This window comes from Bos taurus, chromosome 7 (assembly GCF_002263795.3).
Source record: "Bos taurus isolate L1 Dominette 01449 registration number 42190680 breed Hereford chromosome 7, ARS-UCD2.0, whole genome shotgun sequence".
Classification (NCBI taxonomy): Eukaryota; Metazoa; Chordata; class Mammalia; order Artiodactyla; family Bovidae; genus Bos; species Bos taurus.
Window position 1 is genome coordinate 25,008,882 of NC_037334.1, and position 144,179 is coordinate 25,153,060.

General features: G+C 38.3%; 1 protein-coding gene across 2 annotated transcripts; it reads right to left on the reverse strand.

The window, feature by feature from the left end:
- Positions 1 to 28,021: 28,021 nt before the first annotated feature.
- On the reverse strand, positions 28,022 to 108,911 carry SLC27A6 (solute carrier family 27 member 6). 2 transcript variants are annotated; one of them, NM_001101169.1, is made up of 10 exons: positions 107,513 to 108,190; positions 92,058 to 92,261; positions 78,893 to 79,051; positions 77,470 to 77,594; positions 57,293 to 57,487; positions 40,260 to 40,350; positions 36,601 to 36,799; positions 35,526 to 35,623; positions 34,297 to 34,427; positions 28,022 to 28,591 (listed from the first exon to the last, which is right to left on the reverse strand). In NM_001101169.1, the coding sequence occupies exons 1-10, from the start codon at positions 108,039 to 108,041 to the stop codon at positions 28,415 to 28,417; spliced, it is 1,908 nt and encodes a 635-aa protein (NP_001094639.1). In that variant the 5' UTR covers positions 108,042 to 108,190; the 3' UTR covers positions 28,022 to 28,414. The 2 variants fall into 2 exon arrangements, with proteins under 2 accessions (NP_001094639.1, XP_005209150.1); XM_005209093.5 differs by lacking the exon at positions 57,293 to 57,487 and having other exon boundaries at positions 107,513 to 108,911.
- Between the last annotated feature and the right edge of the window lie 35,268 nt (positions 108,912 to 144,179).

Below are 144,179 nucleotides of genomic sequence, written 5' to 3' on the forward strand. Positions count from 1 at the left end.
TTCCTTGGTAGCGCAGATGGTAAAGAATCTGCCTGCAATGCAGTAGACCTGGGTTCAATCCCAGGGTCGAGAAGATCCCCTGGAAAAGGGAATGGCAACTCATTCCAGTGTTATTGCCTGGAGAACCCCATGGACAGAGGAACCTGGTGGACTACAGTCCATGGAGTCACAAAGAATCGGACACAACTGAGTGAATAACACACACACATATCTGTGAAAGTCATGATTCAGACATGCACAGTACATTATACTTCATATAATTCACACAGCCATTGAGGGAAATACAGTTATTATTTCCATTTACTGATGAGGAAATGGAGACAGAGAGAATATATAATTTTTCCAAGAACAAATAGTCATTAAATGGCAGTATCTGGATTTGAACCCAAGTTCTATAATTCCTATAGAAGTACTTCCCCAGCTGAAAGTGCCAAGACAGAGATCAAATGAAAAGAGTTTTCTCCTTTAAAGTTTTCTCCTAGATTATGGAATTTCCCTCACTTTCTCATCTTTGGCAGGACTCCTTGTTCTAGTGTGTACTTTATCCTTTCATACATACACAATCAATTTAAGTGCAGGGCTTTTAGAGTAACATGAGAAAAGTATGCTGTACAAACTGTATTCTGTTGAGATATTTGCTGAATGAATGGACGTTTAACCAATCCATCAAAGGAACACCACTGTTAACAATAAGCGGTAAATAAGCCAGGTACTCCTTATCATTTTTAACATTGAAGACAGACCCTTCTAGAAAAGCTTTCTAGATTCTGTACTCTCAATATTTCAGCCAGTTAAACCTTCTTAAGCAATTCACAGATCCCAGGAGAAGGTTTTCTAGATTAAACATCCTATGGCATCAGATTTGTCACACGTCTGGCAGACAATCTTGGAACCTTTGGGCTATGGAGACCAGAAGGTTTTTGCCCCTTGAAATCTTTGACCCATCCATCTCTGCGTCTTGCTCAGGGCAGGCTGCTTAAGCCCATCTCTGTATGCATGTTCTAGGGGTCCTTCCAGAAAGCTATCTATACCCTTCTCAAAGTCTACATTCTTTATAGCACCTTTTTAGTGAAATCATTTTCTATTTCTCTTCCCCATAAACCTAGTTTCACCAAAATAAATTTCATAGTTCTTCACATCACCACACTCTGAGGGTCAGGTCACTTGGCCCAAAGGCCACATCTTCCTTCCAGAAAATCTCATTCTCCCTTGGCCAGACTAGCGTGAGAGCTCACATGCACTTCAGTTTATAGCCTTATGCTGTCCTACCAGTTCTGAGACACCACAGGTATTGCTATTCTACAAAATACTGGAAAGATGTGTTCAAAGACTAATAATCACAGAATTGAAATATTTTTTAAAATATATGTTGATAGGTGCAATATGACAGTTCCTCATATATTTCTGGTCAGCATGTCAATTATTACAATCCTTTAAGAAAACAACTTGACATCATGTATCACAAATCTTAAACGTATTAATGATCTCTGATCTAAGAATTCTATTGCATAAGTTGCTGTAGGTTGAGGTGCTGTAACTGATTCCAAACATGTAAATGGTTTAAACACAAAAGAAGTTAAGTTCTCACTTTTGTAAGTACTCAGGTAGCCTGGTTAGAGTGACTTTCCTAGACAAGCTGACTTAGAGATGACTTAGAAATGAGGATACTTCTTTCTAAATGCATTCTAAAGCATTGCCATCCCCTATGCCACCACCATCTGCACCTGGCAAAGAGAAGAGGAGAGAGAGCACAGGGAAGCTACCTTCACTTAAAGCTTTAACCCAGAGGTGGCAGACATAACTTCCCCTACCTTCCATTGGTGAAAACTCATCATTCACCTAACTGAAAGAGAGCTTGGGAATGTAATCAAGCTATGTACTCAGATACAAGAGGACCTAATCTTTTTTTGATTAATGAACAGCCTCTGCCACATCAATCTTTCAAAAGAAATAAAACTGAATATTAAAAAAAAAAAACAATGTAGTGGGGATATAGACCCAGAACTCAGACCACGTAAGTGTCAAGGACAGATAGATATATCCAGATTTGAATGTTGGCTTCTGGTCTTCATGGACTTCCCTGGCGGCTTAGACAGTAAAGCGTCTGTCTACAATGAGGGAGACCTGGGTTCAATCCCTGGGTCGGGAAGATCCCCTGGAGAAGGAAATGGCAACCCACTCCGGTACTCTTGCCTGGAAAATCCCATGGATGGAGGATCTTGTTAGGCTACAGTCCATGGGGTTGCAAAGAGTTGGACACGACTGAGCAACTTCACTCACTTGTTCTGGTCCTCATAAGTTGGAGCTCTTAGCCAAGTTACACGTTGTCTAATTTTTAGTTGAGGTAATCATCTCTCAAGGGGATTTGAAGATTAATTGGAATTTAATAGATTTAAATCACTTACTAAAGAAATTTTTACATGGTTATCACTTAATGGGCTTCCCAGGCAACTCTAGTGGTAAAGAACCTGCCTGCCAATGCAGGAGATACAAGAGACACAGATTTGATCCCTGGGTTGGGAAGATCCCCTGGAGGAGGTCATGGCAACCCACTTCAGTATTTTTGCCTGGAGAATCCAATGGACAGAGGAGCCTGGCAGGCTATGGTCCATAGAGTGGCACAGAGTCAGACATGACAGAAGTGACTTAATACACATGTATGCAATTGCACTGAATCTCTTGTTCATCTTCCCTGCAGGTAAACACAACAGAATCTAAACATGTTGCCAATTGTCAAAGATTTTCGTATTGCTCATCCAGGCTTAAATACCTGCTAATTTAGATAATGACTACAGTCCATCAGTTAATAGTATTTACAACAAAAACATGTGGCCAGCACTTAGAATATCAGTCATTAGCTAATGTGAGTCATTTCCAGATGATAGAGAGATCATTTATATTGTCTGTATGGATTTCACTTGAATAGTGTGGCATCTCCCAGGGTTGACCCTAACAGTAGATACTGGTGGCTCCTTATATGTCGACTTACTGAAAGACTCTGAAAAAGCCTACTCATTCTTCACAGCTGATGAGGTACAGACTGAAAGAACTCTCTCTAAGCTTGAGGGAGGCACGAGAGAGATGTAAGAAGGAGAAGAGTCAGAAAAGATTAGGAGAACAGAAATTGACCAAATTAAAGTCTGCTTGAGTCAGAATAGGTGAGAGTTTATGCTGCAGTAACAGACAACCCCTAGAATAATGACTTAACCCAATAAATATTTTTTCCTTATGTATATTACATATTCAGTATGGGTTAGAGAAGGCTCTGACCAATGCAGTTATTTGGGAGGTGAAAGCTTCTGTGATCAGAGCCTTCTCCCCAAGTTGGTATACATCATTTCTGACCACACTTGGTTGTTCCCAGCAAAGTTCATTGCCACCTATAACTGACAGACTTTCCATGATATGCCTGGAAAGAAATTGGAGATCTTTGGCAAAGAGCATAGTGACTACCTAAATCTGTCATTCTGTTTATAAAAATCTTGGTTCAATGGCTCACTCTTTGCCCCACAAAGAGATTACATTACCCCTATTCCAAGAAAGACAATCCAAAAATCCTACTCCTGGGACTTCCCTGGTGGTCCAGTGGTTAAGACTCCAGTTTTCCAAAGTAGGGAGCATGAGTTTGATCCCGGGTTGGGGAACTAAATAAACTGAATATTGCATGGTAGAACCAAAAAAAAAAAAAAAATCCCACTCAGTCATGACATTAAGCTCAGTATCTTGGATCTCTGCATTATAGTCATCAGTTTCTACTTCAAATTTGGATGTAGCTACTCTAGAAATGGAAACCTGTCAACAAGTTAAAGTCCAGCACACACATACACATACGCATACACACACCATACATTAGGGTGTGCATGGATTAATGCTGGAAGCAATAGGAGGCTAGTTCAGGAAGTTAAGAACTGCTGAAAAATACTAGTTTAGTGGTAATTCTTCTGTGACTTTTACCAATAAGCATGATCAGTCAGGCATTTTATTCATGCTAAACTAGGGCAATACCTGGAAAAGATAGACACAAGGGCCTTCCAATACTCAATACTTTACCAAATTAATATGATGAAGTTAAAACTCCTATGTAGTCTGTATAAAGATAGGCACCAGGATATGATATAGTTTACTTTTATCCCAGGCATGTCTATAGCTTTCTAGATCTGCAAAATTAAATTCCCTTGTGGGGCTGGCTAAATTTAAACTCCAGACTCCTTTAGCAAATGTATTTCTCATCTATTTCCACCTCGTCTTCTTCCCCCTTGTCCTGCCTGTGTGGTCTATAAGCCCCTGAGCTCATTTGGACTGAAGTCTAGTGTCTGTGTTTCTGGCATCTAGTTTGTTTGGTCCCAACTGATTTTTCCTCTACTGAAGATAGATCTATAAAAAGAAAGGGAATATTTTTTTTACAAGGATGGGGAATTTTCACAGAGCAACTCTTTTCATTAACTGATGGCACAATTGGCTGAAAAATAAATTATAAATGAGTAAGTATGGTGATATCTTTTAATATATATATTAAACTTCAAGAGGAGCGACACCAGGAAATAATGAAATAACCCTGAAAGAAGTACAGACTGCCAAACATCAGGGGGAATAAGCAATTGAAAAGAAAAACACACGGGGAGCTTTTAAACAGAAGTCAGTGAAGGAGACTCGCTCCTGCTGTCAAAGCATGATCTTTGCACCAGCAGCCTGGGGATCATCTGGGAATTTGTTAGAGATGCAGAATTGTGAGTCTTGAAACTTACAAAATCAGAGTCTGCGTCTTAAATACATCACCTGGTGATTCATGTCTGTTGGTGCTGGCGCTCATCTAAATGACAGTTATGAAAAGTTCTTAACATGAAACAATATAATTGTTCACATATTCTTACATTTAGAAGAACATCAAACATAGTGCCTGACAACTAGTTGGTTTTGGTGACTATTTATCATGAAGATAAAACTAACCCTTTTGGACTAGAAGTATTTCTTTTGCTGTGTAGAATATAACTGCTGAGATAAAGTTTATGTGGATGGCTAACAGTGAACATAAAATCTGAAAAAACAATTTTACGTAGAGGAGTGTCTTACCATTTTCTTACGTATTCCTGTAAATGTACACATGCATAAATCAGGTATACAAATATGTAAAATGTATTATAAATTAAAAAGTATAACCTTTGTCACATAAGTATCTTTATATAATAAAGAGCACTTGGACACAGGGAAGTTAAGCATATCCAAGGTCACATATCGTATAAGTGGCAGAATATGGAACAGAATCTAGTTCCTGTGATCATAATCTTACATTATATCTAATAACTTTGAGGCTTAAATATTTTAATTAAGATTAATTACAGTAGTAGTCCATGATGAATTTCAAACAACAATCAAATTATAATTTGAATGGTATGGTTTCAAGGTCATGTTCTTCTGGAATTTTAAACTAACACATGAAAATTTCATCTTCAGTTTAGAAACATTTTTCCATTATTTATAACCATATATTTTTAGTTTGTATGACTATGGGCTTACTCTTCTACTTTCTAAATAATTTGGTGTAAATTTAATTTAAACATTAAGGCTTTACCTCAGGGAAATTTTAATTTCACAAAATGTTATCAAAATTTTAAATCTGAAAGCTTTTCTTGTACTTGAGTTGCTTTAATCTATTCAATTTTTGTAATGGAAGCCATAAAATATAAAATGGTAAAACTAATTTATTTAATATTTTCCAAGTGTTATCACTTATGCCATACTTTTTGTGTACCAGTAAAATTCCTTTTCTTTAAAATGTTAATATACATTAGCTTCAAAGTTTATTACGCATAATAGCTTATTACTTACATCCATTACATCTATGTGAGTTACGATTGCAATATAAAAATATCCATGCTCATGCAAGGTAAAATTCAGAGATAAGTTTAATACAGGGTTAACGAGTTTTGCTATTCTAGCCATATGCCTGTATGCTAACTCACTTCAGTTGTGTCCAACTCTATGAGACCCTATGGACTGCAACCTACTAGGCTCCTCTGTCCGTGGAATTCTCTAGGCAAGAATACTGGAGTGAGTTTCTGCACCCTCCTCCAGGGGATCTTCCCGACCCAGGGATCAAACTTGCATCTATCTGCATTGGCAGGTGGGTTCTTTACCACCAGCACCATGTGGGAAGCCCTTTCTAGCCATATACTTAATGTTACACATTCTTTTTCAATAAAAAGTGAGCTCTCTGCATGTGTACATGTTCTCTCATAATCTTTGGCTTGAATTTTCATCTTCTTAGTGATAAATTTAGAGAAACATATGGTCTTAATTTGAACTGAATTAGAGATATTAGCCATCTTCATAGTTAGTGTTTTGGTTCTATTCAAATGTTTCACATTCTGAGTTCATAATCCTCATTGTCTAAAAATTTTATTGTTTTTGCTTTCACACTGAAATTTGCAATCAACTTGTATTGATTTTTGGTTGTGGCATGATGTCAAAACAAGTTTCATTATCTTCCCACATGGATACCCAATTTTCATAACATAATATTTTGAAATCAATATAATTTTCCCACCACTCTCTAGTGCTACTTTTCTCATAAATCAGAAATTTACATGCATACAGGTATGTTTATGATTTTCCTATTTTCTTTTTTCTTTTGTTTTTCTGTTTTTGATGCTATGATAATATCATAAGTAATTTAACTGTATGATAAACATTTAATTAAAAATTGAATTTACTTAATAGAAGGATATTCAGATTTACCATTTTCTTTTGCATCAGCTTAAGTAAGTTTTATTTTTCTGAAGATCTAACACACATTTAACTAAAGTCCTAGAAAGGAAAAAGAGAGAGAGTGAAAGAATGGGCCAAAAGGAATATTTAAAGAGATAACAACTAAGAATTTCTTAAAACTGATGAAGGGCTTCAATCGCTAGATTCAAGAAACTCAGATATTAATCAAGATAAATTTAAGCTGCTACTGCTGCTGCTAAGTCGCTTCAGTCGTATCCGACTCTGTGCGGCTCCATAGATGGCAGCCCACCAGGCTCCCCTGTCCCTGGGATTCTCCAAGCAAGAACACTGGAGTGGGTTGCCATTTCCTTCTCCAATGCATGAGTGAAAAGTGAAAGTGAAGTCTCTCAGTTGTGTCCGACTCCTAGCGACCCCATGGACTGCAGCCTACCAAGTTCCTCCGTCCATGGGATTTTCCAGGCAAGAGTACTGGAGTGGGGTGCCATTGCCTTCTCCGAAATTTAAGCTAGTGGCAAATAAATAGGATGATGTTTAAAGAAGTAATAACAGTTGAGAAAGGAAAAGCAAAGAGACACACTATGTAGAAAGAAGGTAGCAAGATGCTAAGTTTTAATTCAAATACTATTGAAACTGGTTATAATTTCAAATACTAATTACATTAAATGTAGTTACTAAGTGCTAGGGTTGGGATTTTTCAGAACATCTCAGATGTCTTAAAGCTATTCTATAGTCTCCGCAGGAGCTGATTCATTCTGTTTACCCTAATTTCTAGAATGTAATTTTTGTGCCTTTATTTATACCATTGGGGGTGTATAAGTTTCCCCATCACTGGTGGGTTCTGGAGGATAACTTGTCCCATATCCTCCCAGTTTCTTCCATTGTGTTGCTCAGCTTCCCTACCATAACTTCAGGGCAGATCAAAGACCCCTGGGCCAAAATCCCAAAGAGATGCTGCATGTCTCTGCATTTGTGTCAAGACTTAATTCTCAGCACTTAATTCTCAGTGTCTTCTCAGCCACTAATTGTTTTACTGTCTTGTTAGGATAGTGATCTTTGCAAATAAATGTTTTATAACAAATTTTATGCAAGTTTTCTAGCTGGTTTCAGTGAGAAGAGTGGTCTTAATTACCTAATTTGCTACTACCAGCAAAGATAATTCCCCTCTTGCTTTTCTCGTGCATAAGGACTATCATTTCATCTTTTTGTAATCTAGTTTGAATGGTTTATTTATTTCTTAAACTTATTAAAACTAAAAGTTTTAATAGAATAGCATAAGACTTCATTGAAAGTCAGAATCTCTGAATTCAATAATTAATACTTTATTTAATATTTATAAGTCAAGTGTTTAACAGATTCATGGTACGCAATGCCTCATACCCAATTCTATCAATATTAAAACAGGCATAAGTTTTATGCAAACATGTTTAACATCAACTTCCTTTACCTTAGCTAACACTAGGAAAAACATAGGGAGCACAAATAAAATACTGGGATACGGGGAAAGTGGACTCCAAATATTTATAGGTTAGAAGAAACAAGATAGGAATACTATGAAGCTAAAAGGAAGGATAGAAATTAAGGTAGATATGTGTAGAAGACAAATTCCACTATCTCTCGGTATTCCTAGGATCTGCTATGGCTCTTTGCAGCTGTTCTAGAATAGCTGGCAGTTTTCCTAGTATGCAAATAATGTTGAATTGGGGGCTCATGTGAATATTTCTCCCATCTCAGTTTCACAACTTTATGCTTGGCTATTCTTGATAATGAAAACAAAGCCAGATGGTATAGCCAGTTAACAGGCTGGATGAGACAGCTACCAGAACTTAAATAAATAGAAGTTAGTCTTAAATAACTCAAAGGCTTTCAGTTGCTTTTCTTAGTGTGAATGAGCAATGTGCAGTCAATTGGCAAGAGATGGACTCAGTTACTTTAATACTTCAAGTTATGCTTAATGCAGTTTTGTTCAGAAACTATGGATTAAGGAAGATTTCCTGATAAAGAAAAAACTTTGACTATTGAATAATGAGAATGAATTAGAAATGTTGAGAAGGGCACAGGGGATGGATAACTGATGCAGGGAGACATCTAAGAGATACATTTTAAGATATTACTATGTGACCGCCAAAGGAGCAATTTCTGACTCTAAAAAGACACAAGGTTCTGACTTGAGTAATTGTGTGGATGGATAATGGTGCCATTTACTGTTACCAGAAATGTAGTAGGTTGAAATCCTGTGATGCATCAATATTTAAGAACTAAGTTGAGAAAGAGGGGCAAAGCACTTTGAGATAACACAGAAAAGCCAGAGAAAGTAGTGTCTTAGAAGTGGAGAGATCTGAGAGTTTCAAGAAGAAATAAACACTCAAAGATGTCAAATAAAGTCTGTATATCTAAACAGAAAATATTACAAAGTCATTGGATTTAACAATATGTTGATCAGTAAGGACTTTTAGAGAGCAATTTTGGCATCAAAAATAAGATATCACTGAGTTAAGATGCAAAAGAAGTAAATAACTGGAAATAAGGTCGAAGTAGACTTTCAAGACTTTCACTGTCTCAGTCACAGTGAAATGGGATGGCACCTGTAAAGAAACGCAAGATTGAGGGAGGGTTTCTTTTTCTTCCTCCAGAAGAATAAACTTAGAGACTGAGGAAGGCTCAGGAGACTGATAGGATACATACAGGAGGAAATGTTCATAACTGCTGGAGAAAATACCAAGTGAGAAAGGGGGTCTTAACAGAAAGTAAGAGAAAGTGGTTGGATATAAAGTAGAAGGACATGTTTAACAACTGAGGATAGGTGATATTGCTTAAGGAAGATACAGATGTGAATGTGTTTATAGAAGATGAGTTGTGTAGATGATGCATGACCCAGACCCTAAGCTGAGCAAGATAACATTGATTAAGCTGCACTCTGAAAACTCAGTAGAAGTTGATTTTAATGTAAATGTTACAATTATGAGGAATGACAACTTATAATAGTCATCCACATAATAAAGTATCTAAGTAAGATAAATTATACTGTGAACAAATCCAATAATTAGATTTTAATAAAAATCTTACACACAAGATTGAGGTTGAATGACAATTATGGGATATAAGGGAATTGCTCATGTTCCACAAAGGTTATATTCTCATCAGTTAGGCTACCCTGAGACTTTAAGTACATACAGTCCCTCAGGATAGGGTGAATATTTGAGACAGCAGAAGTCAAAGAAGAGGACATGACTAAAGATATGATACAACATAAGAGCTCAGAAAAGGGCTTTTGAAGCTTTCACTACAACTCACTGCACCTAGGAATCTTCCATTCACATTAACTTTTGCAATTTAGTCAGAGATCACATATCCCTCTTTGCCTGGTCTACAAGTGTTATCCCAGCCTCCTTTTCTATTTAGCATTTGTCATATGGTGAGCTTAGATTTAGGCACACCTAGTTGAATGTGAAGGGCTTCCCAGGTGGCACCAGTGGTAAAGAACCTGCCTGCCCATGCAGGAGACATCAGAGATGCAGATTAGATCCCTGGGTCGGGAAGATCTCCTGGAGGAGGGCGTGGCAACCCACTCCTATATTTTTGCCTAGAGAATCCCATGGGTAGAGGAGCCTGGCAGGCTACAGTCCATGGGGTCGCAAAGAGTAGGACACGACTGAAGCAACTTAGCAGCAGCAGTGGAATGTTAACACTAAGAAAGGTCACACTGGAGTTGAGTGAATAAGTCAAGTTAGGATAGCCAAGAATTTTAAATCAGATGGTGATGTCTATTGAAATTTGTCCTAAGCCACTCCCAATGTAATTTGCTTTAATCTAATTTGACCTTGTTATTCTTGGTAATATAAGTTTAGTTGTTCAGACTATGGGAAATTAGCTAAGACTGAACTATTGACCTGATGATGAAAATCTATCCCAGGAAAAATGTCTAAGAGGCTCATAAGGCCCTGGAAGCTTTCTCACAGTCTCCTAGCTCCTAGGTTAAAACTCAGTGCCCTAGAAAGAAGCATTTATTTGCAGCCACAAGTGATTAGGAAAGCATTGTATTAACATTTTTTTTAAGGAGAGAAAGGGGCTTTCCAGGTGGCACCAGTGGTGGTAAAGAAGCTGCCTGTCAATTCAGGAGACATAAGGGATGCGGGTTCTATTCCTGGGTGGGGAAGATCCCTTGCAGGCAGGCATGTCAACCCACTCCAGTATTCTTGCCTGGAGAATCCCATGGACAGAGGAGCCTAGTGGGCTATAGTCCACAGGGTTGCAAAGAGTCGGACACAACTGAAGCGACTTAGCACACACACACAAGGAGAGAAAAGCAGTGATAAAAAGGAAATCAAATTAATTTCTCCATCTTCTGTTAACTTATGTTGCCTTCCTTCTTTCCCTTCCCTATCTCTTCCCATCCTGAAAAACCAATACTTTGAATATTGTTTCTTGAATACAAAAATCAATGCAAAATATTCAACAGATAGGTTAGGGATATTATGCTTTAGCTCAATGATTCACCAACTTTCATCTTATAAACACCTGGAGGGTTGTTAAAACACACTGCTGGGCCTGCCTCCAGAGTTTGAGTCAGTAGGTTTGGAGAAGAACCAGGTAACTGCATTTCTAACAACTTCTCATGTGCTGCTGCCACAGCTCCAGAACCACTCCTGAGAACCACTGCCCAGCTCGACCTAGTTGCTCAAAATATCTGCCTCCTTGTGAATTACTTGAGAAACCCCCACTCACTCCCCAGCCACCCACCCAATGCCATCACCATTTAACTTCCTGGAGTCAGTGAAAATTCTGATGTGCATTGAAATCCCAGATCACTTCTGATTAGTCATGTGCTTCAGGAGAGACTCTTTGTGACCCTCCCCCAACCCAGGAAGCTCCAAGAATTAAACTAGAACACGTTAAGTTAAATGGCTACCAAGGTGTCTGACCACAAATCCCAGAGTCCATTAGTTACCAACACTATGCTGATAGGAGGGCTTCTCTGGTGACTCAGATGATAAAGCATCTGCCTGCAATGCAGTAGACCCAAGTTCAATCCCTGGGTCACGAAGATCCCCTGGAGAAGGAAATGGCAACCCACTCCAGTACTCTTACCTGGAAAATTCCATGGACAGAGGAGCCTGGTAGGCTACAGTCCATGGGGTCGCAAAGAGTCGGACACTACTGAGCTTTCTCACTCACTATGCTGATAGGAGATCCAGAGCATCCATGACAGCATCCTTGTGTGGTAAGCGTGAACAACTCAGACATCTCAGCGGGTCAGAAAGAACTCATGAGCAGTCATTGAAGTTTCAGTTATTTCACATCTTCATACAGATTCAGTTTTAATGATAACTGAAGATTTAAAGACCATTTATTAAATTGAATAATAAACCATGGTTCTAATGTAGTGCTTCTTTCTTAAATTTTCTTAGGTTCTAGACCTACTTTGAGAAACCGAGAAAAGCTGTGGCCCCCTTTTCCAGGTCAGTGCAACCAATTTATTGTGGAAACAGTGATCAACTGAGGGATCTATGTTTTCCAAATTCAGAACCTTTTGTATTTAAGGTAGCATATTCACTGGTTCTGGAAATTAGGACATAGACACCTTAGGGTGTATGTGGGGGAGACCTTATTTTGTCCACCACAGCCTTAATTTTATTTACATCTTTCTAACATGCACTAGCTTTTGGTAGATTACCTTTACTTTCAAGATCAGTAAAATACAATGAATAATAACTCTGAATGTCAGTTAATATTTAAACTCACTTTTAACATTTGGTAGAAGTTAGAAGTTAACATTTTTCTTAAAATAAGTTAAATGTTAAGTTTTTTTTTTTTTTTTTAATGCTATGAGGAATGGAAAGTGTTGGGGCAAAAATCCACTCATTTTTATAACCTATCAAATATTATGGACTGGAGTTCTCTTTCTCTCTTTTTCTTAAACTTATATTTTTATATTGTCACTAAGGGGCTTCCCTGGTGGCTCAGAGGCAAAATACTCACCTGCCAATTCGGAAACCTGGGTTTGGCCGGGAAGATCCCCTGGAGTAGGAAACAGCAACCCACTCCAGTATTCTTGCCTGGGAAATCCTAAGGACAGAGGAGCCTGGCGAGCTATAGTCCATGGGGTCGCAAAGAGTCAGATATAACTTAGCAACTAAACAACAAACAAATGGTTGCTAAAGTAATGCTTGTGTTCTTGCTAGAGGATTGTATTTTTCAAAGCACAGCGTAAGTTTTATTCTACATAGTAACAGGAAAAGGATCCAGGCACCAGTATATAAAAGCCTTATAGTCTCCTGGTATAAGTATACAATCTACTTATCCCTATGATTAAAGTAATGCTATGGTTCTGTAAAGGGAACAGTCTGAAGCTGGCAGCATGGGCATGCTTGTCTGGGCCACACAGGCCAACCCCTGCTATTCTGGGCACTCAGGAACTAGGGTGCCAGCTACTAACACCAGCCAGCAGCAAAGAAGTACACCAATATCTTCACTCGTGTAATTTACTTTGGCATTTGAAAGCATATTTAATCCATCTTTAAAGTACAATTTATATAAGGTAATATGTAGCAAAATGTGTTCTTGTAAGTGATTTTTTTCCATAATAATGGACGCTTCTAATTTTACTCTCCTTTTTTTCCTTCTGGTTATGGTTCACTACTATCAGACTCTGTGCTTGACTTGCACGTGAACCTGACTTAGCTGCTTTCCTGGAAGTCCCTGATGTGATTCCTAGTAGACAGTGATCTCTTCAGGATACTTTCAATGATAGGTAACAGGAACTCTGCTCAAACTAACAGAAATCTATTGCCTCCTATAACTAACAATCCAGAAAAAGAACAAATTGTGGAGTGGTCCAATTAGGGCTTTATCTCCATTTCTCTGCAGTTGTCAAACTCTGTTCTTCCATGTGAAAGTCGCTCAGTCATACTTTGTGACCCCATGGACTGCAGTCTGCCAGGCTCCCCTGTCCATGGAATTCTCCAGGCCAGATTACTGGAGTGGGTAGCTGTTACTTTCTTCTGCGGATCTTTCCAACCCAGGGTTTGAACCAAGGTCTCTGGCATTGCAGGCAGATTCTTTACCATCTGAACCACCAGGAAACCCCAAGAACACCGAAGTTGGTAGCCTATCCCTCCTCCAGCAGATCTTCTCCATTCAGGAATCAAACCAGGGTCTCCTGCATTGCAGCTGATCTACCAGGGAAGCCCTGTAAAAACATAGGTATCAGGTTCTTTTGCTTGTTTGTTTTAGCTTGATTCCCCTCATCATTGTAACAGAATGTCATCAACAATGTTGCCATCAACAGTAATGGCATCCTGCATCCTCATTCATTCATGTCTGGCTGGAGAGTCTGGCTTTCCATAGTTCTCCATTAAAAGTAAGGAAGGACTTTCTCAGAAAACCTGCCCTGGTTTCTCATTAATTAGAATATGAAGCTCATTTCTGTTCTTAACAAGTCACTAGTAAAGGCAATAGCAAGACCAACCACTTCTACCCCATGAGATCAATCACACAGATCTTATAACTAGAAGGGGAAAATCGTCATTATCATCACTATCATCAGCATTTCAGACAGATTTAAGAAATTAAACAGATTGCTCATTTATGAACTTCTTTTTTCTAGTAGAGACCCCCACTTCTGTCTCTTGCCAGTTATACCCTGGGGGCTTATTCCCTCAGCATGGAGCTTCAAGCAGGCTTTTTCTAAATTTCTTATATCCGATTCTTTCCTTCCCGTGCCCCTCCTGCAAACCTCCCCAATCAAGCAATTTCTCTCTCTTTAGGGGTCTGCTAAATAAAAGTAAATAAATATACCATAAATTATCCATTCATTTAATTGCTATTTAATTAAACTCCTTGTTTTTACTGACTGTGATAGTTTTAAGGAATACAAGACATGTATTTTGTAAAAAGTTCTTAATTTTTTTTCATGATAAGAATAGGGTTATCTATGAGTTATTGTCTACATGTTGTCTTTTTTTTTTTTTAGTACTGTGTCAGTAACTAATGTCTAATGAAAGCATATAAGAAGTCTGTATTATTGCTTTGCTCTCCTTATATACAGAACTTTCCCACATAGCCTATGAAAATTTCATTCATTTTACTACAAAACTCAATTTGAGCTAAATGTCTTTCATGCTTTCATATAGCACACAATTAGATCTTAAGAGTCAAATAATATTTTTTTATTTAAATAGGTTTTGAAGGCAACTAAATAGTAAAATTGGGTATTTTGATGAAGATTAAAAACAGTTTTTTAACAGTTTTTTAACTGAAGATTAAAAACAGTTGACCATTCATAGATTTCCTTTTTGAGCTTAATAGTTTGGCTTGCTTATCATTCACCAAAATATTTGACACAGGATTTATAGGCATAGGTTTGATCATTAGCTTTGATATAAACCAATTAGTTCATATTTCTCCCTTACTGACTTTCTTGGCAATGTCAAAAAAGAATTTCCTTTTTGTTTGCTAAACTCAGTCTGATAGCAATTTTTCATTATGTTATTGCCTCTTTGGCATAAGCTTTCATGTATCATCCTCAATAATTTTAAGATGTCTGCATGAGAATATAATATCTGGTCTCCATGCTGCAGTTCTTAATATATGAAGAATTGCTTTAACTTTCCATTAAGTTATGGACAATTTATATATAAAACATATCTATATAAAACGTCATTTTTTGGCTCAGATGTCCACTTACAGATAATAGTACATTCAAGAAGTAGCACAAAGAGCTATGATAATAAAGATAGCAAATGTCTTACCTATTTCCATTTCCACACTTGGCAGCTCGGTGTCAGCACAAGTCTTTCTTTGACACACCGTTACTGATAATGGCTTCCTTGTTCATTCATCATGCACAATGAGGCCATAGTAATCCCTTGGCTGTTCTTCCTATTCCAGACCTAATTCACAGACAAATGGAAAGAAGTAAAATAGCTGTCAATCCTAAGAGATCTGCTCCATGAATCATACTAGAAGACCCCAAGAAGCACAGTCAGTAAACAGTCCTCTGAATGTCTTTCTATAGAGAGGCTTCTTTATAATTCTATGTCAAGAATTAATAGTTAGAGAATTTAAATTTCAGTTCAAGACAGAATTAATTTCCATTTTAAAAGGCAAGATTGCAACACTTAATTTCAGGCAATTTTGACTTTTCTTACATCTATAATTTCTCTTAAAATTGGGTCTAAGTTTTTGAGAGTGTGCTAAGGACACTTGGGGAGGAGGGGGGCATTGGGCTACTTAAATTAACAATGATATTTGCATCAAAAACTATTATAAAAAGTGAGAAAGCTCCTTGCATACTAATTTGCAAAGATCTCCCATATACGTTATTAAATGGAAAACAGAATAGCATTTTATATGCTTGAAATGGGCACAGAAATAAGGATACGTATTTATATTTATTATATTGTCATAAAGACATACTGAAAGTTATCACAAGAACTAAATAAAAATGATTCCCTACCATGGGTGAGAGACAAATGAGGATGAAACCAAGACTTACCATGTATTTTTTTCATCTTGCTTTATGTTTTGCTTTATTTAAAACAATATGATCTATTTAAAAGAAAATACAAATATTTAAGTTCTCTCTTGATATCATGTACTCTTCAAGTTCTTCATCTCTGTCCCCATTTAATGCAAACTTCATAAAATTATCTCCACTTTCTCCTCTACCATTCACTCTTCAACCTATTTGAATCTGTCTTATTGCCTCCCCACCAGTTAAAAACTACTCTTGTTGAAGTCATTCAGTTCAGTTCAGTTCAGTCGCTCAGTCGTGTCCGACTCTTTGTGACCCCATGAACTGCAGCACACCAGGCCTCCCTGTCCATCAGCAACTCCCAGAGATCACCCAGACCTGTGTCCATCTAGTCAGTGATGCCGTCCAACCATCTCATCCTCTGAAGTCATTAATGATACCTATTTTGCCAAACCCGAGTAACAGTTTTCTTTCTAGCCTTGTCTTTCTAGGTCAATCAGAATCATTCTACACTGTTGAACTTTACCTTCATAGTCTGTGACAATGTAGCACTCCACCCCTTACCTTTCCACCTCCATCTGAGCTCTGTTCGTTCTCTATACTTTGGTCCTAGGCTTTCTGAACTTGCTCTTGTGTCACCTTTCATTCTGCTACTTGAGCTCCTTGAGTGTCCTTGGAGCTCCTTAATTCTAAATATCTTATTTATGTGGCAATTCCAATTTTTTTATGTAACTCAGACCATCCACTGAGATCTAAACTGGTGGAGACAAGTACACTGGATCGTTCCCAGGATTGTACTACTACAGACAGTGCCCAAGTCAGTGACCTCGTAAGTATTTTTCTGTATATGTCCAGGTACAACTCTTAGAATAAATTCCCGGAAATGAGATCACTAGACCAAAGATACCTGCTTTATAAAGTTATAGATATTGCTAGAGTGATTTCTGTGGGGTTATATAATTTTATACTTCCATTAGCAATATATGAAGTCCTGTTTTCTTATTCCCTTGCCAACTGTTGGGAAAATTGTGAATTTTGACAATATAAGTGCAAAATAGAAGCGAAGTGTACTTTCAGTATGTATGTGTTTCTCTTATTATAAATAAGCAAGGACATTTTTTATACACTTTAGAAAATTATTTTCTCCAAACTATTTATGTTTATAACCTTCATCTATTTTTTGTTGTTGTCTGTTTTTGTTAACTGTACTACTTGCCTTTTCTTTAAAAAAAAATGTATTTATTTTAATTGGAGGCTAATTACTTTACAATATTGTGGTGGGTTTTGCCATATATTGACATGAGTCAGCCATGGGGTACATGTGTCCCCCCATCCCGAACCGCCCTCCCACCTCCCTTGTCATCCCATCCCTCTGGGTTGTCCCAGTGCACTGACTTTGAGTGCCCTGTTTCATGCATGGAACTTGGACTGGTGATCTATTTCATATATGGTAATATACATGTTTCAGTGATATTCTCTCAAATCTTCCCACCCTCGCCTTCTCCCACAGAGTCCAAAAGTCTGTTCTTTACATCTGTGTCTCTTGCTGTCTTGCATATAGAGTCATCATTACCATCTTTCTAAATTCCATATATATGTGTTAATATAATGTATCGGTGTTTTTCTTTCTGACTTACTTCACTCTGTATAATAGGCTCCAGTTTCATCAACCTCATTAGAACTGACTTAAATGTGTTCTTTTTAATAGCTGAGTAATATTCCATTGTGTATATGTACCACATGACTTACCTTTTCTAAGAGATCTTTAAGAGATTATCCCTTATCTGTGATGTGAGTTGCAGATATTCCCCTAGTTTTTCATTTGTCATTTGATTTTGTGGTATTTTTTTCCCCAAACTGGAATTTCTCTTTTCTTTCTTCCTCCTCCAACTTCTCTTCTTCTCTCTCTTTCATATTTCCTCCCCATCATCTCCCTCTGCTGTCTCCTCATTTTTTCTTCTTTCCTTTTATGTCATCAAATATTTTTATATTTTCATTTTGGTTTGTGAATTTCTCTGTGACCCCAAGAACAGCAAGCCAGGCCTCCCAATCCTTCACTATCTCCCTGAGTTTGCTCAAATTCATGTCAATTGAGTCAATGATGCCATCCAACCACCTCATCCTCTGTCACCCCCTTCTCCTTCTGTCTTCAACCTTTCTCAGCATCAGGGTCTTTTCCAATGAGTCACCTCTTTGCATCAGGTGGTGAAAGTATTGGAGTTTCAGCTTCAGCATCGGTCCTTCCAATGAATATTCAGGGTTGATTTCCTTTAAGATTGACTGGTTTGATTGCCTTGCTGTCCAAGGGACTCTCAAGAGTCTTCTCCAACACCACAGTTCAAAAGCATCAATTCTTTGGTTGTCAATGTTCTTTATGGTCCACGCGTACATGACTACTGAAAAAAGCCATAGTTTTGACTATATGGATCTTTATCGGCAAAGCGATGTTTCTGCTTTCTAATATGTTGTTTAGGTTGGTCATAGCTTTTCTTCCAAGGAGCGAGCCTCACGGCTGCAGCCACTGTCTGCAGTGATTCTGAAGCCCAAGAAAATGAAATCTGTCACTATTTCCACTTTTTCCTCATCTATTTGTTGTGAAGTGATGGGACTGGATGCCATGATTTTCATTTTCTGAATGTTGAGTTTTAAGCCAGCTTTTTCATTTTCCTCTTTCACCTTCATCAAGAGGCTCTTTAGTTCCTCTTCACTTTCTGCCATTAAAATGGTTATCACCTGCATATCTGAGGTTGTTGATATTTCTCCCAGTAAGCTTGATCCAGTTTGTGAGTCATCCAGCTGGCATTTCACATGATGTACTCTGCATAGAAGTTAAATAAGCAGGGTGACAATATACAGCCTTGATGTACTCCTTTCCCAATTTGGAACCAGTCGGTGTTTACATGTCCAGTTCTAACTGTTGCTTCTTTTCCTGCATACAGGTTTCTCAGGAGGCAGGTAAGGTAGTTTGGTATTCCCATCTCTTTACGAATTTTCCATAGTTTGTTGTGTTCCACACAGTCAAAGGCTTTAGTGTAGTCAATGAAACAGAAGTAGATATTTTTCTGGAATTCCCTTGCTTTTTCTATGATCTAGCGGATGTTGGGAATTTGATCTTGGGTTCCTCTGCCTTTTCTAAATCCAGCTTGTACATCTCGACGTTCTCAGTTAACATACTGCTAAAGCCTAGCTTGAATTTTGAGCTTTTTTCGTTTTTTTTTTTTTTTTTTAATTTTGAGCACTTGAAGAATTTTGAGCATAATTTTTCTAGCATGTGAAATGATTGCAATTGTATGGTAATTTGCGAATATACAAGTCACCATCTGGGAACAAAGTCATTTTCATAGTACTTGAAAAATGTAAGTCTACATTGCCTTTCTTTGGGATTGGAATGAAAACTGAGGTTCCAGTCTTGTGGCCACTGCTGAGTTTTCCAAATTTGCTGGCATATTGAGTGCAGCACTTTAACAGAATCATCTTTTAGGATTTGAAATAGCTCAGCTGGAATTCCATCACCTCCACTAGCTTTGTTCATAGTAATGCTTCCTAAGGCCTATTTCACTTCACACTCCAGGATTGCTGGCTGTAGGTGAGTGACCACATCATCATGGTTATCCACATCATTAAAATTCTTGTCTTTGTTTCAATATTTTGATCATTTTCCATTGGCTGACCTGTCTATCCATGAACCAGGAACACACTGCTTTAACTGCTGAGTGTTTATGAAATGTTTTAATATGAGATATGCCTCATTATCGGAGAAGGCAATGGCACCCCACTCCAGTACTCTTGCTTGGAAAATCCCATGGACGGAGGAGCCTGGTGGGCTGCAGTCCATGGGGTCGCTAGGAGTTGGACACGACTGAGCGACTTCACTTTCACTTTTCACTTTCATGCATTGGAGAAGAAAATGGCAACCCACTCCAGTGTTCTTGCCTGGAGAACCCCAGGGACGGGGGAGCCTGGTGGGCCGCCGTCTATAGGGTCGCACAGAGTCGGACACGACTGAAGTGACTTAGCATAGCATAGCATAGCGTGCCTCATTATCCCTCATGGCTCATCCTTTTGCAAAATTATCTTAGATACTTTTGCCTGTTTATCTTTCTACACATACTTTAAAATCACCTAGTTCTAGTTTAGTCTAGCTCTAGAAACAGGAAGTCTTTTTAAATGTGGGAAATAACAGGTCATATTTATATACTGAGGAAAATAATTGAATAGAGAGGAGAGATTAAATTCAGCAGAAAAAGGAAGATAATCAGGAAGAATTCTTAAGTTGGGGAAGAGAAGATGACTTCCAGAACATAGAAGGTAAGAGCTTTTGATAGTAAAAGGAACGTCCATTCCACAGCAAGAAAAATAAAAGTAAGTGGCATGTGGACTTACAGTTTTTCAAGTGCTATGAAAATGATTGTTCCCAGATGGTGACTTGTATATTCTCAATAAGTGTGAGGCAGGCTATCAACTGAATGCAGTGGGGTGGATGTGGACTGGAAGATTGGGAAAGCATGGAGAAGTATGATATAGTAAAGAAAACATGAGCAACCAGTTGGTTTAATGAAGATTGGGACTGAATCTTAGAGGAGATATTTAAAATGCAAGTTCCCAGGACCTATATCCAACAGAGTTCCTGATTCAGTAGAGTTGGGGGAGCACCTGAGAATCTACATATTAAAAGATGCACAAATGATTGTTGCTCACTCTGACCCTGAGAATCATGGCCTCTTGTTGGACGCTGAGGACTGTGGCAATAAGGGCTTCCTGTAGTAATCAGATGAAGAGGAGAAATCATCTCTGTTCACAAGGTCAGGCTGTGCTGACTGGGAAATGCAATCACACTTTAACCCTTTTACCTTATTGTTGAAATATGACAGAGTACACAGATGGTAATCATACAGCTATGCCCCTTTCTCCAGAAGGAAGTGAGTCAAATAGTTTACACGGATGAAATGTCAGTTTAAATCAGGAAACCAAAATTCTGACTAAGGAAAAGACAATGAGAGCACTGCAAGAGGTCAGTAAACTCCACAGACATTTTTAATATTGCATATTAACTTTGACTTTTAATTTGGTGAAGATGTTACCCAGAGCTTTCCGGTCTGAAAACTACAGCCCCCAATGATAAATCCTTTCACCAGCAAAAAAAAAAAAAACAGGTGTAACAAATTATGAAAGATCATCAAAAATGTGGTTCAAACTTGGTTTCTGTTATATATTTTAAAATTCACTTGCAAAGTAACTGAAATGTAGGCAGAATTAATAGCCAGAGTGTGCTTCCTCAAGAAGATAAAACTCATGTATGAAGTTTATAAAAAATACCAATTTTTTTTATTCTTCTCTTGAACTGTCTTAATTCATCTTATTTAATGTCAAGAAGTGATATAATCTACAGGGAAGTAAAATATATTGAAAGAGAAAATGACAACCTAAAATTTATTTCTACTGAGAAAGGTTGAGTATATCACATTTTCTCCTGTAATAACACAATTCAATTCTCTGCTATCTGTCTTATGTTTTCCTTAGAGATGTCAAGATAGTTAACTTTTAAGCTCTCTTAAAAGTATACATAAGCAGAGTTTTTCAATTCAAATGACACGGAGGATACAGAGTAAAAAGTAAAAACCCACCCATTGCCCATACAATTCTATACTTCTTAATCAATTAAGTCTATTTGAAAATGTCCTTGCAAATATTTGTATTTCTCAATGTATTTTTAACAAATGATATTCTCTGCAAACTCTATACTTACTCATATAACATGGAAATGATTCCACGTTAGCACATACTGACTTTTTAGTCACATCTTTGCAGTCATTGCAGAGCATCACAAAATATAGATTCTACCCATATTTATTTAGTTTTCTCTATTTTTAGATTGTCTTCAATTAATAATATTGCCCTGAATTGAATCTAATCTAACATAAATACTGGCTCACTATCAATAACTTTTTATTCCTAGAAGTAGAATAGCTGGGTCAAAGTTATATGCATTTTATATTCTGACAGGTACTATTATTCTCCAGACAGTTGCACTCATTTATAGGCCTACCAACAATACCTATAAGAGTTTTATTTTTAGTATGTTGCTAGCTCTAGACCCATCCAATCTTCATAATTGTTCAACTCTCATTGGTAAAAAATATCTCATCCTTATTTTAAGTTGTAGTTTCCTAATTTGTAAAGAACTTTAAGATTTCTCTCCCTAGTGCTTCATAAATATCTATAATTTTTCCACTGAATTTCACATTGTCTGTGCTATAATTATTATTTGCATTTGCTTTTGTTTAGTCACTAAGTCATGTCCAGCCCTTTCTGATCTATGGATTGCAGCCCACCAGACTCCTCTGTCCACTTCCCAGGCAAGAATACTGGAGTGAGCTGCCTTTTCCTTCTCATGGGATCTTCCCAATCCAAGGATCAAACCTGCATCTCCCGTGTTTCCTGCATTGGCAGGTGGATTATTCACCACTGCACCACTTGAATAGTCTCTTTTGATCCTTTGTATTTCCATGGTGTCCATTGTAATTTCTTCTTAGTTTCTAATTTTATTGATATGAGCTCTTTACCTCTTTTTCTTGATGAGTCTGGCTAAAGGTTTATCAATTTTATCTATCTTTTCAAAGAACCAGCCTTCAGTTTCATTGATATTTTGTATTGTTTTATTCATCTCTATTTCAATCATTTCTGCTCTAATCTTTATAATTCCTTTCCTTCTACTAATTTTGCGTTTTGTTATTTTTCTCTAGTCGCTTTAGGTGTAAGGTTAAGGTTGTTGATTTGAGATTTTTATTTACTGAGATTTAAGTAAATAATTCAAGTAAATTATTAAGTAAATAATTTAAGATTGTATTGCTATAAACTTCCCTCTTAGAACGGCTTTTGCTTTTGTCCCACAGGTTTTATATCACGTGTTTTCATTTTCATCTGTCTCTAGGTATTTTTTGATTTCCTCTTTGATTTCTTCAGTAATCTATTGGTTGTTTAGTTCAGCTCAGTTCAGTCGTTTGGTCATGTCTGACCCTTTGTGAGCCCGTGGACTGCAGCACACCAAGCTTCCCTGTCCCTCACTAACTCCCAGAGCTTGCTCAAACTCATGTCTAACTAGTTAGTGACGCCATCCAACCATCTGGTTGTCATCCCCTTCTCCTCCTGCCTTTAATCTTTCCTAGCATCAGGGTCTTTTCCAATGAGTTAGTTCTTTGCATCAGGTGGTCAAAGTATTGGAGCTTCAGCATCAGTTCTTCCATACTCTTTAGCTGCCACATGTTTGTGTTTTTTAGTTGTTGTTTTTTTTTTTTCTTGTAGTTGATTTCTAATCTCATAGAGTTGTGGTAGGAAATGATGTCTCGTATGATTTCAATTTTCTTAATTTTACCAAGGCTCACTTTGTTGGGCAGCATGTGATCAAGCCTGGAGAACGTTTCATGCGCTCTTGAGAAGAATGTGTATTCTGATGCTTTGGGATGGAATGCTCTTTAAATTTCAATTACTTCCATCTGGCTTAATGTGTCATTTAAAGCCAGTGTTTCCTTATTGATTTTCTGTCCAGATGATCTGCCCACTGATGAAAGTGTTAAAGCCCCCACACTGGCTGTGTTACTGTTGATTTGTCCTTTTATGGCTGTTTGTATCTGCCTTAAATATTGAAATACTATGTACATACTTATTAATAATTGTTATATCTTCTTCTTGGGTTGATCCCTTGATTATTATGCAGTTTCCTTCTTTGTCTCTCGTAACAGTCTTTATTTCCAAATACATTTTGTTGGATGTGAGTATTACCAGTCCAGTTTTCTTTTGATTTTCATTTTCATAGAATACTTTTTTCCATCTCCTCACTTTCAGTCTGTATGTCTTCCTAGATCTAAACTGGGTCTCTTGTAGGTAGCATACATACAGGTCTTATTTATATATCCATTAAGTCAGTCTATCTCTCTTGGTTGGAGCACTTAATCTCTTTAAGACCATTATTGGTATGTATTTTCTTATTGCCATTTTGTTCATTGTTTTGGATGTATTTTTTATAGGTCTTTTTTCTTCCCTTCCTCCTTTGTTCTCTTCTCTTGTGATCTCATGACTAACTTTAGTATTATGTTTGGATTCTTTTTTTATTTTCTGTGTGTATCCATTGTAGATTTTCAATTTGTTGTTACCATGGGATTTTGATAAAACAGTCTATATATAGCCAAGATTGTTTTAAGTGGCTGGTCTTTCCACTTCAAATGCATTTCCAATATTCTGCATTTGTGCTGTCCTCATAATTGCTGGTTTTGATATCATACTTGTGTATGAATTATTTCCTACCTTTACTATATGATTGTCTTCACCAATGAGCTTTTCCATTCATAATTTTCTTGTTTCTACTTGTGCATTTTCTTTTTCACCTAGAGAACTTCCTTTAGTACTTGTTGCAAAACTGGTCTGGTGGTGCTGAATTCTCTTAGCTTTTGCTTGTCTATAACCTTTTTGATTTCTTTGTCAAGTCTGAATGAGAGCCTTGCTTGGTAGATTATTCTTGGTTGTTCTATCTTTTCATCACTTTAAATATATTGTGCCCTTCCCTTTCAGCCTACAGAGCTTCTGCTAAGAAATCAGCTGGTAACCTTATGGGAATTCTTTTATACATTATACATTGCTTTTAATGTTTTTTCTTCGTCTTTAATTTTTGTCACCTTGATTGCTATGTGTCTTGCATGCTCCTCCTTGGGTTTATCCTTCCTGGGATTCTCCGTGCTTTGTGGACGTGGGTGACTGTTTAATTTCCCATGTTGGGGAAGTTTCTGGCTACTATCTCTTCAAACACCTTCTCAGTTCCTTTCTCTCTCTCTCTTTTCCTTCTGGGACCCCTTTAATGCAAATTTAGGTGCATTTATTGGGGTCGCAAAGAGTCAGACATGACTGAGCAACTGAACTGAACTGAACTGACACAGCCTGACATAGGTCTCTTAGACTTTCTTTGCTTCTAATCATTCTTTTTGCTTTATTCTGTTACATAGCAGCAAATTCTACCATTCTGTCTTACAGGTTCCTTATCCATTCTCCTGCCTCTGTTACTTTGCTATTGATTTGTTCTAGTGTATTTTTCATTTCAGTTATTGTATTGTTCTTCTCTGTTTGTTCTTTAGGTCTTTGTTAAATATTTCTTTTATCTTCTCAATCTGGTCCTCTATTCTTCTTCTGAAATTTTGGGTCATCTTCATTATCATTATGCTGAATTCTTTTTCCAGTAAATTGCTTACCTCTACTTCATTTAGTTGCTCTGGGATTTTACCTTGTTCCTTCATCTAGGACATCTTCCTCTGCTGTCTCATTTTATGTGACATTCTATGACTGAGATTTTTGTTCTGCAGGCTACAGAGTTGTAGTTTTCCTTGCTTCAGGTGTCTGCCCTCTGCTGGATGAGGCTGTCTAAGAGGTTTGTGCAGGTTTCCTGGTGGGAGGGACTGGTTACAGCCCAGTGGTGGGTGAAGTTGGGTCTTGTCCCACTGGTGGGCAGGGCTGTGTCAGGGAGCTTATTTATTGAGTAGCTGAGTGCTGATGAAGACTTTAAGCAACCTGTTTGCTGATGGGTAGGGCTGTGTTCTCTCCCTATTGGTTTTTTAACCTGACGAGTCCCAACACTGGAGCCTACAGACTGCTGTGTGGCATTACATCTTGATAAGAAAATGATGATCTTCAAAAGGATTCACACTAATGAGTACTCTCCAGAATTATTGCTGCCACTGTCTTTGTCCCAGCAGTGAACTGCACCCGCCCCCCATGCCACCCTCCAACCTGCACCTTCTCAGAAGATCCTCCAATACTAGCAGATAGGAATGTTCCAGTTTCTTATGAAGTTGCTGCTTTTTCCCCTGGGCTTTGGTGTGCATGAGACTTTGTATGCATCTTCCAAGAGTGTTTTGTTTCCCCCTGTCCTGTGGAATTCCTGAGCTCCAACTCCACTGACCACCAGAGCCAGATCCTCTGGGGGTTCCTCCTCCCATTGACAGACCACTCCTTGCCCCCCACCACTCCCAGTATAGGAAGCCTGCTGTAGGGATCAGAGCTTTTAATCTTGTGGGAAAACTTCTGTGTAATAATTATTTTCCAGTTTGTGGGTTGCTCACATGGCATGTATGGGATTTGATTTTATCATGGTTGCACCTCTCCTTCCATCTTGTTGTGGCTTATTCTTTGTCTTTGGATGCAGGACATCTTTTTTGGTAGATCCCACTGTTTTTTTGTTGATGGTTAGTCAGCAGTTAGTTGTATTTTGGTGTTTCTACAAGAAGAGGAGAGCTCATGTTCTTCTACTCCACCATCTTGTCTCTCAATCTAGTCTTCAAAGATTTTAAGGAGCTATGAATTAGTATAAAAAAAATTCATTCAAAGTTATAGCATTTTAATCTAAAGTTAAAAATATAAACATAAAAGCAAAACAGTTTTTTAATGGGAAAGGTAAATAACAGTCAGATAACCAATACAAAAATTAAATAAAATTTCATTTACTTAATAAAATTTTAATAAAGACAATAATCCATTTTCATTTACATAGTAAGAGCATGGATACCCTTAGATTTATTTAACTTTTTCTATTCCTACTGATTTAAAATTTTTCTCTTAAAATTATGGATTTTTTCAAAGTTGACATTATTTTCTCTTTCATTAAATCATTAGAAAGTGTGACCTTTGTTTATATGCTACTTATGATTAATCTTTACATTAAAAAAATATTTTACCTTTATAATATATACATTTTTCTAACAATGCCAAAAAGGAACTATCTGCAACTTCTCTTCCAGCCAAAATAAACGTTTAGCATGGGGAAGCAACAGAATGCAAAGCTAACTTTCCTTCTGGTTGTACACAGAATTAGGTTTATGGGCAAAGGAGTTGCCTGCTAGGCCTGCTTTTTTTCTTCTTCTTCTTTTTTAACTTCGTTTTGTACTGGAGTTTAGCTGATTAACAATGTTGCGAGAGTTACAAGTGGACAGCAAAGGGACTCAGCCATACATGTACAAGTATTCATTCTCGCCCTAACACCCCTCCCATACAAGCTGCCACATAACACTGAGCAGAGTTCCCTGTGCTATACAGTATTTTAAGACCAGCTCCACCACCCATTCCTGAGGAAGTTAGCTTATTTTGATAAGAGAGTCTCTCACCTGCTTTTGGCTTCAGGCAAACACTGGAGCCTGGTGCTTTCAGATGGAGATAAGTACCACTGTGATTATTACACAACTCTTGTGATACATTTCCTGGTTAACTACTCAGAAAACCTGTTCACATTCAAGCCTTTATGCATCTGATCTTGGTGTTAACACATGGGTCCTATTCTAGTCTATCATTTCCCTGTACTGTTAGTGGTTTCTATAGCTCTGTTGAGGGTTTACCTCGTAGCTCGGTCAGTAAAGAATCTGCCTGCAATGCAGGAGTCAGCCTGCATTGCAGGAGACCTGGGTTTGATTCCTGGGTCCAGAAGATCCCCTGGAGAAGGAAATGGCAACCCACTCCAGTATTCTCGCCTGGAAAATCCCATGGACAGAGGAGCCTAGTGGGCTCAGTTTGTGGGGTCGCAAGAGCTGGACATGACTTAGCAACTAAACCGCCACCAGAATAGCTCTGTTGGATTTTAGCATCAACTTGATCCCATTTATATATCTTCCCCAAATTCCTAAATGCTTGGGGCTTACCAGTTTTCCTGCTTTATTGTTTCATATTTTTACATTTCTTCTAGCCTCTTCATGTGAATTTAGGAAAGGGGATACAGGAATGCATGCATTTAGTCAGTTACCTTCCTTTGAATGAAAATTTACAATTAAAAACATCAAAACAAAACCTCAAAACTCACAATAAGGATAGCTTTATTGAGTTGTAAGACAGGGCACATAAAAATCAAATATTTGAGTAAAATTCAACCCTTCACTCAAAACTAGATTTTAAATATTAATATGTACATTGTTAGCATGTGTCTAAATTGTTAACCACTTATTTATTATTTAAAAACTTTAAGGCAGATATTTACTTATGCACTGGATCCCCAAATAGATAAAAGGAATAATCAACTGAAGTTTGTTATCAATTGAGACAAATGTAAATTATTACTTAAGGAAAAATGGTTTCATATTAAGGAAATACAGCACATGCATAATTAATGTCAGTTCCCCTTTTCATATTAAAGAATCACTCTCCTCTCATTCCTCCTAAGCAGCATATGAAAATCCCATATATAAAAACATCTTAAAGTTTAATCTTCCCTAATATTATCTGATCATAAATTTCTTTGGTCAAGGGAATATATGATTTTTTCAAGTTATCCATGAAGTAAAGTGGGTCAGAAATTTTCAATGGACTAAATCCTTCTTCCACCAACTGAAACTTCTGTAGTTTGAATGTTCCTGTTGCTTCCATCTTTTCCTATAAAGCAATGACCTGGATTAGTGGAATCATTTAACATTACCTATAATATACAAATAAAATATTCAACAATACAGAGCATAATATTTAATTATAACATTTTTATGTCCAGTAAGCATCTCTATTTTTACTACTAATAATTTAACACTAAAAGTTTTTAGATTTTTTAATTCTAAGTGCCCTTTAGAACACTTAAATCTTTACCTTGATTTTCCTGTAAACTTCATTCAATATATAAGAAATATGAATATAGTTACTAATTGATTACAACTGATTACAAACATGTCTAAAACATATAGATTTATCTCTCCAGTCCAACATCAATACAATATCATGTACAAAGAATGCTTCTAGACTGTAAGGAGATAAAAGTTACAAAAGACAGCAATCTATTCCACAAGGAATAATCCTGCAAGAAGCAGAGAGTATAAGAAATAATCTAAAACTTGGGTTCCCAAACTATACACCGAGGTGCTTCATGGTACCTCAGTGAATTGCCAGGGTCTCCATGGGATATTTAAATTTTTCAAGGTAAATCCAGTGACATCTGATATCACATAGAAAACTACTGGCTCGAGGTTCACAGTTCACAGTTCACAGTTTCAATATTAGTTTGTGATACATTTTTTCCCATCATGCCATGTCTCTGGGAAATAGGGTTTTCAGTGGTTGCTATCATAAAAAGCAAGCATAACCAAAAATCAATGTGGAGTATGGAATTAGTCTGGTCCTGTTCAATATAATGTAACTCCAAAATTTGAGGAGCTGTGTAATACCCAACGTAACATCTCCTTAATACATCTGATTATTTAAATATGAAATAAAAGCATTTTCTTTCCACTTATATGCATTATCTTTAAAAATAGCAACCAATTTATTAGACCTAAATATTTATTTTACTTTGTCCTAACTACTGAATAAATGAATGCTTAGGTATTTCTTTTGACCCAAGTGAAGTCGCTCAGTCATGTCCAACTCTTTGCGACCCTATAGACTGTAGCCCACTAGGTTCCTCCGTCCATGGGATTTTCCAGGCAAGAATACTGGAGTGGGTTGCCATTTCCTTCTCCAGGGGATCTTCCCAACCCAGGGACTGAACTTGGGTCTTCCGCATTGCAGACAGACGCTACAGGGAGGCTGTAGGTTTTGACCCAAGAGTGCTATGAAATAATTACTAAGGTGCTATGGATCTAGAAAGCTTATGAATCTTTGCTTTAAGGAATTTAAAGGCGACAAGGACTTTAAAGGATCTGTGTGGTAGTTTCAGGCATAAAGAAGCAACCTTGTTTTAAGTCAGATAACATGTAGGGTCCATATAACTCACAGGTTCTATGAGTAGTTTGGCCATTTTTACACATCCTTATGAGCATCACTGACTCGATGGACGTGAGTCTAAGTGAACTCCGGGAGTTGGTGATGGACAGGGAGGCCTGGTGTGCTGCGATTCATGGGGTTGCAAAGAGTTGGACATGACTAAGCAACTGATCTGATCTGATGAGCTAATTCTACTAAATCTACTTCTCTTTGAACCTTCTTCTCTAATCTCATCCCCTATCCTGCACTGTCATCACAGAATTAGATGTAACTGTGTAGAAACATATATTATTTTTTCTCTTTTAGAAAACTAGAAGTTCACTACATAAAATTTGATGTTCTGCCTTTTTTTAAAAAATAACAAAAACATTATACTAGATATTTTTCTCCAGATTAGGTAATTTTCATCAAAATATCACAATTTAATGGTTTCATAAGAGTTCCTCTAATTATAATATGCTAATTAACCTTACACTTGTTATTGAACTTAAAGAGAACAGAAAAAAAAATTTACTACTATAAAGAATAACATTTTATACATAACATTTGTGCATCTTTAGTTATGTCCTAAGAGTAAATTTTTGGAACTGAAATTACAAAATCAAAATATATGCAGATTCTAAGAGTGTGATCACACATTTACCAAATTGTTTTCTAGAGTGATGATAGCAATTTGTTCTTCCACAAGCAGACTGAAAGGACCGGTTTAACTGCATCTTGGCCATAATGAGTAATATCACATTTAAAAATTTTTTGTACATTCATTGGCAAAAAGATCCTTTTAAAATATGTGCTAAATAAAATTTTAATAAGATAGTCATCCTATTCATTTTGCCAGATGTAACTTATACTTTTGCATTACTTAGATCAGATCATTTATTAATTTATTTATTAAATTATTTATTTATTTATTAAATAATTGTGCTGCCAACTATCATGCACTATGCATGACATTATATCAAATACTATAATAAACATAAAACTCATGGATCATGTGTTTTAGGTGTTTAATGATTCTAAAATATCTTCTAAATTTGTACAAGACTGATTTAATCTTTGGAGGAGTCTTGTGCCCAAAATATTTCTTCTGATTAACGATCGTGAATTTTAAGTTGCCCTTGGAGGTACATGTTTAAAATATTATTTGATCCATCAACTTTCTACTCCATTAAAATATATTCTTCTGGGGCAAGATGGGAGGGACAGAAGAGAGCTGGGTGGAATTATAAGAGGGTAACAAGAGGGAGCATTGTGGTAGTGGAATTGTTCACATCTTGACTATGGTAATTGATACAAGCCATAAAGGTTATAAAAATGTATGGAATGATACACACATACACACAAATGAGTACAAGTAAAAACAAAGGAAATTTTAATAAGATGAGTGGACTGTATCATTATCAATATTCAATAATCATTATGAAAAATGGTACCATTAGAGGAAGCTAAGTAAAAGGCACAGATGATTTTTCTGTATTGATTTTTACACATGCATGTGAATCTACAATTATTTCAAAAATTTCAATTAAAAATGTGTTACTTCTTTTTCATAATGACTGGAGAATTCCATGGACTGTAAAGTCCATGGGGTCGCAAAGAGTCAGACATGACTGAGCGACTTGCACTTTGGACTACATTTATCATTTCAGAGCATTGTTATAAAAATAATCTGAGATAATATATGTAAAAGCTCTTAAAATATGATGTCAATGGAGATGTATCTGTGACAGTTTAGATGATACATCTCATTGACCAAGCAGTGACTTGGCCACAGCGATCACTCAGCAAATATTTTTAAAAAACAATATTAAGTCAGCTGTTGCTCTATTAGGGATCTAACAGTGATATGACACATATACCCAGTAAAATTCTACATGATTATGTTAAGATAAGAAATAGTTGAGCTATTTCAAATCCTAAAAGATGATGCCGTGAAAGTACTATACTCAATATGCCAGCAAATCTGGAAAACTCAGCAGTGGCCACAGGACTGGAAAAGGTCAGTTTTCATTTCGATTCCAAAGAAGAGCAATGCCCAAGAATGCTCAAACTACTGCACAATTGCATTCATTTCACATGCTAGCAAAGTAATGCTCAAAATTCTCTAAGCCAGACTTCAATAGTACGTGAATCATGAACTTCCAGATGTTCAAGCTGGTTTTAGAAAAGGCAGAGGAACCAGAGATCAAATTGCCAACATCTGCTGGATCATCGAAAAAGCAAGAATTCCAGAAAAACATTTACTTTTGCATTGCTAACTTTGCCAAAGCCTTTGATTGTGTGGATCACAACAAACTGTGGGAAATTCTTAAAGAGATGGAAACACAACACCACCTGATGCTCCTCCTGAGAAATCTGTATGCAGGTCAAGAAGAAACAGTTAGAACCAGACATGGAACAACAGATTGATTCCAAATCAGGAAAGGAGTACGTCAAGGCTGTATATTGTCACCCTGCTTATTTAACTTATATACAGAGTACATCACGCAAAATGCTGGGCTGGATGAAGCACAAGCTGGAATTAAGATTGCTGGGAGAACTATCAATAACCTCAGATACTCAGATGACACCACCCCTATGGCACAAAGCGAAGAACTCAAGAGCCTCTTGAAAGTGAAAGAAGAGAGTGAAAAAGTTGGCTTAAAACTCAACATTCAGAAAACCAAGATCATGGCATCTGGTCTCATCACTTCATGGCAAATAGATGGGGAAATAATGGAAACAGTGACAGACTTTATTTTGGGGGGGCTCCAAAATCACTGCAGATGGTGACTGCAGCCATGAAATTAAAAGATGCTTGCTTCTTGGAAAAAAAGCTCTGAGCAACCTAGACAGCTTATTAAAAAGCAGAGACATTACTCTACCAACAAAGGTCTGTCTAGTCAAAGTTATGGTTTTGCTAGTAGTCATGTATGGATGTGAGACTTGGACTATAAAGACAGCTAAGTGCAAAGAATTGATGCTTTTGAACTGTGGTGCTGGAGAAGACTCTTCAGAGTCTCTGCAAGGAGATCCAGCTAGTCCATCCTAAAGGAGATCAGTCCTGGGTGTTCAAGGGGAGGACTGTTGCTGAAGCTGGAACTCCAATACTTTGGCCACCAGATGCGAAGAACCAACTCATTGGAAAAGACCCTGATGCTGGGAAAGATTGATGGCGGGAGGAGAGGGGGACAACAGAGGATGAGATGGTTGGATGGCACCACTGATGCAATGGACATGAGTTTGAGTAGGCTCCAGGAGTTGGTGATGGACAGAGAAGCCTGGCATGCTGCAGTCCATGGGGTTGCAAAAAGTCAGATACAACTGAGTAACCGAACTGATGTTAAGAGATGTTGAGGACTAGTTTTGGGAAGTTATTTTTGAGGCACAATATTATATGAATAAATGGCTGAATAAATGAGCTTGCAAAGTTACCTAGTAGCTGAGTAAATTTTACTGGACTTTTCTCCAGCAACCTAACAAGAGAGGGCCCATCTCGCAAAGGACTTCTCTCTCAGATGGTAAAGAATCTGCCTGCAATGCAGGAGACCCAGGTTTGATCACTGGGTCAGGAAGATCCCCTGGAGAAGGAAATAGCAAGCCACTCCAGTATTCTTGCCTGGAGAATCCCATGGATAGGGGAGCCTGGTAGGCTACAGTCCATGGGGTCACAAAGAGCTGGACACGAGTAAGCGGCTAACACACACACACACCTTTCAAAACAAATGAGTTCAGAATTCCCCCAAGATATATAGTCACTGAGGGAGACTGGACAGAATGAGGATAAAAATTAAAAGCAAAATTGCTTAAAGCCAATTGCCTTGAGGGTCTACACACATTCTGCAGATACTCTGAGGCGGCCTGGTGGAATCTAATTTTAGGTATACAGCATCAAATATCTTCACAAAGCACAAAAGCATGTGTAAGATGTGGGTTTGTCTTGCCACCATCATGGGGACCATCGTTTATCCAGATTGAAGAGGAGGAGGGCAACAAATAGGACAAGGGCAAAGACGCTAGCATTTTATTGTGCAAGACCCTGATGCTGGGAGGGATTGGGGGCAGGAGGAGAAAGGACGACAGAGGATGAGATGGCTGGATGGCATCACTGACTCGATGGACGTGAGTCTGAATGAACTCCGGGAGTTGGTGATGGACAGGGAGGCCTGGCGTGCTGTGATTCACGGGGTCGCAAAGAGTCGGACATGACTGAGCAACTGAACTGAACTGAACTGAACTGTCTGTAATGAGGCTTCAAATATGGCATAAATTAGCATCCTAATACTTTTCATTGTTCTTGAAATTTTCTAATAAAAACAAAATGAACATATTGTCTAAGTGGTAAGTATTATTTTGTAATTAAACTATCTTGTAAATTCCTGGTCTTAAATTTTAGGGGTAGGTAAAATTACCTGCATTCTTAAAAACTGTGGACGAGCGTAAGCTGGTAAAAATGTAACAACTTGCTCATAAACTTTTTCCAAGTCTAAAGACATGTTTGGTTTTAAAGTAATAGAAGCCATTCCTGCTTTTCCTTCATAACCTGAAAAAAAAAGTTTGTAATAGAGTTAGTTTTACAAGCAGTAGGTGAATTTAAAAAAAATCCTGTTCATTATACACTGTTACAAATATAGACATTACATCTATTACATTAATAACAATGCAACAGTAGCATGAACGAGTGGGTCTTGAGCTTATGATTTACTTTCTAGAAATGATGTAGGAAAGAGAAAGTGCAGAATCTATGTTTAATTACCTACACTTCAAAAATGAAATAGATGGAATAGAAAACACAGTAAATTACCCATAATTTGTATGCCATTACTATTAATATGAAATATTAACAGGAAACATTTTAAAGACAAATATATATTTTTTAATGTCATGTTAAGTATCAATTAAAAAAACAAGAAACTAGAGACTAATATTTCCATGACTAAATCCACAGATTGCTTACTGCTTAACATCCCATCTTTTTCCCCAGGGGTTCAGAATTTCTTGTAGCATTTCCCCAGGACCCAAAGACTATTAAACAGACTTTTTTTTTTTGCTGCCCTCTCCAAACATCCCCACCATCAGTATCCCCTGCACATGCAAATTTCAAGTTGGTTACTTCTCTTTGCCATTTTCACCAAAATGAGACAATATTCATATACATATTTATAAAGTTGAGGCCAAACAGATTTTAAAATAATTTCTGAAAAAGATTCAACTTAACTACAAGTCAATGTTATTAAATATTTAAATTAGAACATGTTCCTGTTTAGTGGTATGTATAAACTCTAATCATCTAGTCATTACACATTGTGGTATGTATAAATTCTAGTCATTTTTCTCATCATCAACAGAAAAATAATAGGCCACTGAAAAGCTGTAACTATTTCTAGCACTACATAACTTGACCATAGTTTTCAAAAGATCTGCTTAAAAATATACATATACATTAAAATGCAATTGGTACCATTCCCCAGGTGTGACCGTGCAGTTTGCTAGCTTGGTGTTATGACATCCCTTTGCCAGCCCAAACTAAGACATCTTAATATGTGAAAAATGAAATGTTCAATTAGCAAGATTGTTGCAAATGAAAGAAAAGTTTCATTTCATTCTAAGAATCCCTCCCAAACCTGACATCTATTCATACCTGGCACAACCACACCATAGACATTTGCTTCCTGTATGAAATCCAGCATCCCAATGATAGCACCAACCTCTGTGGTTGCTACATTTTCCCCTTTCCACCTAAAAAAAAAACAAGTTCCAGTTAGTACCCCTATATGTTAAGAACAAGGCACCCAGTTTTAAGTTTCAGTGCCCTGCATTTGGCTCTGTGCAGGCACCTAATTACCAAAAATAATGGCAGTTTTCAAAATGAAAGACATTTCTAAGGAAGAACTTTGTAAGTCAGCAAAATCAGTATCTGTTTCTCAGTTAAAATTACTTTATCTGTTGTCTTATTGGTATAAATTGCTTACTGTAAAATGTTTTCTTTTAAATGCCATAAAAATAACTACAAATCTCTCTGCTTGTACAAAGCATTCTCTATCTATAATGATAGAAAACCTGAAAGGAAAGTTAGAGTCTTTCAGTTTATTGCACCTCTTTAATTTCTAGGGATTAACCTCTTTGGCTCTTTTAATGCATACAAATGAATATTTTTTTTAAAATGATTTTGCATAAGATGCCCTTCTAACGTGACACAAAGAAGGTGAGGAAAACGGATGTTTCTGGACTGTATAATCTGGTCGTCCACTGTTCTACGGCCATTGATTAGAAAGCAAAATAAATTAATAAGCCTAAGATAAAGAATTAAAAAAACTTCTAAGAAAGATAAATTTTGCTGTTTCTTTATTTTTGCCATGAAGTCAAGAATTAGACAGTATTTGACTGTTTTTCTGTTTTAACCCTACAATTTAGACTTCACATCAGTCTGCCTGTATCATATTCTTTAAAAAAAAAAAAAAAGAAGTCACTGATTTGGACCCAAGTGATCCAAGTGATTCATTAAGTTAATTATAAAAATGACATCAAAATGTAACATATGTTTCAATCTAGAAACAGATGGGCAGTGAATTTTTAAACCGGGAGTCATTACTGAGATAAAAGCACTCTGTGCCCTGAAGGTAGAGAGCAGGTGGTGTATAGTGTTTCTACAGAGCCTCCCTCAGAGCAGTGTTCACAATCGAAAACCAAGCTTTGCAACCAATGCTATTCCATACCTGAAAGTGTCTCCAATCCGGTCCCAAAAATAAAGGAAATCCTCCTGGTCTTGGACCATTAAATCTCCTGTGTTAAAGTAAACATCTCCTTTCTTAAAAACATCACAAAGCAGTTTCTTTTCTGTCTGCTTCTTATTCCCAGCATAGCCAAAGAAGGGATTCTTTTCATTCACTTGAGAAATGAGAAGTCCGGGTTCCCCTGAGAGAGAGGCATTTTCAATGATGTGATTAAAAATATTATTCCACACACTGTGTGTGGACCTTGTTACATGTGACAAATACATCCAGTGTAGCTTATCCTTCCTTCCTCTGAACTTATTTTTATTATATTTGACATCAATTACTCTGGGTGCCTAAGTCTAGCACACCCTTTTACAGACTGCCAAAATATAAATAACTCTGGAAAAGCTAACAAAAAGGAAATAGAATGTAAAAAAAGTAATTTTAAATTTATTTTACATCCTGAGTGGATACACTAATGGCTATGTTTTTGGAATACATAGATTATAACACCAATAATAATGGCCATAATATAAATAACAACTAAAATGATAATTTTAAATAAGATTATGATGATGGCAATATTTATTTATTGGGCACTTACTATGGAGCAAGCCCTATGAGAAATGCAACTGTCATTACTTTTTCAGAGAGATTCTTTGAAGTTGATCAATATAATCCCTATTTCACAGGGAAGGTGCTAGGGCCCAAAAGAGTGAAGTATATTAGTAAAATTCAACAGATAGAAAGGAAGGGGCCTAGAACTCAAATTCAAGTCTCTATGATCTTTCTGTATAATATTAGATTTGACTTAATTGATATGCTATTAAAAGTTTAAGAAAATGTTTATTCCTCTGGAAATCCTCAAAAGACAGGAGATAAGCCATGAATTTTTTTGGTTTTACTTATATTTAGACACATTATCTAAAATAATTTTTAATCAGGTATAGTCAAATTAATCAAGATATTGCTCAGCATTCAGAAAGGTAAAAAGCTACGTCTAATAGTAGAAGACAAAGGAGACCAGCAATCACTTCCCCAGAAGATTTCAAGGCCAATGACTTACTCTGGCCACTGTGAAGACAGTTAACATCTGTGTGATGCGTCTGATGAGGCTATATTCCAGCACACTCTAAAGTAGTTTCTGTTATTTTAACACTCTTTCCAACTCTTACTGCTTTCACTCCTGGACATTGAGGGTTCCCAGGGCACACAAGCCACTTGCCGAAACTCGCCTGCCCTGCTTCAGCAGCGACCCCTCACTGTCAGCGTCATCACCAGTACCATCATCATCATCATCATCACTGCCATTGGTACGCTGTAGGAGCACTTTCTGGGTACCAGTCACTATTCTGAGCACTTTACATGTGTATTCCATCTCAGTCTCATCAGAAACCTATTGAGTCAGGCCCTCTTATTATCTTCATTTTACAGGTGAAGAAACTGAGGGAAAAAAATAGCTCAGTTGGTAAAGAATCCTCCTGCAATGAAGGAGACCCCGGTTCAACTTCTGGGTTGGGAAGATCTGCTGGAGAAGGGATAGGCTACCCACTCCAGTATTCTTGGGCTTCCCTTGTGGCTTAGATGGTAAAAAATCCACCTGCAATGTGGGAGACCTGGGTTAGATCCCTGGGTTGGGAAGATCCCTGGAGAAGGGAAAGGCTACCCACTCCAGTATTCTGGCCTGGAGAATTCCATGGACTGTATAGCTCATGCGGTTCCAAAGAGTTGGACACAACTGAGTGACTTTCACTTTCACATAGCTGCCAAATGTTGAAGTTTTTTTCAACCACCTCCATCTGACTCCATGCCTCCCTCCATCTGACTCCAGGGCTTCCCTGACAGCTCAGTTGGTAAAGAATCCACCTGCAATGCAGGAGACCCCAGTTCAATCCCTGGGTTGGGAAGATCCGCTGGAGAAGGGATAGGCTACCCACTCCAGTATCCTTGGGCTTTCCTGGTGGCTCAGCTGGTAAAAAATCCACCTGCAATGTGGGAGACCTGGGTTCTATCCCTGGGTTGGGAAGATCCCCTGGAGAAGGGAAAGGCTACCCACTCCAGTATTCTGGCCTGGAGAATTCCATGGACTGTAAAGTCCATGCGGTCGCAAAGAGTCGGATACGACTGAGCGACTTTTACTTTCACTTTCATCTGACTCCAAAGGTTCTCCTCCCTTGCGTATTCCATCAATCTACATTTCCTATATACATTTCAGAATTTTCTAAGCCTCTTATATTTTCCTTAAAATTTATATTTTTTTCTTTTTCTTCTTCAGGACACAGGTGATAGTTCCTTACCTGACAAATTAATTATTGCAAATGCTTAAAAAGGTTAGAGTGTATTCTTATCTTTCCCTCTTAGGAATAATTTATGAAAGACACAATGATTTTGTTTTGGAGGGGCCACATTGCATGGCATGTGGGATCTTGGTTCCCTGACTAGGGAGCGATAAAACCCATGCCTCACTGCAGTGAAAGCACAGAGAAAGACACAACGCTTTGATGGGAAAAAAACTGAGCAATCCTTTTCAACAATTGCAAAATTATAAAGTGGATATTTGGTGACAATCTGCTTCTAAAAAACCCTGAGATTTCATAAGCAGTTTGGGGATCCAAGTTCCAATATCACATATTATGATACATATAATAAATAAAACACACTAGAAAAGTGGGGATAAACAAAGGTCTTTTCAGTCTCCTTAGAAATGACTTTTCCCTTAGACACTGTCTATGGAGTTGAATTAGAAAAAAACACTGGATAAATGCTCTTAGACTTGAAATTCAGAGGAAGGGAGTATTTGCTTTTTAATAGATAAGGCTCATTTTTTTGTCCAATCTTTCAGGTAGTGTGGGGCGGAGGGGAGGCAGGGAACAGGTCTATGAACTTTATCTCCATATTTGAAGTCGTCTTCTGAAATGCAGTTGAAACATTATGAGGCAATAAAAAGTAACTTTGGCCTGATTTTCTCAGACTGGATCTCAAAGCAATTTTAAGGGCACATCTCTACATTTAATTTTCCACCTTGATTATATGCAGCTGCTAGTTAATTGGGGCACTTGCTTTGATTAAAAATTTTCTAACCCAAAACTATAAGAAAGACTAGCTTGGAGAAAGAGGAGCTGGATGACGAAGAGAAAGGGAGGGAGGTAACAAGCTACATGCCAGGCCTTCCATGGGGCTCTGCAAACATCATCTCATTTAGCTGTCAACAGCAACCTAATGAAAAATATTGTCACTACTATCCCACATATAAAGAAAATGAGACTTTGATGAGTTAAGTGATTTGCCCAAAGTTGGACAGTTTCTAAGTGTGAGAGCCCAGATTTAAATCCAAGTCTGTCTCGCTTTCCTCTGTACATAGAATTATAAAGTGCCATTCATTTTTATATCTTGATGACATAGGACATTAGACATATGCGACTGTAGGAGTGGTGGATTAAGAAAACTTTAAGCCCAACAGTAATCACTTGAAGATTTTTGTAATTACCATCTGAGTGACCCACATGGGGCCTCTAACTTTTAACAATTAAACCATTCTTCTTGCACTAAAAATCCAAATACATATCATAAATAACAACTCTTTCTTTTCTAAATTCAGTAACTAAAGAGAAATTCAGAAAATTTACCTGAAGAGGCATCTTCAAATACAATAACCTTACCTTTTTTCACATCACTGCACCAGCCCTGTTCATCTCTAATGGGTTCATCTTTCTGAAAATCATACTTTATCAAGTGAAAAGTGAAAAAAAGCTGCAAAAGCAAAATTAAACAAAAACAAAATTTAGTAATTTATTTGTGCAGTAACATCCACTGGTAGGAGATTTAAAGTTCAGTCAGTTGAAATACTGTTTGTGTCAATTGACTGAACTTTAAACCCTGATGCTGGGAAAGACTGAAAGCAGAAGAAAGGGATGACAGAGGATGAGATGGTTCAATGGCATCACTGACTCAATGGACATGAGTTTGAGCAAGCTTCAGGAGATTAGTGAAAGACAGGGAAGCCTGGCGTGCTGCAGTCCATGGGGTGGCAAAGAGTCAGTCATTACTGAGAGACTGAACAACAATAAGAACAATTGAAATACAGAATTAGAATGTGGATTTACTAAAGACAAGTAAGCTTTCCTGGTAAAAAAAATTAAATGAATATTTCAAAATCAAAATTGAAGTTGTTAGTAACCAGCACTCCTGTACTGGCATTCACTTTCACTTCTTTTATGTTGCATATTACCTTAGAAAAGTTTTACTAGTTTTAATCTTGAATGAATACCAGGAAGTAATCTGTGCACTAAATCACATACAGTTAAGAGGACCACTTTCTTGCCTTCTCTTTTTTGCAATCTTTCAAAACATCCTTTGAAATGGAAATTTTAATAGAACTAAAATGTAAACTGGGAAGATCTCCTGGAGAAGGAAATGGCAACTCATTGTAGTATTCTTGCCTGGGAAATCCCATGGACAGAGTAGCCTGGCAGGCTATAGTCCATAGGGTTGCAAAAAGAGTCAGACACAATTTAGTGACTAAACAACAAAATAGATACTATGTGAATGCGAGGATTTTGCTGTATATTTTAACTTATCATCCTCTGAGAAGGGATTAGATGCCTTAAAAGTACTGTTTTTGTCATTTACCTTGGCCTTTTCCCCAGTCTTTCACCCTAATGTCTTTAACCCTCAGCACTTCTGCACGCTATTGTGTAGGATGGGAATTTTTTGGAACACACTTATCACCCCAGGAAACAAGTTAGTTGGACATCTCTCCTTGACTCTCCATATTTCCTTCTCCTCTGCTCCTGTAACATTCATATTACCATATCATACAGATTCACAGAGCCTCAAAATCTGAGCGTGGGAGAGAACTGTAAGTTGGTTCAATCCAACTCCCTCATGTCATACATAAGAAAATTGAGGTTTTCCCAATCAATTAAAAAAGCAATCTTATTTGAACCAGCACACAGTAAACTAAAACGAAGGTAATAAATTAAAGAACAAAAAACAAACAAACAAACAAAAACTAGGAAGGACAAATAAAAGAGAGCAAGAGAGAAGGAGGAGCCTGAGGAAGAAGAGAGAAACTAACATAGAACAAAGGAGAAAAGATGGATAAGATCAATGAGCTCAATGTAATAATACTATTTACTATCAAAGACTAAACACCACTATCTCTGGATAATCAACATGTGACCACAATCACAATTCAAATGAGCTAATGAATTTCAATTAAATACAAAGGAGAGCAAACAATAGTAACTGAGTACTTACTGTTTTCCAGTCACTGTGCAAAGAGCTTTTAGTTTAATCATTAAACACACTATGAGGTAGAAGTTAATATTATCCTGTTTTAAGATGGGGACCAATGAAAGAGACAGCAAAGCAAAATATATTGTTACTCTAGACATAAAGATTCTTGTTCCAATGCAAGCTTGCATCTTGTTGGTTTTCGTCTTTAATTGGCATAACAAGAGACTGGCCGCTTCCTAATAACTGGTAAGAAGAAAGATTCCAGAAACTCCAGAATTGCATTTGTCATTTTGGCCAAACAAGAACAGAACTTTGTTTATTACCCATCTTTCTCTCTCCTGTTTTACCTGTTTTAGCATGCTTTATATCTTGAAAAATTTGCCCAGCAAACTGGTAATATCAGCTTTAACTTTATTTCTTTGAGATTAATTTAGCAACCGCATGCATGAGTAAGATTCATTCTGCATCAAATCACTGTCAGTGCACTCCTTATTGGATACAGGGGACTTGATGGTCAGAAATCAAGTAATTTTATAATACAAATGAAATTTAAACATATCATAGCATCTTCTAGAAGTAGCCAGTATTAAGTCTCAGCTAAAAGGATTTCTACTTTTTTTTTCTTTATCTTCAAGAGGTCCCAGAGGTTACAAAAATGGTAACAACAAAAATAAAAAGTAGATACCACATTTTAATATCTCCTGAATGTATACATACAGGTGTAGGTATAGGAAAAGGTATGCCTGTCTAGAACACAGCTGCAGGGGGTCTCATTTGTATCTGTCTAGGCAATGGGTCCCCAGAACTGTGTGGCACTCACCTGCGTGGCTGTGCACACTGGCCTTAGAGTTCCCACACCTGTATGCTTCTGCATATTCAAATTTGTAAATTCAGAAGTTGGAAAGGGAACACAAAAATTATTTCCTCTATTAATACATGAGTATACTTTGAATCCAGAGAAAGTGACTTGTCAAAGTCAAAAAGTCACGTAGTGGCAGAGCTAGAATTAAGTCCCTAGGTACAGTGATTCCAATTTGGGATGTTTGGCCTCAACATTATACTACATTGCCTAAACCTGTACATTACAAGCTCATTTATCCTACACACACAAATATAAACTTCCCATCTGTTATATATTTATATATAGTAACATGTAATATTATATAGAGTTGGGCCATTATGAATACGTATTTCTAGGTGCAACAGCATAGTTCTGATTGGTTCACAGAGTTATATTTAAAAAATAATCATTTGTGAGGGAGAGTCCCAAAACAGCAGAGGAATAGGATGGGGAGTTCACTTTCTCCCCCACAAATTCATTAAAAGATCATTTGAATGCTGAGCAACTTCCACAAAACAACTTCTGAATGCTGGCGGAGGACACTAGGCACCCAGAAAGGCAGCCCATTCTCTTCAAAAGGAGGAAGGACAAAATATAAAAGACAAAAAGAGGGACATAAGAGTTAGGGATGGAGACCCGACCTGGGGAGGGAGTCGTGAAGGAGAAATTTCCAAACAGCAGGAAACCCTCTCAGAGGCGGGTCTGTGGGGAGTTTTGGCATCTTAGAGGGCAACATAACCAAGAGGAAAGAAAAAAAAAAAGCCCACAGAATAGGCGCCTAACCGCACTCCCAGCAGAGAAGTAGCCCAGACGCTCGCATCTGCCACCAGCGAGCAGGGGCTGGACAGGGGGATGTGGGTGGCATTATCAGTTCTTACGGTAAGGACCAGGCCTGAATGCCCTGAGGATAATCTGAGGGAGCTAATGTGAGATAGCAGCCCAAACTGTGGGATTTCCAGAGAGGGAAAACAAAAGAGAGAGAGAGAATTTGACCTGAAAAAGGCTCTAACTCACAGCCTGGCCCAAGCACTAACCAAGGATTGAGCGAACACCAAAGGAGAGCAAGCCGGCTGCGTGCAGGTCCCTCCCCGCTGCCGGAGGCAGAGAAGCATGCAAGCGACAGCCAGAGCTTGAAGGCAAGGGGCTGCTCCAATCTCAGCTCCAGAGACCCAGAGATCAGCATTCTCCACCAAACTGTGAGCAGGCTCTCAGTTGCTAACCATGTCTTCCTGGGATCTTGGATGGTTGACATCTGCCAGAAGGGTCACAGCTTGATATCAGCTCCTCAGAGGACATACATGGTGCACCTGAGATGATGCTCTCACAGCACAGCCGGGAAACCAAGCGGCCAGGGCCGGGGAGGTGATTAAGATGTACAGCCTACCTGGGATAGTGCGCTCACCAAGCACCTGGTCATCTGAGCTGCTCAGACCTGGGAAGGGCACAAAATGCACGCCCAACTGAGTCTGTGCCCTTGCTGGAGTACCTGAGAACCTGAACCTGAGCAGCTTTGACCTGGGAAGTGCATGAAATGCAGGGCCCGCTGTGGACAGTGCCCTGCAGAGCACCCTGGAGCCTGATCAGTGACTGAATTGACTTAGCAGTAGCAGCAGTAGCAAGCATTGGAGGGGGCCTATAGACCTTAAGAACAAGGACAAGCTGGAACAAGGAATTATCTGAAACTGAACTGACCCCACACTGCCCACAACAGCTCCAGAGAAATTCCTAGATATACTTTTACTATTACGACTTAAAATTTTTTTTAAATTTAAGTTCTTTATTACTTCTTTAATTGTCATTTTTATAACCTACTATTACCTTACAAAAAAAGATCCTATTTTTAAAGCAAATTTCATGTATATATTTTTTATAATTTTTGTGATTGATTTTGTTTTGTATTTTTAATATTGTATTCTTGAGGGTCTAAACTCTAGATTTTTATTCTTTGCTTTTTGGTATTTGTTACCAATTTTGTACCTTTAAGAATCTTATCTTCAGTATCCATTCTCACTTAGGGGTGTGATTACTGGCTTGATTGCTCTCTCCCCTTTTGACTCTTCCTTTTCTCCCCTAGATCACCTCTATCTCCTCCCTCCCCCTTCTCTTCTCTACTTAACTCTGTGACTCTCTCTGGGTGTTCTGGGCTGTGGAGAACACTTAGGGAATTGATCACTGGTTAGATTGGTCGCTCCCCTTTTGACTCCCCCCTCTTTTCCTCCTAATCACCTCTATCACCCTCCTTCTTCTCTTCTCCATGTAACTCTATGAATCTCTCTGGGTGTTCCAGACTGTGGAGAGCACATAGGGAATTGATTATTGGCTGGATTGCTCTCTCCCCTTTTGACTCCCCCTCTAGAGATCCAATAAGTCCATCTTAAAGGAGATCAGTCCTGGGTGTTCATTGGAAGGACTGATGCTGAGGCTGAAACTCCAATACTTTGGCCACCTCATGCGAAGAGCTGACTCATTGAAAAAGAACCTGATGCTGGGAGGGATTGGGGGCAGGAGGAGAAGGGGATGACAGAGGATGAGATGGCTGGATGGCATCACCAACTGATGGACATGAGTTTGGGTAAACTCTGGGAGTTGGTGATGGACAGGAAGGCCTGACATGCTGCGATTCATGGGGTCACAAAGAGTCAGACATAACTGAGCAACTGAACTAACTAACTAACTTCTCCTCCTGGTCCTCCGTGAATATCTGAGTATCCCTCACTGTGGAGAATAGAATTGTTTCACCATCAACCTAGATGTTTTATCATCTGTGTTATATGGGTAGAGAAGTCTTGAGGCTACTGTAAGAATAAGACTGAAAACCAGAGGCTGGAGGCGTAACCTCAAAACTTGAGAACATCAGAGAACTCCTGATTCCAGGGAATAGTAATAGACAAGAGCTCATCCAAAAGCCTCCATACATATACTGAAACCAAGCTCCACCCAAGAGCCAACAAGTTCCAGAGCAAGACATACATGCTAATTCTCCAGAAAACAGGAAATACAGCCCTGAGCATTAAAAGACAGGCAGCTCAAAGCCATACCAAACCCAGACACCCCAAAACTCACTACTGGACACTTCATTGCACTCCAGAGAGAAGAGATCCAGCTCCACCCACCTGAAAACAGATGCAAGCTCCCCTAACCAGGAAACCTTGAGAAGCCACTAGTCCAACCCCACCAAAGGGAGCAGGCTCCAAAATAAAGAGGAACCACAAACTTCCAGCCTACAGAAAGGCCACCCCAAACACAGCAATCTAAACAAAATAAAAAGGCAAAGAAATATTCAGCAGAGAAAGGAACATGATAAATGCCCACCAAACCAAACAAAAGAGGAGGAGATAGGGATTCTACCTGAAAAAGAATTCAGAATAATGACAGTAAAGATGATCCCAAATCTTGAAAACAAAATGAAGTTACAGATAAATAGATTAGAGACAAGGATTGAGAAGATGCAAGAAATGTTTAACAAGAACCTAGAAGAAATAATGAAGAGTAAATCAATATGAATAATGCAATAACTGGGATCAAAAGCACTCTGGAGGGAACCAATATTAGGATAACTGAGGCAGAAGACAGGATAAGTGAGGTGGAAGGTAGAATGGTGGAAATAAATGAAGCAGAGAGGGAAAAAGAAAAAAGAATGAAAAGAAATAAGGACAACCTCAGAGACTTCTGGGACAATGTTAAACACCCCAACATTTGAATCACAGGAGTCCCAGAAAAAGAAGATAAAAAGAAAGGGCATGAGAAAATACTTGAAGTGATAATAGTTGAAAACTTCCCTAAAAAATTTTTTTTCAACTATTATCTCATCAAGTATTTTCTCTAAAATAGGGGCTTCCCTCAAAAATCTGTTGGTAAAGGATCCTCCTGCAATGCAGGAAACCCTGGTTCAATTCCTGGAGCAGGAAGATCTGCTGGAGAAGGGATAGGCTACCCATTCCAATATTCTTGGGCTTCCCTTGTGGTTTAGCTGGTAAAGAATCCACCTGCAATGTGGGAGACCTGGGTTGGGAAGATCCCCTGGAGAAGAGAAAGGCTACCCACTCCAGTATTTTGATCTGGAGAATTCCATCACAAAGAGTTGGACACAACTGAGCGACTTTCACTTTCACTTCATTTCACTTTCACTTTCCCTAAAATGGGGAAGAAAATAGCCACCCAAGCCCAAGAAACCCAGAGAGTCCCAAACAGGATCAGCTCAAGGTGAAACACCCCAAGACACATATTAATCAAATTAATAAAGATCAAACACAAAGAGCAAATATTAAAAGCAGCAAGGAAAAAGCAACAAACAACACACAAAGGGATACCCATAAGGATAACAGATGATCTTTCAATAGAAACTCTTCAGGCCAGAAGGGAATGTCAGGACATACTTAAAGTGATGAAAGAGAAAAATCTACAACCCAGATTACTATACCCAGTGAGGATCTCATTCAAATATGAAGGAGAAATCAAAAGCTTTACAGACAAACAAAAGCTGAGAGAATTCAGCACCACCAAATCAGCTCTTCAACAAATGCTAAATGATCTTATCTAGATAGGAAATACAGAAAAGGTTTATAAACTCAAACCCAAAACAACAAAGTAAATGGTAATAGGATCATAAATGATGCTAAAGCTGAAATTCCAGTACTTTGGCCACCTCATGCGAAGAGTTGACTCATTGGAAAAGACCCTGATGCTGGGAGGGATTGGGGGCAGGAGGAGAAGGGGACGACAGAGGATGAGATGGCTGGATGGTATCACTGACTCGATGGACGTGAGTCTGGGTAAACTCCTGGAGTTGGTGATGGACAGGGAGGCCTGGCGTGCTGAGATTCATGGGGTCACAAAGAGTTGGACATGACTGAGCAACTGAAATGAACTGAACTATCAATAATTACCTTGAAAGTAAATGGGTTGAATGCCCCAACCAAAAGACAAAGACTGGCTGAATGGATACAAAAACAAGACCCCTATATATGTTGTCTACAAGAGACCCACCTCAAACCAAGGGACACATATAGACTGAAAGTGAAGGGCTGGAAAAAGATATTTCATGCAAATGGAGACCAAAAGAAAGTAGGAGTAGCAATACTCATATCAGATAAAATAGACTTTGAAATAAAAGTGATGAAAAGATCGCCTACATAATGATCAAAGGATCAATCCAAGAAGAAAATATAACAATTATAAATATATATGCACCCAACATAGGAGCACTGCAATATGTAAGGCAAATGCCGACAAGTATGAAAGGGGAAATTAACAGTAACACAATAATAAAGGGAGACTTTAATACCCCACTCACACCTATGAATAGATCAAGCAAATAGAAAATTAGCAAGGAAACACAAACTTTAAATGATACAATGGACCAGTTAGCCCTAATTGATATCTATAGGACATTTCACCACAAAACAATGAATTTCACCTTTTTCTCAAGTGCATACAGAATGTTCTCCAGGATAGATCACATCCTGGGCCATAAATCTAACCTTATTAAATTCAAAAAAACTGAAATCATTTCAAGCATCTTTGCTGATCACAATGTGGTAAGATTACATGTCAGCTACAGGAAAAAACTATTAAAAATACAAATATATGAAGGCTAGATAACATGCTTCTGAATAACCAAATAATCATGGAAGAAATCAAAAAGGTAATCAAAATATGCATAGAAACAAATGAAAATGAAAACATAACAACCCCAAACCTATGGGATTCAGTAAAAACAGTGCTAAGGGGAAGGTTCATAGCATTACAAGCTTACCTCAAGAAACAAGAGAAAAATCAAATAAATAACCTAACTTTACACCTAAAGCAACTAGAAAAAGAAGAAATGAAGATCCCTGGGGTTAGTAGAAGGAAAGAAATCATAAAAATTAAGGCAGAAATAAATGAAAAAGAAACAAAGGAGACTATAACAAAAATCAACAAAACTAAGCTGGTACTCCTTGGAAGGAAAGTTATGACCAACCTAGATAGCATATTCAAAAGCAGAGACATTACTTTGCCAACAAAGGTTCGTCTAGTCAAGGCTATGGTTTTTCCTGTGGTCATGTATGGATGTTAGAGTTGGACTGTGAAGAAGGCTGAGCGCCGAAGAATTGATGCTTTTGAACTGTGGTGTTGGAGAAGACTCTTGAGAGTCCCTTGGCCTGCAAGGAGATCCAACCAGTCCATTCTGAAGGAGATCAGCCCTGGGATTTCTTTGGAAGGAATGATGCTAAAGCTGAAACTCCAGTATTTTGGCCACCTCATGCGAAGAGGTGACTCATTGGAAAAGACTCTGATGCTGGGAGGGATTGGGGGCAGGAGGAGAAGGGGACGACAGAGGATGAGATGGCTGGATGGCATCACTGACTCGATGGAAGTGAGTCTGAGTGAACTCTGGGAGTTGGTGATGGACAGGGAGGCCTGGCATGCTGCGATTCATGGGGTCACAAAGAGTCGGACACGACTGAGTGACTGATCTGATCCGAAGCTGGTTCTTTGAGAAGATACATAAAATAGACAAACCATTAGCCAGACTCATCAAGAAAAAAAGGGAGAAGAACCAAATTAACAAAATTAGAAATCAAAATGGAGAAATCACAACAGACAATGCAAAAACACAAAGGATCAGAAAAGACTAGTATCAGCAACTATATGCCAATAAAATGGACAATTTGGAAGAAATGGAAAAATTTTTAGAAAAGTATAACCTTCCAAAACTGAACCAGGAAGAAATAGAAAATCTTAACAGACCCATCACAAGCATGGAACTAGAAAATGTAATCAAAAATCATCCAACAAACAAAAGTCCAGGACCAGATAGAGTTAGAGAAGAGCTAACACCTATGCTACTTGAACTCTTCCAGAAAACCGCAGAGGAAGGTAAACTCCCAAACTCATTCAATGAGGCCACCATCTCCTGAATATCAAAACCAGACAAAGATGCCACACAAAAAAAGAAAACTACAGGCCAATATCACTGATGAACATAGATGCAAAAATCCTCAACAAAATCCTAGCAAACAGAATCCAACTACATATTAAAAATATCATACATCATGACCAATTGGGCTTTATCTCAGGGATTCAAGGATTCTTCAATATTCACAAATCAATAAATGTGATACACCACATTAACAAATTGAAGGATAAAAACCATGTTATTATCTCAATAGATGCAGAGAAAGCCTTTGACAAAATTCAATACATTTATGATAAAAACTCTCCAGAAAGTAGGCATAGAAGGAACATACCTCAACATAATAAAAGCCAGATAGGATAAACCCACAGCAAACATTATCCTCAATGGCAAACATTGAAAGCATTTCCCCTAAAAACAGGAACAAGACAAGGGTGCCCACTCTCACCACTACTATTCAACATATTTTTGGAAGTTTTAGTCACAGCACTCAGAGAAGTAAAAGAAATAAAAGTAATCCATATTGGAAAAGAAGAAGTAAAAGTCTCATTGTTTGCAGATGACATGATCCTCTGCACAGAAAACCCTAAAGACACCACCAGAAAATTACTAGAGCTAATCAATGAATACAGTAAATTTGCAGGATATAAATTAATTAACAGAAATTCCTTGCATTCCTATACACTAACAATGAGAAAACAGAAAGAGAAATTAAGGAAACAATCCCATTCTCCAATGTGATGAAAAGAATAAAATACTTAGGAATAAATCTACCTAAAAAACAAAAGACATATATAGAAAACTATAAAACACTGATGAAAGAAATCAAAGATATCACAAATAGATGGAGAAATATATCATGTTCATGGATCAGAAGAATCAATATAGTGAAAATGAGTATATGACCCAAAGCAATCTATAGATTCAATGCAATCCCTATCAAGCTACCAATGGCATTTTTCACAGAACTAGAATAAATAATTTCACAATTTGTATGGAAATACAAAAAACCTCGAATAGCCAAAGCAATCTTGAGAAAGAAGAATGGAACTGGAGGAATCAACCTGCCTGACTTCAGACTATACTACAAAGCTACAGTCATCAAGACAGTATGGTACTGGCACAAAGACAGAAATAGAGATCAGTGGAACAAAATAGAAAGCCCAGAGATAAATCCACTCACCTATGAACAGCTTATCTTTGACAAAGGAGGCAAAATTATACAAAGGGGAAAAGACAATCTCTTTAACAAGTGGTGCTGGGAAAACTGGTCAATCACCTGTAAAAGAATGAAACTAGAACACTTTCTAACACCATACACAAAAATAAATTCAAAATGGATTAAAGATCTAAATGTGAGATGAGAAACTATAAAACTCCTAGAGGAAAACATAGGCAAAACACTCTCCAACATAAATCACAGCAGGATCCTCTATGACCCACATCCCAGAGTGATAGAAATAAAAGCAAAAGTAAACAAATGGGACCTAGTTAAACTTAGAAGCTTTTGCACAACAAAGGAAACTATAAGCAATGTGAAAAGACAGCCTTCAGAGTGGGAGAAAATAATAGCAAATGAAGCAACTGACAAATAATTAATCTAAAAAATATACAAGAAGCTCATGCAGCTCAATACCAGAAAAATAAATGACCCAGTCAAAAAATGGACCAAAGAATTAGACAGACATTTCTCCAAAGAAGACATACAGATGGCTAACAAACACATGAAAAAAATGCTCAACATCACCGATTAACAGAGAAATGCAAATCAAAACCACAATGAGGTACTAACTCACACCAGTACCATTTCAGAATGGCTGCTATCAAAGTCTACAAACAGTAAATGCTGGAGAAAAGGGAACCCTCTTACACTGTTGATAGGAATGCAAACTAGTACAGCAATAATGGAGAATAGTGTGGAGATTCCTTAAAAAACTGAAAATAGAACTGCCATATGACCCAGCAATCCCACTGCTGGGCATACACACTGAAGAAACTAGAATTGAAAGAGACTCGTGTACCCCAATGTTCATCACAGCCCTGCTTATGATAGCTAGGACATAGAAGCAACCTAGATGTCCATTGGCAGATGAATGGATAAGAAAGTTGTGGTACATACACAATGGAATATTACTCAGCTATTACAAAGCACACATTTGAATCAGTTCTAATGAGGTGGATGAAACTGAAGCCTATTATACAGAGTGAATTAAGTCAGAAAGAAAAACACCAATACAGTATATTAATGCATACATATGGAATTTAGAAAGACAGTAACGATGACCCTATATGTGAGACAGCAAAATAGACACAGATATAAAGAACAGACTTTTGGACTTGTGGGAAAAGACGAGGGTGAGATGACTTGAGAGAATAGCATTGAAACACGTATATTACCATATGTGAAATATATGATCCAACATCCGCTGGATCATAGAAAAAGCAAGAGAGTTCCAGAAAAACATCTATTTCTGCTTTATTGACTATGCCAAAGCCTTTGACTGTGTGGATCACAATAAACTGTGGAAAATTCTGAAAGAGTTTTCCAGAGTTACCAGACCACCTGATGTGCCTCTTGAGAAATTTGTATGCAGGTCAGGAAGCAACAGTTAGAACTGGACATGGAACAACAGACTGGTTCCAAATAGGAAAAGGAGTTCGTCAAGGCTGTATATTGTCACCCTGTTTATTTAACTTATATGCAGAGTACATCATGAGAAACGCTGGACTGGAAGAAACACAAACTGGAATCAAGATTGCCGGGAGAAATATCAATAACCTCAGATATGCAGATGACACCACTCTTATGGCAGAAAGTGAAGAGGAACTCAAAAGCCTCTTGATGAAAGTGAAAGAGGAGAGTGAAAAAGTTGGCTTAAAGCTCAACATTCAGAAAACGAAGATCATGGCATCCGGTCCCACCACTTCACGGCAAATAGATGGGGAAACAGTGGAAACAGTGTCAGATTTTATTTTTCTGGGCTCCAAAATCACTACAGACGGTGACTGCAGCCATGAAATTAAAAGACGCTTACTCCTTGGAAGGAAAGTTATGACCAACCTAGACAGCATATTCAAAAGCAGAGACATTACTTTGCCAACAAAGGTCCGTCTAGTTAAGGCTATGGTTTTTCCAGTGGTCATGTATGGATGTGAGAGTTGGACTGTGAAGAAGGCTGAGCGCCGAAGAATTGATGCTTTTGAACTGTGGTGTTGGAGAAGACTCTTGAGAGTCCCTTGGCCTGCAAGGAGATCCAACCAGTCCATTCTGAAGATCAGTCCTGGGATTTCTTTGGAAGGAATGATGCTAAAGCTGAAACTCCAGTATTTTGGCCACCTCATGCGCAGAGGTGACACATTGGAAAAGACTCTGATGCTGGGAGGGATTAGGGGCAAGAGGAGAAGGGGACGACAGAGGATGAGATGGCTGGATGGCATCACTGACTCGATGGATGTGAGTCTGAGTGAACTCCGAGAGTTGGTGATGGACAGGGAGGCCTGGAATGCTGCGATTCATGGGGTCGCAAAGAGTCAGACACGACTGAGCGACTGATCTGATCTAATCTGATAAGTGAAATAGATCACCTGTCCAAGTTCGATGCATGAAACAGGGCACTCAAAGCCAGTGCACTGGGACAACCCAGAGCGATGGGATAATCTCTTAAGTCCTTGCAATATCACGATGGATAGTACTATTTTTACTTGCCTAAGGGCCTTGGGCAGCCAGATAGTAACTACACTGTTGAGAGTGGGTCTCTGAGCCAGGTCAATAATGTTATGTAGGACAGAGGTTTGTAGTCACACATCTTGACTTCCTGAAGTAGGGGAGATGGAGGCTGATTACAGAAGCAGCCAACTAGATTTAAATGACTGAGAACCCCCACTCCCCCAAAAAACTCTGGACATCAAGACTGGGTAAGCTTCCTGACCTGGAAATACATGTAACTATTATATCAACTTTTGATGAGTTTTCTGTAGTGAATTATCAAAAATTATTAAAGGCGGTCTTAGGGACCCCCAACTGCAACTGAAGTCAGGTGTGAAGATTGTCCTCTGTGAATTTTTTTCTAACTTCACAGTTGGATAAATTTCCTAGTCTCTAAAAGATGCTTGAAAGTGAAAGTGTTAGTTGCTCAGTCCTGTCTGACTCTTTGCAACCCTATGGACTGCAGCCCTCCAGGCTCCCTCCTCCATGGGATTCTCCAGGCAAGAATACTGGAGTGGGTTTCCATGTCCTTCTCCAGGGGACCTTCCCAACCCAGGGATAGAACTTGGGTCTTCTGTATTGCAGGCAGATTCTTTACTCTCTGAGCCACCAGGAAAGCTCAAAAGATGCTTACTTTAAGACAATAAAAATGTTTATATAAATGTGAAGGAAAGAAGCCTTTTTACCAAATCTCATACTTTACTTTTTGTATCTATGGATTTACCACCATGAAAGATGAAGATAATTAGCACTTATACCTTCTTCTTTCTTCCCACCCAATTCCCATTTTTGTTAGTCATGAATATTTCTATATTGTCAGGATTTACATTTCCATTCCATCTACAAATGTAATTCAGAGTTTTAAATCTTCTACATTTAATTGGATTCAATCGAACCTTTTAATAGAAGGTGGTTCCTTCATTTCTAAAGACTGCTTTATCTTCATGTTCACCAGAATTTTTCATTCAGTGAATATAAAGCAGTAGTATATTCCTGTAAGTACATAGGAATTACATTCTCTGATTTCTTACAAGTTTGAGGATGCCACTTTGTTGCATTTGGATTTGCAGGACAACTTCATTAAACTAGCATTCTTAGCTGAAAACATTACTTTCCCTTTCGGGGGGGAACTGGGTGTGATGTTTTCATTTGAAAGATGCCTGAGCCATTTCATATCTTCACCCTCTACTTTGTACATCTTTTGCTTTTTCTGCCTTAGCATCTGCTTATGGTTCTTCAATTTATATTCAGTAATTTCACTGGAAAATATTTTCTGATAATCATTCTGTACCATATATTCCACCCTGAAATATGTGCTCTTTTTGCTAAACATTCAAATCTTTATTTTCAGGAAGTTTTCTTCTATTAGGTTTCAAGTAGTTTTTTTCACTTTGAGTTTTTTTTTTTTTTCTGTAGGAACACAAATTATGCACATGTCAGATCATTGTCTATGTTTTCATTTTATCTTTTTCATTTATTTTATATTATTATTTGCTTATTCTTTATATTGTTTGTGTGACTCCTTAATCCCATCCATCTTGCTCCCTAGTAGTGTTTACAGTCTTATTTATTTTTAAGTCCTTCAGTGTGATGTTTAGCTCTGTAACATTTTCATTTTTCCCTTATATTTTTCTCCTTTGGGTTGAGCATGGCTACTTTTCAACTCCTTTTGTTGATTTATGCCTTTCCTGCACTTTCCTCTGGGCTCTTATTTTTAAACAGAATATAATTACAAGTTTTTGAACCATGGGAAATTATTTTTCTAAACATTTTCTGGCTATTTGGGGGGACTTATTTTGATATTCATCCATATTTTTTTTAGCAGTTTTTTATTTAGATTCATTTTCTTCCTTCTTTTTTTTCAAGTTTTATTTCTTTCGATTTCATGTTTGTTCCTTCCCAGTTATAATTACTGGGCATAGAAAAGGAGAAGTCAGTCTACAACTTTTATGTGGATGTCTCTCAATTGAACTGTCACCAAATTTTTTATATTATTTGCTTTGGAGCCATTTATGGGACACACCTCCCTTCATGCATTTAAATAAATAGGAAACACAGCACACAAGAAGGACATTTGGGTCACAGGAACTTTGTGCTGCTACTTTATCTTTTTCTTGTGGTTATAACATCCTACCTCTGTTTAGAGGCTGACTTCTTTCTGAGAGGGTAACTGTAAGCCTCCAATAGGTTTAAATTTTTGAGAGACACACTTATCAAATTTCCTCATATAATTATGAAACAATTATTGGTCTAATTTTTTTCTGATTGCCTGTTACATAATGAAACAATATGCAAATGAATGATAAAAGACTAGAATTCATAGGTACTTTTTTTTCTTCCATTTCCAAACTGAAAAAAAAAAATCAGAAGTTTTTCCAAATAAACTGGAGACAATCATAACTTCCTGTATTATGCATTATAACAGTCTGACAGGGACTTTAATATATTAGAAAATTACAATGAAGTCAAGCTTCATTGTATTCCTACTACATAATTACTTAGGAATGACTCAGCTTCACCAAAAATGTTTAATATTAATAGCAAATTTTTAATGGAACCAGTGCAATCCACTGAGAAAACTAATCATAAAGAATGTAGTACTTGATAATATCAGCACTTATTATTCCACCAATTATATTTGTTCACAATTCACATGAATTTCTAAAGTGTCAATAAGACCTTCACAATCCCAAAGAACATATTTATAAAAACAGTTTGTACCTTATTTAAGTTTCAAATATCAGAGCAATTAATACCAGCTTTGAATCTATTTCTTTACTTTTAAAAATTACACTTTTATCTCTTTTGATACTCACTAAATGCTTCTTTTCTACTTCTTTAAATTATGCTCTTTATCATTTCCTTCCTTTTATATTCTTTGAGTTTGTTTTAGCTGTTTTTAAAAATTAACTTATAAATATGGATATTTAGCTCACTAATTTTCACTCTTCAGTTATTATTCTTATTCTTCAATGTAACATTTTCATTATCATTTGGCTTAAATTATCTTCTATTTTTATTTTTCTATTATAATTTTTCTTTGACTTATAGATATTTAGAGATGCTTCATTTTCAAATATTTAGGAAAAGATCTAGCTGTTATTTTAAACATTTCTATCTTAATTAAGCTGTTATCAGAGAACATAATCCATATATATTTGATCCTATGAAATTTGCTGGAATTCACTAAGTGGTCCTGTAATCTTTGTGAATGTTTTGTAAATGCTTAAAAATAATGGATATTCAGCAGTTTTAAAATTCAGTGTCCTATATATGTTCATCAGTGCAAGTAGTTTCTTTATTGTATTATTTAATACATTATATCATTGAAAAAATTTTTGCATGTTCTATCAAAGAGATAAAATATTCTACTGTGATTCTGGATTTGCTTATTTCCCCTTGAGGATTTGCTTATTTCAAATTTTCATTTTTATTCTTTAAAAATATTATTATTGAATATAAATTCTATTTGATAATTATTTTCTCCAAGCAAGATGAAGGTATCTGTCCACTATATTTTGTCTTCCATGGTTGCTATTGCGAAATCAGCTGTGTTTTACTCCTAAGAAGGTAATTCCTTGGCTACTTTTAAAATGTTAGTAATATCTTGGCATAGTTTTTAAGGAAACTATATATTAGAAGCCTACATATAATTTTTGAGTGATATAAAAATGAATGACAGTAGAAATTGTGGATGGAAAACACAGAAAATGAAAAGAATCAAATTAATATATATCAGGACCTATGCTTGCTGTTTATACATTTTATCATGAAATTTGAAAGCTGAGCAAAAGAACTATCATTATCCCCATATTACAGAGGGAAAAGATGGGAGATAGGCAAGGTTTTAATAATCTATGGCACCACAGTTTACCTAGAGGCAACTATGTTATTTAGAGGAGTTCTTAATTTTTTTTAAAAAAAGTGATAATATTTACTATAAGTTACAGTATAAAGTCTAGAAGAGAGATTAGCAGATCTCAATATATCTCTTTTTTATTGTACTTACTTTGTGGAAGAAAGTCGCTCTCCCGACTGATCCAATTTTCCCAGTGTGATTCATGAAGTTAATGTTTCCTTCAGTAGCTCCATAAAACTCACACATCTTAATATTTCCAAATCTGTCTAAGAATTCTCTCCATACATCACTGCGTGCTCCATTTCCAATGGCCAAACGCACCCTATGATCCTTTTCTCCTTCCCTCTGTTAGAAGGAAAACATTTTCCTCTTAATTTATTAATTTCAATTCCCAATTCCTTCTGTCATTGCTATTACTTAAATGGCAACAATCCAGAAGTAAGTTGTATATGGAAAGGAGTAAAAAAATTCATGTAAGTCTGTGGCATAACTGGGTCCCGTAGCTAATGAACTAACACTGGCCCAGAGTAATACAGCTTTTATTTTCCTATATCTGGGAAAATCTCTTCCTAAATTTGAGATGCTGAAGTCTTATTTTCCCTGATATATATTTTCTTCCTTACTAGAATGGAGGTTCCTCAAAAATTTAAAAACAGAACTACCATGTGATCCAATAAAGTGCACCCCATGAAGATGGGGAAAAAATGGAAACAGTGACAGACTTTATTTTCTTGGGCTTTTTGGGCACTGTGGACAGTAACTGCAGCCATGAAATTAAAAGATGCTTGCTTCTTGGAAGAAAAGCTATGACAAACCTGAACAGCATTTTAAAAAGCAGAGACAAAGAAACTTTGCTGACAAAGGTCTATATAGACAAAGCTATGGTTTTTCCAGTAATCATGTATGGATGTGAGAGGTGGAACATAAAGAAGGCTGAGTGTCAAAGAATTGATGCTTTCAAACTGTGGTGCTGAATGAAGAAGACTCGAGAGTCCCTTGGACAGCAAGGAGATCAAACCAGTCAATCCTAAAGGAAATCAACTCTGAATATTCATTGGAAAGACTGATGCTGAAGCTGAAGTTCCAGTACTTTGGCCACCTGATAAGAAGAGCCAGCTCATTGGAAAAGACACCGATGCTGGGAAAGGTTGAAGGCAAGAGGACAAGGGGGCGACAGGGGATGAGACAGTTGGATGGCATCACTGACTCAATGGACACAACTCAAGGAGAGAGTGAAGGACAAGAAAGCCTGGCATGCTGCAGTCCACAGGGTCGCAAAGAGTCCGACATGAATGGCTACTGAAGATCAATAACAAATATTTACTGCAGCATTATTTACAAAAGCCAAGACATGGAAGACCCTAACGCCCATCAACAGATGGATGAAGAAAATGTGATATAGATACATGTGAATATTATTCCATCACAAAGAAGAATGAAATCTTACCAACATAGATGGACTTTGAGGGCATTATGCTAAGTGAAATAAGTCAGACACAGAAAGATAAATACTGTATGATCTCATATATATGTGGCATCTGAAAAACAAACAAACAGCAGCAAAAACAAAACCCCAAAACCCTAAACAGAAAACATATTGGTGGCTGCCAAGGGCAGGGTAAGGAGTGAGCAAAAACGGGTGAAGGGGGTCAAAATGTACACATCTCTAGTCATAAAATAAGCAAGTCCTGGGGATGCACAACACAGCGTGGTGACTATAATTAACAATACTGAATTGCATATTTGAAAGTTGCTAAGAGAGTAGAAAGTGAAGTTGCTCACTCATGTTCGACTCTTTGCGATCCCATGGATTGCAGCCTACCAGGTTCCTCCATCCATGGGATTTTCCAAGCAAGAATACTGGAGTGGGTTGCCATTTCCTTCTCCAGGAGATCTTCCTGACTCAGGGATTGAACCCGGATCTCCTGCATTGTAGGCAGATGCTTTACTGTCTGAGGCACCAGAGTTGACTCTTAAACAACCAGGGATTAAGGACAAGGACCCACCATGCAGTAGAAAATCCAAACATAACTTCTAGCTGGTCCTTAGTATCATCAGTTCCACATTCCCAGATTCAACAACAGCAGATCATGTAATACTATGATATTTACTACTGAAAAAAATCTCCGAATAAGTGGACCTTTGCAGTTCAAATCCATGTTGTTCAAGGGCCACTGTAAATCTTAAAGTTCTTATCACAAGGAAAAGAAAATTTGAAACTATGTATGGTCTTGAATGTTAATTAGACTTACACTGGTGATCAATTTGCAAAACATACAATATACTGAATCATTATATTGCATACCTAAAACTAATATGTTTATGTTCATTATACCTCAATTAAAAAGTTACAGTTAGGATATAATATCAGCTTAGTCATGGTAAAACCATGATTCCCTCTGATGTACCATTATCCTTACAAAAGTAATATAAAATAACAAGAAATAATAATAAGCAATAATAATAAAGTAGAGAACACAATGTCCCTGACACAATTAAAAATGGCCCAATGAACATTCTTTATCTCAGTTCCTTCTCAGTCTTAAAGGAGATTTTAATCTATTAACTTTAAAGAACACAGAGAATGGGAAAGGTAATTTCTCAACCTGAAAAGTGAAGAGATAAGAGGCATGTGACTAAGCAGAGTGGATAAGTTTGAACTCTAAGCCTGCATTTGGGAACACAATACACACTCCAGAGTGTGTCAACAAAGCATCAAAACAAAAAACAAAAAAACATGAGGAAGGCAGAAATCTTGGTTGCAAATTTGTGTAGGAAGCAGTTGCACTCGGAGACATCCTAATACAGACAATGTATCTGGGAGTTTGCCCTCTGCGCATTGGTCAAATACTTGAGACTTACTCTCTGAAGAAGGCCAACCAGATACCATTTCAGGTGTAGGAATCTATTGAAAACAGTAGATTCAGTGCAAGCCTGAATATTAAGTGGTGAGATCTCAGAGCCAAACTAATCTGCAGAGGTAGAAATCAGAATACTGTTTACATTTGGTAGAACAATGACTGATTTTTTATGATACCTAGGGGAATATCTTCAAGAAAAAATGAATAAAATTCATTAAAAATACTTGAAGTGTTATTAAATCATGTTCAGAAATTTCAGCTATAATGGAAAGTTTTGAGATGAATTAGTAACAGGCATTTAGAAAACAAAATTTTAGAAGTCAATTAGCATCAGGAATAAAAAGCTAAAAATTCTCATTATATTTTAATTACATTGTATGTATGCTATGAACAAATTATATATGACTTTTTAAAATGAAAACAACTAATAATCAGCATATTTTAAAACATATTTAAAACAAAATATTTTAAAACATTAATATAATTAGATTGGTGCCACAGAGGGAGAAGAAACATATGTGTGCATGAATGACTGTGAGTAGGAAGGGCAGCAGATGACAGCTAAAACTGAAAAATCAAGAAGTAGTAACATACATGTTTTATTAAGAAATATAGAAGTAGGGGCTTCCCTGGAGCCTCAGTGGTAAAGAATCCTCCTGCCAATGCAGGGAACATGGGCTAGATCCCTGATTCAGGAAGATCCCACATGCTGCAGAGCAGCTGAGCCCTGTGCCACAGTTATTGAGCCTGTGCTCTAGGGCCTGGGAGCCACAGCTACTGAACCACACGCTGCAGCTACTGAAGCCCAGGTGCCCTAGAGCCCATGTTCCACAGGAGAAGCCGCTGCAACGAGAAGCCCACGCACCACACTAGAGAGTAGCCCCTGCTCACCACAACTAGAGAAAAGCCTGGGCAGCAGTGGAGACCCAGCACAGCCAAAAATAAATAAATAAATACAATTATTAAAAAAAAATAAACACAGAAGTAAATAATAATCAAAATAACTTAAAATAATTAAATATATTTACCTCTAGAGATCAAGTATTGACAGCATTGGGTACCGTTTTCTCTTGAGAGTACTATCTGATTTTTTTTTAAATTGTAAAAGTACTAGTTTAGTAAAATAAAAATCAAATTAAAAAAATAAAATAAGAGCCAAGGGCTGTGGATACATCAGAATCCGACTTGCTGATTTCATTAGGCCTTTAAACTCGTAAGGTAAATATTCCACTGATAAACGAAACACAATGAATAAACAAACAAAAACGTCCCTCAATCACAGTAGCTTCTTCCAAGACAGAGGATTCTTCTCTACCACTAAATACAACCAGGAGCAATTCTGTCCTGGTTCCTCCTCCCATGGGCATGCCCAATACTGCCCACCTGGCATGGAACCAGCTTAAGAATTTTTCACTGCCATCTTCGTATATAAAATAGTAGTCCTGAAAATCTTAGGATTTATTCTGCTTTAACAGAGAACAATCTTTCGTACGGCATGACTCCTGGATGCTTTTCAGGTAAGAGACGAGTTTTAGCAAGTATCATTAATTATAAAATGAACTGGCATACCAGTAAGAAGGTTGTTTGCAAACCCAATTACATAGATTTTAACCTGTGTGGTCTATAGCTGTATAAGCTTACTATTAATAAATGAGAATATTCATTCAGGGTCATTCAATGATATCGAAAATAAAATCACCAAAACTAGGATAAGGCTTTTATCCAGAAATATTAAATTCACATATTTAACTCTTCAGATATGTATTTATTTAAAGTGCTTAAATATTTATTCTACTTTTCTTTCCTTTAAAAGAAAACCCAGAAGATCATGCTTTGAGGGGTATGAAGAAAGGTCAACAGATTCATTATTTAGTGTTGTGGGAAAAAAGAGAATGAATATTTCCTTTGTCGCTGGTATGCATATACTCCTAAGAGTAAAATACAAATGACATAATTAACATAAGGTATATAAATTACAGTTATTTTACAGTTTATTGAGATATAATCTAAAGTTTCAATGACATTATTCAGATTTTTGTTTAACTGATTAAAATCATGAGCGTGGAAATATATAAATGAAAATAATATTATTCTTTTATTTATAATAATGATATAAAAATATATGAAGCTCTGGAGCAAGACCAAACTATATAATTATGTTTGGCATATGCCCACACAAAATCACATATATACACATATATGGAGACGTGAGGGGAGAAGAGAAACAGAAGCTTTTAAAAGACTAGTTTACACAGGAGTGGAAACTTTAAAGATATATAATACCCAGGGAGATGTTATCATAAATGCCATCAAGATGTTATCAAGGGTTACCTGGGGCTAAATCCAGCCTACTTCCTCTTTTAGTCAATAAGTTTTATTAGGACAGAATCATACCCATTTATTTGAATTGTCTACCCTGCTTTTGCAATACAGCTGCAGAACTAAGTAGTTGTGCCAGACAGCATAATCCACAAATCCTAAAATAATTACTAATCCGGTGCTTTATGGAAAAAGCTTATTGACCTCTGCCCTAAATTATACACAAAGTGAGAAAAGCAACAACTTAATGTTAACACATAGCAAACACCACCTGGTAAACTGGACAACACACTGGTGCTACAAATTAGCTCATTAAGCCTTTCATCCAGATTCATTCTATGTTTTCTTCCTAAAAGAAGGGCTGTATCTTACTGGAAATAAAGGGGAGTTGGTTTTATTTGTAAAGCAGATGAAGAGTTTCTTATGTGTACAAGCACATTGGTTGGTGGGCAAAAGGTTGTTCAGATGAGCCTTGAAAAAATCCTACCCACCTAGTGATGTTGGGAAGCTCTCTTGGTGACCCTGCAAGATGACTGGAAGCCAAGGGAAGGTATCAAGCAGAGCCTGAGGTAATAAAAACAGTAAACTGGTACCAATGGCATGACGGACTGAGAGTTTTGCAGCAGACAGCAGTTGAAATGATCCAGATAAAAGATGATAAGAGGGGGAACCCACTATATGGCCAGAGAAATGGTAAAGGAGGGTCAGCAAAAAGACAAATGTGCAGAAGAAAAAATTATCAAGATTGGTAAAGGGAGACTTCAAGCATACCCTGGCATATATGAAAATTGAGACTCTTGAGAGTCCCTTGGACTGCAAGGAGATCAAATCAGTCAATCCTAAAGGATATCAGCCCTGAATATTCATTGGAAGGACTGATGCTGAAGCTTAAGCACCAATACTTTGGCCACCTGATGCTAAGAACTGACTTGTTGGAAAAGACCCTGATGCTGGAAAGATTGAAGGCAGGAGGAGAAGGGGATGACAGAGGATGAGATGGTTGGATAGCATCACCAACTCGATGGACATGAGTTTGAGCAAGCTCTGGGAGTTGGTGATGGACAGGGAAGTCTGGTGTGCTACAGTCCACAGGGTTGCAAAGAGTCGGACACAACTGAACAACTGAACTGAACTGATATGGAAATTGAGAGCAGGGTCTGAGGTTGTGAATCACACTTAATCTCATGTGTGTCCTTTTTGAAGGTGATTTGTGAAATCAGTGGTAAATCATCTAAAATGTAACCAAATCTTCCTAATGCATGCATGCCAAGTCACTTCAGTTGTGTCTGATTCTTTTTTGCAACCCCATGACTGCAGCCTACCAGGCTCCTCTGTCCATGGGATTCTCCAGGCAAGAATACAGGAATGGGTTGCCATGCCCTCCTCCAAGGGATCTTCCCAACCCAGAGATTGAACCCTTGTCTTTTGCATCTCCTGCACTGGCAGGCAGGTTCTTTACCACTAGTGTCATCTGGGAAGTCTTAATCTTCCTAATGCCCATCTATCATTTAAAGAAGTTCCTCTCTGTCTAAAAGTCTCTTAAAGACTTCTTTTAGGAAAAATTCCAATTCCTTTCCCTTCTTCCTGAGTTATGAGGTTACTACCTAAATGTCACTGGATATCTAGGCTGTGTTGGGAACAGGATGAGGAAAGCATGCGTAAATATAAGCACAATTAAATGAACAAATGAACACATAGCACCTACATAGGCACATACACAAAAGAAAGACACAGAGTGGCAGAGACAAAGAGACAGATGGAAGAGGAAAGGCAGAGAGAAAAAGTTAGAGAGAGAGAGAGAATATGGAAAAAAAAAGAAACAGAGTGAAATAGAGCAACATAAAAACATGGACACAGTGACATATGCAGAGGCAGAAAGAGACCCATCTGCATGTGACAGAAACACAGAGACACTCAAGACAGTTGAAGACACACACACACACACACACACACATGTGCACGCAGGGGTGTAAAGTGAGACACAGTTACACAGCACAGAGATCCACAACACAAACAGAGCGAGAGATGGTGACAAAGACGCATGCACACCGAGGGGTGTTTTCTCTCTCACAAATACATATGCACACACACACAAAGCCAAAAAAAAAAAGATATAAACTAGACACAGATATCCTGGAAGACAGAGAGAAGCACATACACAGAGACGCACAGCTGCACACAGAGGCATCAGCATGCAGGCACACAGAACGAGACGCATGCAAATAGAGAGACTTACGATCAGAAACTGAGACAGAGAGAGTCCAAGAAAGAGGGCAAAGCAGAAATCGGGACAGTGTGGGACGGGAACGAAAGACAAGCCTGCAGTCATGTCAGAAGAAGCAAGAGAGTATGTCTGTACCCCGTGACCAGGTTATTATATTATCTCATTTTAATCACCATGACAACTCTATGAAATAAGAAACATTATCCCCATTTTGCACACTGGGATAATGAAGTTCAGGTCCAAAGTCAAACATCAAATAAACAGAGATAGAATGTGAACTCATCAAAGCCTACATGCTCCGTGGGCAGAGAGGGAAGGAAGGAAGGAGGAACGGACAGAAGGAAAGAAAGAAGGGGAGCAGGGAGAAAACCAGCTCAAAACCCCTCAACAGCTCTTGCTCTGTTTTCCCAAGCCTTTCCCCATGATTTTAGTAATAGAAAACAATTGAATCCTGGGTGTCTGGGCTTCCCTGGTGGCTTAGTGGTAAAGAATCTGCCTGCCAATGCAGGAGACACGAGTTTGATCCCTGATCTGGGAAGATCCTACATGCCGTGGGGAAACTATTCCTGAGTGCCACAACTATTGAGACTGTGCTCTAGAGCCTGGGAGCCCAAACTGCTGAAGCCTGCAACAGCCTGTGCTCCGCAACCAGAGAAGCCACTGCAATGAGAAGCCCTCATACCACAACTAGAGACCAGGCCCCGCTCTCTACAACTACAGAATGGTCCTCGCAGCAACAAAGACCAAGCACAGCCAAAGATAAATAAATACATAAAACTAGTAGTAATAAAAAAAGGAAATTCTAGTTTAGCAGTAAGGGCTCAAGTGTTTATACACTGGTGCACACACAGAGTAAGCCACTTCATTGTACACAGAACAGACACATTTTATCCCATTTGAAATTTAAGAGAGAACCTGCTCAATGGATCAGAGCTTTCAATGCTGACATTCCAGGGTCACAGTTTCCAGTAGATGGTTTCCCTCTGGCTTTCAGTGCCACGCATCACAACGATGTGCCCATAGCAGTGGAGGAGTCACAGTAATTTGTACCAAGGCTCTTGTTTCTTCAAAATATCCTCTGGGAGCTGTTTTCCAGGAGTGTCTGTTGAGCTTCTGTATTTGAGGGACTGGCTAAACTGCAGTTACCTCCTACCAGTCACAGATTTATTCCTGTGCTGAAATATACAGGTCTCTAACAATGCCTCTTAGAAACAAAGCCTCCTTCTTCCAGACCACGTGCTTAATCCTATTCAGTGAATCTACAACACACCCAGGCTGAATAGCCTCTTTATATACTTATGAAAAGTGAAACTCTGGAGGCTCTGTTTTAATATAGGTAATTTTGTGTATCAACCCTGATTTCTCAGGAAACAAAGACTGTTGATAGATGGAGAGACAAAAAAAAAAAACAACAACTCACAGTGAAAACAAAGGGGCAAATCTTTTCTGCCTTTTAGCCCTGGATAAGCAGTGACTTAAGGGACAAAACAAAAGTATGGTGTAATTCGTAAAGGATCATCAAAAACATACAACTTGTGTTAGGGATTACAATTCTTCCATCTTGATTCTATTTAACAGAAGACCTCTTTTCTCCAAAACCCACTGTAATCACACATATACAAGTATCACACCCACGCATCCCAGTAATAAGAAGAATGACTATAACATTCCAACAGTTTGCTTCTTTCATGGACACTCTACTACTACACACTGGAAAAATACAGACAGCAAGCCCAGTGGGTGTCACAGAACAGGGACAAAGAAACTCAAGTTCAAACAGGGTAAGAGAGAATCCTGTTGACAAGAAAACAGGCACAAAAGAGCAGATTTTATACTGAAGCAGGAAAGGAATGGTGGAGGGGAGAGGCCAGGGGACTCTTTCCAGAAAGGACCTAAGAGGATTTGAAAGCAGAGTCCCCTATTGCTAAGACAGTATAGGCTCAGCTGCCCCTAAAAGTCATGGTCAAGCTGCCTTTCCAGTCTGGGTATGGGCAAGCCACGATTTCAGAGATGACAGTCATCAGTTCAACAAACCAATCTACATCATAAATAACAGTAAGAAAAGACCTCTGGGACCACAAGTGTTACCACAAAAAGCTCTAACACATTGTTGTTTGGTTCCTAAGTCCTACTCTTTGCAGCTCCATCGACTGCAGCACGCCAGGCTTCCCTGTCCTTCACTATCTCCCGGAGTTTGCTTAAACGCATGTCCATTGAGTCGGTGATGCCATCCAACTATCTCATCCTCTGTCACCCCCTTTTCCTTCTGCCCTTGATCTTTCCCAGCATCAGAGTCTTTTCCAATAAACTGGCTCTTTGCATCAAGGGAGCTTCAGCTTTAGCATCAGTCCTTCCAATCACACCGTGACACCTAGTGGGCTCATTTCCACTCATTTTCTAGAAAATAATAAGTAATCAAGATTGCCATTTGTAGATCACTCTGCACAGGTGCTTTCTATCCTGGCAGCACTGGGAGAACTGAAAATGGGAGGAAAGCAATGCTTCAGACCAGCGGCGCTGCAAAGTGGCTTTGTAGAGAAAGACCAGCTTCAGGAGGTGACAAGACTCACCTCTAACCCAAATGACTGAGTTCACTCACCTAAAAGGGAGGACGATCTTCCCTGGAGACCCAGAAAAAGTTCACCTGAGCCACAACTGCCATGAGTCACTAATGAATGTTCTGAAAAATGCAAGATAATTTCTGCTGAGTGCAGCAATGGCCTCAGGCCCTTTTAGGCAATAATGCCAACTGTGATTTTTCTGAACTCTCCCTGGACTCTGTCCTCCCCAGGAACTCTGACTTTCTCATTGCAATTGAGCTTCCCTTTCAGGTCTGGGACTAGGCAAAGGCTGTGCCGATTATGAACACTTGTATGTCCCAGCAACTGGTCTTCTCATATTTGTTACTTTATTTTTAAAACTAATACAACTATTTTTTATTCAGCACTACGATGTCAGGCACCATTTTGAGTACTGAGGATATAACTATAGATAAAAATGATAAACCTCCTGCTTTCCTGGAACTTATATCATAGGGTGGGGAGATTAAATGACAACAAATAAAAATTATCTATGAAATATATAATGAGGTGATATGTTTTATGAGGAAAATAAGGCAGTGAAAGAGAACTAGGAGACTGTAGTGAAGAGCCTGACTCCATTCTTTATGGTTGACTGTGGAGAGATTTCAAACCACCCCCATCCCCCTTCCTCTTCTGCCCTAAATCTGAGCAAACTATTGAGAATGGCCAGGGCTCCTTCCTTTGGCAGCAACAGGAAGTTCAAAGCACATGAGCAACGCTACGTGCACAAGGTCCCTCACCCTAGTGCCAGCCTCTTAGCACAATAAAAGCTGAACTGGTCTCTTTCCTCTGCTATCCCAAGTCAGTTTTTGACCTGCTTGGGCCCCTTGTCCTCCTCTCCCCAGAAAGTCACATTATGTGAGTAATAAATCCATTCACATTCTCTTAGTGCACGTATGACATCATCAGTCTCAACAGTACAACCCGATTTTGAGTGTGGGGTCCACGTGAGTTGGGAAGGGACTTGTACCAGACATAAATATGGGTTGTGGCCAGAGAAGCCCTCTCTGAGGAGGAGGAGGAGGGGATCTGAATAGCCAGAGAGTGAGACATGCAAATATCTGGGGGGAACATTCAAGGGGAGGAACTGAGAGTCCTGGTGCATTGAAGAAAAAACTAGGAGGCCACTGAGGCTGGGGTGGATGAAACAAGCAGAGTGTGTGTCGGGGTGGGGGTGGGGGATCCTAGCAGGGCAAGCAGATCCCACAGAGCTGTATGGCCCCATGCTAAGGGCATCTGGATTTTCCTCCAGGAAAACTATCAGAGGGATTTGAATAGCGAAGTAACATAATCTGATTTACATTTTAACAGAATCATTCCAACTGCTACATAAGAATTGAAGTTAGAAGGGCAAAATGGAGTTCAGAAGAGGCCATTGCTGGGATTTGGAGGGGCGGGAAGTTGTGCCAATGCAGATGAGAGCAGCAGGGCAGTAAGATGAGGTTTGAGTCTGGATATATTTAAACGTTGAAACTGCAGGATGTGCTCGTGGAGGTGTGAGAAAAAGAGAAGCTGCAAGGAAGATTAATGACAGAGCTGCAGATACACTTTTGAGAGTTAAGTTGTAGATGGTATTTTCAGCTGGGAACACGTCCAGGGAGAGAGAGAAGGGAAAGGCTTGACTGAGAGTTCTGGACATGCTACCAGTTAGAGGTCAGGAAGACTGAGGAAGATCCCAGCAATAGAGCCAATTTAAAGCTATAAACTGGCATTCCTGAGCCTGGTTTATATGAGTCTAATATAGAGATACGGGCTGATAGATGCGATTGCGAACCTGTCAGGCTGGAGACTAGAACAACTTTGGCACATTTGTTACAATAACAAAAACATCTCATGAGGCCTCTTTGGAGAAGGCTGTCTCCTCTTCCAGGAGACTCCATCATTATGGACCATCTGTCTCCATTTGTACTTCAATTTCTGTCTCATTAATACTTACGTCAGCTTTGGATGTAATTGTTATTATACTCATCCTGTAGATGAAAAGACTGCTGTGGGGACTGCTCAGAGAAGCTGAACAATTCGCCCATCATCACAGAGCTTATAAGATAGGGAAGACAGGCTTGAATGTGAAGCTCCCTAACTCCAAGGTGCAAAGAAATTAAATGATTTGCTTGATGCCACATGATGAATTAATGGAAAAGATGGACTTAGAACTCTCTTTTTTATTTAAATCCATTGTCTTTCTTTCACTGGGAATAAAGTCATCTGCTGGAAAATTCAGGCTGCTAATAATTTGCTAAAGAATCTTGTATTTTCTGGTAAGCCTTACTAGAAAGGCAGAGATCCACAATTTCTGACCTTGACTTCATATGTCCATAGCATGGACATTAGAAACAGATTATTAAAGGAAGAGGCAATGTGGAAAATAGCAAATAAATAGTAAAATAAATAATCTTGAATATAAATTTTAAAATGTTAAATCAATATGGAAGGTAGGAAAACCAACTAATACACCATGTTTATAGTAACAGCAGGATATACCCCAAGAGGAAACAGGTATAATATTTTCAGGGTTTCCGATTTTGTATTTTTATTTCTAATGTTTTTGTGTGACAAGTGCAATATAAACCTGTTAACATTTTAACATTAGTAAAGTTTTATTTTAAAATAATAATGGTCTAAATTGATTTTTGCAATCAATGTTGCATGGTTTTTATTATTCAAAGGCCAAATATTTTTTAACACTACAAAATTATTCTAATTTTATAATGACATTCATGAAAAACATTACCACATTCTGCTTAAAAATAATATCCTTCCATTTGTGTTTGGCTTATCACTTCACGTTTTTTCACATACATCTTATAACTGGATGATTAGAATCAATGGGCAAATTAGGAGAAGTAGGTACTGTTATCTATTTTATATTGGGTTAGCCAAAAAGTTCATTCAGGTTTTTCCATAAGATGTCACAGAAAAACATGAATTAACTTTTGACTACACTAAAGCCTTTGACTTTGTAGATCACAATAAACTGTGGGAAAGTCTTAAAGAGACGGGGATACCAGACAACCTTACTTGCCTCCTGCAAAACCTGTATGCAGGTCAAGAAGCAACAGTTAGAAACCGGACATGGAACAACAGACTAATTGCAAATTGGGAAAGGAGTACATCAAAGCTGTATATTGCCATCCTGCTTATTTAACTTATATGCAGAGTATATCATGTAATGGCGGGTTGGATGAAGCACAAGCTGGAATCAAGATTGCTGGGAGAAATATCAATAACACAGCTGACACCACCCTTATGTCAGAAAGCAAAGAGGAATTAAAGAAATCCTTGATGAAAGTAAAAGAGGAGAGTGAAAAAACTAGCTTAAAACTCAACATTCAAAAAAATGAAAATCATGGCATCTGGTCCCATCACTTCATGGCAAATAGTTGGGGAAACAATGGAAAGAATGACAGACTTTACTTTCTTGGGTTCCAAAATCACTGCAGATGGTGACTGAAGCCATGAAATTAAAAGACACTTCCTCCTTGGAAAAACAGCTATGACAAACCTAGACAGCATATTAAAATGCAGAGATATTATTGCCAACAAAGGTCTGTTGGCAAAAGTCAAAGCTGTGGTTTTTCCAAGTAGTCATGTATGGGTGTGGACCACAAAGAAGGCTGAGCACTGAAAAACTGATACCTTTGAACTGTGGTGTTGGAGAAGTCTCTTAGGAGTCCCTTGGACAGCAAGGAGATCAAAACAGTCAATCCCAAAGGATATCAACCCTGAATATTCATTGGAAGGACTGATGCTGAAGCTGAAGCTCCAATACTTTGGCCACCTGGTGTGAAGAGCTGACTCACTGGAAAAAAACCCTGATGCTGGGAAAGATTGAAGGCAGGAAGAGAAGGGGGCGAAAGTGGACGAGATGGTTGGATGGCATCACTGACTCAATGGACATGAGTCTGAGAAAACCCAGGGAGGTTGTGAAGGACAGGGAAGCCTGGTGTGCTGCAGTCCATGGGGTCGCAAAGAGTCAGACGTTGCTGAGCAACTGAACAACAACAACAAATATAAAGACAGAACCTGTGGCTCCAAGAGAAGAGACCAGTAGAGAGTCACATAATAAAAGCTTGAACTGAGCCTGTGTCTTTTGATTCCACAGCCAACACACTACCTGATGGCTTTCCATATAAAGCAAACTTGTGGGGAAATCCAGTAAAAAAGGATATATGTATTCTAGTGGAAATGACAGCAGCAAAGGTATAATAGATAAGACAGAAAAAGACATGTATGCTTTATATGTACCACTACCCATGAACTATGAATCAGTAAGTATTAAAAATGCATTTATAAAAAGCCTTTAATATATACACAGTTCTAAAACTTTCCAAAACATTAATTCCCTTCTAATTCTACCAACATTTAGGTTGCTAATAGCTATTTTTAAATATTAGTCCCTCATATTTATATATTTGTAGCTTCTCAGCAGAAAAGAAAGTTCTGGTTCCTTGCCAACTTTTCTAAAGCTTTCATATTTAGTATGAGAATAGTAAACACGTCTCTGATTTATTAAAGAAAAACTGGGTTTTAAAAGAGAGCTGATTTTCTCAACCATGTAAAAATATGCTTCAAATATCTGAGGAAAAGAAAAAATTTAAAAAGTACTAAATATTTTTAAACAACTGGATCTTGGAGATAAAATCAATTATTCTGAGTGCTGTCAAGAAGACAATGGCAATGAAACTAAATCAGAACATCTTGATAACAACTAAAATTCACATTAATTTTAAAGTGTCATTCTTTGGAAGTTACTACATGGGATAATCAAAGTTTCCAAAGCTTAATTCTTTGACAAACTACATCTTTCACAAGATGTGAAATGGGGAAAACCTAATGGTAAAACACTTGAAGTAATACAGAGACTAAGAAAATGAAAACACAATAAAAGAACAAATGCTTTAAAAATATTCATTTTTCAATTAGAAAAGAATAAATAGTAATGCCCTGAATCAGGGACAAGGTAATGCCAATGAGAGCCTGTAACTGTCTTCAGACCCATTAAAAACATAACTGATAAAACCAATATACAAGTTCAAGAGATCTAGGTTAAGTCAGCATCATTTAGTCACTGAGTGGTAAAGAATCTGCCCACTAATGCATGAGAGGGGGGTTCGAACCTTGGGTTGGGAAGATCCCCTGGAGAAGAAAATGGCAACCGACCCATGTATTCTTGCCTGGAGACCCCTTGGGTAACGAAGCCTGGCGTGCTACAGTCCATAGGGTTGCAAAACCACAAGAATTGGAATTTTATTCTCGAGTACTATTGAATTGTCTTTATCCTTACATCTTATCTAAATATGACAAAGTGAAAGTGTTAGTTGCTCAGTTGTGTTTGACTCTTTGTGACACTACGGACTGTAGCATGCCAGGCTTCTTTGTCCATGGAAGGAAACCTCTTAAAGCTTGAAAGAAATGATGGATTCTCTTTGGAGAAAGTACAGCAGGTTCCCTTTCATAATGAAGTCTTAAAAAATCTCACATCATCAATGCCAACATTTTCATTTTGCTACCTTCAAAAAAACACAGCACTTAAGGGTTCACTTCAGGACTGTCTAAACATTACTAAATATTGTAATGTAAAAAAAATAATAATAATAAAAAAATTTTTTTAAAAAGAAAGTTTAGTATAATCTATACGGAATTGAATGAAGAATATTTAATATTTAATGAAAAATATTCAATAAATATATCAAATACGTTTAAAATGTTTTAAAATGTCTCTCTTCATGATGAGAGTTGAGCATAAACTATTTTGTCAAAGTTTTAATATTGTCAAAGTTTAATATTCAATGTTAATATTCACTATAATATTCAGAATCATAAGTATATTTTCTAGTTCCCAGTAAATTTCTTAAATTTTAAGAAAATAATATAAGGGAAATAGGATATAATTAATAGAAAACATATATACAAATGTACATATACTAAAGAATATAAGCTATGCTTTGAGAATGTCAAAATGTGGGTGTTCCACATTGAGAGCTATAGACAAACTATATAGTGTAAATGATAGACTATAATGTTAACTTGAAAAAGAGGCATAATACATATGCATCATAACAGAGGGCTTTGTTAATTAGGCCCCGTTCCCTGTACATTTTGGGCTCCAGATTCCTGCATTCAACTGCCTATTTTACTACTTAAACTGGATGTCTAACACACCAAACTTAACATGTCCAAAAGATATTTAATTTTCACTTCTTGAATCTCAGTTTTCCTTATCTCAACAGATAGTTCACAATTGCCTAGACATATGAACTGCAATCTTCTTCACTCTTCCCTCCCTATTCCTGAACTAATGGGAATCTTATTATCTTGCTATCTTTCCTTCAAAATGGATTCCCGAATGGGTATATTTTCTAGTTTACTTTCATCTTTTCCCAAATGCTCTGAAGGGTACAAAATCCAAATTTCACCTCCAGGATCTACTGAGCCCCGTAAGATCTGGTCCATGGATGGCCCAGCCAGTTTGCATCTCATTAAACACTCAGTGGTGTGTCCGCTGCGGGCTGCGTTGTTTTCAGTTTATTCCATCATGACTGCAGTCCGCTGGCTTTGCCTTGGCGGTATCCCACCCACACCATCATGATTCCTCAGCTCTCAGGTTACCATGTCAGTGAAGCCTTCCCTGACCGCTCCACCTAATCAGCAATCCCTCACTCCTACCACTCATTGGTCTCCATCACCTCAAAAGGTTTTGTTTCTCTGTAATATTTATCATTATCTGTAATCACTTTTGTAATACTGGCGTGGGTTGCCATTTCCTCCTCCAAGGGATCTTCCTGACCCAGGGATTGAACCTGAGTGTCTCTTGTGTCTCTTGCATTGGCAGGCAGATTCTTTACACTGTGCCACCTGAAAAGCCCTAATATTAAGAAAATGTAAGGCTAGATCTATGATAAAATGTATGATGGCCTTCAGTAATGTAGAAAATATGTAGGATTGGAAGATGGGGAAAGAGCTGCTTTTCTAGTCTCAGGGGAAGAAGATAACTCCAACACTCCATGACTAAGAGGAGCAAGTACCTCAGATACTTTTTTTTAGATTTTCTTTAAGGACAGTGCTGCTGCCAGCAGTTTGAGGCACATCCAAATGTTTATGCCAAAGGAAATTTTGTAACTGAAGTTTTTAAAAAGAGAAAAATGATGGGGTTTAGTCGGGGGGTGGATAAGTGCTTCCAGCTAGGGACAGTCAACTCTAGGAGGTTTTTATGCAACTACATACAAACACTCAACTCAGACTGTGGCTTCTGCCTTCAGGTGAATGTCCAGAATATATTACCTACCCTGAGATGGACAACAACTCTAGATATAGAGAATATGTGGTTTTGCTTTCTTTTAAATATGTCTATTAAATATCTCTGGGGCTTAAAACCACATCTAATGAGACGTGCAATTTACTTCCTTTGAAGGTGTGTGGACTGTGTCACTTGTTAACTCTGTGGCCCGACTTGAACCCACTGCTGTGTTGGCTGCTCAGCACACACTGCCACTTCCTTTCAGGGAAGTTCATTGAAAGGAAGGAACACTGGGCAGCAAGAGAACAAGATCCCCTTGAAGGGATAAGATGTCATAACAAAATGACTTTCTTCTTTTCCCAATCTTTAATGCCAAGAACTGTTTGTACTCTGTCTGTGAGAAATCAACAAAGAAGATTAGGTAATACAATGTATCTCTGTTCAAAAAAAAAAATCGTTACGTTTTCCTTTTGGCAAATATGTTTATTTCCCTCTCTCCTCATCAACTTGTCTTTGGGTAAGTGCTTACAGATTATTTCACAAACATGAGTCTTTCCTCAAAGAACTTTAAGAATTAAAATAATTAACTAAACAACCAGGAGTTCTGCTCTCAATTCAGTTCTCTCAAATTTTCTTCAGCTACAGTATTTCTCCCAAATCAGCGCAGTACAAGTTTAGAGAAGAGAAAAGAATATTTCACCTCGCTTAAAAACGTCAAAGGAAAACATCATGAAAAAAGGCTTATAGCAAATATAACAAACTTAATTAATTTATTATACGAAATAGGAGCTCAAATGAATAAGATAAAACATGTGCCAAAGAGATAAATAAGTAAAAGAGGTATTTTAAAAGGGAGCTACAGTTAAAAAGCTCCCCCATTTTGCCAGTAATCTTAACAAAGAAATCAAAAATATGTTAGCTTCTAGTTTATTAAACTAGAAATAAAATTAAAACTCTTTTCCTCATTTTTTTAAAAAAGAAACAACATTCTTTGCTCGAACAATATTACTACAAAGCCCAAGCAAGTTGGGTTTCATCCACTATATCTGAAAGAGTGAGCCAGGGAGACTGGTCTTTTCTCCCTGTTCTCCATCCTACAGGGACTTTTGCAGAAACTTACAAAGCATAATGTATTTTAAGTGTTACCCACGTAAATAAAATGTAAGCGCTATTAACAACAATGACAAAAACAACTAGTGTCTTGTTTTCCATGAAGGACACTGGAAGACCCTTATTTTTAATACCACTCAGTATCAATAAGAGACTGTGCAGTGGGCATACTCCAAATTGTCAATGAGATTCTAAATCACATCAATCACTCTGAACAGCAATCTGGAAACATGCCATAAAACTCACCAAAACGTCTGTGTTCTTTGACTACCTTCACTTCTGAGGCCCCACACTGACTATATTCCATGAGGATACTAAATATAGCATCATTTAAGATGGTAAAACTTATAGAAAAAATTTAATGAATGTATCCAACCATGTAATAATGACTTACAGAGCAAATGATCTTGCAAAAGTTCATGTTGCTAATAAAGGATGAGAGGAAATAGGAATGTCTGGGGCCATGGTCTAGAAATGCTATGAAGAAGTTTGTTAGGTAGTGCTTACGATGTCCTGCACTGAAAAAGCCTTTCATTTTACTGGAGGGCATTAATTCCTCAAATAGTTCAGGTATCACATCATCGAAAAATACAATAAAATCTGTAAGAAGAAATAAATCAGTCTGTACCCCTATAATTATTCTACTGGGAATCTTCAGGTAAGACCACAATTCTGACACTGGCAAACTCTCTTGGAGAAGAATAAAAGTCAAAAAGCTGAAACACTTTTATGAGACTCCTTGTCTAAGCCATGAACGTGGGGAATGCATAGGGATTTGAAGCACTGTTGACCAGACAAAAGGGTAGGATGGCCTCTCCCACAGGACACAGGTCAGGAGTCAGATGGGAGATCTCACGATGGTAAACTCCAAGCTTAAAATGACAAGCATTTTGTAAATAAGATTCTCCAGTTTCAGATTCTTCTCTGTGTTCTTTCTCCTGTGTAATTCCATATCTTTAATACAGTCTTATTTAAATGCCTCCAGTCTAGCCTCAGCTGTGCTGTGGGTAAGGAAGGATTACATGTCCATATTTTAGCTGCCAGAGAAGGCATTCCAGTCCACCATCCATGCCTTAAGCCAGGGTGAAGATGGGAAAAGGCAATGAGTGAGACATGTCTTAGAAAATGTGTTTCTCTCAAAGGTCAAGGGCAGGTCATCAGTCAGGCTCTGCTGTTCCACCTTGCATAGTGAGGCATCCTTTATTAGCACCCTTCAGGGGGCTGGTATTGATTTGATTACAGAGTCCCTTCTTTGTAGCCTCAAGTATGTTTAGACCATCAGATAGTTGAAAAATAAGCATCTTGAAATACAAATGAGACCAGGAAAAGGACGGTAACTCCTGAAGGCAAAAAAGCAAACCAACTAATATAAAGACAGCCTTCGGGCTTACACAACTGTCCCTACCTGTCTGTTTTCAGAAGGGGTGATTTATCAAAAGGTCATGAAAATGACCACCTTAGCGGGAAGATAAGTGCAAAGTGCAAAGCAACATTTCTTTTTAAGTCCACAGCAAAACCAAACAAAAAAAATATTCTAATGTAATCACTTGTTCAAAAAAAAAATAGAAAAACAAATATAATCAGTGTCATTAGTTTTTGTGCTTTTTTTTAAAAGATCAACATTGTAAAAGATGATCTAATTCAACCCTTGGAATAACTGCTCTCTGTAAACAGAAAGTAATTTCATAATCAGATGCATGCTATGTTTATAGAAATTTTTTTTTGTTGTTTACAGACATTTTAATCAGTATAAGCATGAAGTGGACTGGATTGCAAGTCTCTCTTCCCTTGCCTCAATAAAAAGCACATTAGTACATTCCTAAATAGCTCTTCTTTTATTTTCTTTGATTGTTTTATATTTATTTTATTTTGGGGTTTTGCATATATCCTTGTAAGTCAGTTAAACTATGTTCTGGAAAAAAAAATGGAGCATAAGCAAACAAAAATTATTATCTCTCAATACCTTTTCTTTCTGAAATTACTTTTTCTCTTACCTTAGGTTGTTTGCAAAGGTAGTGACAAAGTTCTCCAATGTACTGAAACACAGTCACATTATACTTTCTGCAGTCATTCCAAAACTGGCTTGCTGAGAATTTCTTCCTTAACACACAAGTGGCACCTATGAGAAAAGGCATAAAAAGGCACAAGGGAGAAAATTCAAGGGCAGAATTAACATAAAACACAAATGACGTTGCTCCGTCCAGAAGAGTTTTGCTCACTTTCAAGGCTTTTATAATCTATCAGCGGCCATTTATATCAAGCTCATTTGAAAACATTAATCTTACAGTCCAATAAATCTTCTAAAAATATTCATGCTGTAATTCTATATTTGACTGTAGATATGCTTCTTACAATACATGGGATGAAAGAAGCAGTCAAAATAAACAGGACAATTATAAGTAGTAGAGAATGAATATAGATAAGGGTCATCCTTCTTCACAGAGACCAAGAATATTCACTTACTTTTGACCTTGAATATATACATAGTATTTATTTTTAAAAATTTTAAAGTAGCCTCATATATTTTGAGGTTGAGTTAGCAAGGTAGAATTAGTAAGAAAGCACCAACAAAAAGGTTCATTGATGACTGGAGAACCTAATTTTAACAACCTAATTTTAATAACAATTTTAAGTCATATGAATATGTTCCAAGGAAAATGCTAATGTCTTGACCTTCATCTTTATTTACTGTGGACATTTATCACATTCTAAACATACCATTCTACAAAATTACTTTATAGTATTTTAGAGATATATATATATATATATATATATATATAAATCATGATGAGTGATCTCTAAAAATTATTTCTGAGTGAGCTAGTAACAGACACATAATCTCAGCATGATTATCAGTGGAATATACTGAGTTGTCAGTTCCACTAAATGACTTGTTGGGTATCTGGAGTACAACGTTTGCAAAGATAACCTCAATAACTCCTCCTCTGCACTTACCTTCACAATGTGAATTTGACACTCTTTCTTTCAAGAAGTGGGGTCTATTTCCCCACTCGTCAAATCTTGATTCTGAGCTGGCTTGTGACTTGCTTTGATCAGCAAAATGCAGATAAAATGATCCATGTGACTTCCAAAGCTAAGACTTAAGAAATACTAGGCTTCTGATTGGGAAAGCTCCTACCTCCACTTAAGGAGGCAGGGCTTGGCCACTAAACAGTGAGAGATCACATGGAGAAGGAAATCTTGTCACCAGCCCGTTCCAACCACAAGGCCAAATTCCCACAGCACTGCTCTTTCCAATGGGTGATGAAGCTGTGTCCTTTTAGTAAACATTTTATAGCTGTATAACACGCACACAATTACTCTGAATTCTACCAATAGCATTTCAAACTTTAATGAAGACAAGTTCTAATTATTAGACACCGTGAAAACGTGTTCAAACAGACAATGAAAGCGTACCTAATTCAATACATCCACCAATTCCCACAAGAGATGCGGCGCTATGATACAGAGGAAGAGTTATATAAATGATGTCATCAGGAGTACAACCAAAAGCCCATAATCCAGTAGAACTCTTCATAGCTGCCAGATGACAAATCATAGCTGCTTTTGGTAGACCTGGAAGAAAAGGAAAAAAAAAAATGTAACAGAAAAGATACTGTGTTGGTATCAACTACAACAGCAACCGAGACAAAAATACATCAAAATGGTCTATATGCTTGGTGAAAGGGGCCATACAAATGCCAGCTATGACTTTAGCCAATCTCTAGAATCTTGGAACTACCCAGAGGATTAAAACTATAAAATTATATAAGACTTTGAAATCTCAGTTCAGTTCAGTCGCTCAGTTGTGTCCAACTCTTTGTGACCCCATGATTCGCAGCACTCCAGGCCTCCCTGTCCATCACCAACTCCTGGAGTTCACCAAACTCATGTCCATCGAGTTGGTGATGCCATCCAGCCATCCCATCCTTTGTCGTTCCCTTCTCCTCCTGCCCCCAATCCCTCCCAGCATCAGGGTCTTCTCCAATGAGTCAACTCTTTGCATGAGGTGGCCAAAGTATTGGAGTTTCAGCTTCAGCATCAGTCCTTCCAATGAACACACAGGACTGATCTCCTTTAGGATGGGCTGGTTGGACCTCTTTGCAGTCCAAGGGACTCTCAAGAGTCTTCTCCAACACCACAGTCCAAAAGCGTCAATTCTTCAGCGCTCAGCTTTCTTCACAGTCCAACTCTCACATCCATACATGACCACTGGAAAAACCATAGCCTTGATTAGATGGATGTTTTTTGGCGAAGTAATGTCTCTGCTTTTGAATATGCTATCTAGGTTGGTCGTAACTTTCCTTCAAAGGAGTAAGCGTCTTTTAATTTCATGGCTGCAGTCACCAACTGTAGTGATTTTGGAGCCCAGAAAAATAAAGTCTGACACTGTTTCCACTGTTTCTACTGTTTCCCCATCTATTTCCCATGAAGTGGTGGGACCGGATGCCATGATCTTCGTTTTGTGAATGTTGAGAAATACGCCAACTTTTTCACTCTCCTCTTTCATCAAGAGGCTTTTTAGTTCCTCTTCACTTTCTGCCATAAGGGTGGTGTCATCTGCATATCTGAGGTTATTAATATTTCTCCCGGCAATCTTAATTCCAGCTTGTGCTTCTTCCAGCCCAGCGTTTCTCATGATGTACTCTGCATATAAGTTAAATAAGCAGGGTGACAATATACAGCCTTGATGTACTCCTTTTCCTATTTAGAACCAGTCTGTTGTTCCATGGCCAGTTCTAACTGTTGCTTCTTGACCTGCATATAGGTTTCTCAAGAGGCAGGTCAGGTGGTCTGCTATTCGCATCTTTCAGAATTTTCCACAGTTTATTGTGATCCACACAGTCAAAGGCTTTGGCATAGTCAATAAAGCAGAAATAGATGTTTTTCTGGAACTCTCTTGCTTTTTCCATGATCCAGCAGATGTTGGCAATTTGATCTCTGGTTCCTCTGCCTTTCTAAAACCAGCTTGAACATCTGGAAGTTCACGGTTCACGTATTGCTGAATCCTGGCTTGGAGATTTTTGAGCATTACTTTATTAGCGTGTGAGATGAGTGCAATTGTGTGGTAGTTTGAACATTCTTTGGCATTGCCTTTCTTTGGGATTGGAATAAAAACTGATCTTTTCCAGTCCTGTGGCCACTGCTGAGTTTTCCAAATTTGCTGGCATATTGAGTGCAGCACTTTCACAGCATCATCTTTCAGGATTTCAAATGGCTCAACTGGAATTCCATCACCTCCTCTAGCTTTGTTCATAGTGATGTTTTCTAAGGCCCACTTGACTTCACATTCCAGGATGTCTGGCTCTAGGTGAGTGATCACACCATCGTGATTATCTGGGTCATGAAGATCTTTTTTGTACAGTTCTTCTGTGTATTCTTGCCACCTCTTCTTAATATCTTCTGCTTCTGTTAGATCCATACCATTTCTGTCCTTTATTGTGCCCATCTTTGCACGAAATGTTCCCTTGGTATTTCTAATTTTCTTGAAGAGATCTCTAGTCTTTCCCATTTTGTTGTTTTCCTCTATTTCTTTGCATTGATCACTGAGGAAGGCTTTCTTATCTCTTCTTGCTATTCTTTGGAACTCTGCATTCAGATGCTTATATCTTTCCTTTTCTCCTCTGCTTTTTGCTTCTCTTCCTTTCACAGCTATTTGTAAGGCCTCCCCAGACAGCCACTTTGCTTTTTTCCATTTCTTTTATCTAGGAAGCTTCAAAGAGCCATATTTGCTATAAAAATGCCCCAATTACACAGTTTTTTCTCTGGTTTGACCTATGTACTGAATAAAACTAAGGTTGCCACGGGATTTTTAGTGAAAGCAGCACATGTGACTGCAAACCCCAGTCTACAGTGACCTCCGGACACTCTTCCAGAGTGAGCTTCATGTCTGCCTTGTTGCTGCACCTGCTTTGACATTTTCTGACAGCCTTTGTGCTTCAGTGTCATCAACTGGAAGAGACTGGTCTCAGACACAAAATTGGCATGGCCTTGCCTACAATCCTAACTAAAATTCCTTTATTAAGTTTTTTCAAAAGAAATTTCTGCGGCTCTTTATGATAGCTAGGCATCTCACAACCTGAAAGAGTTCCTTGTCCTCCACATGGATAGAGAATCCCTCCAAAATTTCTTGTCAAAGCCATTATAAAGATTTTGAGTGAGACTAGCATCCTTGATTCTTCATACTGTAATTGCTTTTCTCATCTTCGTCCAGAAAATCTAATATTTATGCATTTTCTGCCTCTGAGAAGTTCCTACCTGCTGATCTTCAGTTACCATATTCTGTACTTTCCATATTGTTCCTGATCTCATGGCAGCCCAGCTTTAAAAATAATTTTTCAGGTGGAGGTGTGTCAAAAAATGAAGGATGCTTTATCTAGTTATTTTTCACCTGTGTGCTTATGTCACTCCTATAATGCGCTTTAGTAACAAACAAATTACTCATGTTTTGGTTCCTTTTTTGGTTAGTTTTAAGTGAATAATGATCTCATTAACTTATTATAAAAGTTATTATAAATTATTTAAGGTACTCAGACTTTTTGATAAAGGAGACAACAGATAGGAGCTTATCCAACAGTGAAAATGATCAAAGGTTCATGAAGCTTAAAGTTTTAAAGAAAGAGCCAACAGAATAAATGAAGCTTGTTAAAACTGCAACTTAAGAGTCTCTCTTGGAAGAGTTGGTTCATTACCATACTAAAGCCTTTGAGGGGCCTAACTGTACAAAAATGTTACTGTTTTTTTCAATGGTGTTTCTCAAACCCCTGTGGTCATAAAGCACCTCTTCAAGTTTAATTTTTTTTCTTTGTAGACATGAAGGGATATGTGTGGCACAAGCTTGGAAAAATGCTTCCTTAGATGGTCTCTGAAATCCTCTGCTTTTCTAACCTTCTGTGGATCCCAAGCATTAAAACTCCACACGCCCACAGATGTGGGGAGACCACTGTGATGTGGTCCAGGCATAAAGGTGGGAGTGAGGCTCTGTCCAGTGAATTGGTGATTAGCAGAAAGAAGGAAGAAGATATGCTAGTAAGAGAAAACCAATTTATGAGTAGGGATGAAAAAAATCTGGGAATCTGGGGATGATTTTGGAAAAGGGAAAGAACCCCTAAGATTAAGCAGGCAAGACAAAAGGAAATAAACTTAATGGTGATTGCAACCAGTCCCAGTGCAGCCTGGAAGGCAGGTCCATCTTTTTCCTCCTTCCACTGCTTGCAGGAGTGGCTGACCACAAGGCTGCTGTCCAGGGTTAAAAAGCCTTTCCTGGAGATCTTGAGGCACCTAATGAAACTCAACGAGCCACCTCGGAAGTAGATACTGGCAGACTGAACACATACATAGGCCCTTAAAGCAAAAAAGAATGGAATTGGAGGTGACAGCAACACGATTTTAGAAAGGCAGGTGGACAACTGACACATCAGACCCAAGAAGACAAGCCTTGAAGAAAGTTGATTTGCTCCCACAAAGTCCCAGCAAGGCTCAGAAACTTGGGGACTAGGTACCTCCCAGAGTGGAGTATCAATATGGAACTATAAAGAGGGAGCTAAATGGGAGTTCTGTTTAAGAAGCAATTCCACCAGTCACAAATAAGGGAAGGCTCTCTTGCTCATCAAGATCTTACAGAATCTCCCAGGTCAAAGACACGAATGGTATAAAAATTGACCTCAGTTTTTCCTTACTCAGAGACATTCTAAGTTTGTCCCTAGGTTGATGAATATAATATTTTGGTGAGCTTCACAGTAGCAAAATGATTAGGAAAGGTTTGATGTCATCCAAAGGGCTCCCATACAACCTGCTTGAAAGGGCCAGTGAGCAGACTCTGCTCCCATCATTTTTAACTTTTCTAAGTCTCACTTCTTTACATCACTCCCTAACTTGCATCAACACTTACTTCATTATCAACATTATAAGATTTTTTGTTTGAGAAAATCTGCTTGATTTTTATGATAATAGGCAATACTAATATAAATTCTCATGATCATTACAACTACTATCATTTAATCCAGCTCTGGGTTTTGAGCTGCAAAACATCAGTTTAGAGAGAGAGAGATCAAGGAAGAGAGAGAGAGAGATGCTTTTAAATAAAAAACATCAATTCAATCTTTAATGAGGCTCAACATGAGACAGGCTAGGATCTGGGGCCTGTGATCCTTTCCTTGGGCTGCCTGCACCTCAAGTGACAGAATAGAAGAAACTATAAGGGACTAAAAACCGCTGCATGTACAGTTGAGGCAATTATGAAAAACATGCAAAAAGGGCACAAATCAACTGCCATTTCTGAGGTGCCAGGAGCAAAAGGAGGTTACTGTCCATGATGCCTGTAAACAGCACCTCCAAGGGGGTGGGCAGACCACTTAAGCTACCCCTGCAGCCCCGCCCAACAAATCCACTCCTACCCGCACCCCATTTTAGGAACCAGCCTGCCCTCCCTAGTTAGGGAGCCAGCAGGAGCGCTTGTTACTTGTTTTTACTTCTCTGTGCTGCGGCAGCATGAGTCCCAATCAAGCCTTGCCTGAATTCCTCATCTGATCCCTTTCTGTTTTCTATTGATTAAAGAGTCCAAGGATCCTAGTCTGTAGCAAATGTGATTTTGCTACATTTTTTGACAGTTTTGTATTTATAAAGCATGACATCTACTGAATGCCCAATTCTGTATGTTGCTTTGCTCTCTATAAGACCCCAAGTTGCTCAGAACTTTAAGCTAAAGAGAGATGATATTTGTGTAACTTTTCCTGTATAGGATCATTCACAATCCAAATTTGAAAGAATGTCAATAAATGCTTTTTACATTTTAAAATGTAAAAAATAAAATGAAATTACCGCACCAGATTGCTTCCCCCACACTGGTAAAGATCTGATATGTATTCTCTGGAAAAAGATGAGCCTCTGGAAACATCAGGAAGGAGAGAGACTGAACATATCACGGGAATAGGAGAAAGTGGGCATCCTCCTCCAGGTCCTTTTTTATAGTTTACTAGTTTTCCCTTCAAGGTTCTGGTCTGAGGAATATAAAGCACCTAGAAGTAAAACTGATAGTCATGAATCTGCCAAGAAAACGTCCTGGACACTGAAACTAACCAGCTCACAATCCCACTCAGTCACACAGAGCTTCCAGTTAGGATTTGGTTTGTTTTGGTATGTGTGTTTTGACGGCTAAACTTTAAACATGAGCAGCCAAAGGTCAACAGATATTTGAGGAAATCCTCTAAAGAACAGAGGTCACTGTAAAATAAAAGGTAAAAGGTCATTAGAGAAAATAGAGACAAGGTAGAGAGGAGAAATTTTTTAAAAAAATATTAATATTCTGAGAGGTATGAGACAATGAAGTATCAAGAATACAAAAATAACATGCTACAAAATGAGAAATATTCAGAGAACATAGAGCTAAAATATAAATCTCTCAAAAAGTAAACCCTTAGGTAAGAGAAGGAAAATAGAATAGAAAAGATGAGAAAATTAATAACAGTTCAGGGAGGCCAAGCTTTAAAAAGTTAGAGATCCAAAGATAAAAGAATGAACAAAAAAAACCCAAAATAATAGAAGGAGAGAATGGGCAGAAAAACATAGAAATAAAGAAAAGAATATGCAGACATCTTTAAAAAAATTTTTGAGTACCTAGAATTGCAAGACATGAGTTTCTAGATTTAACAGGCTGACAAATTTACCAGCAAAATGGATAAATAAGACTAGTCCCAGTACAAATAATCTTGAAATCATAGAATACTGAAGGCTCATGAAATTCTAAAAATTCCTCCCCTTTGCCACCCACCACCCCCACCCCTGCCAAAAGAAAGAAAAACAACACCAGGTTGATGTAAAGGATATGAAAGCAGAAGAAAAAGACTTCTCAATATATATACTGGAAGACAGAAGGTAAAAAAAGCAATGCCTTCAAACCCCTGCACCAATATCATTTCTTAACTAGAAAAAAAAACATTCAAGCATGTGAGAACTTCAACTTACCTACTAACAAGCAGCTGCTAAAATAAGTGCAGTGATAAAATGAAAAGTAAACAAAGGAAATAAATTTAGAATCCAAGAATCAGGGGATTGGAAAGAAGGTCTGAAGGGAATTCTCAGGGTGATGGTGAGAAATGACCCCAGGACATGTCAAGATTGAAATTGTAGGGAGGAAAGCTTTGCGAAAGATGTGATCAAGAATTGACGTATATACACTAATACATATGAAACAGAAAACTAATGAGAACCTGCTGTATAGCCCAGGGAACTCTACTCAATGCTCTGTGGTGACCTAAATGGGAAGGAAATCCAAAAATGAGGGAATATATATACACATCTAGCTGCTTCACTTCACTGTGTAACAGACACTAACACTACAATGTAAAGCAACTATGTTGTCATTGTTGTTCAGTTGCTCAGTTGTGTCGGACTCTTTGCAGCCCCATGGACTGCAGCATGCCAGGCCTCCCTGTCCTTCACCATCTCCCAAAGTTTGCCCAAGTTCATGTACATTGCATGGGTGATGCCATCCAGTCATCCTCTGATCCTTCTTCTCCTTCTGCCCTCAGTCTTTCCCAGCATCAGGCATTTTTCCAATGAGTTGGCTGTTTGCATCAGAAGACCAACATACTGGAGCTTCAGCTTCAGCATCCGTCCTTCCAATGAATATTCAGGGTTGATTTCCTTTAAAATCGATGGGTTTGATCTTCTTGCTGTCCAAGGAACTCTCAGGAGTCTTCTCCAGCACCACATAAGGCATCAATTCTCTGGCATTCTGCCTCCTTTATGGTCCAGCTCTCACAACCATACATGACCAATGGGAAGACCACAGCCTTGACTACATGAACCTTTGTCCACAGAGTAATGTCTGCTTCAACACATTGTCTAGATTTGTCACAGCTTTCCTGCCAAGGAGCAAGTTTCTTTTAATTTCATGGCTGCAGTCACCATCCTCAGTGATTTTAGAGCCCAAGAAGGGGAAATCTGTCACTACCTCCACCTTTCCCCTTCCGTTTGCCATGAAGTAAAGGGACTGAAGACGCTTACTCCTTGGAAGGAAAGTTATGACCAACCTAGATAGCATATTCAAAAGCAGAGATATTACTTTGCCAACAAAGGTCCACCTAGTCAAGGCTATGGTTTTTCCGGTGGTCATGTATGGATGTGAGAGTTGGACTGTGAAGAAAGCTGAGCGCCGAAGAATTGATGCTTTTGAACTGTGGTGTTGGAGAAGACTCGTGAGAGTCCCTTAGACTTCAAGGAGATCCAACCAGTCCATCCTAAAGGAGATCAGTCCTGGGTGTTCATTGGAAGGACTGATGTTGAGGGTGAAACTCCAAAACTTTGGCCACCTCATGCGAAAAGTTGACTCATTGGAAAAGACCCTGAAGCTGGGAGGGATTGGAGGCAGGAGAAGGGGACGACAGAGGATGAGAGGGCTGGATGGCATCACTGACTCGATGGACATGAGTTTGGGTGAACTCCAGGAGTTGGTGATGGACAGGGAGGCCTGGCGCGCTGCGATTCATGGGGTCGCAAAGAGCTGGACATGACTGAGCAACTGAACTGAACTGAACTGAAAGGGATCAGATGCCAAGATCTTAGTTTTTTAATATTTAGTTTTAATCTGGCTTTTTCACTCTCCTCCTTCACCCTCATCAATAGGCTCTTTAGTTCCTCTTCACTAAAGAACTAAAGAGGAACTAAAGCAACTATACCCCAATCAAAACAAAATAGAACAAAAACAACAGAAAGAACATAGGCTTGACAAAATACAGACAAGCTTTTCAATGTCTAAAGGTGAGTTACTTTTTGATAGAAGGATGGGTACAAACTGGTCATAGATGTAGAGAATACTAAGCAAGCAAATGAAAAAACAAATGATCAATTCCAGATTGGGGAGAGTTTTACATGAAAGGAAACAAATATAATTTTATTATACTATAGAAGGCAGCTAGAAATAGTCATGATACTGATAACTATCAAACTATCAATACTAAGTTATGATATGGATAACTAATCAAACCAATATTTATGATGAAACAATATATAGAGTGATGTCAGAGAGAGAAAGTATGTGTATCAGAGGAAAAAATCTGAGTTGGAGGGAGAGAGTGGTAAAGAAAGAAGATAAAATTTTCATCTTCCATTGTGGACAAGCAGTACTTATTTTTGGGGGGTGCACCTATGAAGTACCCAATAAAATTCTCAAGCTATTTAGATATATGGAGATGATTACAGAAAGATCTGTGCTGGTGAAGACTCTTGAGAGTCCCTTGGACAGCAAGGAGATTACATCAGTCAATCCTAAAGGAAATCAACCCCAAACATTCAATGCAAGGACTGATGCTGAAGCTGAAGCTCCAATACTTTGGTTATCTGATGCAAAGAACCGACTCGTTGGAAAAGACTCTGATACTGGGAAAGACTGAAGGCAGGATGAGAAGGGGTGACAGAGAATGGGATGGTTGGATGGCATTACTGACTCAATGGACATGAATTTGAGCAAACTGCAGAAGATGGTAAAGGACAGGGAAGTCTGGCATGCTGCAGTCCATGGGGTTGCAGAGTTGGACACGACTTAGTGACTGAATGACAATAACAAGAAAAATACCGAATGCAATTGGTTTGAGAATAGGTTAGCAGGGTACTTCTCTCTAATATTTCTAAAACTATTAGCATTTTCATCTTTGTACTGTATAACTTTAATATGAATAAATATCAAATAAAATTAATAGTGCTTTTGCTTTCAGCCTGCTGTGCAAATGTATCAAACACTGGTTTTAATCTTCAAGACAGGAGCTGTTAATAGTCTGCTCCCCACTATTCTCTTTGGGGTGAGGAGGGTTGCAGGGAGAGGAGAGTGGTAAAGACTGTTTTGAAGACCAGAGTCACTTTTTATAAGAAAAGAGCATAAAGACAAATTGTCAAGTACCTTCTGTTGGAAGTTTTCAAAGATAATTTCCAAAATTTTATTGTCTCTTTCAAAGTTAAGTCAGGTCATCTTTATGCTGACAACTTGATACATATTAGCATTTCCCAGTTCATTTATAAGAGCTGTTTTAAACAGAGTAACAACAACAACCTGGACCATGAACTTCCTGATGTTCAAGCTGGTTTCAGAAAAGGCAGAGGAACCAGAGATCAAATTGCCAGCATCCGCTGGACCATCAAAAAAGCAAGAGAGTTCCAGAAAAACATCTATTTCTGCTTTATTGACGGTGCCAAAGCCTTTAACTGTGTGGATCACAATAAACTGTGGAAAATTCTTTAAGAGATAGGAATACCAGACCACCTGACTTGCCTCTTGAGAAACCTGTAGCCAGGTCAGGAAGCAACAGTTAGAACTGGCCATGGAACAACAGACTGGTTCCAAATAGGAAAAGGAGTACATCAAGGCTATATATTGTCACCCTGCTTATTTAACTTATACGCAGGGTACATCATGAGAAACGCTGGGCTGGAGGAAGCACAAGCTGGAATCAAGATTGCCAGAAGACATATCAATAACCTCAGATATGCAGATGACACCACCCTTATGGCAGAAAGTGAAGAGGAACTAAAAAGCTTCTTGATGAAAGTGAAACAGAAGAGTGAAAAAGCTGGCTTAAAGATCAACATTCAGAAAACTAAGATCATGGCATCTGGTCCCATCACTTCATGGGAAATAGATGGGGAAACAGTGGAAACAGTGGCTGACTTTATTTTTCTGGGCTTCAAAATCACTGCAGATGGTGATTGCAACCATGAAATTAAAAGATGCTTACTCCTTGGAAGGAAAGTTATGACCAACCTAGACAGCATATTAAAAAGCAGAGATATTACTTTGCAAACAAAGGTCCATCTAGTCAAGGCTATGGTTTTTCCTGTGGTCATGTATGGATGTGAGAGTTGGACTATAAAGAAGGTTGAGCACCAAAGAATTGATTCTTTTGAACTGTAGTGTTGGAGAAGACTCTTGAGAGTCCCTTGGACTGCAAGGAGATCCAACCAGTCCATCCTAAAGGAGATTAGTCCTGGGTGTTCATTGGAAAGACTGATGTTAAAGCTGAAACTTCAGTACTTTGGCCACCTGATGTGAAGAGCTGATGCTGGGAAAGATAGAGGGCAGGAGGAGAAGGGGATGACAGAGGATGAGATGGTTGGATGGCATCACTGACTCGATGGACATGGGTTTGGGTGGACTCCGGGAGTTGGTGATGGACAGGGAGGCCTGGTGTGCTGCGGTTCATGGGGTCGCAAAGAGTCGGACACGACTGAGCGACTGAACTGAACTGAACTGAACAACAACAACAGAAAAGTACCACGTATCTCCAGGATAAGAGAGATTATTGTTAGCCTCCAAATAGAAAAAAGGAAAGAACAAAGTAAGAAAACTTTACTATGCAATAGTAGTTTTGCTTACCATACTACCTGTGCATAAGAAATAAGTACGCTTACACTGTTGGTGGGAATGCAAACTAGTACAGCCATTATGGAGAACAGTGTGGAGATTCCTTAAAAAACTGGAAATAGAACAGCCTTATGACCCAGCAATCCCACTGCTGGGCATACACACCAAGGAAACCAGAAGGGAAAGAGACACGTGTACCCCAGTGTTCATCGCAGCACTGTTTATAATAGCCAGGACATGGAAGCAACCTAGATGTCCATCAGCAGATGAATGGATAAGAAAGCTGTGGTACATATACATGATGGAGTATTACTCAGCCATTAAAAAGAATATATTTGAATCAGTTCTAATGAGGTGGATGAAACTGGAGCCTATTATACAGAGTGAAGTAAGCCAGAAAGAAAAACACCAATACAGTATACTAATGCATATATATGGAATTTAGAAAGATGGTAACGATAACCCTGTATGCAAGACAGCAAAAGAGACACTGATGTATAGAACAGTCTTTTGGACTCTGTGGGAGAGGGAGAGGGTGGGATGATTTGGGAGAATGGCATTGAAACATGTATAATATCATATATGAAACCAATTGCCAGTTTAGGTTCCATGCAGTATACAGGATGCTTGGAGCTGGTGCACTGGGATGACCCAGAGGGACAGTATGGGGAAGGAGGTGGGAGAGGGGGTTCAGGATGGGGAACACGTGTACACCCATGGCGGATTCATGTTGATGTATGGCAAAAGCAATACAATATTGTAAAGTAATTAGCCTCCAATTAAAATAAGTAAATTTAAATTAAAAAAATAAATAAAAGATAAAACGTAAATCTCAAAAAAAAAAAAAAGAAATAAGTACCAAAACTTTTGAAGTGAAGTGAAAGTCGCTCAGTCAAGCCCGACTCTGCAACCCCATGGACTGTACCCTGCTTTTAACACATCTCAGTTCAAACTCCTGGTCATCTTCAAATTAATTACAAAAGTTTATTCAAACTACCATTAATACCATTCAATTTTTCTCAGAATCAATTAAGTTTAACATTTCTTTTGAATTCCCAGGTAGTTTCATTATTCTTTGTGTCGCAAAGAGTGTGTGTGTTGTTTACCTGATAAAAGGAAAGTTAGTTTCTTGATTCTTATTTGTAACCTCCCCCAAACGTGCAAAGATCTCAAGATTTCCTGTTTCTCACATGTTCCAGTCAACCCAAGGAAAACCAGGAGAGCTTACTACAGGTTTTTCAATGGTAGCTCTATACTTGGATTGTGTTTAGGAATTAACATTTTATACAAGAATAGAGAAACCTGTTTTAAAGTAGACTAATGGATTTTTTAATTCAGAAGGATGATTACAAACATTTAAACATCTTTTCATTTATATATCGGGCATCTAAGGGAGGCTAGCAAAGATCCTGCCAAAGAAGCAGTCCAAATTTCACACTCTGAGTAACTGGGCTGGATCAAGTCTTCAGATATTCCAGTGCCATTTGTAGTACCAAACTTGAAAATCTTTCCACTTGCAACAATGGCCAAGTGAACATGGTGACTTGCCAAGCTAAAGGTAAAGCTATTACATTTTCCATCCAAGTTTGAGAGTTCAAAGATCTAAAAAAACCCAGGTTTTCTTGGATACACGCTTTCTCAGATTTTTGGTAGCTATGAAACTGAGCCCCACTAAAACCAAATTCTTTTACGAACTCTCTATCCAAAGCTTTGTTCCCTTTCTTGTCCCCTCTGACCTCAATCCCCAGGGAAATGAAAGGTAATCAACCAGCATCAGATGACTAAATGCTGTTGCTGATGACATAGATAAAGCACTAAAGTGATCATCACAGCTATTGTTAACAGATTGTTTCTCCAGGGCAAGATGAGCTCACAGACCCTCAAGCCATGGACCACCTTGCCAGAGAGTTGTAAACCAGAGTCATCCTGACTCCCCAAATTGTCACAGAACTGTCACAAGATGATGACTAACCCTAGCTTCTTTATTCTTCTCCTTTAAGAAACCCCCAACTCAAAGGTCAAGTTGAAGTGGATCTGAGGCTTGGTGGGCTGCAATCAATCCTTATTTTTCTGCAATCTCCTGCTATCAGAGTTTGGTTTTCTATACCTTGGGTACTCAAGTCCTTTGCTCAGTTACAGCTACACAGGGCAAAGATTTGTCCAAACCGGTTGCTTTTCAAATATAATACACTGCATTCTTTTTAAGTTTCACGAACAAATGGATCATACCTGTTGTTCCAGAAGTAAAAATATAAAGATAAGGAGTCTTGGTGTTTGAGATAGCATGGTGGCTGCGTGGCACATGACAGTCAGATGCTGTGCTCAGTTTTTCTTTGAGTGAAATTATGCCTTGTGGAACAGAGTCTTTCATTGCCCAAATGCTGATACCTTCTGGGAGTCTTGGAAGAACGTCTTCTATAGTTTCTAGAAAACCTAAAAATCAAAGGATTAGGAATAAGTAAATAAGACATAAATCTCAAACCACTCACCTTGTGTGTTCTTTTGCCTGTTGGAACAGGGATGAAATGTAAATACAATGCCAACTTCCTTTTCACATTGGATAAGTAACATCCTAGCCATTTTATGATTCTGTTTCAACATGACCAACTTAAAGGAAAATCTAGTTATTACCTAATTTCATCAATGCAAAAAACCCAATTCAAACTGAAATTTGGAGATCCCATTATCCAGGCTGTGTTTTTTTTCCCCTCAATTTTTTAAATAAAACTCTGTTTCTGTAATTTGCCTTAAATTTAAATTCTGGACACTGCCCTGAACATCTGAACATTCTTTCTGAACATTCTTTCTGAAATACAACTCAGTATCTCATTATTCTAAAAAGCCATCTGTCTGTCACTGCTCAGCTCCACTGTAATGCAACAATCCAAGAGAAACATCTGACTGCTCCGGAAGCACAAGATTCCAGATTATGGATTCACAAGAGTCTGCCTTAGATGCCATTTCAGAGTGAAAAGTTAAAGGAGGAGATTTAGAGATGCTCTTTCCTCTGGATCAGAATTATTAAAGGTAAAAGGTCTTTGAAAGGAAAAGAAGGAAAAGAACGCTTTCCAGAAAAGGTGGCAGGATTCACAGTGTACAGTAGCAGTGCGATCCAAGGCCTCAGCAGAACCAGCATCAAGCAAAAAAGAAGTCAAAAGAGTAGAAAACTGCAAGCGCAGGTGTCTTCAGGCCTGAAGAGCTTAGGCGTCTTCATAGTATCAAGGGTCTGGGTTGAAATCCAGGCTTGAGAAAGGCAAAGGGATACTCATCTCAGGAATCATCTACTGTACAGATAACTAAAGCGTGATTGTATAGGGGAGACTGTGTTGAGGACCTCTGGGAGACTGACTAGACCTTCTTAATCTGACCTGCAATGTAGGAGACACTGTCATCTCTCCAGGACAATACTGGTAGAAAAGGAGGGAGCTGGAAGGTGGGTGCAAATCCTTGAGGAGGAAATATTTAGTGTGAGGGTACCTGGCACTCTATGGGACACAAAAGAAGCAGAGCATCATCATTCCTGGATGATGTATAAGTGAGTGAGGCATCTTTTTTTTTTTTCCCCTAGAGTAGACAGACAAACAGTTCTTAATATTCTTTAAATTCTTTTAAAATGTAATGCTCCCTTCCTTTAACATGGATCTTTAACCATGTCCTCTTTCATGTTCTACATGGGTGCTGCAGTTTTATTTTTTGAGATAAAAGGGATTTCTGAGTGCTACATTATTTATCTTAAAATCTATGTTAACATCCACAGGGACATTAAGCAGTGGCCTTTTGGAGTTAATGTGAGGAATGCTTAAGATCACCAGCAACCACCAGAAGTTATGAAGAGGACAGGGAAGATTTTTTTTTCTTAGACCCTTCAGAGGGGACATGGGCCTGCAGATACTTTGATTGTATACTTTTAGTCCCCATATCTGAAAGGGAATGAATTTTTGTATTTTAAGCTTACCCAGTTTGTGTTATTTTATTACAGCAGCCCTGGGAAGCTAACTCAACCAAGGTCACAAGCTGGTGAATAGAACTGTTAGTCTAACCTAAGTCTAACTAACTCTAAAATCTATATATTACCTCATAAATGAAGCCAATGATAAAAAATACAACTAAATGTAAAATATACCCTGGTCAGAATGGTAAAGTCCACATAATTATAGACCTGTCCATCTAAGTACTTTTTAAAAATACTTTTTAAACAAGAATTAAAAAATAATCACTAGATATATTCTATTTTAAAGTTAAATTCAGGGTGCTGCATTAAACATATTTCTGGAAATGTAAAGAAGTGTCTGGTTCTTTCAAAAAGCTATCTGTCAGTCCTGACTCAGGTCTACTATAAATACAAAACATTTGGGAAAAAACTCATGATTTACTTCCTCAAAATCTATAATCCAGATTGATTACAAAGAAGCAGCAAGAGAAATATGTCAAATTGGACTAGGAAACTCACAAGAAAACTAAGGAAACACAGAAAAATGGTAAGGAGTTGACATGTTAGGATTGGGGAGGCAAATTGGCGATTGAAATATTTTTCATTAATTTTTATTTTTTTAACAAATTCAAATAAAATAAGATGTCAGATTCCAGAGAAAAATCTTTCTCTACTGAGCGAACACAGCATATTGTTCTATACGGATTGCTTTGGTAAGAAGAAGAAGTGAAAAAATCATAAGGAATGCTGGGGGAAGGATGAGTCATAAATAAATGAAAAAGCAAGACAAACAAATGATCTGGACTTTGTATTTTCTCTTAATTTTTAGCACTAGATTTTGCTTAAATGATTCTTTCCGGCATTTTGAATGTATAAGTACAAGTCTGAACTGACCCATTTCATTCCCTTAACTTTAAGTCTGTCACCTGGAACTGTAAATTAACAAGATAAATTTTATATGTTCTTAATAATATATGTGTCTAAATTGGCAAAATAGGTGCCAAGAAAGTTACAATATGATTAACTGTGGATCAAAATCTTTGTTGGAACTGTAGAGTCTAAAAAAATCATAGTATTTACTAAGAGTGATGACCTTTACAAGAAAAAGGAAGTGAGTGGATTTCTAGGAATCAGAGGAGATACAATTTAATCTCCTTCATGGATTATAATGAAATTGACTTAGCTGAGACATTTAGAATTAACAAACAGAATTTTATCTAAACAAGTTATTTCTTTAATAGTGGTAGGAAGTATGGATGAGGAGAGTGAAAATTGAGATAGAAATTTGAAAAATCTTGTAGGGGATAAAGGATCATTATTTACTTGTCACTGTCAGGCTTTCTCGATAAAATGGCAAGTTTTAGTGTCACTTTGTAAATTTTACATATTTATTCCTGCCCCCCCCCCCACCAAAATAGCTTTTGTTTAAATACTTCATGAAGACTTGGCTGTGTTTCGTGAAGATTTACTCTTAGTGAAGTGTCCTACCACTGAAAGCTACAGAACTGTAAGCACCTCAGAAGAATAATGGCTGTCCTGCTCTGCCCTTTCACCAGCTGTGCCTGGCACACAATCATAGTTGCTGGATATGGAATCCAACTCATGGGATCCACTGTAGGTGCAGGTAGTAATAGTAAGTTACCATAAGAAATTGAGACAGATTAAAATTCCATGAGATTTAACAAAGTCTACAACACAGGAGAAGACAGAATCTCTCTTTTCAAAGCAATACATTCTTCCAAGAAATACACACTGTTTCTCACATGCATTGGTTTAGGTGGGGTTGCAAGCATAAAAAGAGGTTAATTACAATCTCTGCTTATAAACATTTACCACTGTTTGTACAAATTAATTTCTTGTTTCTATACCATTGCTATGTTTCATTCACATTTCTGAGACTATGAAATCAATGAGTAAAAATGTAATATATTCCTTGAATATACCATTAGTGTGAATTATGTTATTCACTCTGCATTAAAAACTTTTTTTTTAATTGAGGTATAGTTGATCTACATCGCTGTGTTAGTTTGTTTTTGATGTACAGTAAATGATTCAGTCATACATACATATATATTCTTTTTCATTATAGCTTATTATAAGGTATTGAATGTAGCTTCCTGTGCTATACAGCAGGACTTTGCTGATTAACTGCTTTAGGGATAGTACTGTCTTAATATATCCCTTCCCTCCTTTCCTCTTTGGTAACTGTAAGTTTGTTTTCTATGTCTCTGAGTTTGTTTCTGTTTTGTAAATAAGTCCATTTGAATCTATTTGAAGCACTTTTTAGATTCCACATATAAGTGATACCATATGATATTTGTGTTTCTCTGCCTGACTTACAGACATTGTTTTAAAATTATCTTGTGCTGTGCTCAGTCGCTCTGTCATGTCCGACTCTGCAACATCGTGGACTGTGGCCCACCAGGCTCCTCTGTCCATGAGATTTTCCAGTCAAGAATACTGGAGTGGGTTGCCATTTCCAACTCCATAAATTACTTTATTCTACATAAAACAAACTAATATTTTCAATGGTAATTGCTCATAGCATAGTGTTTTAAAACACTGGCAAACATTTAACTTTAAACTTTTAGCCCAGGACCAGATGGCTTCACAGCTGAATTCTACCAAAAATCTAGAGAAGAGCTAACACCTATCCTACTCAAACTCTTCCAGAAAATTGCAGAGGAAGGTAAACTTCCAAAAGTCATTCTATAAGGCCACCATCACCCTAATACTAAAACCTGACAAAGATGCCACACACACAAAAAAGAAAACTACAGGCCAATATCACTGATGAACATAGATGCAAAAATCCTTAACAAAATTCTAGCAAACAGAATCCAACAACACATTAAAAAGATTATACATCATGACCAAGTGGGCTTTATCCCAGGGATGCAAGGATTCTTCAATATCCACAAATCAACCAATGTAATACACCACATTAACAAATTGAAAAATAAAAACCATATGATTATCTCAGTAGATGCAGAGAAAGCCTTTGACAAAATCAAACATCCATTTATGATAAAAAAAAAACCCTCCAGAAAGCAGGATTAGAAGGAACACACCTCAACATAATAAAAGCTATATATGACAAATCCACAGCAAACATTATCCTCAATGGTGAAAAATTGACAGCATTTCCCCTAAAGTCAGGAACAAGACAAGGGTGCCCACTCCCACCACTACGGTTGAGCATAGTTTTGGAAGTTTTGGCCATAGCATTCAGAGCAGAAAAAGAAATAAAAGGAATCCAAGCAGGTTTTAGAAAAGGCAGAGGAACCAGAGATCAAATTGCCAACATCTGCTGGATCATGGAAAAAGCAAGAGAGTTCCAGAAAAACATCTATTTCTGCTTTATTGACTATGCCAAAGCCTTTGACTGTGTGGATCACAATAAACTGTGGAAAATTCTGAAAGAGATGGGAATACCAGACCACCTGATCTGCCTCTTGAGAAATTTGTATGCAGGTCAGGAAGCAACAGTTAGAACTGGACATGGAACAACAGACTGGTTCCAAATAGGAAAAGGAGTACGTCAAGGCTGTATATTGTCACCCTGTTTATTTAACTTATATGCAGAGTACATAATGAGAAACGGTGGACTGGAAGAAACACAAGCTGGAATCAAGATTGCCAGGAGAAATACCAATAACCTTAGATATGCAGATGACACCACCCTTATGGCAGAAAGTGAAGAGGAACTAAAAAGCGTCTTGATGAAAGTGAAAGAGGAGAGTGAAAAAGTTGGCTTAAAGCTCAACATTCAGAAAATGAAGATCATGGCATCCGGTCCCATCACTTCATGGGAAATAGGTGGGGAAACAGTGGAAACAGTGGCTGACTTTATTTTGGGGGGCTCCAAAATCACTGAAGATGTTGGCTGCAGCCATGAAATTAAAAGACGCTTACTCCTTGGAAGGAAAGTTACGACCAACCTAGATAGCATATTCAAAAGGAGAGACATTACTTTGCCAACAAAGGTTCATCTAGTCAAGGCTATGGTTTTTCCTGTGGTCATGTATGGATGTGAGAGTTGGACTGTGAAGAAGGCTGAGCGCCGAAGAATTGATGCTTTTGAACTGTGGTGTTGGAGAAGACTCTTGAGAGTCCCTTGGACTGCAAGGAGATCTAACCAGTCCATTCTAAAGGAGATCAGCCCTGGGATTTCTTTGGAAGGAATGATGCTAAAGCTGAAACTCCAGTACTTTGGCCACCTCACGCTAAGAGTTGACTCATTGGAAAAGACTCTGATGCTGGGAGGAATTGGGGGCAGGAGGAGAAGGGGATGACAGAGGATGAGATGGCTGGATGGCATTACCGACTCGATGGACGTGAGTCTGAGTGAACTCCGGGAGTTGGTGATAGACAGGGAGGCCTGGTGTGCTGCGATTCATGGGCTCACAAAGAGTCAGACACAACTGAGCGACTGATCTGATCTGATCTGAAATTGGAAAAGAAGAAGTAAAACTCTCACTGTTTGCAGATGACATGATCCTCTAAATAGAAAACCCTAAAGACTCCACCGGAAAATTACTAGAGCTAAGCAATGAATATAGTAAAGTCGCAGGATATGAAGTCAACACACAGAAATCCCTTGCATTTCTATACACTAATAATGAGAAAATAGACAGAGAAATTAAGGAAACAATTCCATTCACCATTGCAACAAAAAGAATAAAATACTTAGGGATATAGCTATCTAAAGAAACAAAAGACATATATATAGAAAACTATAAAACACTGGTGAAAGAAATCAAAGAGGACACTAATAGATGGAAAAATATACCGTGTTCATGGATCAGAAGAATCAATATAGTGAAAATGAGTATACAACCCAAAACAATCTATAGATTCAATGCAATCCCTGTCAAGCTACCAACGGTATTTTTCATAGTGCTAGAACAAATAATTTCACAATTTATATGGAAATACAAAAAACCTTGAATAGCCAAAGCAATCTTGAGAAAGAAGAATGGAACTGGAAGAATCAACCTGCCTGACTTCAGGCTCTACTACAAAGCCACAGTCATTAAGACAGTATGATACTGGCACAAAGATAGAAATATAGATCAATGGAACAAAATAGAAAACCCAGAGATAAATCCACACACCTATGGACACCTTATCTTTGACAAAGGAGGCAAGAATATATAATGGAGAAAAGACAATCTCTTTAACAAGTGGGGCTCGGAAAACTGGTCAACCACTTGTAAAAGAATGAAACTAGAACACTTTCTAACACCATACACAAAAATAAACTCAAAATGGATTAAAGATCTAAACATGAGACCAGAAACTATAAAACTCCTAGAGGAGAACATAGGCAAAACACTCTCCGACATACATCACAGCAGGATCCTCTATGACCCACCTCCCAGAATATTGGAAATAAAAGCAAAAATAAACAAATGGGACCTAATTAAACTTAAAATCTTCTGCACAACAAAGGAAACTATAAGCAAGGTGAAAAGACAACCTTCAGAATGGGAGAAACTAATAGCAAATGAAGCAACTGACAATCAACTAATCTCAAAAATATACAAGCAACTCCTATAGCTCAATTCCAGAAAAATAAATGACCCAATCAAAAAATGGGCCAAAGACCTAAACAGTCATTTCTCCAAAGAAGACATACAGATGGCTAACAAACACATGAAAAGATGCTCAACATCACTCATTATCAGAGAAATGCAAATCAAAACCACAATGAGGTACCATTTCACGCCAGTCAGAATGGCTGCTATCCAAAAGTCTACAAGCAATAAATGCTGGAGAGGGTGTGGAGAAAAGGGAACCCTCTTACACTGTTGGTGGGAATGCAAACTAGTACGGCCATTATGGAGAACAGTGTGGAGACTCCTTAAAAAACTGGAAATAGAACTGCCATACGACCCAGCAATAGCACTGCTGGGCATACACACCAAGGCAACCAGAATTGAAAGAGACACGTGTACCCCAATGTTCATCGCATCACTGTTTATAATAGCCAGGACATGGAAGCAACCTAGATGTCCATCAGCAGACAAATGGATAAGAAAGCTGTGGTACATATACACAATGGAGTATTGCTGCAGCTGCTGCTAAGTCACTTTAGTTGTGTCCAACTCTGTGAGACACCAGAGATGGCAGCCCACTAGACTCCTCCGTCCCTGGGAGTCTCCAGGCAAGAACACTGGAGTGGGTTGCCATTTCCTTCTCAATGTAGGAAAGTGAAAAGTGAAAGTGAAGTCACTCAGTCCTGTCTGACTCTTCGCAACCCCATTGACTGCAGCCTACCAGGCTCCTCCATCCATGGGATTTTCCAGGCAAGAGTACTGGAGTGGGTTGCCAGTGCCTTCTACTCAGCCATTAAAAAGAATACATTTGAATCAGTTCTAATGAGGTGGATGAAACTGGACTCTATTATACAGAGTGAAGTAAGCCAGAAAGAAAAACACCAATACAATATACTAACGCATATATATGGAATTTAAAAAGATGGTAACGATAACCCTGTATGTGAGACAGCAAAAGAGACACAGGTGTATAGAATAGTCTTTTGGACCCTGGGGGAGAGGGTGAGGGTGGGATGATTTGGGAGAATGACATTGAAACATGTATATTATCATATGTGAAATGAATTGCCAGTCCAGATTCTATGCATGATCAGGATGGTTGGGGCTGGTGCACTGGGATGACCCAGAGGGATGGGATCCAGAGGAAGGTGGGAAGGGTGTTTATGATGGGGAATACATGTACACCCGTGGTGGATTCATGTCAATGTATGGCAAAACCAATACAATAGTGTAAAGTAATTAGCCTCCAATTAAAATAAATAAATTTATATTAAAAAATAAACTTTTATGCATTACTAAAACTAATATGAAATTCAACTACACATGGTTAATGTGAGGTTTCCATCCTACAAAGCAATATTTACACAGAAACCAAATTGAAATTGTAGATCTCATCACACGCTCTTAGCTACCATCTGTTGCTTAACAACAGCTCAATGGGTTTCTCACAGAACACCTGGGCAGGTTATGGTGCCTAAGAAAATTGATGCTTAAGTAAGCAATCCTAAAGCAATATATATCATGATGTAGATAACAATAGTTCTTATCAAGCCAGACACTAATCTCATCATCAACGATGTGTCAGTTGTTTTTACAAATAATAGTTTACTGATAATAATAGCCCTAGGAAGTGCATAATTATTCATTCATGATAACATATTCTTCCCTGAAGCAATTTTATTAACTGCTCTGAATGGGTACACACAAGTTTGTAAATGGGTTTCCGGGTTTCATTTTCAGCTGTCCCCACATCTTTTAGGGCATAGACAGTATATTTATTATAGGCAAAATTGTGCAAGAAAGTAAAATGTAGAATACTTCGTTTGTTGTTAATGCAACACATCGTATTTCCAATAAATAATTATTACTTAGATGTGTGTTTTTCCAGTTCGGGCTTGCAACTTCTCTGAGGAGGCACTGCTGCTGCTGCTAAGTTGCATCAGTCGTGTCCGATTCTGTGCGACCCCAGAGATGGCAGCCCACAAGGCTCCCCCGTCCCTGGGATTCTCCAGGCAAGAACACTGGAGTGGGTTGCCATTTCCTTCCCCAATGCATGAAAGTGAAAAGGGAAAGTGAAGTCGTTCAGTTGTGTCCGACCCTCAGCGACCCCATGGACTGCAGCCTTCCAGGCTCCTCCGTCCATGGGATTTTCCAGGCAAGAGTACTGGAGTGGGGTGACATTGCCTTCTCTGCTGAGGAGGCACAGTCCCTCTTTAAATTGTTTTTGCTCCTGTCAGTATTCAAGTTTCATTCCCTTATAGCAAACACGTGTTCAGCATAAACTGTATATAAGAACTCCTCATGATCAGTGAAGAAAATAATCATCCTTAGAATACTACCTTTTCCAACTAGTAAATCATGAACAATCAAAATTAATTATATATATATATATATATATTTTTTTTTTTTTGGAATGGAGGTATTCCTTGACCTAGCTGAGTCTAAAATGAGAGGAAAAAAAAATGGCAAAACAGCCATTCAGTCTACTCTACTTAAAAGTATAGAAATGCCTTGAAAATGAAAATAGATATGTCGAGGCTAGCATAGTACATGGATAAAATAGTACAGGTTCACATGAGCCACATCTCATCTATCTGAATATGTCTTACTTTCTATAGAACTTAAAGGGTTTTTATTTTTTCCTCTAACTATTCCTCTTGGTCTTTGAAAAGCAGATGTCTTTACGGTTGAAAGTCATTTGGAGAATTACAATGGTTTGATTGTTAACTGGAACATTTGCTCCTGCACAGTGTGAATGCAACAGATCATGAAAACGGACAGGGCAATGCTGCACGCATTATTTTAAGTTTAGAGAACCAACATAAGAGTGTACTTCTTGTGAAGAGAAACAAAACCCTTCCCAGAAGGTTGAGACACAATATCCTATTGAATCTAAAGTAAAAAGGTCCAGGGTAATATTAATATATACTTTTCAGTTGTTTACTTATAATTATAACGATTTAATATGTGATACACTGAGAAAGGAGAGAGTGCAAATTACATGCATGCATGAATGCACGCATGTTCAGTCGCTTCAGCTGTGTCCGACTCTTTGCAACTCCATGGACCGTAGCCCACCAGGCTCCTCTGTCCATGGGATTTTCCTGGCAAGAATACTGGAGTGGGTTGCCATGCCGTTCTCCAGGGAATCTTCCCAACCCAGGGATCGAACCCATATCTCCTGCGTCTCCTACACTGCAGGCAGATTCTTTACTGCTGAGCCCAGAAAATACAAAAATGCAAGTAAATCTGAAATTTTGTGGATACTAAGTCTAGAAACTAAAGACCACTGCAGCTGCTGCTGGTGCTAAGTCGCCTCAGTTGTGTCCGACTCTGTGCGACCCCATAGACGGCAGCCCACCAGGCTCCACTGTCCCTGGGATTCTCCAGGCAAGAACACTGGAGTGGGTTGCCATTTCCTTCTCCAATGCATGAAAGTAAAAAGGGAAAGTGAAGTCGCTCAGTCGTGTCCGACCCTCAGCGACCCCATGGACTGCAGCCTACCAAGCTCCTCCGTCCATGGGATTTTCCAGGCAAGAGTACTGGAGTGGGGTGCCATTGCCTTCTCCAGAAACTAAAGACTACAAAGCTTAAAATGCTTTGACTTTCAGGGAGTCATGATTCTAACATTTAGCAACACTGATGTAAAACAACATAACCAGTAACTCATTGATATATCTACTGCCAAAATCAGCTACCAGAAGAACAGCACGGGGACAATTCCTGGGCAAAAACAGGCAAGTAAGTAAACAGTTACTGAATGGCCCTTGTGTACCTTAAAGTTTTTCATTAGATTGATCACCTATTCATTCATCCAGACAGTAATTACTTATTGAGCATCTCTTTTATACTAAGTTCTAAGAATTTAGCAGCAAACAGAACAAACTTCCTCAGCTCAAAGAGCTTACATTTGAGCTCTTGGCCAAGTCCTCCAAGTTGCACAAGTACCTCTACGTGATCTGGCAAACACAACTTTACCATTCCACCAAGTCACTGAGAGAGCCATGGCACACAGTGCCTGAGGCAAGAGGATTGGTGGGAAAAATAACAAAACCAAGTAGATGACCAGATGGAAGATGACAGAGAGAGCTCCGGGAAAGCAGCAGGGCAGAGGGAGGGGCCTGGAGGGAAGGGAAGAGAAAGGGAAAAGATGGAGATGAGGAAATGGGCCGGAGCAGAAATGAGGACAAAGACAAAGGTGTGCTCAACATCAGAAAATCCAGGCTCCCGTCCCACACTGCCTCTCCTAAAGGCAGGAGCTTGAGCAATGTACTTGCCCACTCTGATCCATGCTTCCCTCCTCTTTAGAACCAGACTATGGCTGTGGTGAAGATGACATAAGGCAATGCATCTAAAAATAATTTATTACTTACATAGTGCTATAAAAATGGAAGAGACTTATTTATTATTGCTACATATGTCAAAGGATATAATTATATAAACTTTTAAATACTACATACAAATACCTCAACATTTCACGTTTGTACTGAGTAAAGAGAAAAGCCTATACAGGTAGATGATAATATTGGCTGCAGGCACTGTTGGCAAAATCAGAGTTGAAATATTGGGGGGAAAGGACTAGGTTTGATCTAAGATGATTTAATATTCAATAAGTGCTGAAATTTTCCAAAGAAAGTTGGGACGCCACTTGACACATCTTCTAAATCAAACTACACAAATACAGTAACACTTCTTTGCAACTATTTTTGAGTCTTCAGACTGAGAAAAAGGAATAATAGTTTTATAAGCATTTACATTTTTTCTAGTGATAGGAGCATTAAAAACCTGATGTCTTAACACTGGCAACTTTTAATTTTACTATATTTATATAACTGGAATGCAATTTTTTCATGGTTATAGCAAAAGGGGATTAACAGCCCCAGAAACCTATAATGTGTAATACAGCAGAGTCTTAGATCAGAGACCAGGTTTTGGGTCTGATCTGCACCTACTAAGCTGTGTCACCCTAGACCCTCGGTGAACTTCTTTCCCTCTTAGTTTCTAAACTATAGCTGTGCACTTGCCTTTCAAAGGTACTGGGTACACCTTTTACATAGTCAGCCTTGAGTAAATGGCAACATTGATATCTTTGTTAGCAACCACTAGAGCAAGAATAACGTTTATTCTTATTCTGGAGACAGAACTATCGGGCAACTGTCATGATTGTAATGTCATCTATCACCACGGACCACCGTGGACACTACCTGGCCTGCCTATAAAACTTGTTTGACACTGGTTTTATATAACATGAATTTTGCTAAAACATAGCAAAGTGTTAAACGTCCTGGACCAAACAGATGACTTACTAGTCTTTTTTGTAGCTAATACCAAATTAGAATGTGCCATCAAAATTCAAGTGAAATCCCTTAGTAAAAGCCTCCAATGACTTTACAATGATAATAGCAATTATTTCGATTCACCAAGGATTTACTTTGTATGCACTAGTGACTCAGCTAGTCATTTCACCAAAACTGCCATTTAATCCTCAGAATTACACTGTGAAGGAGATGGTATTTTCACCAATTCACAGCAAAGCAAAATATCACTCAAAGCAGCTGAGGACCTTGTTTTTCAATCACACAATTAAGAAGTGGCAGATCAGAAGTGAGACCTGGGGCTGTCCAGCTTATCTAACACTGTCTGGTCTTTCCACTTCAATACACTCTTGCTGGAGATATAAGGATTTAATAGTACATCTCCATTAGAAACATCCAATGGGAATTTAAGAACTCTGAAATGTAAAGTTTTGAAAACTATATGTATATATTGCTCATGGATTAGACTCAAGATGCCAAAAATACAGTTTTCAGGGTAAGAGCTTCAGATAGAAAAAAGTGACTGTGATGGAAGCCATGCTGTCTTACAAAACAAAACAAAACCAGCAGTTAACTAAAAGGGAATTCTCCTATCTTTGAAAGAAACATATGCTATTTATATATTTTGGAGGTGTGCTATAAAGAATTGTTACTAGGATTTAAGGTTGAATTCTCCAGGTACCTACTTACTGAGCAAATTAATTAAACATGTTTGGCTTAAATTCCAGCATCCCAATGTGGCTTTCATACACAAAACTTGTCTGGTAATGGTAAAAACAAAAATAAGGAAACAATGCTATTAGTTACTGGCAAGCAAAGCAAAAGCTGGCACAAGTAAAACTGCAAAATTAGTTGGTCCTAATTGGGCAACAGCTCAGTCAACACCAAAGTTTGAAAACTCTATTCTGAGAGTTAAACAGCCCTACACACTTCAGGAGGAGGCCCTCAGGAGACAGGATATGAGATGTTTCTCAGGTTGACCTCAACATCATGGCCACAGAAATCTTTTCAGAGATATTGTGGCCCTTCTAGTTTGCTCTTCTTTCTTTGCACAATCTAAGGTTCAGATTTGCTCCAGAAACTGCAATCTAAATTAGAATGAGCAACTAAAATGTCAGAATATATCCTAAGATGAACTGTGATAGTTTTCCCTGCTGTATTCATATTATCACTGCCCATGGCACGAGAGGTAAACACTGCTTCACCATGTTGTGGAACCTCTGTGTGACTCCTTTATTCTACTTATTGCTACAGTTCAAAGAAGTGTTATACTAGCTAAGCTTTTTCCAAGGTGAAGAGTTGAATTTCAATCTTGGAGGATATAACTGTTGAATTAAAAAAAAAAAAAAAAAAAAAACACGAGAGGATTTCTGGTTTATCCACTCCAGTAATTTAAGATAAAATCAGTCCTTAAGAGTAATAAGACACATTTGGGAGTCTGGGATTGACATGTACACACTGCTATATTTAAAATAAAATGCCTTTCCATTAAAAATATGATCATAAATTAAAAAGAACAAACATTTTGCTTCTTCATCTAGTCACAATTTGAGCTGGAAGGACAAAGGAAACAAGCAAATGTGAAAGCCTTGAATAAATAACTTTTTTTTTTTTACTATATATTGGCTAACTCATTTTCATGTGATATACAATTATTATATAAAAAAGGGTACACACAAAGTATTATACTTTATAAATCAGTGGTATATAAATGTAGATCCCCCCCCCCGTATTTCTCTGTGAATCTAAAGATTCTATATGACTATAGCCCACCAGGCTCTTCTGTCCATGGGATTCTCTAGGCAAGAATACTGCAGTGAGTTGCCATGCCCTCCTGCAGGGGGTCTTCTTGACCCAGGGATCGAAACCGCATCTCTTATGTCTCCTGCACTTGCAGGCCGGTTCTTTATCACTAGTGTCATCTGAGAAGTCCATATGAGGTGTCAGAATGTATCTATTAACCTAAAATACTTAAATATTTTCACTAAGGTCTTTGCCATGATCCTCTACCTTCCTACCCTCATGAAAGAAACATGTGCATAAACCACTTAGATTATACCAAATAAGTTATCAATTTTCATACTTCGTTTTCCCTGTTATGCAACTTATCATCCTAGGTTCTTCATTAGTCAGGCACTCAACCAAAAACTTTTCTTTATAGTTCACTGTCAGTATACGTATCCAAAGCCTAAATCCAAGGGGAGGGGAAGAAGGTCAGCACTTACTGGAAAGAAAGATAAAATGATGCACCGGTGGGGTAAGGAGATGGGGGAGAAAGAGACTGAGAGTCTGCCAAGAGCTTGCCACTGGCTGGAAGTCCAACTTTGCCAGGCAAATCCTAGCTTGCAGGCAGTGCAGAATAAGAGCAGACATGAAGACAGGAATTCATGCACTTCTAATTAAACATGTTTCTTCTGCAAAGGCAGTCAACTTCAATAGTGCTACTATTAGAGGCAGAAGGTATTCCACAATGAAACAGGATTGTCTTCCTTCACATCAGATAATTTTGTCAGATCTGACAAAATTTAGAACTTACCAAGCTCTCTCTGTGTTCTTGTACTCACTGAAGGTAGCAAGAACAGTAAAATGTGCCCCTTAGACTCATCCTGTCCCTTTGCTAAAATAATAAGATTTCAGAAAAGTCTGAGATTTTAGTAAAGTTCTTCAGAAGCTGTCCTGATAATCAGTCATCTACAACAGTGATTGAAGTGAGGGAAGGGGAAATTAAACCACTTGTACCCTTAACATCCACACTTCATCACATACCCAGGATACTAGTTGCTAATTGGTTCTAACAAAAAAAAAATGAGGCCGGTGGGGGTGGGATAGGAGGCAGGGCTGCCATTCTGCTCAAGCAGCTCATTTCCCATACTCTACCTGCACCCACCACGAGGACCCTGGGCTCACAGCTGCGGATGCAATGCAGGAGGGAGACCGATCGAACGTTGGAGTTGAGGAAGGCCACCACGCAGCCCAGCTTGGCCAGGCCAAACCACACGTGAACGAAATCCGGTTCGTTGCTCATCAGCAAAGCCACAGTATCGCCCCTTTTCAGCGGGGAATGGTTCAGCAAGACATGAGCCACTTTATTACTTCTCCTGTCCACATCCTCATAGGTGTAGATGTCTCCCTCGTAGATGATGAAAGGTTTCTGGGGCCGCTTCTTGGCCTGGATCAGGAATTTATCCAGGACAGTGACTAGCTCCCCTTTCTGTCCGTGCTTCCCTGTCGTCCAAAGTCCACAGCGAACCATCTTCAGCAGGTACCAGAGGTCACTCCAGAAGTAAGGGTACAGGAGTTTCTGCAAGAAGCTCAGGAAGACCATTCCAGCCCCTAGTCCTGTTAGCCACGGCAGGAAAGTGGGGACCGCAAGACCAGAAGGCAGCCCAGATCCCGGTTCTGCCATTGTTCTCTCCCGGGGGCACCTCTCTGCCGAGACCACCAGTCGGCAATGTGCAAGGCTAGCACCTGCAGTTCGCCCCAACCTTTATGAGAGGGAGAAGAACTCTTGCGAAACTGAGTTAAAAGTCTTCTGCACAGAAGTTGCTCCAAAGAATGCTGGGGATAAGTCCTAGGACACCTGGCGGGTGAACAGTTCAAGAGTGAGATAAGCTCAGGGGCCTCCGGGGGGGGATCGAGGAATGCAGCACAGCACACATTGACTTCTGAACCCCGACGGCGGCCCGCGCCCTGCGGAGTTCTGAGGCACCTACCAGTTCTCTCCGGGCTAGTTGGATCAGTCCCCGGTGCCTTTCAAGCTCCTGAGAATAGCCCACCACCCTCGGGGGCAGATGCTCTCCGGTGCCTGCAACTTGGAGGCTGAATTCGAGCCGAGAGAAGCTGGGGTGGCGAAGACTGAGATACACAGCGGCTTCCCGCCTGGATCCTGCAGAACCGCGCAGGGTGTCGGGGCTACGCCTCCGTCCAGGGTGTCGCCAGGTCTTGTGGGATCCCCCGGCCCGCAGTGCCGCCCGGGCTGTGCCCCGCGCAGCAGCCCAGCGCCCCCTGGGCTCCCCTCGGGCGAGATGGGTCCCCGCGCTGCTCCCAGGTGACCGCCGCGCCCGCTGGAAAAGCTGCCTCCTGCGCGGATCGCAGCTCCCCTTCTAGGTTCCCGAGTTGGGGTATCTCTCCTCCGAGCCCCAACGGAGGGGCTCGCCTCCCGTCCGCCACCAGGCGCCGGGCCAACCCTGTTCGGACCGCGGTCGCTGGAGCAGCTTCCTCCGGCCGTCCTCCGCTGGCTGGTGTGCAGCGACCCGAGTCCCAGGAGAGAAAGCCGCACTGCATGGGGCAGAGGGCAGCCAGGCTCCTGGAACCGAGTCAAGGAGTTCATTCATTCCATAAATGGTCAATAAAGGAAATTAAACTAGAGGCTACAGAGGCGAGGGGAAGAATTAAAGTAAAGAAAAACTAAAGCTGCCACCGGGGGCGGGGGGGAGGGGGGCGAGAGGGGGCGGCGGGGGTGGGAGGATAGGCAGGGAACAGGGAAACAGGAGACGAAAAAGATATTTATGAATTGGACAGATGCAGGAATATTTGAACTCTTTGTTCATGAAACATCACAAAGTGACTTTGAGGTTATGCAAAAAGTAGTTTTGAAAACTTATATTAGTAGGTTGGTATTGACATTTATACTAAAGTTCAATCCTTAGAGTGCCTTGATAGTGCTTTTTACAAAATTTTCCAAAAGTACTGTTTGAGGTGAGAGCTTAAGTCCATATTCACAATCACATTTTAAAAAAAGGGTAAAATGATTTTTATCCAGTGAGATCATTTAAAAAATGATCAGAACATCAAACTAAAGATTCTAAAAGGGGGGAGGGCGAAGTGGAGAGGCAACAGGTAATTAAAAATAACAATAAATTTTATACAATGGTGAAATTTTACTGAAGATAAACTGAGGGGTACTTAATTACATATGTTTTTCCTTGCAGATACCACCATTCCAGCTCTCTGCCTTTAAGAAGTGTGTATAAATAACCATTTATACACACTTCTTAAAGGCACATATTGAAATAATTAAGCATTGCCTCACTTTGTCAGCTTTTCCTTCTTCAGTCATGTTCTCCAGCTGGGTTCTAGATAACCTCAGATTTCCTAATAAATGAAAAACTATAACTCCAAGGCAGACTTTGGCTTATTAATCTGAAAATGATTACTTTGAAGTCACAGTGAAGAGCTTAAAAGAATGAGAGGCTGTTAAAACTCTTTTGTGTAGATCAAGAAAATCCTTTCTAAAGTTATTCAGAAACACTGCTCTTTTCAATTCAGAAACACCTTTCCATTTGAAGAAAAGTATTAGTATCCAGTAGTTTACAACTGAGAAGTTAGTTTACAACTTGAAAAGCATCTTTGACATTCTATGCTTTTCTTTCCTAGCTCTAGTTTGAATCAGACACCTCCTAGAAAACAATAGTTGAAGCAGAGAATAGAATATGTAGCAGTTGGTCTCAGACTTTTGAATTCCAATACAAGTAAAATCTGTCCTTCTCTAGTGGAAAATGAGTGAAGAAACATAGGTGTGCCATATTTTTAATGTGTAAAATTAAAAACATGAAGCTCACATTAAAACAATTATCATCTACTGTCATTGTTTCATAAACAGAAGAATTTATTAAAGCATTAAAAAGAAGAAAAGGAATACCATTATAATAAAAGACAGTCTTTGAGAATAAATCAAATTAACTTCATGAAAAACTCATGTGTTACACTGATTTTTCATATTATGGATCTCCTAACATGATCACACGGAGAAGGCAATGGCACCCCACTCCAGTACTCTTGCCTGGAAAATCCCATGGACGGAGGAGCCTGGTGGGCTGCGGTCCATGGGGTCGCTAAAAGTTGGACACGACTGAGTGACTTCCCTTTCACTTTTCACTTTCAAGCATTGGAGAAGGAAACGGCAACCCACTCCAGTGTTCTTGCCTGGAGAACCCCAGGGACGGGGGAGCCTGGTGGGCTCCCGTCTATGGGGTCGCACAGAGTCGGACACAACTGAAGCAACTTAGCAGCAGCAGCAACGTGATCACAGGGCATGGAACAAAATTTCAATAACTACTAATATATGTGAGTTGAGAAAATATTTGGCACCATAAATGTAAGACAGTTTGATTTATTAGGAAAACTTAAAACATATGTTGCCAAAATTTATATTGGCCAGAGCCAATTCCATGCCTGAAATCTCACCACAAAAGAAGTAATCAGTGATCATCTTGGGACAGCTAGAAGTGTTGTGTGTATTTCTACATCAGCCCGTGAATCTGTTTTCATTTTTTCCAGGGATGTTGATTCACTTTCAAATAGTGTCAAAGACAGCTAAGTAAAAACAGATATAATCATTAATCACAAGTGTTAATTAACACAAAATGGGGGAAAGGCAGTAACAGTAATTACATGTAAGCTTATCATTTAATTAAAATAAAGAGAAATAAACACACACACACAGTCTAGACATTTCTGTTAACATTACTTTTGATCAAGAACAATGCAATATTTCTCAGGTTCCCCTTTAGGAAATAAAAAAATATATACATTTTAATGTAATTTGAAAATAATTATTGTGACTAAATACAAATCAATGTAGAAGAGAACTTCCGCTTATTTTCAGTCTAAATATGCTCTACTCTACTCCTCTCTCATTTCTGATTTGACTTTCCTCTCTAATCCACTCCTACCCACCTCTGTAGCCTTAGTTATGTTGAGGGTGAATTGTTTAGTGAGTAGATCAAAGTAAAACTGAACAGAGCTTCATATGATGAGCCATGGCTCATCTTGACACCCATAAGGTTTTATCAATGTAAGTTAAAACTTTTGACTTTGTGCAGATCAATTACTTGTGTTCATGTTTTCTGGCGAAACTGTACAGCAGCCACATTTTAAAATATGGGAGGTCTGGGGGGAAAGGCAGAGGTTTAGAAAGGCACCAGATGATGCTACGTTGGCACCAAAATACCACAGCAGGTATTTGCACTGTGCCAAGAAGCACTGAGTTCCTACACTGCAGCCCACACGGGCAAAGGGTGAGGATGGAGTAGAATGTGTGAGAAAGAAAGATGCGGAAAGGAGGGTGAGAAATGCTGAGTATAAGATTTATTCCCTTTAAAATTCTGTTAAAGAACAGACTTTTGCTCAGGTTTTAATTAGTGTTTTACTCTCTGATCAGAGTTGTTTTTTTTTTTTTTTTTAATGGGAAGCTTGCAATCTGTGTGTATTAATGAACAATTATTGCCCAGATTATTATTCCTCACAAGGATACATGAAGTCAACTCAACATTAAAGATGATGAGGCTTGTTGTTAGAGAGTTGGGAGGCATTAACTTTATTACATGTCTTAGATACACTAAACACTTCCTGAAGTATAAAATTTTTATAGTAGGAAACAAGTGATTTGATAATAATAGTCTGGGGAACAATTCCCAAATAAACTAAATATTTAATTATCATTTCTGCTACAGACTACAAACTATGCCAAGAAACTCTTGCCAGTCAGAATTCTGCCAGGAAGACACTTTACACTCGTATTTTATTCATGGTTTTTAAAAACAGTTTGCATTCGCCCAAATACTTCTGTTTATGATAACTTCCTCAGTGTTGGTGAAATATACCATTTGGAAAAGATAAAACACTTATATAGTGTTTTATCATGATTCTGAGTCCTCAGTGTAGCCTCATTTCTATTTTAATATAAACCACCTTTATTGACTGGTTCCAAATAGGAAAAGGAGTACATCAAGGCTGTATATTGTCACCCTGCTTATTTAACTTATATGCAGAGTACATCATGAGAAACGCTGGGCTGGAAGAAGCACAAGCTGGAATCCAGATTGCTGGGAGAAATATCAATAACCTCAGATATGCAGATGACACCACCCTTATGGCAGAAAGTGAAAAACTAAAGAGCCTCTTGATGAAAGTGAAAGAAAAGAGTGAAAAAGTTGGCTTAAAGCTCAACATTCAGAAAACGAAGATCATGGCTTCTGGTCCCACCACTTCATGGCAAATAGGTGGGGAAAAAGTGGAAACAGTGGCTGACTTTATTTTGGGGGGCTCCAAAATCACTGCAGATGGTGACTGCAGCCATGAAATTAAAAGATGCTTACTCCTTGGAAGGAAAGTTATGACCAACCTAGACAGCATATTAAAAAGCAGAGACATTACTTTGCCAACAAAGGTCTGTCTAGCCAAGGCTATGGTTTTTCCAGTGGTCATGTATGGATGTGAGAGTTGGACTGTAAAGAAAGCTGAGAGCCAAAGAATTGATGCTTTTAACTTTGGTGTTGGAGAAGACTCTTGAGAGTCCCTTGGACTGCAAGGAGATCCAACCAGTCCATTCTAAAGGAGATCAGCCCTGGGTGTTCTTTGAAAGGAATGATGCTAAAGCTGAAACTCCAGTACTTTCACCACCTCATGCGAAGAGTTGACTCATTGGAAAAGACTCTGATGCTGGGAGGAATTGGGGGCAGGAGGAGAAGGGGATGACAGAGGATGAGATGGCTGGATGGCATCACTGACTCGATGGACATGAGTTTGAGTGAACTCCAGGAGTTGGTGATGGACAGGGAGGCCTGGCATGCTGCGATTCATGGGGTCACAAAGAGTCAGACATGACTGAGCGACTGAACTGAACTGAACTGAACTGAGTCTACTCCTCAGAAGGATGGGGAAGGCCTAGGAGACCAAAGCCTTTTTCTACAAACAAGAAACTGAGGATATGGAGGGGCTTTTGTACCCAGGAAGGCCCTGAAGAGTCCTACTTTTCAGTCTTCCCTTTTCTTTTGCTACTCCTCAATCCTGAGAGGAACAGGGGGCAGAGCAGGAAAGAGAATAAAGTTTTTGATTGAGACATTAATCACAAACTCAGCAGGGGAGCTCGGTTTAGGGAGACTTGATTTCATAAGGCCACCTGCCTGTCCCCCGCCTCCATACTTATCACCTGGGTTTTATAATTGTTAACGTTCTGCCGATTTTGTTTCAACTGTCTTTTTTTTCTTCTCCTGAAATATTTAAATTACAGATGACATAGACTATTTCTACCATAAATACCTCTGGGTGCCTGCATATCTGATTAAAGGATGTTTCACTACCTAATTGCTGTACCATAGTTACATGAGATAAAATTAACAATTCTTTCAGTTCAGTTCAGTTCAGTCACTCAGTAGTGTCTGACTCTTTGTGACCCCATGAATCACAGCACACCAGGCCTCCCTGTCCATCACCAACTCCCGGAGTTCACTCAAACTCATGTCCATCGAGTTGGTGATGCCATCCAGCCATCTCATCCTCTGTCATCCCCTTCTCCTCCTGCCCCCAATCCCTCCCAGCATCAGAGTTTTTTCCAATGAGTAAACTCTTCGCATGAGGTGGCCAAAGTACTGGAGTTTCAGCTTTAGCATCATTCCTTCCAAAGAACACCCAGGACTGATACTCTCAAGAGTCTTCTCCAACACCACAGTTCAAAAGCATCAATTCTTCAGTGCTCAGCTTTCTTCAAGTCCAACTCTCACATCCATACATGACAATTCTTTAGTGCCATCTAATACTTAGTCCATATTTAATTCCTTCCAAAATGTCTTTAAGATTTAGTTGGTCTAAACTAGAATCAACTCAAGCTCCAAGTTCTCTTTTTAATCTGAATAGACCTCATCATAACCTCTGTGTTTTTGCCCAGGACATTTCCTAGTTAGAGATAACAGGCCAGTGGTCTCGCAGAGTGTCCTAACTTCTGCAGTGGTATGATGCTTCCCCATATCTCCTTTAACATGTTCTTTGTCCCCTGTATTTAAAACAAAATAGAAAGCCCAGAGATAAATCCACACACCTATGGACACCTTATCTTTGACAAAGGAGGCAAGAATATACAATGCATTAAAGACAATCTCTTTAACAAGTGGTGCTTGGAAAACTGGTCAACCACTTGTAAAAGAATGAAACTAGAGCACTTTCTAACACCATACACAAAAATAAACTCAAAATGGATTAAAGAACTAAACGTAAGACCAGAAACTATAAAACTCCTAGAGGAGAACATAGGCAAAACACTCTCCGACATTCATCAGAGCAGGATCCTCTATGACCCACCTCCCAGAATATTGGAAATCAAAGCAAAAATAAACAAATGGGACCTAATTAAACTTAAAATCTTCTGCACAACAAAGGAAACTATAAGCAAGGTGAAAAGACAACCTTCAGAATGGGAGAAACTAATAGCAAATGAAGCAACTGACAATCAACTAATCTCAAAAATATACAAGCAACTCCTATAGCTCAATTCCAGAAAAATAAATGACCCAATCAAAAAATGGGCCAAAGAACTAAACAGACATTTCTTCAAAGAAGACATACAGATGGCTAATAAACGCATGAAAAGATGCTCAACGTCACTCATTATCAGAGAAATGCAAATCAAAACCACAATGAGGTACCATTTCACGCCAGTCAGAATGGCTGCGATCCAAAAGTCCACAAGCAATAAATGCTAGAGAGAGTGTGGAGAAAAGGGAACCCTCTTACACTGTTGGTGAGAATGCAAACTAGTACAGCCACTATGGAGAACAGTGTGGAGATTCCTTAAAAAACTGGAAATAGAACTGCCTTATGACCCAGCAATCCCACTGCTGGGCATACACACTGAGGAAACCAGAAGGGAAAGAGACACGTGTACCCCAATGTTCATCGCAGCACTGTTTATAATAGCCAGGACATGGAAACAACCTAGATGTCCATCAGCAGATGAATGGATAAGAAAGCGGTGGTACATATACACAATGGAGTATTACTCAGCCATTAAAAAGAATATATTTGAATCAGTTCTAATGAGGTGGATGAAACTGGAGCCTATTATACAGAGTGAAGTAAGCCAGAAAGAAAAACACCAATACAGTATACTAACGCATATATATGGAATTTAGAAAGATGGTAACAATAACCCTGTGTACGAGACAGCAAAAGAGACACTGATGTATAGAACAGTCTTTTGGACTCTGTGGGAGGGGGAGAGGGTGGGATGATTTGGGAGAATGGCATTGAAATATGTATAATATCATATATGAAACGAGTTGCCAGTCCAGGTTTGATGCACAATACTGGATGCTTGGGGCTGGTGCACTGGGATGACCCAGATGGATGGTATGGGGAGGGAAGGGGGAGGAGGGTTCAGGATGGGGAACACATGTATACCTGTGACAGATTCATTTTGATATATGGCAAAACCAATACAATATTGTAAAGTTAAATAAAATAAAATTTAAAAAAAAAAACAAGCTGACAACTAGATTCAAGGGCCTGATGGGATTCAGGTTAAACATTTTTGGCTGAGACTGCCTATACAGCATCACCTATAACATAACACAATATGTTATAACATAACAACGTTAGGTGATGCTATATACTTTATGTTGTAGTTCATCAAGATAAACATATCTAGTTGTCCTGAAATAGCACATCACTACTGCTGATAAAAGGTATCTGTATACAGTGTATACACTTATCTCCACCTTGCTTCTTTCACCTAATAATCCCTGTGGTTATAAGCTATCATTATTTAGAAATCCCTATTCTTTTGTGTACTTGCATGTACTCCACTGTGTGCTATTATCATAACCTGCTCAACTCACTCTCTACTGATAGACTTGGTTTTTAATCTTTTGCCATTACAATGTTACAGTTAATGAGTCTGTGTACATAGTATATACTTTTGCCAGTGTAACTTTGGGATATCTTCCTAGAAATGAGATTGCTGTGTGAAAGTGTAAACATATCTGTGATTTTTCCAGATATTGCCAATTTCCAAACCAGCTGTATCATTGGCATGCTCACCATCAATGTATGAAAGTATTTAGGAAGTGCAAAAGCAGTTACTAATGACTTTCATTGAACTGGAAATATCAGAGACTATGTATAACATTTTCATATTATACAAGTTAGTTCACATATGTACAAGTTAGTTCATGAAATATATTGAAAAGCTTTTGGTTCTGTTTTATAACACTATTACCAAAGTGTTTCATGCCTATCAAATGTAAATTTTTCTTTTATTTTACATAAAACTATTTTGTTGGGGTCCTTTAATGGACCAGAACCTGGTGGTCTGGAGTCGATGATAAGAAAGTGAAAGAGAGAGCCAGAGGGAGGGAGAGAGAGAGAGAGAAAGAAAGAAAGACATGGGAACACAAGCTCTGATGGAGCAAAGGTATTTTATTAGCAGAAATGCAGGCTTATATATCTTTAGTAAGATGATTACTCAGCTATTACATAGGATGAAATTTTATCAATAGCCACAATATGGATAGTCTAATACACACAAGGTCGCTGACGCTGAAAAGAGTCACTGAAAGGAATCCACGCAGATACTGTTTCTCATGATCTCAGTCCTGAGAGCTGCATGCAGTTCTACTTGTTCTTAGAATGGGAACTGATAAGGAACAGAGAATTTATGAGAAACAGCATGTAGGAATCCTCCTGTTAAAAATTCCCTGACAATTCCCCCTTATTTATTTATGATATTTGTAAAAAGAGTTTGACCATTTGAGTTTGTTTAGATTTAACAATTTTTGCACGAAGGCAATGGTAAATGACAAATATAATTGTCAAGGCAATCACCAAAATTACAGTTCTAGACCCAATGCTGTGAGTAATGCTTTGAAACCATCTGCGTGGGTCTAGCCCAGATAATTGATCAGCTAGTTGTTCAGCTAAAGTTTTCAAATTAGTGGAAGAGGGCAGATTTTTAGAAAAAGTTTCAAAGATTTCTTTTTGTGATAATTATACATTCAGAGAGGCATTATTATGTATGTTTAGTAAATGAAATTTGATTTGTTCCCAGTTGTAGGCCCTATTATTGAATTGAACAGGAGTAACACAAAATTGAGTAGAATTTCAATCACATTTTAGCATCACCTGTTTTTGTACATCTATTAATTGATCTCCAACCCATTCGATGGCTGTTTTTCATTCCTGTATTTCATCTTAAATATCCTCATCTATCTGAGCCTGAGTGGCCCACACAGTATGAGCTTCTTTAGTCCAATTTTGGATAAAATTATGTGTTTGAATTGAGGTTTGTAAAGCAATGCCAGTGACGGCCGCAGTGGTGCAAATAGCTATTAATCCCAAAATGCCAAAAATCAGCCATCCAATGAATCATTTAGATCACTGGAGCAGTTTAGTAAGTAACCAGGAAGCAAGTCCAGCCATGGGACCTGCTTCCCAGGGCCACTGGAGATTTATTGGTAACCATGGATTATGTCGAGATCAAAGAATCAAAAAGGGAATCATTTCTTAAGGAAATAGAAGAGTTAAGACAAGTATATAATTTGCAATTTATACAAGTTACAGAATGTAAAGTCTTATTGAATTGTAAACTTCCTATAGCTAGAACAAAAGGAAGGGGAACACAAGCTTGTATGAAATATCATTGATTATAATGAAAGAAATAGTTTCTATGACTATGATAGGTCCCTGTGAGATGTCCAGTCCAAGTCCCAAGTTCTTCGGTGCTTGCAGCAAGTTCCAAATGTCCCATTGTTCAGGCCCAATCTGTTTATCAAGGATGGTTCGAGGACGAGGGGGGGCCATTCCACCGTCAAGCCACCTAAGAAGTCCTTTGTCATGGTAATGCTCCATTGTAGTGTTAGTAACCTTCTATGCTACTTGAGTAGCAGATCACACATAATGTTAATATCATCTGAGCAGTTAGATACCCACATAACATGGGTCCCCAATCAACAATGGTGTAACTGGCCACAAACATTAATTTTCCTGATTTAGCGTGACATCTACCTCAATAAATAGGAGTATATTTAAAGTCTTTATAAGTAAACCCCTTACATTCTAACTTTGTCCTTTTCCTAGAGTTTTGGTAGTACTGACATGGTTTTTATAAAATGACAGGGCAGTAAACAGTCCAAGCAATGTGTGGAAGTTCCTTTATGAAGGCAGGACGAAAGCCCATGTTTGTCGACTAACATTAATACATAACTTTGTTGGGCCCATGCATAAAGGAAGGATTTCATAGCCTAGAGAAATGTTAGTCTTCCTTCTTCCTCAGGATAAGAGGGCTTCTCCAAGCTCCAAGGAGAGGGCATATGTGTTGAGTCATTAGTGGATACAATTGGTCCTATATCTGTCCATTCTAACAGTTCAGTTCAGTTCAGTCGCTCAGTCGTGTCTGACTCTTTGCGACCCCATGAATCATAGCACGCCAGGCCTCCCTGTCCATCGCCAACTCCCAGAGTTTACTCAAACTCATGTCCATGGAGTCAGTGATGCCATCCAGCCATCTCATCCTCTGTCATCCCCTTTTCCTCCTGCCCCCAACCCCTCCCAGCATCAGAGTTTTTTCCAATGAGTCAACTCTTCACATGAGGTGGCCAAACTATCGGAGTTTCAGCTTTAGCATCAGTCCTTCCAATGAACATCCAGGACTGATCTCCTTTAGGATGGACTGGTTGGATCTCTTGCAGTCCAAGGGACTCTCAAGAGTCTTCTCCAACACCACAGTTCAAAAGCATCAATTCTTTGGTGCTCAAGTTTCTTCACAGTCCAACTCTCACATCCATACATGACCAATGGAAAAACCATAGCCCTGACTAAACGGACCTTTGTTGACAAAGTAATGTCTCTGCTTTTTAATATGCTATCTAGGTTGGTCATAACTTTGTTTCTAAGGAGTAAGCGTCTTTTAGTTTCATGGCTGCAATCACCATCTGCAGTGATTTTGGAGCCCCCAAAAATAAAGTCTGCCACTCTTTCCACTGTTTCCCCATCTTGCCATGAAGTGATGGGACCGGAAGCCATGATCTTCATTTTCTGAATGTTGAGCTTTAAGCCAACTTTTCCACTCTCCTCTTTCATTTTCATCAAGAGGCTTTTAAGTTCCTCTTCACTTTCTGCCATAAGGGTGGTGTTTTCTGCATATCTGAGGTTATTGATATTTCTCCCAGCAATCTTGATTCCAGCTTGAATCCACTCTTGATTGTGCTTCTTCAAGCCCACCATTTCTCATGACGTGCTCTGCATATAAGTTAAATAAGCAGGGTGACAATATACAGCCTTGACGTACTCCTTTTCCTATTTGGAACCAGTCTGTTGTTCCATGTCCAGTTCTAACTGCTGCTTCCTGACCTGCATATAGGTTTCTCAAGAGGCAGGTCAGGTGGTCTGGTGTTCCCATCTCTTTCAGAATTTTCCACAGTTTATTGTGATCCACACAGTCAAAAGCTTTGGCATAGTCAATAAAGCAGAAATAGATGTTTTTCTGGAACTCTCTTGATTTTTCCATGATCCAGCAGATGTTGGCAATTCGATCTCTGGTTCCTCTGCCTTTTCTAAATCTAGCTTGAACATCTGGAAGTTCACAGTTCATGTATTGCTGAAGCCTGGCTTGGATAATTTTGAGCATTACTTTACTAGTGTGTGAGATCAGTGCAATTGTGCGGTAGTTTGAGCATTCTTTTGCATTGCCTTTCTTTGGGATTGGAATGCAAATTGACCTTTTCCAGTCCTGTGGCCACTGCTGAGTTTTCCAAATTTGCTGGCATATTGAGTGCAGCACTTTCACAGCATTATCTTTCAGGATTTGAAATAGCTCAACTGGAATTCCATCACCTCCACTAGCTTTGTTCATAGTGATGCTTTCTAAGGCGCACTTGACTTCACATTCCAGGATGTCAGGCTCTAGGTGAGTGATCACACCATCGTGATTATCTGGGTCGTGAAGATCTTTTTTGTACAGTTCTTCTGTGTATTCTTGCCACCTCTTCCTAATATTGTCTGCTTCTGTTAGGTCCATACCATTTCTATCCTTTATTGTACCCAACTTTGCATGAAATGTTCCCTTGGTATCTCTAATTTTCTTGAAGAGATCTCTAGTCTTTCCCATTCTGTTGTTTACCTACAATAAAAAGGGAGGTTCGGTTTATAAGCCCAATAAGTGTGATCAATCAAGTCAGCCTGAGCAGAGGAAGCAAAAGCAAGCAAAGCAAGCATAGCGACAAAAATATTTTCAGGATTCCAAGGCATTCCTTATTGAGAAATCACATTTTCAGCTTGATTAGTAAGGGTTTTTATCTGTCTCCAAGTAGGGAGGTCATAAGGTCAATGACGTCCAGTGCGGCGTTTTTTTGTAAATTTTTAAAGCCGCCATGGCTTGTACTGGAATTTCTTCCTTCCGGGGTTTTTGTTTCATCTCTAGTTTGAATGTTGGGGGCCTCCTTAGGTCAAATCTTCCGAGGAGGAAGCCATGTGAGTTCATTGGATCCATCTGGAGAAATAGAAGCATACCCCTTTCCCTGTAAGATTAGTTTCCTAGATTTCCATTGATTAGTTAACCCATCTTGATACCAAATGGGCAGAGGAAGGCAGGTGACCTTCAATGTCTCAAAATGTTTTTCTTCTTTTGTCAAAATATCTCCTTGTGGTAAGTTTTAAAAATTTAAAACAAATAAAGCTATTTTAACAATAGTTATAGGCTTAAAGAATATATTGCGTTGGAATCTAGTAAAGTCTGCTCTGGATAAGGAAGATAAAAGTGTTCCTGTGTATTCCCCCTTATTTAATTTTTTATTTGTAATTTCAATGTGTAATGTGTTTGTTTAATTATGTCTTGTGTTTGTGGATTATAAGCAATGTCTGTAATTTGTTTAATAGAGAATGAATGTAAAAATTGTTTGAACTGCTTAGAAATATAGGCAGGGCCATTGTCTGTTTTAATTAGGTGTTCTCATTATTGCAAAGCAATTAACAGGTGTGTTATAACATGTCATGTAGTTTCACCTCGGAGAGGTGTGGCCCATATAAAAGAAGAATTTGTATCAATTGAGACATGTAAGAAGGGAGAGGAAGAAAGTTCAGGGCAATGAGTTATATCCATGTGCCATAAAATTCTCTTTCGTTGTCATAAACCTTTTTTATATTTTTGTATTCATATTTTTATTTGCCATTTCTTATATCTTTTTATTAAAATCATATATCTTACTTTTCTTTAGCAACTATGAAGTGTCTCGTATGTTAGCATTTTATAGATTGGTGAATATATTTATTATATTATATATTATAATATATATTTTTATTTTTTATATAAATATATATTTATTAATAGTCTAAAATCTCTTTAGTTTTTCTGTAAGAGGAAGTTAGTGTTCAGTAATTAATGTTTTAAAATCATATTTTATTTGAAAATGACCTAGCTATTTAATAAACTTTTATCATTTAGTTTATCATTTCTAAAATATAATTATTTTAATAGAGTTTATCTAAAAGCTTTCATCTTATTTATATATTTATATATATATATAAAGAGGTATAAATATATATAAAGAGAAATGCAAATGAAAACCACAATGAGGTACCATTGCACGCCAGTCAGAATGGCTGCTATCCAAAAGTCTACAAGCAATAAATGCTGGAGAGGGTGTGGAGAAAGGGAACCCTCTTACAATGTTGGTGGGAATGCAAACTAGTACAGCCTCTATGGAGAACAGTGTGGAGATTCCTTAAAAAACTGAAAATAGAACAGCCTTATGACCAAGCAATCCCACTGCTGGGCATACACACTGAGGAAACCAGAAGGGAAAGAGACACGTGTACCCCAATGTTCATCGCATCACTGTTTATAATAGCCAGGACATGGAAGCAACCTAGATGTCCATCCTCAGATGAATGGATAAGAAAGCTGTGGTACATATACACAATGGAGTATTACTCAGCCATTAAAAAGAAAACATTTGAATCAGTTCTAATGAGGTGGATGAAACTGGAGCCTATTATACAGAGTGAAGTAAGCCAGAAAGAAAAACACCAATACAGTATACTAACGCATATATATGGAATTTAGAAAGATAACCCTGTATGCGAGACAGCAAAAGAGACACTGATGTATATAACAGTCTTTTGAACTCTGTGAGAGAGGGAGACGGTGGGATGATTTGGGAGAATGGCATTGAAACATGTGTAATATCCTATATGAAATGAGTCGCCAGTCCAGGTTCAATGCACGATACTGGATGCTTGGGGCTGGTGCACTGGGATGACCCAGAGGGATGGTACGGGTAGGGAGGTGGGAGGGGAGTTCAGGATGGGGAACACATATACACCCGTGGTGGATTCATGTTGATGTATGGCAAAACCAATACAATATTGTAAAGTAATTAACCTCCAATTAAAATAAATAAATTTATATTTTAAAAAAAGAGTTACCTTTTTGTTGACAAATTTAGTTTTACCTTAAATCTAGGCATAATAAAATTATTATACAATGTTGATGACTTAAGATATGTCTCAATTAGATTAGCAAACAATTATATTTAAATTATCTATTCAAATTATATTTATATTTAAATAAACATTATATTTAATATTGAATATATTTTAGTTCACGTAAACTTGAATTTAAATAGAGCTCATTAACTTCATATTATCCAAAAAGAAAGACATACATTGAGACATAGATAATTTTAGATAGACAGACAGACATAGTTTTCCACTTGAAATTTAAAATATCTTTTTGATATATATATATATATTTTTTTTTTTTTCTGAGTTCCACCAATTTGTTTATGGCTGGAGTCCCAGATAGAGTGGGCTGTGTATCCCAAGGACATGATAAGAGTTACCTTTAGGTTTTTTCTTAGGCCTGTTTTTGTTTCCCAGGCAGAATTGGAGCTCTAAAAAAGTATTTTAACAAGTTAACCTTTTCCTAACTGCATGTGTAAGAAGAACCTGTTTTGCAATTTCAAAAAAGATTTTATTTTAATCAGTTTTCTCTGGAGTCTAAAGAAATCATGGCCATTCAATGTCAAAAATATCATTTCTCTTTTATGTAGTTACAGTAGATTATTAATGATATATGCATGAGGGAATTGCTGTCACATTGGAGGTAAAGCCTTGGCTACAAAATTTTGACAAATAGTGGGACTGTTAAGCATACCTTGAGGTAACATCAGTTCAGTTCAGTTGCTCAGTTGTGTCCGACTGTTTGCGACCGCACGAATTGCAGCAGGCCAGGCCTCCCTGTCCATCACCAACTCCCGGAGTCCGCTCAAACTCATGTCCATCGAGTCGGTGATGCCATCCAGCCATCTAATCCTCTGTTGTCCCTTCTCCTCCTGCCCCCAATTCCTCCCAACATCAGGGTCTTTTCCAACGAGTCAACTCTTCGCATGAGGTGGCCAAAGTACTGGAGTTTCAGCTTCAGCATCATTCCCTCCAAAGAAATCCCAGGACTGATCTCCTTTAGGTTGGACTCGTTGGATCTCATTGCAGTCCCAGGGACTCTCAAGAGTCTTCTCCAACAGCACAGTTCAAAAGCATCAATTCTTCGGCGCTCAGCTTTCTTCACAGTCCAACTCTCACATCCATACATGACCACAGGAAAAACCATAGCCTTGACTAGACGAACCTTTGTTGGCAAAGTAATGTCTCTGCTTTTTAATATGCTATCTAGGTTGGTCATAACGTTCCTTCCAAGGAGTAAGCATAGTCCATTGAAGTCTTTTATGAGGCCCGATGCGATTAGGAAAAGGAAGAGAGAAAGTGAATTTCTCTCTGTCTAAAGGGTGTAAAGATATATTAAAAAAGCAATCTTGTAAATCAGTAATGATAATGTGCCAATTTTGAGGAATAGTAGTAGGTGATGGGATCCCTGGTTGTAATGCACCCATAGGTTTCATAGATGCATTAACTTTTCTAAGGTCTGTTAAGAGATGCCATTTGTTAGATTTCTTTTTTATAACAAAAATAGGAGAATTACAAGGAGAGCAACATTCCTCAATATGTTTTAATTCTAATTGTGTGTCTATAAGTTCTTTAATAGCCTGTAATTTTTCTTTCATAAGGGGTCATTGCTCTGTCCAAATAGGCTCGTCATTCTTCCAAGTTATTTTAATAATTGCTTTGTTTGTTAAATGAGCAGTGGCCCCTAGGAAAAATGTGGAATGTATATCTGAGTTTGCCATTGCATAAGTCCCTTTCTATTAGATGAACGGGTGCATCTATCACATAAAGTCTTAATGTTGCAGGCTGGCCTTTTGGTCCTTCATATGGGTAGATTTGAACATTTTGATGAATTTCTTATACTTTGGTTTGAAAAATTCCTGCAATTTGGCAAGAGATTTTTTGTATAGGCCAGGATTTGGACCATAAGTGTTTGGAAAAAATAGTAATATTATTATTAGATCCAGTGTTGAGGAGACCAGAAAATCTTTTACCATTAATTTTGATATTTATATTTGATTGGGCATATTCAGATCCCAGTGATGTCCATAAGGATTGTTTTTTATCTGTACTGCCAAATCTGCCTGTCCGTACATTATTAGAGGAGTTAATAGAAAGTAAAAGAAGTAATTGAGCAATTTTTGTCCCCCTTTTTGAATTGTCATAGAATCTAAGATGACATCATAATTTGAATCTCTCCTTTATAATCGGAATCAATTATTCCAGGGTGAATAGTAATTCCTTTAGAAGTCAAACTAGATTGGCCAAGTAAAAGGCCGAAGGTTTGTGGGGGCAGGGGTCCAAAAAATCCAGTAGGTATTTTAGAAGGAATTGCTTGAGGGTAAAGGAAAAAATAATTTAGGGCTGGTATATTGACGGCAGCATTGCCAGATGTTGAGGTTTTGAGGGAAAAGATAGAATTTGCCCCTGGTTTTTGTTGACGGGGACCTGGGGGGAGTCCCCTGCTTGGAGTTTCTTGGAATAGATTTTCCTTCAATATCAAATTTAGATTTACAATCTTTGGCCCAGTGCATTCCTCTATGGAAGCGAGGGCAAATTCTTGGAAGTTTTTTATTAGCCTTCATAGGGCAGTCCCTTTTAAAATGGTTTTTATCTCCACATGTAAAGCATCCTTTATTTCCCTGTCTAAAGGCAGCAGCCATTGTCTCAGCTAGCATTTGCATCTTTTGAGTTTCTGACCCTAGATTGTGACAAGCCTTCAAATAATCAATAATAGTCCCAGTCTCACGAATTGGAGCAATAGCTTTTTGACATTCCTGATTTGCATTCTCATAAGCAAGTAATTTCTCTAGCTATGTTTTGGTTTTTTCTCCAATTACAGTGTGGGAAATAGCAGTTTCTAATCTAGTTAAAAAATCAGCATAATTTTCATTAGGTCCTTGTAATATTTTAGTGTAGCTACCTGTAGGCTCTTCTTGAGGAGTAATTCGATCCCAAGCTTCAAGGGCCACTGTTTTCAATTGTTCATGCAACAAAGGAGGGGATTGCATTTGAGCTTCTATGGTATCAAATTGTCTGGTGTCAGTTAACATTTCAAAAGTAATTTGGTTTGGGGGAGTGCCTTCTTATTAGCATGATCTCTGGCTATATCTCATGAAACCACATTGTCCACTCAAGATATTCTCCTGGTTTAAGGAGAGCTTTTCTAGAATTTGCCAATCATAGGGAATAAAGTTTCCAATAGAAGATGCCGGAGCATTTAGAAGCTCTTTAGTAAAAGGCGAATGTGGGCCATATACAGTTATAGCCTTTTTCATTTGTTGCATGTAAAAAAACTAATACATTCATATTGAGGTATTATGTGCCCTTGAGTATCAGGATTTCTTAAAACTGGAAAGGCAGAGAGAGAATTCAGGGACTTGTGATTGCAAAGCCATCAGCTTCAGAGACTTGTGATTGCAAAGCCAATAATTCAGAGAGCCTCTGTTGTGGAGAAGAGTGAGTAAGAGCCAATTTTTTTGCAAATATGAGTCTGTGCTAAGGACTTATCATTATTATCTAAAAAAGTATTGCTAGTTTTGATGTCAAAAAGTGTTTCAGGAGAGTTGTTGTTAGAATCATTAGGTTTTAGCAAAGCAGAGACTTTGGATTTGTGCTGGCAGAGGAGGAGCATTTGGAGCAGCCAAGGCAAGGATTGTAGGAAAATTTTGAAATATTTTATGTTGTTCTAATTGGGCCTTTTGTAAAGTTTTATCATTTAATTTATATTCATGTAATAAGTGTTCTGTCTGTTGTCAAATATTGGGAGGACTAGAATTTACCTTGAAATGGCAGAATTACAGCTTTAATGAGAGCCCATCGGGGCCAGAAATCAATTGGAATATTTTTTCCCTGCCTGGTGGCTCATTCAACATTTTCTTTGATCCGATGCCAAATTTCTAAATCAAAACTGCCTTTATCAGGGAACCAAGGATTACATTTAACCACTGTTTGAAAGCAAGCCTCTATTCATTGGCGTGAAACCAAAAGTCCCTGAGCTTTAAACAAATGGTGAAGTAAAGTAGAGAAATGATGGGGCTTTCCAGCCATTTGACCTGTGTCTCAGTACTTATCGACCTCAATAGGTCCTGACCTCAATAGGCCATGAGTCACTCCATCTGAAATACCACGTATACCAGGGTCCCTGTTCGGGTGCCACTTGTTGGGGTCCTTTAATGGACCAGAAACTAGTGGTCCAGAGTCGATGATAAGAAAGTGAAAGAGAGAGCTGGAGGGGGAGAGAGAGAAAGAGATAGAAAGAGAGAAAGAAAGAAAGAGAGAGAGAGAAAGACACGGGGACCCAAGCTCTGATGGAGCAAAGGTATTTTATTAGCAGAAATGCAGGCTTATATATCTTTAGTAAGATGATTACTCAGCTATTACATAGGATGAAATTTTATCAATAGCCACAATATGGATAGTCTAATACATACAAGGTCCCTGGTGCTGAAGAGTCACTGAAGGGAGTTACTGAAAGGAATCCACACAGATACTGTTTCTCATGATCTCTCAGTCCTGAGAGCTGCGTGCAGCTCTACTCGTTCTTGGAATAGGAACAGATAAGGAACAGAGAATTTATGAGAAATAGCATGTAGGAATCCTCCTGTTAAACATTTCCTGACACTATTTAATTCAAAATTCATATGTTTTCTGATTTTGATGATATTAAATTTCCAGCCTATATCATACAGTAAATTAGAACAATACATTTAAAACAAAAGCTAAATTAAATTAACATATCTTTTCAGAGTTGAGAAATATGGTAGCAACGTGGCCTCTAAATACAGTACAAACACTTCAAAGAGATACTGTTCCCCAAATTATTATAAGAATGTGTGTTCTTATTTGCTACAAGAGGTACATTCAAATTTTGGCTCCTTTAATAGTTGATATCTGTGAATTGCATAATGTAGTATCAAATGAGAACCTAAAGATTACAGACAAGGAAATTCTGATGCATGCCAAGAGGAAAAACTTATTGACTCTAAAATCAGCTTTTGAACCCTTAGAAAGATTACACAAGGCCTAATATGGACCTTTCTCAATGTGGAAATTTCATGAACAGAATACAAATGTAATAATAAATTTTACTGTTAATGAAAGACACTCAATAACAGATGCAGAAAGCCTGACCCTTCATCATAGTTGTGAGTTTCCAATAAGCAGTCAATGCCAGTTTCTGTGGCTCTGTTTCAACAAAATGAGAACCAGAATAAAAACAGTAACTGACACCCTTGTTTAAAGACTGGAATACAAAAGACATGACTTCCAGCAATGATATGCGGATAAAACCTGTGGCTAGAGGATTTATGCTGAGGAGGTTAGAAGCGCAGTTAGCCCTGGCTGCTGTCATTTGGTCACCTAATTTGTCAAAACTTAGGCACAGGAGTGTCTTGTGCAACTCAGGACCATCTTTGACAAGGCTCTAGGGAGAATGTGTCTTCTCTAGTAGCTCAGCTGGTAAAGAATCCACCTTCAATGCGAGAGACCTGGGTTCAATTCCTGGGTTGGAAAGAGCCCCTGGAGAAGGGAACAGCTACCCAACCCAGTATTCTGGCCTGGAAAATTCCTTAGATGGTATAGTTCATGGGGTTGCAAAGAGTCAGACATGACTGAGAGACTTTCACTCACTCACTCAGAGGGAATGTTTATTAAGTCATTTCTCACCAGGGAAGCATATGAATGTGGCTCTACCTGTGTTCTGGTATAGTACTGGTAGATCATCAGCAATATCAAGTGTACAATCAGGGCTTCAGGGTCACCTGGTGATACCTACCTGACATTGTTAGCTAGACTAGATGAGCCAAATAGTTTTCTTACCTGCTCTTCACCCCGAAGCACACTGAGATCTGGTCTCAGTGGTCTTTCACATAGGTCTTCATGCTCATATTAGCAAAGGTTGCCCAATTCAACCCCCTGATATAAATAATCCTCAGATGGTCCCTGGTGACTCAAATGTTAAAGAATCTGCCTGTAGTGTGGGAAACCTGGGCTCGATCCCTGGGTCAGGAAGATCCCTTGGAAAAGGGAAGGACTACCCACTCCAGTGTTCTTGCCTGGAGAATCCCAGGGAGAGAGTAGCATGGCCGGCTACAAATCATGGGATTGCAAAGAGTAGAACACAACCGAACGACTTTCACTTTTTTTTTTTCAGATTGTAACACTCAGATTTTTATGTCCTCTGGCTTCTAAGATCACATGATAAGATTCTAACTCATATTCTTCTCTTGGTAAATCCTTTCCAAAAATTCCATGTACTTAAATAGTTCTATTTAGTACCCACTCCCATGCCAATAAGAAATAAATAGTAAACTGAAGGGGATTTCACTGGTTTATTATCTAGTGTATTACTTACTTTTTTGGGACAAAGTTAACATATTATAATTCTCTCCAGGTATTTAATAAGTACGTATTCTTCATTGTGACATTTTTATCCTTTTCACTGTCATTATGGTTATTCTCACAGCAGGCCAAGATTTAGAGAAGTTGCATGACAAATAAAAGGGTTCAAAGTTGGTAGATCAGAGATAGAAAACCATAGTCAATAAGGCCTACAGGCTCCATGTCAATACATATTTAGGAGTCTTGGTAGGGATAAACTATAGCTCTCACACCTCCATAATCATTCTACCTCTCTCTTTCTTTAGTCACTAAGTCATGTCCGACTCTTGCAACCCCATGAACTGTAGCCCACCAGGCTCCTCTGTCCATGGGCTTCTCCAGGCAAGAATACTGGAGTGGGTTGCCATTTTCTCCTCCAGGGCATTCTACCTGGACCTTCCATTAAATAAAGAAGATATTCCTTGGATGATGCTCAGGGACCAAGCTAACATCCCAGGAAAATTTCTGCCTTCTTCTCCCTTCTCCAAGACTTGAACCCTGGCCTCCATCATTCTCTCCCATCACTAACCCGCAGGTTCCTAACTGGTTGCCTGTCTCCTTCACCAGCCTCAGTACTAAGACTAAAGTATTAGGATATATGATGTGATAATCCTGTGTTTACATAACCACAGTGGTCAGTTGTATGATACATAGGCAAAGAACTGAATCACTTTGCTGTACACCTGAAACTAACAAAACATTATAAAGCAACTCTAATCAGTACTTTCCTGGTGGTTCAGTGATAAAGAATCTGCCTGCCAATGCAGGAGACGTGGGTTCAATCTATGATCCGCGAAGACCCCTCATGCCACAGAGCAACTAAGCCAATGCACCACAACTATTGAGCCCATGTACCATAAGTACTGAACCCTGTGCACCCTAGAGCACGTGCTCCACAAGAGACGCCACTGCCATGAGAAGCCTGCACACAGGAACTGTAGAGTAGCCTCTACTCACCGCAATGCAGCAAGGAAGACTCAGCACAGCCAAAAATAAATAAATAATTCAACTATGATATAAAACAAAAATTTAAAAAATAAGACCATTACCCAGTATCAATAACTTGGCTCTGCTTTGGTGAGCAGAGCAGACAGGCGTTGGATTGAACATTGGTGTGAGGAGTGCTGCTACACGGTCCAACTTGCCAGTCCAAACAATACATGAGTGAAATCAACGGCAAAGCAACACGTCTCTCTTATTAAGAGCTACCTAGTGCAGTGAAGAAGAACTAAAGAGCCTCTTGATGAGAGTGAAAGGGAAGAGTGAGAAAGCTGGCTTAAAGCTCAACATTCAGAAAACTAAGATCATGGCATCTGGTCCCATCACTTCATGGCAAATAGATGGGGAAACAGTGGAAACAGTGACAGACTTTATTTTGGGGGGCTCCAAAATCACTGCAGATGGTGACTGCAGCCATGAAATTTAAGACGCTTACTCTTTGGAAGAAAAGTTATGACCAACCTAGACAGCATATTAAAAAGCAGAGACATTACCTTGACAACAAAGATCTGTGTAGTCAAGGCTATGGTTTTTCCAGTAGTCATGTATGGATGTGAGAGTTGGACTATAAAGAAAGCTGAGCAGTGAAGAATTGATGCTTTTGAACTGTGGTGTTGGAGAAGACTCTTGAGAGTCCCTTGGACAGCAAGGAGATCCAACCAGTCCATCCTAAAGGAGATCAGTCCTGGGTGTTCATTGGAAGGACTGATGTTGAAGCTGAAACTCCAGTACTTTGGCGACCTGATGTGAAGAGCTGACTCATTTGAAAAGACCCTGATGCTGGGAAAGACTGAGGGCAGGAGAAGGGGACAACAGAGGATGAGATGGTTGGATGGCATCACCAACTCAATGGACATGAGTTTGGGTAAACTCTGGGAGTTGGTGATGGACAGGGAGGCCTGGCATGCTGCCCTTCGTGTGGTCGAAAGAGTCAGACACGACTGAGTGACGGAATTGAACTGAACTGAATGGAACTGAGTGTAGTGAGACTTGGTTAGCCTGAGTGCTCTTGTGTTGACATCCTGATAGGTGTGACTTCTTTCTCATACAGGATAAAAGATTTGTGTGGAAATGTCTTCACTTGCTGAGCAAAATTGTCCACTAATGTCAAGTGTTTGTTATTAATTCTCTTGGAGTTTATCCTTTTTTATAAATGCATCTTCTTCAAGAAGAGCCACTAGGAGTTTGGGCTTAACATATATATATATATATACATATAATATATATATTACATATATAACATATAATATATATATTACATATAACATATACATATATATATCTATTACAATATATAAAACAGGTAAACAATAAGGACTATAGTACAGGTAGCTACATTCAATATCTTATAATAACTATAAGTGAAAAGAATCTTAAAAAGAATATATACACACACACACATATATATATCTGAATCACTTTGCTATACACTTGCAACTAACACAGCATTGTATAGTAACTATACTTCAGTTTTTAAAAAAAGAAGACCCAATCTTCCCCCAGTATACGGTAAAATGCATTTGGGTAAAGCAAACAATTTTACTGCCACAGGTAAAGTTGCTGGTACTCATAAATTACCACTATGGTGGATAAAATAATGTTTAATTAAATTACTTTATAATGATAACAGGACAAAATATATGAAATAAAAGCTTTTCTAGACATTGGAAGTCCATCAGTGAGGAACAGCGATCCTTGAGTTATAGGGAGAAAATGAGGGGAGCCCAATACAGGACGAGAAGAAAGAGCTAGGTGGAATCTTGCAGTCACTCTGAGCTGGAGATGGAACTCAATCCTAGGGGAACCAACATGTTTAGAGGTCGCAAGACATAGTATCATGAAGGAAAGAGTTACCCAGAGTAACTTTAAATCTATAGAGGGTACTATTTAAAATTTCAACTGAGTTCAGATCAGTGAATGTATATGAATAAAGTATCAAGACCGGGAAAGAGCCAAAAAGCTCTGGAGAAAGCTTTTTGTAGAAAGTTCACTCAGGGCCAGGAATACTTCCTATTCCAACCATCCAGAGTATAAAAGCTCACTATTCACAGGACATTTGGTAGAGCAGTCAGAAGTGTTTTATCTCAGTAGTGGGCAATCTTGGCAATACACTATTCATTGCTTTAATTCTGCCTAACAAAGTTTAAGAACAAGTTTCAAACTATCTGTGTCCCTACCTGTATCCCAGAAAATAGATCAATATTTAAAGAAATACTCCCAGAAAAATAGATCAATACTTAACACAAAAGTATTCAGAGCTAGGTAAATTAAGTTCACACTGCCTAGCATCCAGTCAAAAACTACCAGGTATGAAAAGAAAAAGGAAAACATGACCCATTTTAAGGAGATATATCCACCCATTGAAATTGATGCAGAAATTATATACTTGATAGAATTAAGCAAGCATTAAACAATAAGTGTAACTGTATTCCGTATGTTCAAGAAACTAAAAGACAGGCTGAGTATGTTAAGTAAAAACACAGAATATATAGATATTATTAATATTATATTAATACCAAAGTAGATTCAAGAGGAAAGAATACTATCAATGTCATTTATATGATAAAAGTATCAATGCATCAAAAGGACATAACTGCTCAATGTTTATTCACTTACTAACAATAGTTTTTAAATATATGAAGCTAAAATTGATAGAATCACAAGGAGATATAGATAAATGCACAAATATAAAGATTTCAACACCTCCCTATTCAATAAATTGTATAACAATTAGTCAAACGATCAATAATGCTATAGAAGATGTGAGCAACACTGTCAATCAACTTGACCTAATTTACATTTATAAAACACTCCATCTACCAATAGCAGAGGATACAATACTTTCAAATACCCTTGGAATACTTTTAGATCATAGTCTGGGCCATAAATCAAGTCTTAGTAATTTGAAATGATTCAAATCATAGACAGTATGTTCTCTGACCACAATAAAATTAAACTTGAAATCAATAAGAAAAAAGGTATCTGGAAAATCTGCAACTATTTAGAAATTAAACAATAATTTTATAAATAGTCCAGGAGTCAAAGACTAAAAAAAAGGATAAGAAAGTATTTTGAATAGAAGGAAATTTAAAAACATACCATTTAAAAATTTTTGAGACACAGTGCACAGAAGAAAACCAAGGCCCTTGAGTTCCACCTTAAAAAACTACTAAAGAAGATCAAATTAAACTTCAAATAAGCAGAATTAAGAAAATAATGAACATCAGATAGTAATTCAGGAAACAAAAAGCAGAAAAGAAAATAAACTAAATATTGGTTCTTTGAGGAGGTCAATAAAATTAATAAATCTCTAGACAACTTATAAGCAAAAGAGATGGAAGACATGGATTACTATTATCAACAATGGGAGAAATGACGTCAGTACAGATTCTACAGATTTTGAAAAGGATAACAGTTACTGCAGTACATCGTTTTAAATAAGGGCCTTGAGCACCTGCAAATTTTGCTATGCATAACCTTCCTGGAACCAATTCCCCATGGATACTGAGGTACAATTATACCACAAAGTTATTTTTCTGAAGGTCTGAAGTCTAAAACGGGTCTCGCTATGCTAAAATTAAGGTGCAGGCAGGACTGTATTCTTTCTGGAGGCTTTAGGGGAGAATCTTTTCCCTTCACTTTTCTAGGTTCTGGAGGTCACTGAATTCCTTGGGTCATGGTCCCTTCTTCCATCTCTGATTCTGACACCTTCATCCCTCTTTCACTTATAAGCTTATGAGGACCACTGGGATTACACTGGACTCACCTGAATAATCCAGGATAATCTCCTGGATATCAAGATCCTGAACTTAATCACATCTGCAAAATCCCTTTACCATTGGTGGGTCATTAGTCTGCCTTCCACAATAGGTAATACTATGAACAACTTTATACCAACAAATTATACAATTTACACGGAATGGGCAAATGCTTTAAAAAAAAATCTAAGGCATAATGAATAAAAAATAGATACTCTAAGTAAACCTGGATTTCTAAAAACACTGAGTATGTAGTTATGAAACTTCTCATGAAGAAACATCCAGGACAAGGTTACTTTACTGAGATACTCTGTCAAACATTTAAGAATAATAAAATACCATTTCTACTGATACATAAACTCTTCTAGAAAATTGAAAACAAAATATTTCCTAGCTCATTTCATAAGGAAGGTATTATCTTGATATCAAAACTATACAAAGACACTATAAGGAAAAGGTAGAGTCCAGTATCGCTCATGAACAAAGGTGAAAAAATTCCTTCAAAACATTAGCAATTCAAATACAGCAATACATAAAAAGGATAATGTATCATGAGTAAGTGAGGCTTATGCTAGGAATGCAATGCTGGTTTTTTATATAAGAAAATCAATGAAAGTAGATTTAAAAAGAAATACCATAAGATTATCTCAGTACATGCAGAAAATCTAACATCCCTCCTGAAAAGAATTGCACTGAATTAGATATACATGAGTTGGAGAAGGAAATGGCAACCCACTCCAGTGTTCTTGCCTGGAGGATCCCAGGGACAGGGGAGCCTGGTGGGCTGCCATCTGTGGGGTCGCACAGAGTTGGACACAACTGAAGCGACTTAGCAGTAGCAGCAGATATACATGATATACATAGATATACAGGAGAATTTCCTCAACTTGATGAAAGGTATCAATCCAAAATCTATAGTTAACATCCTACTTAATGGTGAAAGGCTAAATGTTATCTTCCTCATACTTTCAGGAATGAGACAAGGATGTCCTCTCACCACCTCTATTGAGCATTGTACTCAACAGAGGAGTACTCAAAAGAGGGGAGTCTTGCTAGCACAATAAGGTAAAACCAAAGCAATAATAAAGGCATCCAAATTGGAAAAGAAGAAGCAAATCTGTATTTATTCATTGATGACATGATAATCTATATGGAAAACCCAGTGGAATATGCAAAAAAATTAATGTAACTAATAAGTGAGTTTAGCAACAGTTCCAGGGTACATGATTAACAAGTAGAAATCAATTTTACTTCTCTGTACCAGCAATGAAAAATCAGATATTGAAAAAGCTTATAAATACAGTATAGAGCTATATCAAGATTATGAATTACTTATATAAATCTGACAAAAGCTGGGCCATACCTGTGCAACAAAACTCCAACATAATGTTGCTGCTGCTGCTGCTGCTGCTAAGTCACTTCAGTTGTGTCCGACTCTGTGTGACCCCATAGACGGCAGCCCACCAGGCTCCCCAGGCAAATTCCCCAGGGATTATCCAGGCAAGAACACTGGAGTGGGTTGCCATTTCCTTCTCCAATGCATGAAAGTGAAAAGTTAAAGTGAAGTCGCTCAGTTGTGTCGGACTCTTTGTGACCCCATGGACTACAGCCTAACAGGTTCCTCCGTGTTGTTAAAAGGAGACTAAATAAATGGAGAGATATATTGTGTTACTGATTTAGAAGATCAATGATGTTAAGATAGATGTCAAGTTTCTCTAAATTGATCTATAAATCCAATACATTCTGAATAAAAATTCCACAGAATTTATTTGTAGAAATTGAAAAACTGATTCTAAAATTCAGATGGAAATGCAAAAAAATATAGAAAAGCCAAAATAACTTTGAAAAACAAAATTAATGTTTGAGGACAAATTATATCGTATTTTAAGATTACAGCTAGAATAATGAAAATATTGAAAAAAGTCTGTACAGATACACAGAGAACAGTAGAGAGATTACAAAAATAAAACCATTCATTCATAGACAACTGGTTTCCAACAAGGTTGCAGAAGACATTTAGTGTAGAAAGAAGTCTTTTTAACAAATGTTGCTGAAATAGATATACGAAAATGAAGTTAATCCATACCCCATACTCTATAAATTATTAACTCAAAATTGATCGTAAATGAAAATATAAAACCTAAAATTCATATTCATCAAGTAGAAATTATTGTGAAACCTTAGGCAAAAGGACTTTAAATAGGATATAAAAAGCATGAATCATAAAAGAAAACAATAAGTAAGACTTCATCAGAATAAAGAATTTCTATTCTTTGAAAGACACTCATGATAATTGGGGTGAGGGTGGGAGCAAACAAACTGAGGAACTAGGAGAAAATATTTACAAATCACAGACTGATAAAGACCCATTATCCAGAATATTTGTGAAAAGAACTCTCAACACACTACAAGGAAACAACAACAACAAAAAATACAATACAAAGTAGACAGATGATTTGGATAGACACTTCACTAAGGAAGTTGTATGATGTCAAATTAGCACTTGATAAGTAGAGCATTATTACTCACTAGGGATATACACTTAAAATCACAAGGAAGTATCACTCATGGATATTAGAATGTCTAAAATGAAAACATTTTAGCTTACTAAGTGTTTTTTAGGCTGTGGAGCAACTGAAATTCTCACTCACTATCAATGAGAACAAAAGTTGTCCAAGCCCTGTGAAAAACATTTTGGGAGTTTCTTCTAAAGTTAGATAGATACTCATCCTATGACTCAGCCATTCTACCCCCAGCTATTTTTTAAGAAAACAGAAGGAATATGTCTAGGCAAATATTTATACAATAATGTTCATAGCAGCTTTACTTGTAATGACCAAAAACTGGGGAAAAATCTCAAATGTTCTTTAGAAGGTGGATGGATAAATAAGTTTTGACATGTTCATTCAAGGCAATACTATTTATCAATATAAAGAAATAAGTCATTTCCACTTAGAGCAAAATAGCTTAATACAAAATAAATTATGCTGAATGAAAGAAGCCAGACCAAATCAAAAGTGCATGTTATATGATTTTTTACACAGAATTCTAAAAAATGCAAACTAATGTATAGTGAGAGAAAGCACTGTCAGGATATACTTGGGGACAGGAGTGGGGCAGGGGTGGTGGGGAGTGGCAGGAAGGAGGGATTTCAAAGGAGAACACTTCACAGGTTCATAGATATGTTCATTATCTTGACTGGTGATGACATCACAGGTTTAAACATATGTTAAGACTTATTAAGTTCTACATTTTGAATTTTTACCTTTTCTATATTATGATATGTTATACTTCAATAAAGTTGTTTAAACAAACAAGATGTTCTTAAGAAACTCACGGAGTCACCTAAAAACATTTAAATTTGACTAATAATAATAAGATTTCTTATTATTGGATATTACAGTGAAATAATATACATATGTACATACATACACATTTATACATACATATATTACTTTACATATAGACACATAAACTAATTCTGAATTATTTGCCTTGCTGAGATGTTAAAACAAACAAAAGAACCCACATATTACTGTGAATGCCTTAGCAGTAGATACTTCTGTATATGCATTTCTACTGTTGATGAATCTCTATTGTTAGTCTATTGAACAAGCATTTGGAAAAGGTAAGTTTTCATTCCAATCCCAAAGAAGAGCAATGCCAAAAAATGTTCAAACTACTGCACAATTGCATTCATCTCACATGCTAGCAAGTAATGCTCAAAATTCTCCAAGTCAGGCTTCAACAGTATGTGAACCATGAACTTCAAGATGTTCAAGCTGGATTTAGAAAAGGCAGAGGAACCAGAAATCAAATTGCCAACATCTGTTGGATCATCAAAAAAGCAAGAATTCCAGAAAAACATTTACTTCGGTTTTATTTATTACACCAAAGCCTTTGACTGTGTAGATCACAGCAAACTGTGGAAAATTCTTAAAGAGATAGGAATACCAGACCACCTAACCTGCCTCCTGAGAAATCTGTATGCAGGTCAAGAAGCAACAGTTAGAACTGGACATAGAACAACAGCCTGGTTCCAAATTGGGAAAGGAGTACATCAAGGCTGTATGTCGTCATCCTGCTTATTTAACTTATATGCAGAGTACATCATGTGAAATGCCAGGCTGGATGAAGCATAAGCTGGAATCAAGATTGCTGGGAGAAATACCAATAACCTCAGAGACGCAGATGACACCACCCTTATGGCAGAAAGTGAAAAGGAACTAAAGAGCCTCTTGGTGAAAGTGAAAGAGGAGAGTGAAAAAGTTGACTTAAAACTCAATGTACAGAAAACTAAGATCATGGCATCTGGTCACATCACTTCATGCAAATAGATGGGGAAACATGGAAACCATGATGGAGTTTATTTTTTTGGACTCCAAAATCACTGCTGATGGTGACTGCAGCCATGAAATTAAAAGACACTTATTCCTTGGAAGAAAAGCTATGACCAACCTAGACAGCATATTAAAAAGCAGAGACATTACTTTGCCAACAAAGTTCTGTCTAGTCAAAGCTATGGTTTTTCCAGTAGTCATGTATGGATGTGAAAGTTGGACTATAAAGAAAGCTGAGCACAGAAGAATTGATGCTTTTGAACTTTGGTGTTGGAGAAGACTCTTGAGAGTCCCTTGGACTGCAAGGAGATCCAACCCGTCCATCCTAAAGGAGATCAGTCCTGAATATTCATTGGAAGGACTGATGCTGAAGCTGAAACTCCAATATTTTGGCCACCTGATGCAAAGAACTGACTTATTGGAAAAGACCCTGATCCTGGGAAAGATTGAAGGCAGGAGGAGAAGGGGACGACAGAGGATGAGATGGCTGGGTGGCATCATCGACTCGATGGACAAGAGTTTGAGCAAGCTCCGGGAGTTGGTGATGGACAGGGAAGCCTGGCAAGCTGCACCCTGGGGTCACAGAGTTGGACGTGGCTGAGCGACTGTTGATGCTTTAAGAAAAAAAAAGAAAAACTTCATTCATATTTGTTAATCCCTTCCTCAATCTAACTCCATTGTTGATGTTCTGTCATGTACGATTCTTTGTGACCCGATGGACTGCAGCATGCCAGGCTTCCCTGTCCTTCACTTTCTCTGAGTTGAATCTCCAGTAATCTGTACATTTACTCCACCCTTCTCCCAATCTACTGCAAGGAAATATAGCAAGCACTATGCCTGGAAAGAAAAGTGTTAGACTATTTGGAAAGTTTCCATCTTGCTACTGATGTCCCTGCCTCCTACATCTTCTTCTGCTCCACTATCTACATTTGACCCTGTGTTAACCCTCCTCTTTCATACTGAAGGTATATTAAGCCTTAAATTATGTTTGCAGCTTAATGCCACCCAGCTCCTGCAATAGGGTCTGCCCCTTCCCTGCCTCAAGTAGCAAATAGGGCTGGAATAAATTGTCTTACACACATTCTAGTATTTGTCTGATGGCCTCTGGAAGGTACAAGGGCAAGCCTGAGGTATTGGTAGTAATAGAGATGCAAAAAGCAAAAGAAAAATCTTGAAACATTAAAGAAATTCTCAGTAGTTCAGCAAATTATCTTTTAGTAAATTAGATATTGGTGGATGTATTAATAGGTTATAGAATATTGAGTTCCCTGTGCTATATAGCAGGTCTTCGTTGATTACCTGGTTTATATATAGTAGTGTGTATATATTAATCCCAAAGTTGTAATTTAACCTTTCCCCCACCTTTCCTTTTTGGTAATCATAAGTTTTTCTTCTTAGTCTGTGATTCTATTTCTGTTTTGTAAATAAGTTCAATTGTATCATATTTTTAGATTCCACATAATAATATCATATGATATTTATCTTTGTCCATCTGACTGACTTTACCCAGTATGACAGTCTCTAAGTTTATCCATATTGCTGGAAACGGTAGTATTTCATTCTTTTATATGGATGAGTAATACTCCGTTGTATATATGTACCACATCTTTATCCGTTCTTCTGTTGATGGACATTGTTTCCGTGGTTTGGTTATTGTGAACAGTGCTGCTAGGAAGACTGCAGTGCCTGAATCTTTGTGCGTTATGGTTTTTTCTGGATATGTGCCCAGGAGTGGGATTGCCAGATCATACGGTAGCTCAGTTTTAGTTTTCTGAGAAACCTCCATACTGTTTTCCATACCAGCTGTACCAGTTTACATTCCCACTGAGAGTATAATAGTCTTATTTTATTTAAACTGATGGTCAGAGTCAGACACGACTGAAGTGACTTGGCATGCACTTAGCACGATTGTCAGCCTATTAGCTTTTATTTCCATAGAAATATGTTAAATATGCCATTCACTTATTTAATAGATATACATTTAGTACCTACTGTATAGTATATTTTGATATATTCTGGGGAAACAACATGAAATATCACAGCCCCCTATCTGAGGAAAGAGATCTTCCCAACCCAGGGAGGGATCAAACATGGGTCTCCTGCATTGCAGGTAGATTCTTTTTCTTCTGAGCCACCAGGGAAGCCCAATAAAGTATAATAAATATAAAGTATAAAGTATATTAATAAGATATATTGATGGGGCAAAAGGAAACATTTCTTGAACTGCTTGGGAGAGCCAGAGAAATCTTTTTCAAGGACGTAATACTTGAAATGAGCTTTTCTGAACTTTCTCATATCAGAGTGGGGGTACTCTAATCACAGGCAGCCCACCTGGGTGTCACCTGTTCTTCCTGTTACACAGCCAGGTTACTTAGTCTCTTTGTGTTTTTACATTAGCCACTTACCATCATGACTACTATGGACAATAAATGAGACAAAGAACAGCACTGTTTTGCACATAGTAAGTTTCTAGTAGATATGATCCATTCTTGCTCTCTTTGCATTACTAGATGTTTATTTAATCTTATCAGGTATTAGATGACACCATCTAGCTCAGGACTCACAGAGAGGAAAAGTAAACCCAGAGAAGCTGTTTAGCCACAGACACACAGGTAATTAATCTCCAGAAATAATTTCCAAAGTTAATTTAAACTCTTCTAGAAACAGAATTTATTTTCATTTTTATTGACTCTAAATAGGTTTAGATTCTGAGCTTACCATTCCTAATGAAGGCAACACTCAAAAACCTGATTTTTAAATAGTCATATAGTTTTGATAAACCCTTAATTATTTTTTATCAGTTGGATCAAAGGCTAAAGCTATAAAATATTTGTTCTTACTTAAAATGTATTAGGTACTTTCCTTCTCATTTTGATTATGTAACTATTTGTGAAGATACATTTATTTGTCAGTTTCTGGAAGCTACCTTTAGCAATAATTGTTTTTCTAACACATTAATACTTTATTGGATAAACCAGATGATGCCCCTAAAGATCTCTTTCTTCACATCTCAGAACTGTATCAAGTGTAGGCAGCACAGCTTTAATTATACTCAAGTCTGAAATGACAGGTAATACGCTTTGATCATTTATTCATCCTGTTCAAAAATCTCTACTGCACAAAAGTCTATATGAACAAAATCTCTGCCTTATATCTATAACTCATTATCACAATGCAGGTGAAGAAAAGTCCTCAGGAAAGAAAAATTTCTAAGAAAATAAATAAAATATGTCTAAGTCTATATTTTTAATGAAAATTCATGAGATCAATGCCAGTAAAATTAGCTTTCCAAATTTTTAATATTAAAATTGACATGTGGACATTAAAAGAATATTTATATTAATTATACCTATAAGTTCACTACCAAAGATAAATTAGTCTAAGTTTAAATGAAATTGTTTGTTACATCATATTTTTTGTTGTTGTTTTTGTGAATCTATTGATATTTCAAGTTTGTTTCCTTAGATATTTCATAAGCACTTATTTGCTCACATTTGGGCCTTGGAATACGGAATGAAGCAGGGCAAAGACTAATAGAGTTTTGCCAAGAAAATGCACTAGTCATAGAAAACACCCTCTTTCAACAACACAAGAGAAGACTCTACACATGGACATCACCAGATGGTCAACACTGAAATCAGATTGATTATATTCTTTGCAGCCAAAGATGGAGAAGCTCTATGCTAAGTTGCTTCAGTCGTGTCCGACTCTGTGTGACCCCATAGACGGCAGCCCACCAGGTTCCCCCGTCCCTGGGGTTCTCCAGGCAAGAACACTGGAGTGGGTTGCCATTTCCTTCTCCAATGCATGAAAGTGAAAAGGGAAAGTGAAGTCGCTCAGTCGTGTCCAACTCTTAGCGACCCCGTGGACTGCAGCCTACCAGGCTCCTCCGTCCATGGGATTTTCTAGGCAAGAGTACTGGAGTGAGGTGCCATTGCCTTCTCCGGGAGAAGCTCTATACAGTCAACAAAAACAAGACCGGGAGCTGACTATGGCTCAGATCATGAACTCCTTATTGCCAGATTCAGACTTAAATTAAAGAAAGTAGGGAAAACCACTAGACCATTCAGGTATGACCTAAATCAAATCCCTTATGATTATACAGTGGAAGTGAGAAATAGATTTAAGGGACTAGATCTGATAGATAGAGTGCCTGATGAACTATGGATGGAGTTTCGTGACATTGTACAGGAGACAGGGATCAAGACCATCCCCATGGAAAAGAAATGCAAAAAAGCAAAATGGCTGTCTGAGGAAGCCTTACAAACAGCTGTGAAAAGAATAGAAGCGAAAAGCAAAGGAGAAAAGGAAAGATATAAGCATATGAATGCAGAGTGCCAAACAATAGCAAGAAGAGATAAGAAAGCCTTCCTCAGCGATCAATGCAAAGAAATAGAGGAAAACAACAGAATGGGAAAGACTAGAGAGCTCTTCAAGAAAATCAGAGATACCAAGGGAACATTTCATGCAAAGATGGGCTCGATAAAGGACAGATATGGTATGGACCTAACAGAAGCAGAAGATATTAAGAAGAGGTGGCAAGAATACACAGAAGAACTGTACAAAAAAGATCTTCACGACCCAGATAATCATGATGGTATGATCACTCACCTAGAGCCAGACATCCTGGAATGTGAAGTCAAGTGGGCCTTAGAAAGCATCACTACGAACAAAGCTAGTGGAGGTGATGGAATTCCAGCTGAGCTATTTCAAATCCTGGAAGATGATGCTGTGAAAGTGCTGCACTCAACATGCCAGCAAATTTGGAAAACTCAGCAGTGGCCACAGGACTGGAAAAGGTCAGTTTTCATTCCAATCCCAAAGAAAGGCAATGCCAAAGAATGCTCAAACTACTGCACAATTGCACTCATCTCACATGCTAGTAAAGTAATGCTCAAAAATCTCCAAGCCAGGATTCAGCAATATGTGAACCGTGAACTTCCTGATGTTCAAGCTGGTTTTAGAAAAGGCAGAGGAACCAGAGATCAAATTGACAACATCTGCTGGATCATGGAAAAAGCAAGAGAGTACGAGAAAAACATCGATTTCTGCTTTATTGACTATGCCAAAGCCTTTGACTGTGTGGATGACGATAAACTGTGGAAAATTCTGAAAGAGATGGGAATACCAGAGCACCTGACCTGCTTCTTGAGAAACCTATATGCAGGTTAGGAAGCAACAGTTAGAACTGGCCATGGAACAACAGACTGGTTCCAAATAGGAAAAGGAGTACGTCAAGACTGTATATTGTTGCCCTGCTTATTTAACTTATATGCAGGGTACATCATGAGAAATGCTGGGCTGGAAGAAGCACAAGCTGGAATCAAGATTGCTGAGAGAAATATCAATAACCAGATATGCAGATGACACCACCCTTATGGCAGAAAGTGAAGAGGAACTAAAAAGTTTATTGATGAAAGTGAAAGTGGAGAGTAGAAAAGTTGGCTTAAAGCTCAACATTCAGATAACGAAGATCATGACATCTGGTCCCATCACTTCAAGGGAAATAGATGGGGAAACAGTGGAAACAGTGTCAGACTTTATTTTAGGGGGCTCCAAAATCACTGCATTGGTGACTGCAGCCATGAAATTAAAAGATGCTTACTCCTTGGAAGAAAAGTTATGACCAATCTAGATAGCATATTGAAAAGCAGAGACATTACTTTGCCAACAAAGGTCTGTCTAATCAAGGCTATGGTTTTTCCAGTGGTCATGTATGGATGTGAGAGTTGGACTGTGAAGAAAGCTGAGCACCAAAGAATTGATGCTTTTGAACTGTGGTGTTGGAGAAGACTCTTGAGAGTCCCTTGGACTGCAAGGTGATCCAACCAGTCCATTCTGAAGGAGATCAGCCCTGGG

Coding starts and splice junctions, on each gene's coding strand:
- SLC27A6 (NM_001101169.1), bottom strand. CDS start 108,041: ATGGCAGAACCGGGATCTGGGCTGCCTTCTGGTCTTGCGGTCCCCACT. Junction 77,595..78,892: donor TGGTGGATGTATTGAATTAG/GTACGCTTTCAT, acceptor CTTTTCTCATAG/GTGCCACTTGTGTGTTAAGG. Junction 57,488..77,469: donor ACCTTTGCAAACAACCTAAG/GTAAGAGAAAAA, acceptor TCCTTCTAACAG/AGGGAAGGAGAAAAGGATCA.